This window comes from Lissotriton helveticus, chromosome 1_1 (genome assembly GCF_964261635.1).
Source record: "Lissotriton helveticus chromosome 1_1, aLisHel1.1, whole genome shotgun sequence".
Taxonomy (NCBI): domain Eukaryota; kingdom Metazoa; phylum Chordata; class Amphibia; order Caudata; family Salamandridae; genus Lissotriton; species Lissotriton helveticus.
This window is the reverse complement of record NC_136057.1, coordinates 1,195,544,681-1,195,688,859: the sequence shown is the minus strand read 5'-3', so window position 1 is coordinate 1,195,688,859 and position 144,179 is coordinate 1,195,544,681.

Below are 144,179 nucleotides of genomic sequence, written 5' to 3'. Positions count from 1 at the left end.
TCACACATGGTCCCTCATTTTATGGGAAAAAATTTGGTCTAAGATTCACAATACATCCAGAGCTGCAAATACTACACAAACCTTATTCTTTATTTATAATCGTACACTATTCACTCCATTAACTCTGTCATCCTTCTCCCCAGACACTCCATCTACTTGTTGGACTTGCCACTCCCCCCTGGCCGATCTGAAACACATGTTATTCGAATGTCCTCATATTTTACGGTTCTGGCATTTAGTTTGGTCTCAATTGCAAAAGATTTTCAACTTTACAGTTTCTTTTTCCATTACACATGTTTTCTTAGGTTCCCTCTCTCCTGTTTTTGCTGAATCCCATCACAAACAAAAATTACTTGATCTCTTTATAGCTATTGCTTTTCACCATATTACATCACACTGGAAACAAGCTAATGATGTCTCTTTTAATGCATGGTGGAACGCAGTTTGCTTTAATCACAGACTTGACACTAATTTTGTTTCTCCCATTTCTTTAGCAATCAAACGTGATCTTTTATGGCTTCCCCTCACTGAATATTTATCCAAAATTGCTAGGCCTCCTCCCTCCTCTCCGATACGTATTGTTGAAGTTTGTAAACCACCATGAATGCATTTTTCTAGTTGACATTATGTTCCCCAATACATCTATTGTTTTAGCATATTATTTATATACTTTTATAATTTAAAATGTTTCCTCATCTCCCTATATTCCTTACATTCATTGCTTATTTTATTTGTTTATGCATAAGTTTACCTTCACTATTTTACACCAAGATGTAAGAATGATTTATGTTTCTTATAACTCTTGATTGTTTCTTCATTTTCTGTCTTTGCTTCTTTCTATTTCAATAAACTTCAAACTTAAAAAAAAAAAAAAAAAAAACAGTCCAAGATAAAATCATTGATTACTTTGCTCAATATACTTTGCACAATGAAACAATCACAATAAAAGAGTCAATGTTTCTACCCTAGTGTTGTTTTATAGGGCTTTCTTCAGGATAAACATGCTGTCTGACATGCCATCTCTAAGCAGCGCATGTGTAATCCCTGCTGGGGTGAAGACAAATGTAGATATATGCATCAATGCTTTATAAAGTGCAAATATTGCACCATCAGAGCGCCACATGGGTCGCCCACTTTACACAATCTCTGATGGCCTGAGCTGAGATTCCACAATTTCGCCCTCACCTACCTTCCAGATATGAAAGCTGAGGGCCTGGGACAAGCCAAACGAATCGAGGAGGGGATTTCGGCCATCGCTCAGTAAAAAACAATGAAGTCCCAGGGCCTGATGGCTTTAGCTCACAATTTTACAAACTTTTCTGTCAGGATTTGGCCCCCCTGCTCACTCGTCTATATAACTCCTTTGCTGATACAGGCCCCTCACTGACTCGATATTAGAGGCCTCTTTTGCGGTAATTCTGACACTTGGCAAAGACCCAGCTCTCTGTGGGTTGTACAAACCTATCTCTCTCTTGAATACAGCCACAAAGTTATTCTTGGCTCATCGCCTTAACCCACTAATGCCAGGCGGTAAACATCACTTACAACGAAACTTTTACAACGCACTACCATTACAATGCGGTCATTACAACGCAAACTATTACAACGCATTGCGCTGGGGGGCGCTCTAGGATAGGGAATAGGTGAATTTACTATCCAATAACCTTCCCTAGTGTCCACGGGGACTGGAGTTGGAATAGTAAATTAAACTATTCAATATCCAACACCCAAAAGCGCTATGCGTTGTAATGGTATGCGATGTAAAAACCGCGTTGTAAAGGCAGGCGTTGTAATAGCCTGCGTTGTAACGTCATACATCCATGCCAGGCCAGACAGGATTCATACCAGCACACAAATGGAGTGATAATACCAAACGCCTTCTGCACCTCTTAGACAAGGCTTACAAATCACAGAAAGAGGCATTGCTTCTCTCCATTGATGCAGAGAAGGCATTTGATCCTTTCCACTGGCCCAACCTATTTGAAACGCTGAAGAAATTCAGTAAGGGTGAGAAGTTCTACAGATGGGTTTGAAGCATTTACTTCACCCCTCGAGCCTCAGTGAGGATCCATAGTTTATTGTCCACTCCCTTCTTAATACAACGGGGCACACGTCAAGAGTCGCCCTTCCCCCTCTTCTTTTTGCTTTATATATAGAGCTTTGGCAAAACAGCTGAGGGACAGCCTGATATATAGTTGGGATTCCCTTCGGAAGTGACCACCATCTTATCAGCCTTTATGCTGCTAATGTAATCTTATCCATCACAGACCCAATGCCCTCACTTCCTGCATTAGTAACAAAGCTCCAGACTTTTGGGGAGGTCTTAGGATTTAAAGTAAAGATGCAGAAATTGCTGATCTTAAATCTCTCAGTCGCTCCCCCTCATGAAAATATACTATGCTCCCTGTTTCGTTTCAAGAGAGCGACAGATTCAGTACCCAACCTTGGTATTAAGCTGGCCCGGACTCTCTCTAAGACATTGGCTGTCAAATATGTAACCCTTACCTCTCAAATCCATTTAGACCTGTCCGTGTGGAGACGCCTTTGTCTCTCTTGGGTGGGTAGAGCAGCAGCTGTCAAAATGACCAATGCCTCTGACCCCACCGCACAATACCCTCCATTCAGGGTCGGATTGTTAACGCGGGCACTCTGGAAATGGCTAAAGGGCCGGTAGCCGAGTTCTAGCTGTGGGTTGCATTTTTTGGGCTGCCTGGGGGCTGTCCGTGCTGCTAGGATGCCACCAGCGGCCCAGTGGTTGCCTGAGTGGCCTTTCTGGAGGCAGATGGGCGGAGGTATCACTCCCTTTCTCCCGCTGGGCCGGCCCATTAACGTATGCTGAATAAGCGGGGCATGAGCAGAAGTGGTCTCACTTGCATTCATGTGTGACTCTGCAGTGTAAACTAATCTGTGCAATATTTTTTTTATCTAAGTGAAGTTAATAAAACATGCCCCCACCCCCTTTCTTGTCATAAAACTTCACTGACGCAGTGTTTTGCGGAAAGGCAATACGCAAATGTGGGCCACATTTTTTGGTGTGCCCAGGCCGATTTTTTATCCCAATCCAATCCTGCCACCATTGGAAATCAACAAATTCCTGTGGTCCTGTAAAAAAACACCTTCAGAAACATTTACTTTATTGCTTGAAGTGAGAAGGGGGTATGGCAGTACCTATGCTATTCTGCTACTATAAAGCTACTCAACTTATGTTTTTGCAGGAAAGGAACCGACCGCTATTTGGAAAGCATTGGTCCTATATGGATCAAGCAATTGCTGGCTCCAACAAGTTGAGTTAAGTCGGACTTCCTCGTAAGCATAGAGCCTGGGGCCTCTACTCTTCATCATTCCCCCATGACCCTGATTCTAGGTAACCTAGACTTCAGGGATGTAAGCAAATTTGTCCTGGCAGTGGCAGGAAGGGGGATGAAAAAGAGTGTGTTCTCCCTTTGACGCCTGGGGGATCATCCCCTTTGACCAGCTAAAAGCTGATTATGCCTTAGCAGACTCAGATCACATACAATACTTGCAATTGCGACACTGGGTGACACAACCGGAGAATAGGCAAGAGGGCATGACGGCCTATGACTCTCTTTGAGAAAAGGGTACTCCTTAAACCTGATGATAAACACCTCATTACTGAACACAATGCCTTGATGGGCAAGGAGTTTTCCCCAACTAAATCTAAAGGGCAGTTGAGATAGGAGAGAGAGCTGGGTAGAACTCTTTCTGCCAAAGAGTGGGAGGATATCTTCTACAAAGTGCACCACACCGCACATAACACATCAAGTGCCCAGAACTGCACATAAAATTATCTATTATCTCTTAAGCAGCCGCGGCCGGTAGTGGGAGTACTGGCCGGGCGGTGACGTGGGGAGGAGGAGGGGCAGGGTGGGGGGTAGTAATTAATGGATTACGGACCTTAACAGGTAAGTAAACATATAAATAAATAAAACGAATTTCGTTGCGTGCACTGCATCACATTTGGTGATGCAGTGCGCGCAACAAAATTCGTTTTATTTATTTATATGTTTACTTACCTGTTAAGGTCCGTATTCATACATTACTACCCCCCACCCTGACCCTCCCCCTCCCCACGTCACCGCCCGGCCGCTACTCCCACTACCGGCCGCGGCTGCTCTTAAGTGTATCTGACCCCAGCAAGACATCAAAAAGGGAATTCAGGACGCTCAAAAGAATGCTGTTGGGGATGTGTGGACACCAGGACACAACTCCACCTCCTGTGGCAATGTCCGAAATTCACCCGTTACTGGGACCAAATTGAATGTTAATTACCATGCTGTTAACACTTCAATCCTGAGGTTCTGAGCCTATACTATCCTTGGACTTCTGAATCCTTTGACTTACCCACAACGCTCTAACCGAGAGAGGCAAATGGCCATAGCCCTGGGGGCCAGGCGTGCAACACCCATTGAACTCACCGGGCTTCAGCCCCCCCCCGTCGTGTGTGGCAGCCCGGGATGAGACAGATCCCGGGCACACACAGAGCCGCACCCGAACGTTTCACAGGTCTTTAAAAGACTATTTGAATGTTAATTAGGCCTTGCAGTTGTTTCACCCGTTCTAAGAGCCCCTGCAGCTCCACTCTGCCTACTGATTAAAGGTTCAGCCCCCCCGAAATTTTTTCTTAGCCCCCCCCCGAAATTTGACTCTAGTGCGCCTCTGCTAGGGGCAGCTCATCAATTGATACTATCACTCAGGGGCACTGACAGGACTCCCAACCACAACTCCTGGCTGCACAACCTGTACTTTATCCTGGGGGTGTAGAAACTATCCTTGTCGGTAAACTCGGGCCGCACCTCCTATCCTGACACGTGGGCACCTTTCTTTCAAATTCTTTCTGCTGAATTCCAACTGACATGCCCGGCCTATCTGCGGCTGCTCCGCTTAATCCCTGACACGGCCCCTACAGACGGCTAGGTGAGATTTGAGGTCCTAACATCTTACACTATCCACATAACTTCATTTTATGATGCCAATAATTCGGACCATATAGCTACTATACAGAAGGAGTATTGGGAGTGGGGGATTGTTTGAATAGTTATTTCTGGTTTTATACCTAAAACTGCCTAAACTACACTGCCGGCCCCAGGGTTGCAGGTGAAAAGTTGTGTTGAGTAAGATATACATTTTACTGAACGCAGCCGGCCCTCTGTGCTGTAGGGGGCTAGCTGTGTATATTATTGATTTAGCTTTAAAAAACAGAATTGTTGCATAATATATTTTTCTAGGTAAACAAAAATGTATGTATGTAGTATTTCTATAACTTGAACCTAGCCAAAAGAGCATGCACAGGGTCAAAAATGCATAGACTCAATGAGTAGAATCTTCAACTCTTTCCTAAAGTGGAGCAGCATTGGAGTCGTCGCAATGGATATGAGGATGTTGTTCAAGATCATGGGTTAACAGATGGAAAAAGCATGCTGTCTTGCATTTTAGTTTTTGCACTTATTATAGCTTGATTTAGAGTTTATGGTGAGGGTGCTCTGGTGCAAACGTGATGGAGTACCCTGCCCACCAAACCTCAGGTCTGCCTGCCTCATTTAGAGATGAGTAGACCTTGCGTATTCCGTGGTCAACATAGCCACTGCTGGCTCATCTCTAAAATTAATTGGCAGATAGAATATCGTCAGTATGACAGAGGTAATGCCTGTGCTATCCCAATAGACACTACTTGGTCCATCCAACCCTGAATCAGGCCTTTAGACTCCAGTCAGATGGTGTCCTGGTGGCAGGTGTGTTAACAGTCACCAGAGATGGTGAGCTTATTTGCTAGCGCTAAATGTTAAAACTAGTTTTGAAGATTGTATAGGCAAGCAAGAGGAGCCAATAGTTTCATCTGGATGGGGTTATGTATTCATATTTATTCAGAACTTTTCAGATTTTACTCTTCAGTTCACGTTTACTGACAAAATGGACACTCCAAGAACTGTGGCCCTGAGTCGAGGTCCGTAAGCACAATGAATTACCCCTTTCCTTCCCGGTGAAATAAAAAATATTTAAGTGCCAATCTTGTGCAGAGGTTGCCTATAAGAAAGATCTCTTTTCTAGTCAATGCTGTCAATAGGTGATCTCTTTTCTCACCTTTATTATGAACAATTCTTATTGCTATTCAACTAACCCACTGCATGAATTCCACAAGGGATGAAGAATTTCAATCAACCAAATTCATTGGTAATACAATATTTACTGCCCAGTTCACTGTGAGCCCTTTTTTCTGACCATGTGTGTATGCAGCCATTGGCCAGATAGAAAATGAGTTGATCACTCAGAAATGTACACCCAGGCCGCCTGAGTTCCACCACACTGACATGCTGTGGCTACCCTTGATCATGCCCGTGGACATACAATTGGTAACTTACTGCAATCTCAAATGGGTTTTGATAGAAATGTCCGTGAAAACTGATACCAGATCATTAGACATATTTTCGGCTGGTTACATTGCAGTGGTAATGGTAGTATTAATATTTGCAAATCGTTTGTTCACCTGGTCCATCAGACCCACATTTATCTAGTCTTCCTCTGTAGAAAGACCACTATTTTCACTTGCGCGCCAACTCTTGCTAGGAGTCAACACGCACACACATGCACACATACACACACACATTCTCTCTCTCATGCATGATCAGTGACAGGGCATTTGAAACCACAAAGACTCAATCGTTGCTTTTGACCTGCTAATCACATCACTCCCAACTCTCAGCTCTGAGAGACATGGTAGGGGGGAGCTGGGCACTCTCTTTGCCCTGCTCTCTCCTCTGTAGGGTTGAGGGGTCAGAGCGCGCAATGCCAAGCTCTAAGCTTCCTGTGGGGGAGCTGACAGGAAATAATTATTGCATAGGCCGGCACTAATAATACAGGGTGCAGTCTCAGTCAATGTATGTCATTATAGGTCTGCACAATACTGACGACGCCGCTGAAGCAACATACAGTTTATATTATGAGGGTGGCTCTGAATGTGGAACAGCATGTTTACACCTATTTCATTCGTGATGTGTAATTCATTAGCCAAGGTGCGTTCAGGTGCATTAAAGCATAGGTGGAGCTGCAGTTTGTGAAATCTGGCCCCAGGCCCGCTCACACACATGGGCAGGCTGTGTTGCAAGGAAGCGAGGTTACATAAGTATTGACTTTGTAGTTGTTCCAGTTGATCTGGAAAGCTTACCATTTCATTTGTGGCTCAGTGATGAGTATTGCAACTGGACAAAGAACCCTAGAGCAGTCCTGGAAAGAGAAAAGACCAACAGCAAATGTCTCCTTCCCCGCAGCACGATCAGTGCGTTAAACGACCTTTGCCACTTTTTCCCACTGCAAGGAAAAAGGTGGGAAGAAAGTGAAGGGAGTAGGGAAGTAACACAAAGCAGACAATGGGGTATATAGAGTAGCAGGATGAAGGCAGCATGAAAATGTCACTTTCCTTCAAGGTAAGATTCTGATTTGTGCTATTTGATGTCAAATGTGTTGCTCATGATGCACTCACCGTTAATTTAATGACCACTGGGCATGCTCCACAAGAGGAGACATGGAAGGCAAATCCCAGGATCACAGTGAAAGGGCTCAGGGCTCCACAGTGGATTGCCTGTGAGAGGTACAGAGCGAAAATACATAAGAGTCTGAAAGTGAACAAGGAACAGACTGGGAGAGACATTCCATGAAGAGTTGACTGTGCTCCAACACCGTTGGTCCCTCTAAAGGTCCAGAAAAAGATCATCCCAGAAATCATCCTCTGTCACATTCGTAGAATTACCTGCAGCACTTGGAGATAACAAAATGTTTAGTCAAGAAAAAAAAGCTTTCCTCTTCTAACATACCTCCTAAGGAATTCCATTTTCCCAAGATCAGCTCTCAAATTTCTTTCACTTTTTAATGTTATTGTTTTGTGATTTGTGCTGGGGTCAGAGGCCTAAAAAAGGCTTTAAAAAACTTCAGTGACTGCCTACTCCCTCTGAAACTAGCAATCCTATTTCAGAAGGGGGAAGAGGTCCAAAGAAGACCACTTCCATTTTGTGAATGAGTTTAGACCCCATCTTGGGAGTGGGTAATTTATCAATGAATTGCCAATGGATTTATAGCTGCAAACCATTATTACATATGGAACAGAGGGGAGGGACACCCAACCACCTCTCCCAAATACCGAATTGTTATCCATTTCAACACCAATTTTAGGAGCCAGTAAAACTTTAGTGACCAATGTATCCAAGGAGCGAGAAAGCGCCTTGCAAGAACAGTGCCCCCTATCTTGGGTGCGTATGACAGTATTTAAGGTGGCTCTCTTGTCAAAAATACTGTAATGGTGCAGACCCAGACTCTTTTCTTACAATCACCCCATGGTATGTTACCAATCCTACAGAAACTGATAGAGGGCTCTAGGGGGGAAAGAAAGCTTGGATATCTAGGCAAAACCAATATGCCACACTATGAAAGGGAGAACTGGGGATCCTCTGGCTAAAGCACTACAATACAGCTACCCAACTAAGATATATAGTAGAATGGCATTGCACGGCCTCCGAGAAACACTGCTATCATAGCCGGCATGCATGTGTTGAAGTCTCATGGCTACCTAAGTAACACAGACCATGGGGAATATACAGTTCCCTGGTCATCTGATTCACTACGACACCCTGGGGCAGCATCGCACTTCCCCTGAACCTCACCTCTATGCCTTCCCCAAGACCCAGATCATAGGCAATCCCAAATTCTCACCAGCAAGGCATACCACAGACTTCCAGGTGTGGCAGCTAGCAAACTGTAAACAAGTTGGGGATTTTATTTTACCATGAAGGGCTGCAGTCCCGGGAGCAGCTCTGGGATGGTTATTCCCTACCAGAGATAAAACGACTGCGCTATTTACAGATTCGTCACTGGGTGACCCATTCTACCATTCAGAAACTCACGATCAGTCCATTGACTCCCTTTGTAAAATAGATTGTTACCAAAACTGATGATGCACACCTGGTTTCTGATCTCTACAATCTCCTTCAGAGGGCTGTTCGCCTACTGTGCCTGGTGACGCAAAAAAGATGGGAGACCTAATTGGAATGCACGCTCACAGCCGGGGAACGGGGTGAGATATTTCACCGCACATGCATGACAGTATATAGTGCTGTAGGCCGGGCGGCCATGGTTAAGGTTGCTCAATGCTGGTATTACATTCCAGCCCAAGTACACTCTTGGTCCTCAGGTAGATACCCAAACTGTTTGAGGGAGTGTGGTGCACCCCGTCCCCTCATGCACCTACCGTGGCACTGTCCAAAACTGGTTCCACCATCTTTGACACATAATGCGGATGGAAAAGATTTCCAGTACCCTAGAAGTGAGGGAACCATGGTTTGAAAAAACGGGATCCATGCATTACTTTCCTCTTGCAGGAATAGAGAGAACTCACATGTCTCAAATACTTTCGAGTATTACGCCTTACGCCCGGTGCTAACACATCCTAATATTAGATAGCCATCATTCTATTTAAGGCCGCTGCTTTGGGAGACATACGGTGACACTCCCTGGTGGATTATATGGACAAGCGAAATGAAAAACATTGCAGAGAGCCTTGGGAGTGAGTGGGGTGGGGGGGAGTGTTTTTAATGGGAGTGTGGAAGGAACCGATAGCTCTTGTTGGGATGAAGGGGTTTTGTTTGCACTATTTGAGTTTGCATCTTATCTCAGCGGGTCCAGGGGCCTTTGAATGTAGGTGGTACATGGTATAAATCAATAAACTAATCTAAACGTTTTAGTCGTCACAAACCCTCTCATTTAGTGATTCGGGGGGTTGGTATTGATATAACATTATTCACATGTGGTCCAAAGTACACGTGAATGTAGGTTTTTAACATGACACATTGAGAGATTACAAAATAAAATAAAAACAAAATGAACCAGATTTACTAAAATAAATTAGGCTATTATGGGCTTTTAAAACTGATGAATCTAATTTAACGTAGTGATTAAAAGTATTGGTTCCCATAACAGTATAACTAAAGTCAGCTCTGTGCTAATCATTTCAATTAATTTGCTAATATGTCTTTGTCTGCCTAATACGTTTTTATTCCTGTCTGCACATTTTGTCAGTCCAAATTACCAGATATTATATTGTTGAGGATTGAACATGGAATCATTTCTACATTCTCTTTGTGTGCCTTTGGGAAAGTTTAAACCTTAACAAATCTCAAGAAATTACATCAATACTAGACTTAATAAAGTACAGAGAGGGGACTACTGACAAATTAAAAAGAAAATGGAATCGAGTATTTAAAGCTGTAGAGTTGTTTAGCTTTGTTCAATTTGGCCAGAATTTAAGAGAGCTAAACTCACAATTTTCTCTAATTTTATATTGATGATTTCATGGTATTTAAAGCATAATTTTCGAAAGTGCTTTAAAAGGTTATTTTCTCTATAATTAATGGGAGAGTATAATATCTCTACAAATAGGAGCGCATTCGTTTTGGATTTTAGGTGTATTCTGGCGTCAGACTGCCTTTGTAATTATAAAATAACATCACTACTCACTTGCAATGTTTCATTACACGGGAGAAGTGACATCACAGCTTCTTTTATCTGTTGCATGAGTTTACGGACTCCCACTATCCAAATCCATGAATCCACAAGCCGAAGGAAGAAGCAGCAGCAAAGGAATCTCCTGAGTGTGTAGGACCTCAGCCTGCCCGCCCACATGCCCTGCAACTCCTTCTCCATAGTAAATTCACTAACACTTTCCAGCGGTATTCGTCATCTTTTTTAGACGCAAACCAACACAAACTGTTCGTAAATGTGGACCAGGGCAGGGGCAGCTCCTCCGCTATGGAGGAGGAGCATCGCCCCACAGCTTTTGAGCAGTGAAGTAAAGGAAATTACCTAACATTTAGTTATTATCACTTTATATTTACTTTGCAGTGGGCGGGTGCATGGGGCTGTTGTGCTCTCCGAACATGGAAGGAGTGGTTTGCCCACTCCTAACTGCACAATGACTGTTTGGTCAGCCCTCTCGGGCCACCCAAACCAGTCATGCGCACTTACCCCATTCTCCATACAGGCGGCATTACAGCCTGAATGTAGAACAAGCCCAGGCTCCCATTCCCTGGTTGATCATCCAACCAGGACACTCAAAAACCAGTCATAATGCTGCATTGCAGTGTTGTGATTGGTCAGGGGAGCCGGGGTGCTTCCCAATCACAACACTGCATTGCAGCATTGTGATTGGTCAGGGGAGCCTTTGCTGTGCTTCCTGTGTCTCGGACTGGCGAGGAGCACAGGAGCAGAGACATGGGACTGGCATGGCAAGGTAAGTGTTGCTTTTAATCTTAATTTTATTTTTTATCATTTCCACCCCACCCTCCCTCGTACTCCCCTGTGCCGTACCTACACCACCACCCACGACTAATACCGGCGACCACTGGGCCAGGGGCTGGGGACTAAAGAGTCTGAGACATAAGGGGATCAAAGCATAGAGAGGTCAGGGGCGGCTGGTGACTTTTGAAAGTAGTGAGGCGTAAAAGTTGGGGCTGAGTGTTACATCGGAACCAAGCAAAGCAAGCAAGCCCGATCAACAAAAGGGGATTTGGGGGTTGTCCCCTCTGTGAAAATGTTTAAAAAGAGTGCACTTTAATACAAAATTATTTTACATGCAGTTAGACATGGGATCACAAATTAAAAAAAGTTCTAGCAACTGCCTCCTTAAACTGACCGACTTGCGTGCACAACTGTACATTTTATAATGTGTATATGTAATTGTGATTGTGTGTATGTGTAGGTTTCATTGCCGCTTCTTTTACTGAGACAATTCTGTGACCATTCTGTGTGTGTGAACCTTGCACTGCTGTGGTAGTACTGTACATGTAGTGTGTATGAAGCATGAGCTGCTGTACTGTACCTGCTATGTGTGTGTAAAGCTTGTGCTGATGTTGCCTGACTGTACATGTCATATGTAAGTGAGCGAGAGAGCGTGTGAAGCTTGTTCTGATATTGCTGTACTGTACCTGATGTGTGTGTGTGTGTGTCTCTGTATGTTTGTGAAAGCACGTGTATGTGCAGCACTGCTTTTGCCAGAGGGTGCCTGCCAGTCATGTGTGTGTGTGTGTGTGTGTGAAGCTTGTGCTACTGTTGCCTGACCGACTGCTGTTCTGTGTGGGAGAGCAGAATGAAATGGTGAAGCTCCTGCTTGTTAGCGTAATAATCAAATCTCGAGAACAGTGTTTACACTACACAAACACTAAAACTGCTGCTGGCTACGGACACTGCTTGCTGCTTTACTCACCAAAACACGGGGTGGTAATGTGTGCAGCAGCATCTACTAGTGCCTAGAGAACCTGCCCTCCGAGGGGGGACATTGCAAGTCCGCAGTGAACCGGGCAGCTCTTCAAACCTGCTGTTACCTCTTACCTGGCGACGGGCTGCTCTCGTGTATCATGCTCCCTGGGCAGGCTTTTGTTCCTGTCATGCAAACTACCTGGTAATCACTCCCTGCCTCACTTAAAAAAACACGCGCGGGGTGGGTGCCAGGGAATGAAACAATATGAAGTAAAACGTACCTTACAGCCTGACTGGTTCGCGCCATCTCTGCTCCCCTGGCTTGGCGCCTGCACGAACGGCTTGGAGTGGACTGGCAGCCCCTCTCAGCCAATCCTGGCACTGCCAGCAGTGCCAGGATTGGCTTGGGGTACAGGTTTCTCTTCGCCCGCAGCACACCCATGCGCAAACAGGTGAAACACAAGTGCGCATGAGTTGGCACGGTGTGAAAATTCGCCCTCCGTCCCCACTCATGCGCACTTGTGTTGCTGCTTGCTGGCCCTGGTGACAATCATGTCAGTCATCATGATGCCAGACCGCCCACCCCCTTCGGACTCTGAAGGGGGTTGGCGGTCCGACATCATCATGACTGACATGATTGTCAGTTCTCCCTCGGCGTCTTTGAACTTAAGTAAACTGATTCAGTTTACTTAAGTTCAAAGACACCGAGGGAGCTGCCGCGGGAGGGGGGCTATGCCCCCACGCCCCAATGGACGCACGCGCCTGAGAAAGGTGCTATATATAAAACACATAACCGAAGAAAGGAACTCCTGGTGATGAACATAAATGAAGAAAATTATTCAGGTACCATGCAGCATCAGTGCAAAAGTATGTTTTTTTTCATTTTCCTGTGTCCATCTCTCAACAGTCCCTCTATCTGGGGTTTACTGGAGATATCAGGTAAGCTAGCTGGCGCCTAAGAACCCGCAGGAGTCAAGAGGACTTCAACCCCCATCCAAGAACGCTTCAGGGAGTGCGTTTGCAGACTTGTGAGCAAAGGGGGTGTGGCCTGCTATGAGAACTTACCAATGCTGCTGTGTGGGACTTACTGTAGATAATAGGAGGGGTGGATGGCCCTCCTCTTACCTCTAGTAAGTCCCACACAGTGGGATTGCTAAGAGGTCTTCGGATGCCACGCCCCCTTTCTCCACCACGCTGCAAACGCGCATCCTGGTACACTACGTGTTGGGGTATGAAGTCCACTTTACTCCTGAGGGACTTTGGGGGCCAAGAAACCCTCATGGTACCTCCTACGCAGCGGAATTCCTGAGCGCTGGTCGTAGGCCCAGCAGCCTTTCTCCACCACTCTGCAAATGTGACTACTAGTTAAAGAAGCATTATCAATGTAATAGGTTTCACATTCGCGAGAGTGAGCCCTCTTGGCGTTGTAAATGTAAAATTATTTACTAATGTTTCTTGGAGTGGAGTGGGTGTATGTTGTATGTAGTTAAATTAGGTGGTGTGTTGTGCAGTGAAATTATGTGGCTAGAAAGTATGTGGTATTTAGTGTATAGGAATTATGTAGAGTGGGATTATGTGTTATGGAGAGGATGGTAGTCTGTGTTGTGGAGTGGTAACCTCAGGTTTAGTCTTCATCGTTTCTCTAGAAGCTAAACTACAAACTCAATGAGACAAAAAAAGAAGAAACCACTGAGGAGCAATTCTGGACCTAGTCAGAGGTATGAGCAGGGCCACTGGAATTATGAGAGTGTTTGGCTGCACCAACTTTTGCACTATTATACATTTTCCACATTTGCCACATTATCCATCATCTGCTGCATAATTTGCATATTTGAACAAAAAAACATGGTTTCTAGCTCAAACGGCTCAAACTTTACAAAAAATGCAGCGACAAGTGTTTTAGCGTGGTGGAAGGCCCTTTGCAAACCTAGAATGGTTACCTCCTACTTATGCTAAACGTGGATGTTAAATTGGTACTAATGGTGTGCAGAGCACCTTTGCTTGTTTCTGCACCTCTCTTGCTTCTTTCTGCATTTCTCTTGCTTCTTTTTGCACCTTTCTTCCTTTTTATACACTTCTCTTGCCTCTTTTTGCACAACTTTTCCGCTATATGCACCTCCCTTCTTTCTGCACCTCTCTTGCCACTTTCTGTACCTCTGTGGCTAATTCCTGCACTTCTCTTGCCTCTTTCTGCACCCTTCTTGCTTCTTTCTGTACCTCTGTTGCTCCTTTCTGCACTGCTCTTGCTTCTTTCTGCACCTCTTTAGCCTGTTTCTGCTACTCTTTTGCCTCTTTCTGCACTTCTCTTGCTTCCTTCTGCACCTCTGTTGCTACTTTCCGCACTTCTCTTGCCTTTTTATGCACCTTTCTTGCCTACTTCTGCACCCCTGTTCCCTTTTTTGCACCTCTCTTGCCTGTTTCTGCCACTCTCTTGCCTCTTTCTGCAGTTCTCTTGTCTCCTTCTGCACCTCTGTTGCTTCTTTCTGTACCCTTCTTGCCTGTTACTGCACCTCTGTTGGTTTTTTCTGCACTGCTCTTGTTTCTTTATACACCTCTCTTGCAAATTTCTGCATCCCACTTGCCTCTCTTTCTGCACCCCTCTTGCCTCCTTCTACACCCCTCTGGCCTCCTGTTGCACCTCTGTTGGTTCTTTTTGCACTGCTCTTGTGAATTTCTGCACCTCTTTTGCCTATTACTGCAACTCTCTTGCCTCTTTCTACACTCTCTTCTTTCTGTACCTCTCTTGCTTCTTTCTGCTCCTCTCTTGCTTCTTTCCGCTCCTCTCTTGCCTCTTTCTGCTCCTACTTTGCCTCTTTCTGCACCCCTTGCTTCTTTCTGCACGTATTTTGCTTTTTTCAGCACTTTTCTTGCCTCTTTCTGCACCCCTCTTGCCTCTCTGTTGGTTCTTTCCGTACTGCTCTTGCTTCTGTCTGCTACTCTCTTGCATATTTATGCACCCCTCTTGCCTCTTTCTGCACCTCTTTTGGTTTATTCTGCAACCCTCTTCCCTCTTTCTGCACTTATTTTGCCTGTTTCTGCAACTCTCTTGCCTTTTTCTGTACATTTCTAGCCTTTTTCTGCACCTCTGTTGCTTCCTTCAGCACGTTTCTTGCCTCTTTCTGTATCCTTCTTGCATCTTTCTGCACCTCTGTTGCTTCTTTCTGCAGTTCTCTTGCTTCTTTCTATACCTCACTTATTTCGTTCTGCACCCCTCTTGCCTCTTTGTGCACCCTTTTCCTTGTTTGTGCACCCCTCTTGCCTCTTTCTGTACCTCTTGTGCTTCCTTCTGCACCCCTCTTGCCTCTTTCTGCACCTCTTTTGCTTGTTTCTGTACTTCTTTTGCCTCTTTCTGCACCTCTGTTGGTTAATTTCGCACTGCTCCTGCTTCTTTCTGCACCTCTCTTGCACATTTTTGCACCCCTCTTGCCTCTTTCTGTACCCCTCTTGCCTCTTTCTGTACCTCTCTTGCCTCTGTTTGAACCCCTCTTGCCTCTTACTCTACCTCTTTTGCTTCTTTCTGTACATCTCTTGCTTCTTTCTGTACCCCTCTTGCCTTTTTCTGCACATCTGTTGGTTCTTTCTGCACTGCTCTTGCTTTTTTCTCCACCTCTTGTGCAAATTTCTGCAAGCCTATTGCCTATTTCTGTATCCTTCTTCCCTCTTTCTGCATCTCTTTTGCCTGTTTCTGCAACTCTTGCTTCTTTCTGAACTTCTCTTGCCTCTTTCTGTACTCAAATGGGAATTGCAAGCTGTCAAGTTTAAAGGTCTGTGTGCTCGCGTGACTGAGGTATATGTCTAAATGTACATGTATTCTTACATGTAGTATGCATCTGAAGATGGTAGGCTAAAAAGCGGGTACCATCTCCTATAGGTGGTCAAATCATCTCAGTTCTGCTGAGTCATTTGGTTGCACAGGCAGACATGTCTTATGTATATATGTGTTATAGAGCCCCTCAAATATACTATTGAATACCCATGTGCCCAGTAATGTGAACAGAAAGAAATGCATACACCTTTTTGTAAACAGAGTTACAGAGTATGCTGTTTGAAACACAGATATTCAAGTATTTGTATTGGTATCTTCATTTAACATGTCACTAGGTAAAAGCTTAGACATGCATGCATACCTTCACAAACTTGGTCAGACTTACAACCATGATATGCTTAGGATTGCTATTTTATATTCGGTAGGCCTAACATTCTGAGCAGTCGATTAATAGTAAACCTACAAGAGACAGCTTAAGAAAAGGATTAGTGATTGGGCTACTTTGTATGAGTCTATTAGGCTACTTTGTATGAGTCTGTTCTAAGGTACAGTCAAAGTAGGCCACTTTCTGCACCTCTGTTGGTTCTTTCTGCACATCTCTTGCTTCTTTTTGTACCTTTCTTCCTCTTTCTACACCTCTGTTGCGTCTTTCTGCATTGCTCTAGCTTATTTCTGCACCTTTCTTCCTCTTTCTGCACCTCTCTTGCCTCTTTCTGTACTTCTCTTGATTTGTTCTGCGCCTTTCTTCTTCTTTCTGCACATGTCTTACCTATGTAGGCATAGTTGAAAATTAGCATTTTAAAAACCTTAGAAATTCACTGAAAAAACTAGAGGCTTACGGGATGTTATAGTTAGGAATTAGCATTTTAAAAACCTTAGAAGTTCACTGAAAAAAACACAGGTTTCAGGGACCTTATAGTTAGGGATTATCATTTAATAAAACCTTAGAAATTCACTGAAATAAACACAGGTTTCAAGGACGTTATAATATAATAAGGGATCGGTAACTGTTTTTAGATTTGAGCGCATAGCAAGTAAAGGCATGTAACAAAACAATGTTCGATAGTGGTGCTCCAGATGAAGACAAGTCGGTTACCATGACGAGATCAATGTGCTATCAAGATAGCTCCAACAATATGAATATATCATCGAGCACTCAGAGTCCAAAAATATATTTTTTCAAATAAAGTAGTTATTTTTATTTATTTTCCTTGAGATATTTCAATTTCCATCTTCATTGAAACAGTCTTGATAAACAATATTCTGCATACGTGCAGCCAAGGACGTTATAGTTAGGCTGACATTTCACTCATACAAAACCAGAGAAATTTGGCTGTTATAGTTAGCGGAGCTAACTATAACTCGAGCCCCAAAATGCACTGCCGATGACGTTACATATTACCAACGCCTACCTTAAGGATGACTTATTAGTAATTAAAAGGAAGGTTTCAGGCCTGTCAACAGAGTCTATTTTGACATGTGGAATTGGCGGTTTAAAACCTCCTCCGCCAGTGTACAATGGAAGGCCTGTGGTCATGTTTGTCACCTCTTTGGGTGGCACAATGTGTGTTGCAGTTCAATGGTGGCATTTGACCCACAGGCCCTGCACCAAAAACTTGGAGCTTAGAGGTAAGTTAAATGTGCCACTCAGGTGTAGACCAATTTTATCATGCTTAAAGGGACAGTACAAGCACTTTACTGATGGTTAGCACGGGTAAAGTGTACAGAGGTCTGTGGCCAACAAAAATGGTCAAGGCAATAATCTGGGGGAATACCATGGAATAGATGGTCATTTGCAAAACTACATGTTTACTATTTATTTATTGATTGATTGATTGATTTTAAAGGGTCTTTTGTGTATGACCCATGCTCAAAGGATTTCAGAGCACAGTGCAGAGAAAAATGGCATGGTGAGAAACAAGCACAAAAAAGAAAATAATTAGGAAATATACAGAGGGGTGCATTAGGAGGAATATATAGGTAAAAAGTAAGATTTATGGCAATCAGGGTATAAAATGCATTTAGTATTACTATATATATTTCAGATTATTAACATCAGTTATGATAAACTGTTTCGGTCTCCGTATAATGTGAAACATCCTCCCCACATATGATTATTAGTAGATCCTAAACTGTTGACTACATAGAATAAATGTTTCCCTCCTGCAAAATAGGTAGGTCTAATCAAATAATCATAAAGCACAGACAATGTATACAACACTCTGAAGCATAGCTGTGAGAAATTTGGATATTTGTAGAAAGGGGTGGTGTTAGAAATGGGATTTCTGGTTGGCTAGGGCATGCGCCTAAGCCAGGCAGAAACCACCACTTTAAGTTGGCAGGGTATGCCCAGACATGGGTCCCTTTCTCACTTTGCTACTGGATTCAAGCTAGCCTGGCTGATGAGGGGTGTTACCCCGAAACTGGTCCCAGTGTGCGTGTTTTCAGTTTAGGGAAGACCTGGCGTGGCAGTTTGGAAGTTTGGTGTTCCCATGAGGCACAGGGTCAAGACTGATTTGCACATAGCTGAGTCTGAACTGAGGTGGCAAAGTGAGCTAAAGAATGATGATGGATTCAACCCAGATCTGTGACTGGGGGTGAGTGTCTGAAAAGTTTCAGTTCTCCGTCCATCATCTCCTTGTGTTTGCTTTGAGAAACCACCACTCTAGTCAGGGCAAGAGAGTTATGCACCAAAAATAACCCCTGCTCACCCCTTGGTCGCTTGGCAGAGCAGTCAGGCTTAGCCCATAGGCAATGTGTAAAGATTTTGCGTAGGACACTCACACAGCAGCGACACACTAGGCACACCACAAAATAAACTCCACACAAGGTTATGTAAAACTAACCTGTGTATATCCATAAAACACATTAGAACATAATCACATATACACATTGTGCCACCTGGCACTTGGCGAGACTTTACAGGGATTATATACACCAAAGGGCCATTCCGGCCACTGTCACAACATCACAACTCACAGTTAGTAAAGACAACCATTAACTACTCATAACATTGCACTTAGCACATTATTATGCATAAACCTCTACCACGGTGCACCGCAGTAAACACTGGTCATAGTACACATAAGCCAACAGGCAAATCGGGCCACTGTCATAACCGGTACAAAAATTACCATTAGGGAGGACAACTAGTAACTACTGGTAAGAGTGCACTCAGCACAAAGCATGAGGCATGACCATTGTGATAATAATCAGCATAGCACATTACACATATACATCTTCAGCACAATGCACCACAGTAAGCACCTGCCACAGTGCACATACTCTGGAATACATTACTTCAGGCGGATCTGGCAGTGGCCCCCTGTAGAAATCAAATAAGTCTTGTAGACAGCTCTTGTAGTTGGTAGTTTATTCATCAAGTTACATCTTAGTAAGTTCCAATGTAAGCCCCACCAGGAGCAGCCTCCTGGCTGCTCTGCCCATCTTCTCCAACTGCTGTCTCCCCAATACAAACGTTGATCGCATTCTAAATGACACCATATTGTTAGAGCATCAGGCAGAGAACAAGGACAGGGAAGGTGCATTACTTAACAAGCAGATTACTATACCCCCCTGTCCTGTGATGCTGCCTCCGAAATACTGTGGTGGGAGACCGTTTTGGGATTGCCCCCCAATGGACCCTATGCTCCTGAGGGCGGGAAGACCTCACTCGGTCCCCCCATGAAGGCAATTCCCCCAATGGCTTGACTCACCCTCACTCCGGTGAGTCAGGCTCCCAAAGGCTATCTGGAGACCTCCTGATAGCCAAGGCAATGGCACTGCGGCCTCGTGTCCCTTCTTGGCTGGCCTCACCTTCTTCCTTTCTCAGCGGTTGCAGGCTCTCTCTCACTGGATAGGAGGGGCCGCCCGGTATGGCTAGATGGAGCCCACGAGGCTCCGGTCTCTACCATGTGTGCCTGGGCACCTCCCCAACCAGGCTGATGAAACACGGGGCTCTCCTCTTCCGCACGGGCGCCCCATCCAGGATCAAGATTCCTGGATCAGCGATCCGCTCACAACCAGGCAACACGGAGGAATCCCCACGTCAGGATTCCTTCTCGGCAGGATTCCAGGGTAAAACTGTCTGCAGGGCACAGCGCTTTTCAGTGCAGAACAATGTAGCGTCCCAAACATTTCTGGGCAGTGTGAGCCCACACCTGGGGGCTAAGGTCACAAAGGAGGGGGGTGCATTGCCCACGCGGCAGGGCCAAAAAGCGCTCCTCCCCAAATCAGTCCTGTGCAAGCCCACTCCTCTTAAAAAGCGCTCACCTGCGATATGGTCAATCCAGCGCATTGGGGCAGAGAACGGGCCACAGGCAGGCCAGCACCCAGGGCCCTTTGGCAGAGGGCAGTCCCTTCAACCCTCCAGCAGGCAGGGGTTGAGTCCCACGGCGGTTCCTCTGGCAGAGTGTTCCACCATGTTGAAGTCAGTTTCAGTTCAGCAGACATGGGGTCACAGCCCCAATATTTATACCACCAAGTGTCTTTGTTCTTCCCCCTGGCAGAGGGCTCTGCGCCCAGTCCAAACCAGTTCTGGGGGACACTTACACACATCTTCTCAAGTGCATAACAACCTCCATTGTCAGTGTAGGACCTGGCCCCAGAAACACCACAGGGGGCGGAGCCATCATTGTGAAAGGCAAGCACAGCCCTATTCAGGTTCAGGTGCTGCTCCTTCCACTACTCCAAATGCTGATCAGGCCTATTCAGCCTACCGCTGACTCACCCAGACTCTCTGGAGCCACTGCACCTCCCAACCCCTGTCACTCCAAGACCAGACAGTCAATACACAACAGGTAGGCACAAAGACACATGGCTCACTGAAATGCCCACTTCTAAAAGTGGCATTTCTAAAATAGTTATAATAAATCTGCGAACACCACAATGCAGCTTTCATCACCACAATTCTAAACATACCAAACTTGATCACACTACCCCTCTCAGATCAGGTATTACCACTGAAGCACATTTCAGGGAATTCCCAATGCATTCCTATGAGAGGGCAGCCTCACAGCAGTGAGAAACCAAATAGGCTGTTTGTCACTATCAGGGCATACCACAAAGTTCAGGAGCATGCCTTACCTTTTACCTACATCACACCCTGTCCATAGGGCTTGCTTGGGCCTACCTTAGGGGTGACTGATATGAATTAAAAGGGGAGTCACAGACATGGCACCCACTTTATGTGCCACGTCACAGTGGCAGTAAACTGCGTGCGCAGGCCCTGCAATGGCAGAGGCAGTTTGAAAGGCTACTTTGGTGGGGGGCGCATGCAGCGCTGTAAGCTCACCAGTAGCATTTAATGTACTGGACCTGGGTATATGAGATACCACTTTACAAGGGACTGATAGGTAAATTAAATACGGCAAAAAGGTGTAGACCAATCTTACCAAGTTTACCTCAGAGAGCACATGCACTTTAACACTGAACAGCAGTGATAAAGTGCCCAGAGTCCTCAAACCACCAACAACAGGTCAGGAAAAATACCGGAGGAAGGTAACAGATTCTAAGATGACCCTGCAAAAAGGGTCAAGTCTAACAGATGGGCACCCCACTCATATAATAAACACAACCCTTGTCAGGGTGAACCATAAAGCCACTAACTAACCTTTGCTTAACACTCTGGAGCCTGGCGCAAAAGCAGTTAGATTTAACATAGAGGCAATGTGTAAAGTATTTTCGCAGTACTCAAACAGTAATAAATTGAAAGCATAGCACAAGGAAAATTCCAAAACAATTAAAGAAAATAACGTAAACTGTAATAAACAAATTTACACCAAAATGGTGAAATTCCAATCTTTAGAACCGGAGTAATTACTGTTTTAAAGTTTTAAAGTGAAAAAGCTTCTCAACATACAAAGTGCCACTCTCGATTATTTGGTTGCGCTGGACCAGGGTAAAGTCACAAGTACAGGCTAACCGTGATTGAGCACAGGTCAGACACAGGGACCAGGTTCACCTTTCTAAAGAGGTACCTTCTCAAGTATGTCATGAGGAGCTGCCATTCACCATGGCAGGCCCGTGAGGAGGTCATTGACTGCGCGAGGAGCAGGTCAGGTGTTGTGGGCAGTCACTCTTTTGGGTCAAAGAGTCAGTCTTTGCTGGAGCTTTGTGTTGGCAGTCGCTGCAGGCTGCTGCTGTGGCACGAAATGAAGGCCTCATTGGAACATAGTGTTAGCAGTCATTGCAGGCAGTCATTTCTAGGCATGTGACGAGTACACAACTTCTGTATATTCACCTGGAGTTCAGGAGGAGTACACTCTGATGGCAGCCAATAGTCTAGGACCTGGTGGGCACCTTCTGGGGATTAGGACTTGTGGTAGCAGAGTCCAGCAGCAAAGCTCAGGCAAGTCCAGGTGATCCTGAACAGTTAAGGGAGGCATCTGGAAGCTTGCACAGCTCACAAAGGAGGTCAGCTGACTGTTCCACGGAATAACTTCTGCAGAGCCTGAGTTAGAGGCATGCAGGTCCAATTTTCCTTCTTTAGACAGCAGAGCAGTCCTTCTTCTGAATCTTCTATAGGTCAAGGTGTGTTCTGATTAGAAGTGGGCGGTAATCTCCACTCAGCCGGCAGAATTTCCAGAGTTTTGCCAGTCCGCGCTCTAAACGAACCATGAAGTTCAGCAAAACAACTCTGTCAACCAAAATGGAGTTTACCGGCATGCTCAGGACCGTTTACCCCTACCTTGTAAAAGGGTATAAATTGCACCCCAGATTGTTCCAACAGTGACTTGTTGGTTCAAATAAAATGCTGCTTTGCCTACCTAGTGCCTCACCTACATCTGTCTCGGTGACCTTTCCCCGCTCTCTGTAGATATCACAAAAACCCTCCTAATTTAAGAATTCCTTCATTATCTACAGAGCCATGCTTCTTCTCCACCCATTTTGCACGTGACACTGAGTCATGCTCACAGACTCCCTCCTCTCAAGGGTGGGTGGTTAAACCGGATATGGCGTTGTGCTTCCTATTACGGAGGCCGGCCGGCCAGGACTGCTGGTCATGGCGCCTCCTGTCCCTTGGAGCCTTTGGTTGTGTATGTCCTGGCACTGCAGTTGTCAGCACGGCATGGCATCCTCCACACTGACCAGCTCATCATCCGTTATCGCCACTGCTCTGCTCTCACAATGACCGCTGGGTGTCTGCCACTGCTTCTTTCCCTGTTATAAAGGACCCGGCCAGCAGGAGAGAGCTGCTTCTTCAGGTGTCAAATTGCTAGTTGCCTGAAAGTCAGGTAGGTTTTAGTTCTCAAACGTGGGCCCGGGAAAAGTTATGCATCATTGTGGGAAGCTCCCATAAACATTACAGATTCACGCCTCGAGGTGTGTCCTCATGACTGTCAGTTTCACTGCTCTGGCAGACCCGTTGGATTTCTGGTGCAGAGGCCCTTCGCACACGACCCCTGACCAGCTATCTGTCATAGCGGAATGGTGCTTGGTGCAGGGTGTTAGACGTTAGGGACTACTAAAAGTGGGTGAACAATACTCTGCTCACACGTGGAACACTGCAGAATTCGCCTGAGTTTGTGGGCAACTCCATGGAATTCCGTGAAGTGAAATTCTGCAAGCTCCGCCCAGGCCTAGTTCTTATGAGAGGTTTTGACAATGCCAATTTTATACCAGCCTTTGTGTGAGAGAATTACCTGGCCTACCCTCAAAACTGATTCTGGTCAGTTCTTTCCCTTCCCATGGTCCTGGCTCCAAAGTGGCTAGAGTGACAAAGGCAAGGGCAGGTCTGATGTCAGGTTTCTTTATTTGTGCTGCGAGCAGGGCCCTTTGAAGTGCAATCAGTGCAGGAAATCAGAGCATAATCCTGTAAGGAAGATTGAATTCCCTCATACCTAGGCCTCTTTATCTTCATTTCTGGAGAGAATGCACTACCCATAATAGGATATTAATGCACAGTCATATGACCCTGGACACTGGTAGAAAGACACTTTTGATTTAGGCAGAAAACTGCCAGTTTTCTAAAAGTAGTATTTTCAAAATAGTAACTTAAAATCTGACTCTAGCAATAAAGACAATTAATCTACATGGTTCCAAGCAGAAGTTATCACTTAAGTGTAATAAGGTAAACCAGTGTTAGCTTATGGGAGAACTAGCCTCACCACAGTGAAACATGACTTTAGAAGTGGATCATTCTGAGGACATTTAACTTGAAAACACACATGCTTTACCTTTAAGGTGATAGGCTCTACCTTATAAGTATTAAAAAGGCAGGTTTAGGCCTGGCAAAAAGTTTATTTTTCCAGGATGAACTGGCAATTTAAAGCCGCACTACAGGCTGCAGTGGTAGGCCTGAGACATGTTTTACAATGCTACTTTTCTGGGTTGCACAATGGGTGCTACAGCTAACCAGAAGTATTTAATTTACAAGCCTTGGATACATGTATATCATATACTTGGAATCTATATGTAAATTAAATCTCTCAATCTCGTGTAGGCAAACATTACAATTTTTTAAGGGTGAGAACAAGCACTTTACTTCTGGTTAGCAGTAGTAAAGTTCTCAGAGTCCTAAAAGACAACACAAATGGGAACAGCAAAAGAAGGCAAGGGAAGGCAAATATCTGGGGTGACCTTGCAGGGAGGGTCAGGTTCATCATAACCCCCCTTCAGCAAGAAGCTAGGGTAGACTAATCAATACCTCTAAGGGCTTCCCTGCTCAGACAATAGACTGTGGACAGCTGGCCTCTTCTGCAGTGGCACCTGTCAATTCAATGCCATTCTGAACCAAGTTGGATCTCTGTCACCATCCTTCTGAGTAGCTGCACTGAGCTTACTTTAACTTTTTGATATTCTGTAACATACATGATATTGCATGTTGCTCCACTGTCAAGAATAAATGGTACGTTTTGTTGCCCTACCATAATATCAATGGATGCTGTTTTCTTCACACGGTCTCTTTTTACTAAGTATATTTGTCCAATATGTTCATCCGATTGTGTTTCTCGTTTTGTATACAAATGTTCTGAAGTTTAAAAATTCTGTGAAGAATGTTCTTGTTCTATACTTTTCACTTGTTTAATATGACTGGTGTTTCCTTTTACTGATTACTTCTAAGGCTTGTTTCTATTTCTTTTTCAATTTCAGATTTTAATTTAAACACATTACCGTATAATTTAACTTTTCACATTATTTACATTGCTGACCCTTTGCAGGGCAAGTACTTGTACGTGAAAAAGTTTTCCTACATCTATAATTTGTTCTTTTCTCCTTTTGTAAAATTTCGATTTTCTTCTCCTTTTTTCTTGTTCACACATTGCTCCATTCTTTTTATTCTTCCTTGTTCCATGTTTGTAGAGTGTAATTTTGCTTTAGATTTGGTTCTAGCCAATTGTAAGGTTGTTTGTAAGTCATAAGTCTTTTCTAATAACTTCTTCCTAAATTGTAATGAGTTGTACCCTTGCGTAATTCGTAGTCTTATCACTTCTTCATTATTAAATTTTTTAAGCTCACAAAACATGACTAAGACATATGTATCAACAAACTCTTTTGCGAATCCTAAATAGCGATTTTTAACGAATCGCTATTTAGGAATCGCAAAATGGTATGTATGAAGAAAATTGCTATTTTTTTAGCGATTCCTTAATCTTCCTTATTTGCGAATTCGCATTTTGCGAATTCGCAATTAAGGAATAATTTCCAATGCATTCCTATTGGCCAGGAGGCCCATAGGAATGATTGCGAAATAATTCTCAAATTGCGAATTCGCAATTTGCTAATCGCAGTTTGAGAATTATTTCAAGGGTGCAGGGGTCTCTCAAAGACACCCTGCTGCACCCCTGAAATGTACATGTGTGTGCATATGGCGCACATACATGCCCTATGGGCATGTGTGTGCATCACATGCCACTTTCAAAAATGCCAAATTGTGCATTTTTTGAAGAATTCGCAAGTTACCATCAACTATAAGTTGGTGGTAATTTGCTAATTATTAACCAAAATTCGCTAGCCAAAAATGATACATACATAGCATTTAAGGAATCGCAAAATTGCGATTCCCTAAATGCTATGGCAAAATAAGGAATCGCACAACTTTGCAATTCCTTATTTTGGGAATATTTCATACATCCCAAAACATGCAAAAAGGCCGTTTGCGATTCGCAAAGGCTGAAATTCTGCGAATTTTGGCCTTTGCGATTCGTAAAAGGCTTGATACATATGGCCCAATCTTCCTTAAGTTGTAACATACTCTTCTATTGTCACATCTTCCTCTTAACCAGCGATATTACATTTTGAATCTTTGAAAATTCTTATTTTTGTGGATCAAATGTTTCATTTACATACTTTATCAATCCTTTATACGTTGCGCTATCTCATTCTGTAAATGTGATTTTCCAAAATGTTCAAAACGCCTTTGCCATATCCCCCATCTTTGAACAATATTTTGTTGGTCAGTTATATCAAATGGTAGACGTCTGCGAAAAATTGTGCACTCCCTTTTTCTTGGTTGTTATGTCACTTCTACTTCCATTTTTAAAATCTGACATTTTGTTTTACCTATGCTATTTTATGCTATTTTCAATGCAATTTGTTAGTGGCTTAATCTTAAAATGGTCTTTCTATTGATTCCTATGAAGAACGCCTGACTTCAAATTTGCTGCTGAGTGTGTGCATGTCTCACATGATTCAAATTGCACTCTATTGACTGACTTTAAGATGGCTGCTAAGAGCTTGTAGGTCTTGCATTATTTGACGCGATTGACCATGACTACATCTGTTTTAAATATTTGAGCATCCAGATTCTCTCTGAGAGATAGTACACATTTTCCACACACTGCTACCGTAATATCTTATCTAAAGGCACGGTTTTGTATTAGCACAGTCAATGCCCGTTATGCGTTTGGATGCACCTCTTTGTACTAGTGCAGTCACATTCACACAGAGCATGCGGTCAGCCAATGAAATTGCTCAAAATCGCTCTGCTCTCTCACCTTTCATGACGCAACAGCTTTTGTTTGTGCTCTGATGAAGAGGGATGAGGATTCTTTCCCAGTGTGCAGGTTGTGGAAATCAATCATTAAGGCAACTGCATCTTCATTAAGGTAGTAGCATCTTCAAATCTTCTCTGATCTGTGTTATCTTAGATCATCGCTAAAATGTAATACCGTTTTAGACACTTAAATAGTTAAAATACCTATTTTATTCTTATTTATTTATTTATTTATTTATGTGTTTTATAGAGCACAAACTTCACCCATCAGAGCGCTTTACAGGAAAACATAGTTATGTACAGAGTAGGCATAGCATCATCCAGTTACGGATCGAATGAAGGAGGGTAGGGTGCAGGGTGCATGAGGGAGATAGGGCACGTATTTACAGATTAAATATTCAAATACTCAAGATGAGTTAACATATTTACAGATTACGTTAACCAATGTTCGCGACAAGACCCCAGGTTTTTGATGGGGTGAGGTAGATAATCTGAAGGGAGGCAATAGATGGCTATAGATCAGGGCCGTGGTGGTGGCAGAGGCAAAGTTTAAACAAGAAATTTACCCATGAGGAATGTGTTGGCATCCTTTTTGAAGCGAGTCAGAGAGGGTATTCTTCTGAGGTCAGGTGGGAGAGAGTTCCATATTCTTGGAGGAGCCCCCGAGAAAGCCCGGTTGTAGGTTTTTTTTCCCGAAAGCGTGCAGGTTGAAGCAGGAGGTCTCTGGCAGATCGGGAGTTTCTGATTCCTCCAGAAATCACAAGTTTCTGCCTCAGATATGCAGGGGAGTTAGAATATAAGGCCTTGTGTGTGATGCATGCTACTTTGAGCTGTATTCTTGCCTCCAGGGGAAGCCAGTTGAGAGCTTTCAAGTGCGGGGAAATATGGTTGTATTTCCTCGTGCTGGTGAGAAGTCTGGCGGCCGCATTGAGGCAGGCTTTTAGAGGTGCCAGGGAGATCTTGGGTAGACCCCTTGAGGGTAGAACAGCCATATTCCAGGCCAGAGATGACAAGTGCTTGGACTGCCATTTTTAGGTCGGGAACATCGAGGAAGGGTTTCAGTTTCCTAAAAGAGCTCAGGTGGAATCTGGCTGATTTGGCCATTGAATTGTTGTGGTCCCGCATGTTCAGATTGCTGTCGAGGGTGATTCCCAGGGATTTGGCCGAATCCACGATGGTTGGTGGGCAATTCAAGGCTGTGATAGCCTTAATCCATAATTTAATCTCAGTGTTGGTGTTAGGCGGGGGATCAGGAGAATTTCCGTTTTCTTTGCGTTGAGTTTGAGTTGATTGGATGCAAGCCATTGGACAGTGAGTTTCAAGGCTTCGTTCAGGGAGAGGATCTCTTTGTGAGATGAGGTTTTGATGTAGATCTGAGCGTCATCAGCGTACATATGATAGTAAGCGGTTCCAGGTAAAGATTGAAGAGGGTGGGGGAGAGTGTTGATCCTTGAGGGACTCCAACAGTGATCTGGGATGGTGCCGATAGGTTGCCGTTGACAAGGAATCTAGGGGGACGGTTTTGGAGGAAGGACCTGAACCACTCTAGAACAGTGCCATCCAAACCCATCCTGAATTTGAGGCCTTCGAGTAGTTTTTCATGGTTGACCGTGTCGAAGGCCAAGGATAGGTCCAGGAGGATTAGGAGACAGGTTTTGCCTTGGTCAAGGGCTTGGAGAGCATCAACAACGATGTGGAGCATAGTGGTTTTGGTGGTGTGCCCTGGTCTAGATCCAGATTGGAAGTCATCAAGCAGGTGGAAGTTGTTGATGTGTTGACTTAGCTGCTGCTGCACACATTTCTCCATCACTTTGGCTAAGAGGGGGATGTTGGAGATGGGTCTGAAGTTGTCAGGGGAGGCTGGATCCAGTGACGGCTTTTTCAGAATGGGGAGGACTTGGCCAGCATTTAGAGAGTCGGGCATTGTTCCTTGCCTGAGAGAGGCGTTAATTATTGTAGTCCAGCTAGGAATAATGGATTGGGCGACGGCAGCTAGGCAGTTGGAAGGAAGTGGGTCATTAAAATGGTTATTAGGGTTTAGGGATGATCGGATTTTAGACACTGAGTCGTCGTCATAGAGTTTGAAGTCAGTCCGATGAGCGTGGTTTTTGGGTGAAGTCTGTGGGGCGACGTGGCTGGAGGAGGCGGGTAGAGAGGTGTTTTGGCCAATTTGTTGGATTGGTGTTTGACCAGTTCGAAGAGCTTGTGGGGTCTGTCCTTGGCCTTCTCTAGTGCGGTTCTGAAGAAGTCTTTTTTGGACTTGAGTATATTCCTGTTGTGGGCATTTCTGGCCTGACCAGAGGAGTTTTAGATGAGCGGCGGCAGTGGGGTGCTGCCTCCAGGATCTTTCAGCTTGTCAGAGGACTCTCCTCTCGTTGTTAAGGGATCACGTGAACCAGGGGTTTCCGTCTTTGATTTGGGTTCTTTTCAACTTTAGTGGGGCTAGATCATCCAGGATGTTAGAGATAGACGCAGAATAGTGATCATTGAGGCCGCTGACTGTTGTGATATGCGGGGGGAGGATGGATTTGCAGCGAGCCTTGAGTTCTCTGCGGTCCAGGTTCTTTGTGTCTCTGATCCAGTGTTTAGGAATCACCAGCTGCGATGCCCTTGTCTTGTGGGTGCCAGGTAGGAGAAAGGTGATGGTGTGGTGGTCAGACCAGTCGCATGGGTCTATAGAGATGAGCTTGACTGTTGATTCTTTGGAGATAATCCAGTCAAGGGTGGCCCCTTTTGAATGAGTTAGTAGTGAGCAAACTTGGGTCAGGGCTTGAGCGGCCACGAGGTCCTTTATGGCGTTGACAAGTGAATCCTTTGGATCGTTCCAGTGCAAGTTAAAGTCACCAAGGAAAATATCATTGGCAATATTGGGACTCTTAGCTGTGATGATTTCCATGAGGTGGTCGGTGAAGGAGTCATTCATGCCTGGGGGGTGGTAAAAGATGTGCAGGTTGCACAGTAGGGTGGAGTTGCTCTGAATAGCGAGGTTAAGGTATTTACAGGATTCAGTAGTGTCCGCCAGAAGTTCCGTGACGAGAAGGTTAGAGCGGTAGATGCAGGCAATGCCTCCTCCTTTCTTGTCAGATTGTCTGTCTAGCCTTGCGATGTTGTAGTTAGAAGGGACTAGGAGGTCCAGGTATGGAGATGAGGATTTGTTGAGCCATGATTCAGTAAGGATCGCTAAGTCGAGATTTTTGAAGAGGATGAGATCAGCAATATCCGCGGCGTGCTTAGCTGCTGACCGGCAATTAATTAAAAGACCAGATAGAAAGGAGTTGGAAGGAGGTTCGGGAGTCTGGGCAGACAGGTGAACAGGCGCTAGATTACTCTTGATCACAATTCTGTTGCGGAGGGCAGCAGGTCTGTTGGGGTTGATAGTGACCGTACAGTTGGCGTGTTCGGCACTTGCGTCTAAAGGATGAGGGATAGCTGGGGTAGAGTTGTAATCTCGGAGGGTGGCAAGGATTTCCATTTCAGTGAGATCTAGTTGACTTGGAGTGGCAAAGGTGGAGTTGTAGGATAGGACAAGAGTACGGGTTTCTTCCTCTGATAGGTGGCATGGGGTGCTTGCGGGGGCGTAGATGTCTTAAGGATAGTGGAAGAGGTTGTTGAGTGAGCTCTGTTAAGTGTGGGGAGGTGGCGTTTGGCAGGGCCATGAGGTTGGGGAGGGAGAGTTCAGCGAAGTGGGGGAGGTTCATTAGCTCCAGGATGGAAATATGAATGCTCTGGGTAAGTTTGGTAGCTCCGGCGTGCAGAGAATCGATGTCCCTATAAGAAGGAGGTGCTGGAGGGCATGGGGGCAATGGTTCGGGAGCAGTTCTGACAGAGTGAATAGGTGAAAGGGGGGAAGGACTAGTATGGCCTGTATTGTAAGCCATAGGATCTATGTTGGAGCCCCTTTGCGGGTTGGATTGAGGGCAGGAATGGCAAGCAGAACTTGTATCTTAAGTCTTAGGGGGCGTAACGGTGACATAGTCTACTTGGGGAGCTAGTAGAGAGGGTACCAAAGGTCATGGGGTGATTCTGTTGGCGAGGCCGGGAGATGTGCTGGATTGTTTCGGTTGGTCAATGAAGGGAGACCTAAGGGGATTTAGTCGGTGGCTGGCCATGTTGGAAGGGCTGGGGAGGACTCAACAGTGTGGGAGAGGTAAGTGTGATGTGTATCGTAGTTCAAGGAGGGTGTACCGGTGACAGGGTCTACTTGGGGAGCTAGTAGGGAGAGGACCAAAGGTCTAGAAGTGATTCTGTTGACAAGACCGGGAGACTTGCTAGAGAGGTTAGGGTGATCAGTGTTGGAAGATCTTAGAGAGGTTTGTGGGTGATTAGCATCGCTGGGTGGGCTGGACAAGGGCTCATCAGGGCGGGAGTTAATTACCCTGCCAGTATTGAGCACGTGGTTTCTGAGGAGGGTAAAACTGTCTGCAAATTTATTCAGGTTTTTGGGAGAGGCTTGGATCAAAACGATGCCGTTTATATAGAGCGTGATGGTGAGGTCAGCTCGCAGCATTGGGGAGGGTGCTATAGTTAGATTAGCGCTGCACGAAATGTTCTTAGTAGCACGTACATTGAAGTGGTGAGCAAAGGTTTTGCGCCAGGCAGATGTTCTTCTAGAATAGAAGATGAGGGCATTCATGACTGTGCTGGTATCTGCGCTGTAACGCAGGTCAGGGATCAGTGTCTCAGGGTGTCTTTTCAGGGTGGAGTGCTTGAAGGATTTTGTAGCGGTTTTGGAGAGGTTTGGGGGGGTACACTAGAGTGTAAGAATTTTCCCCCATAGCGGACAGGCCAGGCCTTGCCATGTTGGCTCAGGTGGACTGCTCAAGCACCAATAGGGATAGTTATGCAGCGAGGTTGGCTGCCCACTGTGGCGGAGCCAGAATTATACTGTGATAGTGCCACAGGGGAACGCACTATTAGTATAGGAGCCTGGTTGGCAGCTCTAGAGAGAATAGCTGGCGAGGGTGCGGATAGGTGGTTGGCCGCTCTTGAGAGATAGCTGGTGAGGGTGAGGATAATCATGTTGTATTAGGAGCTCAGTCATTTCATGGTCAGGCAATGTAGGGGGATTGGATTGTCTTCATACTATTGGCATTTTTTCGGATCAGGCAAAATGCATTCTGCTGCTGAAATGGTTACTGTGTAGATAACTACAGAAAATCACAGCTCAGAAGGTTTATGAGCACTCTGATTACGAAGCGCTACCTTCATAGCTCATGTGATGTACCCCTGACTCAACAAGAGAGAGTAATGTCCCCGAGTTTACGGGGGGCGCCATTTTAGGATCAGGCAGCCATCTGTCCCTGCACTTATTCCTATTTAAAAGTACGCGCGGCTCATAGCCTGGCTCCTTCTTGTTTATGAAGTTCAAAGGTAGGGCTCAATTAAATAGTGTAGCGCGGATTTTCGGGACCGTATGGCGCCATGGAGAGCACAACAGAGGCCATCCTCCGGTCCCGTGAGCACACGCACAACAAGGGCTGATCTCCGGTCATGGGAACAGCGCGGGACCCAGGCAGCTCCCGGGATATGGGGCGATGGCACCAGGGCAGCCTCCGGGTTGGCTGGTCCACGAGACAACGACCACCAGGACACCAGACGATCCGATGGCAATGACGATACTTAGCCCTCCGCGGCAGAAGGTGTGCTCACGGCGCCCAAGCGCGCAGTGGGAGCCAGCCACAGCCCCGGTGCAGATCGTGAGGCCAAGGCAGCTCCCTAGATGAGGAAAAGTAGCAGGCACGGCAGCAGGGATCCCACTACCGAGCTCCCCAGGCTCGCAAGAGGGCTCCCACCGCTGGCTCTGCTCCACCGGGCAAGACCCCCCACGCCAGGGGTTGCAGACTCACCAGGGGAGGTAGGGGTGTCCGGGAGCCGACACCGCTGGTCAGGGGCTCACCAACATGGTATCCATCCTCATGGGGCCACCGGTCAGAGCAGCAACAGGTCAATGCGCCGAACCAGCCTGGGAGCTTGGCACCAGCAGAGCAGCGCCGGGGTCCGTGCAGTGATGGCCCCGACCAGAGCTGTGGAGGACGAAAATCCAGGTAATTTGACTGCCAAACTCCGTTGTTGTGGGAAGGTTCGGCGGTGTCCAGAGCCCAGTCCAGGGGGCAGGTGAGTTTAGGGCTGGTGAGGTGGTTTATCCGGGGATATTTGCCAAATTCTCCCAAACCGGGAGCACATAGGGAGGCTCCCACTCAGACGGCAACATGCAACAGCATACATGTAAATGTTTCTTCATCATGCTCCTTAACTGAACTAACTGAGCTTAACTATTTTATTTGCTTACATTCATTTTCTGCATTCTGCATTATATGCAATGATGCCATAGTTTACAACCCTGTAGGCAGACAGTGCCACCATGGCCAATGGACAACAAGTTGAGCTTGCCCATCCCACCCCTTGGTTCAGACTTCTCTCCCCAGCCCAAGGAAAACTCCAGCCATAAGTACAATAACCAACAGAGGCCACTGCCAGCTGTCAGTGCCAATAGGTATGCCCTGAGCGACCCACTGACAGGTGGAAACTCCAAGCGGGGTCCCTGGGCAGGCCTCACATACAGCCTTGGGGCTGGCAAAGAATTCCCTAAGGTCTCCTAAGGGTTCTCTGAGGTTTCTTAGAGTGGGGGGAAACAGCCCCAGGATTTAGGCACTTGACTTCCACTTCCTCACCTGGCTTCTCAGCCCAGGGTCTGTACCCTGAGGCTAAACAGGTGCCTGGCAAGCGAGGACATCCATTGGGAAATCCACCACCTCTTCAAGTGTGATATACTCTGTATGTGTTATGCAATGGTCTGCCTGGTGCAGGTCTCCTTTCCTCTGTCTCTGCAACAGCACATGCAGCATCTTCAGGTCAGAAGTGGCCTCACCAGGGTCAGTCTTTGGGTGCTCCTCTGTCGGAGCTATCAACCTCCGATCTACTGATCTTTCCACTGTGGATTGTCCCCTTGTTCTCTGTCTAGGCCTCTGAACTCTCCAAATAGGAGTAGTAATCCCCAGACACCAGAGCTTAGAGACTGCCCCATCAAGCTCCTCTATCACGTGTGGTAGCTCAATTCCCTGGATGAAGTCAATGGACATCTGGGACCTGACTATGACCCACCTATGGGCCACTTCCCCATACTATTCCAGGGATACCAGAGCCATAGGTTGGAGAAAGTCCGGTCCCTTGACCGGGGTTACTCTACAGGTACTGATCTGAGGAAACCAGCCTTTCCACCATCATGGTATGGGTGGAACTAGTATCTTTCCGAGCAAAGACAAGTATCCCATTCACTGTGATCCAGTAGAAGTGGTGACTTCAACCCTAAGGGATCACAAGCTTACTCGCTAAGTCTATCTCACAACTAAGGTACGCTAATGCATTTTCTACCCTAGGCTTCTGGTGACTATTCCCCTTAAGGCTATTTTGGTCGGTCAACCCTGTGAGAAGATGGCCTGGTATATGCCGTCCGCTAATTAAAGTGGGCACCTTGCACCAGTCCAAACAACCCTTACGGTGATTTAAGAGGTCAAAGATAACCTTAGAAAGCAATCCAAGTGGTAGCAGTGGAGAGCTGACTTCAGGCTTAGTCTTGAAGTAATGATAAGCAGCTTGTTTTACCAGAATGCAACCTTATAGTATTTGTTAAATGAAAGGAGAACAACACAGTAGTTATAAAAATATGTATTTATTAATATAACACACTCTAGGTATGACACAGTATCTTCTACACAAAGATACTCACAAAGCACACAATACTGTAACACAGAAACAATAGTAAATAGCACTAATACACAGTGGGCTCCAGGGAGAGACCAAAGCATATACTAAAATAGTGGTATAAGTACTACGACTCAAGTCAAGACAGTGTCTAGAGGATGTAGAATCGCTGGGTCCCCATGGAACCACCCAAGGTGAGTAAGTAGGGACCCCAGGGAGGACAGGTGCAGTGTGGGAACACAACCGCGTGCGCCGTAAAATTCTATGGGAGAGTCGTAGTTGCAGTTTTAAACTTTAAGAACCCTTCTAAGTGGACTTTGAAGAAACCCCATGGAACTTAGGAGGTTGGAGAGCCACCCCACCCTTGGATAATGTGATACCAGAGTTACCTATCCCAGGGAAGCTGGGTGCATAGGTCTGAAGTGGCGTCGGAAACTGCAGTCGATCTCTATGGAGGACTTCGAAGAAGATCCCCTGCTGGGAAAAAGAGAAGTGTCAGTTGGAATCCAAAGATGAATTCTTGATGAAGAGTACTTGAAAGTAGAGGGGACAGAGTCTGGGCTACTCAGAAGGGACCAGGGGGTTGGTAGACGAATGGCCACCGAGGTTGGGTGCTTCAGGTGCGTTGAGGAGGTTCTTGATACTGCAGCCACAGGGACCAGGAGACGTCAACGATGACCAGGATGCAAGCTGTCTCACGAAGGCTGTCGAGTGTTGAGGGGTCGGGAGCATCAACAAGCCTTGGCAGCGGCAGCCCACGCAGAAGGTCAAGAAAGGTTACTGTTCAGACCAGCAAGGTCCAGGAGACTCGGCAAACACAGGGGAGTCAGGGCAAGCCTGGAACAACCAGGGGATCAGAAAAAAGCAGTGCTGACCATCAAGGGGACCCACAGGCCAGAGGCACTGGAGTCACGAGGGGACCTCGAGCAGTTTCACAAAGCAGCAGCCCATGGGGCACTCAGTTACGAGAAGGCCGGAGTTCTTTGGAGGAAATGGTGCCAGAGGCTAGGGCTACTCAGAGCCCAGTGCACTTGTTTGGGAAACGTCAACAAGCATGTGCACTTGCAAAAGTATGCGGTGCACTTTTGTAAGGGTATTGCAGACTCCACGAGGGATTCTGACCTCAAACTTGGTAATTTTGGGCAGCTTGCACCTCGAGGGACTTGGAAACCTAGCTCCTGTGTTGCTGGAAACTTTGGAGTCCATAGGAGCTCAGGAACAGCAGACGGGTCTGTTGAGATGTGGTGCCTGCGGTTGCAGGGGAGTAACTCCTTCACTCCAAGGGATATATCTTCAGTTGTCCTTGATGCTCCACAGGTCCTGCACTGAGCTTCTTTGGTGCACAGGCACAGCCAATACTTTGGACGGTGAGGGTGACGAAGTTGGGCCCAAGCAAAGTCCAGTGAAGTCCAGAGTGTCCAGGCGATTGAAGGTCAGTGGTTTCTTGATCAGAATCTTGTCCATGTCGGATCTAGGTTCCTACAGCCAGGTAAACCCTTTTGTACCCACGCGAGAGGGTTGGACGGATTAAGGGGACCCTCCCAGGGGAGGGTCTGTAGAGTGGGGAGGTTACTCACATGTCCTTTGTTCAGTTTGGCACCAGAGCAGGAGCCAACGGCTCCCATGACCAGTTTGAACTGGACTATGCACAGGGACACCAAATGTGCCCCTCGTGCAGACATTTGGTCGCTGGCAAGCACACCCGCCCAGGCCTAATACATTAAATCCTGTCTGGGAGGTGGCCACACCTCCCTGTGACAGGAAGCCTATTGTTCTGCCTTCCCCTGCTCGAGCTTGGCTCAGCAGCAAGAGGGCAGAAATGTGTCTCTGGAGCAGCAACCATTTTGGTCTGCTCGGGACTAGAAGGTTGGTACCGGGAACACCAGGGACCTCACAAAGCTTGTTTTTGAGCGGTGGAATCATGCCTCCCACACCGGTTACCAGTGGTGGGGGTATGATTCCACAATGTTTGACACCAAACATGATAGGGTTACTTTCAGCCGTTTTAGAGATGTCATCATGCGGTCGCATAATGCCACTCTATATGTCATAAATGGCTGCAGAACTAACAACCCGGGAGATTGGACTCTGTAGGCTGCAGGGGTGTCCTCGCATTTAGAACCAAGCACCCTGCCTCAGGATTGTCAAGGCCTGGTGTAGGGGTGACTTATAGGTTTTAAGTGTAGTGACTCTTAGATATAGTAAACCTATATCTAAAGTACTTTTAATCAGGAACAGGGGTGTGAGCACATCGCTTGCCCCATATCTAAAGTAAGTGGTGCATGCACCATCTTACACGTGCTGCAATGGCAGACTTGAAGTTCCATTTTACATTACCTCCCACGGGTGGTATGATACATGCTTCAGCCAATGGGAGGCCTCTGGGGTACCTATGCCGTGGGTACATTGGTACCATAAAATAGGGACTAACAAGGGTACACCAGTATACAATCTGGAGTGCACCTAAGTACATAACATAACAGGCTACTGGAGAAGCAGATATACTGGGGTCCTGATTAGCAGGAGCCCAGTCAGATTAGTCAAAAACAATATAACATGAAACAAAAAGTGGGGGTGAACCAGAAGAAGTAGATCCTACTTTCCTACAACCCCTGTTAAATTTACACCAGTGGATGGTTTCTTAGTGCAGACAGGGTCCCCCTGCACGTGCCTTAACCTGGAATAGTCATTACACCTGGGTTGGAAATGTGGTGTCACCGCCCACAAGAAACTCCACTTTTAGTCTCAGAGAAGGTATCGGAACTCTTATCCCCTACTTTATTTTGGAGAAGCCTGTGTCACCTCAGACCTCCCCCTCACTCTGTTGGGTGGACTTGAATCCTCTTTCTTGGAGTCACTCTCAGGTGTCTTCTTTTGGACCCTGGTACTGAACCAGCGTCCACCTCCCTCACCAGCTTCTGAGGTTCAGTGAGCTGGGAATCTGTCAGGTGTTGACATAGTGCTGGTAAACAATTACTGAACATATGCTCTCTTGCAACAAGATTGTAAGCTCATTGTTATTACTCATCTTACCATTTGCACTGCACTCAGTGAGCTTCTTTACTTTACATTCCAGTTCCCTCTGACTCACTTCATGAGCCAGCAACACGTTCTTCTCCTCCAAGGCCCTGTCAGCTGCTATCCTTTCAGCTTCCAAATTCAGCTTCTTTTCTGCCAAGGCTCTCTCTGCCTCAGGCTTCTTCTTCTCTGCATCCAGTTTTAGCTCGGCCAGCTGCACTTGAGACTCCCTTACAGCTCTTCTGTCCTCCAGCACCTCAGGGCAGAGGTTGTGAGAGGACACATTGCTCCCTGCTCTGGCAGGGGGGCCTCACTCCTGTGGGCAAGTGGGTCTCCTCCCCGTGTTGTAGCTTTGGGCCTGTGATAATGCTAAAGCCTTCCTCATCCTCATCCTCCAAATCCACCTTCTCATGCTCTTCTGTTGCACACTGAATCCTGTGGACTGCCTCATAGGCTCAGAGAGCTATTTGAAAGTCCACTTGTGTGGCCCTCTTTCCCAAGGTTAGCTCTCTCTCTTTGCAGAGCTTCCTCAACTCTGCCACCTTGAGGTAATCAGTGCTGCAGTGCTTCAACTCTATTTTTTAAGCAAGTGTCACATGTGCACAAATGTGAGGCATGAATTAAATTTGGAAAAAGGAATAAAACATAGCCAATCAAAGAGAATTCCAAAAGAAATTGATTCTGATGTCAGATTGTTATTAAGGATTTATGGTTTTACACATACGACTTAGTGGCCCTGCACAAACACAAGTATTGGATCCCACCACTGAACACTAAGGTAGGAAATTGGATGATTCGTTCAGAGTGGTGGACGCCCACACAAGCCCCACTCAAATAATAAACACAATTTTTGTCAGGGTGAAACACAGCCACTAACTAAAACTGTGCTTAACCCTTTGGGAGCTTGGCACATCATCATTTAGGCTTAGCTTAGAAGCAATGTGTATAATGTGTATGTTGCACTCAAACACTAATAACATGAAAACATAACAAAAAAAATCCCAATCTAATTTAGAAAAATAGAATAAAATGACACAAACACAACAAATAGACAATCAGTAGAACCCGGAGTAATGATTTTAAAATGTTGTTAGGTCAAAATAGCTCCCAAAAGCACAAAGCGCCACTTATGGTGATCTGGTTGCACTAGACTAGGGTAAATCTAAAAGTTCAGCCTGACCACGATGGCTTGCTGGTCGGATACAGGGAGCGAGTTTCTGCCGAAGAGTTACCGTCTCCAGCCCACGCTGGGTGCATCTCCTCCCCAGCCATCCTGTCAGAAAGACCCGCTCTACTCACACCAAAGCCTCTTTTATTCCCATATCTGGAAAGAATACATAACCCACAACATGACAGCCATGCACAGTCATATGACCCTGGACAGTGTTAGAAAGGCACATTTGGTTTAAGCAGAAAAATGTCAACTTCCTAAAAGCTTCAAATGAGAAGGGGCTACATAGCCCCCAAAGCCAATCGCACAGCATTATGCCGCTTTTAGCGTGCATATTTTCTCGAAACATTTATCCATTTTTTCAGTATTCCAATTTTTCACCAAACTTTTAACTCATTCTTAAAACAATTGCTCTCTCAATTTAATCCAAAGTTCACAACCGGGATATGGTGCCAATTTTCAATTTTCTTGTATTCAAACTGTGCCGATCCAGGCCTCTTGAAAGAATACGAATAGTGCAAAAGACCATCACAAACAGTCTTTATTACGTGTAAAAACCCAATGCATTTCGGGCCACTTCGTGCCCTTCTTTGGGGGTCACTACAATTAATAACAACATAATTAATTATTAGCACTTCTCATCATAAATAAATGCATTTGCAACATGATTTTATTACTTTTATACTTCGTCATTTAAAACATAATTTCATGGTACGTTGCATCATCATATCTCCTACTGCTAATTGTAGTGACCCCCGAAGAAGGGCACGATGTTAGGGTCAAATAAATGGACACCTTTCTTTTGAGGAACAATTCCTATTCTGAATTTAGCACCATATAAATTTAGTAATGTATGAATCTATGTAATTTGGTCTACTGCCAAAATGTATTAAGTAGACTTACACATATTGTCAGAGAAATCATGCAAATAATGAAAAAGAAAAAGCTGAGAGGGTGTATATAAGAAAAAAATCTTATCCATTCAACAAATTCCAGCCACTGAAACTGGATCAACATCACTGACAATGGCTGGAAAACTTCGCTCAACACCCACCGAACACAGCAACAGCCTCTCCATAGCCATCAAGAATTTCAACAACTGGATCCCTTCCTGCGCCGACCTCCTTGGCCCTTCATACACAGCAATACAACAAGATCTAGACCCCAGGCATGTGTCTGTGTTGGGCTGTGAAACCCTTTTGGATTGTAGACCCTTTCCTGCATGGTGTGAGTCTTATCAAGTCCTAGCTGGGGAATATCATTTCTACCTGTTCCTCATTTGTTTTCCTGCCTTGCAAACATCCTACCGGTTGTGTGAGAGACTATTCATGCTTGGCTTGCTGGTGAGGATTGAGGATTCTTAAGTAAGGCAAGTGTGCACTTTCAAGGAGAGAGTGGCCTCTTCACTATATATTTATTATTTTATTTATTTATTTTATTTTTGACATTTATAGAGCGCAACGAATACCCGCAGGCGTCTCGGCGCTAGCAATTCGCATACTTGAAGTCAGTGTGAAAACTAGTGAGAGAATAGATAAGTCTTATTGGTCAAACAGCCATGTCTTTAAAAGTTTGCGGAACTGAAAAAGTGAAGGGCTCATCCTGATGTTTTGAGGGAGAGTATTCCATAGTTTGGGTGCTGCCACTAAAAAGCGGCGATCACCCCAAGACACTGTTTTGGATCGTGGGATCACTAGTTGGTTTGAGGTAGAGGAACGAAGCTGTCTACAGGGTGTGTAGGGTTTCAGTTGATCCTTGAGAAAGTGAGGTCCTTGATTGTTGAGTGCCTTGTAGACTATACATAAGGATTTGAACTTTATTCCATTTCGAATCATCAGCCAATGGTATTCCTTTATGATTTTGGATATGGCCTCAAATTTGAGCGTACCAGAGAGCAGACGTGCTGCAGTGTTCTGTATTGACTGTAACTTCCTTGTGACCCTGACCTGGGCATTTAGGAACAGACCGTTACAGTAATCGAGGGACGACAAAACTAGGGAGCTGACCAGTGTTTTTGTCGCTGCCTCCGGAAGAAAGGGGCGAATTTTTCTAATCATTCTAAGTTTGTAATGGGCCGTGGTTGCTACTTTATTTGCATGGTCCATGAAGTTAAGTCCTTCGTCAAAAATAACTCCCAGGTTCCTGACTTTGGCTGTGGGACTGGGAGGTATACCGAAGGCTGCTGGCCACCAGCATGATGGCCAAGCTGGTAGAAGAGGTCCAAAAATAACTACCTCAGTTTTTTCTGAGTTAAGCTTGAGGCAGTTTGTAGCCATCCATTCTCCTATTTCAAGCAATACATTTTTAAAATTTTGTGCCACTTGTCCTCCATCACCTTTGATGGCCAATACCAACTGCGTGTCGTCCGCATAGGAGGTTAGGCTCATCCCATGTGCTTTGATGACATTAGCAAGGTCCGACACGTAGATGTTAAATAATGTCGGACTGAGGGATGAGCCTTGAGGAACCCCGCATGGCAACGAGAGTTGAGCAGATTGGAAAGGTCCTAGAGTGACCGCTTGTGTTCTATTAGCCAAAAAAGATGCAACCAGGTCTCTGGCAGAGTGACAGATGCCCAGCTTTCCGACACGGTCGACCAGGATGGTATGGTCGACCGTGTCGAAAGCTGCCGATAGATCCAGCAATACTAGAATTGCTGTCCCACCTTGGTCCCGAATTGCCCTGACATCGTCTGCGGCTTTAATCAGAGCCGTTTCGGTCCCGTGATACTTTCGGAAGCCGAATTGTGTGTCATCCAACAATCGGTATTTCTCAATGTATTCCGATAGTTGAGAATTCATGGCCTTTTCAACCACTTTAGCTAAAAAAGGGAGACTAGCAATAGGCTGGTAGTTTTTCAATTCGTTTTTGTCAAGAAATGTTTTTTTTAATAAGGGTTTCAATAAGGTGTTTTTTAACGAGTTAGGGTAAATCCCTGATAACAGTATAGAATTACAGACTTGTGTAATTACTGGGATGATGGACTCCATAACTGGTGGAAGGACTGAGAAGGGACAGGGATCAAGAGCGGATCCTGTTTTAATTGTAGAGACAATGGTCCTTATGTGGTCACATGTGAGTGCTTGAAAGCTGGTAAAAGCATTTACCGAAGGTAAGCTGGGGGAAGCAGCATTCACCGTTGGTGGTTTAAAGGTGAAGGCTTTGTATATATCATCCACTTTAGTGAAGAAGAATTTGGCCAAGGCATCACATAGTACTTGTGACGGAGGAGGAATAAGGTCGGGGGCATTGCCTGACCGTGTTTTGGTGATCTCGTATAATTGCTTGCTTGAATTTTTGGCTTTGTGGATTTGATCTGAATAAAATGATTTTTTCGCTTTTACGATCATAGCTTTGTAAAGCGCCAATGATTCTTTATAGCATGTCTTACTTGCCGTATCATAAGTTTTCCTCCAGAGCCTTTCCTTATTCCTGTTACTTTGTTTTTGTAATCTTAAATCATCAGTGTACCAAGGAGCAGTCGGTTTGGATCTGTTCCTGGATAGGGATTTGATGGGAACTGAGAGATTGGTAGCCTGGCCAAGCCAGGTCTGGAATTGTTGTGTTGCCACGTTAGGGTCAGTAGACACCATTGGACAGGTACGGTCCAGCTGTGTTTTCAGATCTGACTGGTTTATGTTCTTCCAATCTTTAAAAGAGCTTTGGGTGGTTAAGGTAAGTTTCTTATTTGAATGAGTATTAATTGTGATTTTACTAAGTATAGCATGATGATCAGTCCAGGGCATCGGTAAGATGTCCGTTATTTGTAGACCGTCGACGTTAGAAAATATGGCATCTAGGGTATGGCCCGCCGCATGAGTGGCAGAGGCGACTAGTTGTCTTAGGCCCAGTGTTTCCATATCAGAGATGAGGGTGGACGTGTCGATTTGATTGACTTGTTCTAAATGAAAATTCAAGTCACCTAGGACCGTGAATGATTTTTCTGTGGCTAAAGATTCCATTATAGTGCTAATATTAGTGAGGAAACCAGTCTTTGTTCCTGGGGGACGGTATAGCAGTATCCCCTTGAAGTTAAAAAGGGCGGAGAGCTTAATTCCAAACTGCATTGCTTCACAAGAGGTGGATGGGATAGAGGCGGTTCTAACTGTGAACCGTTCTCTGGCTATAATGGCCAGGCCACCTCCGCTTTTCCGTACTCTGTCCTGACGGTAGGCTTGGTAACTGTTAGGTACTGCGATTACTAGGTCTGGCTCCGAAGAGTCGTCGGTCCACGTTTCGGTGACAAAAAAAATGTCTAAATTATAGTCAGTAATGAAATCCGCTTCTTTTGGGGGCTTTGTTACTCTGGAGAGTCTATACCTTGGATTCCAGTTTGACTTATTTCAAGCCAGTTTAACTTCCTCACTCGCTTCCCAACTAATTACGGATCACATCACCGGGGTACAGCTTGTAAGTGGGGGGTGGGAGGTTGGTACTGCTTCACTGGCTCTACTTGGGCAAATCTGATAGTTTGATGGGTGTAACTGCTGTCCTTTCTTACATGTGCAGGGTATCTCCAGTGACTGTGAGATTCTCCAAGTAACAAGGTTCACTGCTCTACAGATAAGGATCGAAAAGGCTCTTTAAGTAGCGGACCGCTACCATTTGTTCTTTTATCCTTATTTCTCCTTTCCCTTGCATGCTGCCCTGCAGAGGAAGAGCATTACCAACTTCCTGGGGTGGTACAAGGGGAATTGGGAACTACACATAGCCCCTGCTGGATTTGTTCCTGAAGGTTAGTGGCTATGTGCTGGGAACCAATCTGAGATCTGGCAAGCTTGCACCGTACAACTCAGACAAGCTCCTCTGTGGAGTTTTGCTAAGATCCTCCCTGAGACCAACCCTCTACAATGCATACATTATCCCTCTAGCCAACATCATCACGCTCTCAAAATCAACATCCTCTCTAAGTCAACGACATGCAACTCATTCGCTCCTCACTGACAACACACCCAGTACTCGGATCAAGTTAAATGCCTGCATGAATAAATCGCCCATTGGATGAAGCGGAACACCGACAAAGCAATACAAAAGGGGATGATGGACCGAGCGTTTGAGCCAATCAAACACTCACCCCCAGTCAACTGATCTGGGTTTAATCCATCACCATTATTTAGCCCACTCAGCCACCCCATTTCAGACATGGCTATATGCAAATCAGTCTGACGCTGTGCCTCATGGGAACAGTCCAGCCCGAACTGCCAAGCCATGTCTTCCATGGACCGGAAACAAGCATCCTGGGACCGGTTTCGGATTCATAATCCTCATCAGCCAGGCTATTTTGAATCCAGTGGCCAAATGAGCAAGGGACTCACGTCTGAGCATACCCTGCCACACTTAGGGCGAACAAAGCAATACAAAAGGGGATGATGGACGGAGCGTTTGAGCCAATCAAACACTCACCCCCAGTCAACTGTTCTGGGTTTAATCCATCACCATTCTTTAGCCCACTCAGCCACCCCATTTCAGACATGGCAATATGCAAATCAGTCTGACCCTGTGCCTCATGGGAACAGTCCAGCCCGAACTGCCAAGCCATGTCTTCCATGGACCGGAAACAAGCATCCTGGGACCGGTTTCGGATTCATAATCCTCATCAGCCAGGCTATTTTGAATCCAGTGGCCAAATGAGCAAGGGACTCACGTCTGAGCACACCCTGCCACACTTAGGGCGAACAAAGCAATACAAAAGGGGATGATGGACGGAGCGTTTGAGCTTTGTTCGCCCTAAGTGTGGCAGGGTATGCTCAGACGTGAGTCCCTTCCTCACTTGGCCACTGGATTCAAGATAGCCTGGCTGATGAGGATTATGAATCCGAAACCGGTCCCCTGCACTTAAAGTATAAGAATTGTTTTATCATCTTTATTCCGATTAGTCTTTTTACAGAAATGTCAATAAAAATCTTTATTAGTGACAGCAGAAATCAATACAGAGTGTTCCAAGAAGTAAATTGTCACTAAACTATCTAACCTAAATAGAACTAATGAAGAGTTATTTTCAGAAAAGAGCAAGATTTAGAATATGAGAAGAAGAGTTGTTCTGGAAACTTAGCTGAGTTTGTTAAAGCTGCAGTACAACCGCTTTAATAGGATGATCTTTGCAGTAGCATTGATCAAGAAGGGGTCTCTGAATAAAGGAAGAATTGTCACCTTTTAGCAGTAGCTGTTGATAACAGAAATAAAGGAGCCACTCCCCAGTAGAAGAGTCGCAAAGGCACAGTTTCTACCCATCCAATTCTGCAATTCTCTTTCTTCTCTACTCCAACTAGCTGGGAAGACTCATTAGATTGTATGACATAATATCGACCACAAAAATATCGAGGTACAAAAATATCACAACAAAAATATCGGGGACAATAATATCGGGATCCTATCTCTAAAAAGGTAAGTACAAAAATATCGAAAATAATATATCGATGTCAAAAATATAGTTTTTTAGAAAATATCGTTATTTTAAAATGTAAATAAAAAGTAATATTAACAAAATAATACTTATAAATATAATAAACATAGTTAAAATATATTATAATATTTAAAAGTAATAAATGATGTAATAAAAACTAATAATAATAAAAATATAATACATAGTATATACTTAATTAATTTTAAATCTAAAATATTTATTTTAATAACTTATAAATAAATTAAAATATAAATTACAAATACATTTATATACATAAATTAATAATATACATAACAATTATTAATAATGTAAAACTAAACTCCAGTAAGTGCAACAGTAGGGAAAGTGTTGGATAGCGTAGGGGTAAAAATTACTATTCCCACTCCAGTGAGTGCAATAGTAGGGAAAGCGTTGGATAGCGTAGGGGTAAAAATTACTATTCCCACTCCAAAGAGTGCAACAGTAGGGAAAGTGTTGGATAGCGTAGGGGTAAAAATTACTATTCCAACTCCAAAGAGCGCAACAGTAGGGAAAGTGTTGGATAGCGTAGTTGTAAAAATTACTATTCCCACTCCAGAGAGTGCAACAGTAGGGAAAGTGTTGGATAGCGTAGGGGTTAAAATTACTATTCCCACTCCTGAGAGTGCTACAGTAGGGAAAGTGTTGGATAGCGTAGGGGTAAAAATTACTATTCCCACTCCTGAGAGTGCTACAGTAGGGAAAGAGTTAGATAGCATAGGGGTAACAATTACTATTCCCACTCCAGAGAGTGCAACAGTAGGGAAAGAGTTGGATAGCGTAGGGGTAACAATTACTATTCCAACTCCAGAGAGCGCAACAGTAGGGAAAGTGTTGGATAGCGTAGGGGTTAAAATTACTATTCCCACTCCAGAGAGTGCAACATTAGGGAAATTGTTGGATAGCGTAGGGGTAAAAATAACATACTTATTAATAAATGTTTTATTTTAAATACTAAAAATATTAACTATTAAATAAATATAAACCATTTACAAATACCAATACATAATTATTAAAAACATGTGACCAAAATATATGTAATTAAAAAAATTATTAAAAATACCATTTCATAATATTTAATTAACAATTAATAATTAATTAACAATTAGATAATTAACCAAACTATTAATTAAAGAACATTATTACTTAATTACATTTAAATTACTTCCCACCCTATTCCCCTATAAACCCACAACCCGCTACAGAACATATTTATCAATTAATCAATGAATTAAAATTAATTACCAATTAATTAAAAATAATTACCAATTAATAAATATTAATTTATAATTCCTACTAATTAATAATTAATGTAACATAATTAAATTACTTCCCACCCTATTCCCCTATAAACCCACAACCCGCTACAGAACATATTTATCAATTAATTAAAATTAATTACCAATTAAATAAAAATAATTACCAATTAATAAATATTAATTTATAATTCCTACTAATTAATAATTAATTTAACATAATTAAATTACTTCCCACCCTATTCCCCTATAAACCCACAACCCGCTACAGTACTAAAATACAAAATGTAATTAAATTACATAAAAATAAATGAAATACATAATAAATACATAATAATATACACAAAAATAATTTAAAAATCGATATTAGTAACATCGAAATTATTGACATCAATATTACTGACATCGATATTTAATACTTCGATATTACTAATATCGATATTAAATTTATCGAAATTACATACCTTCTATATTTTGTCCCATCGATATTTAAACTTCGATATAATTGTATATCGATATTTAAATATCGATATTTTGTCTGCACACCGACTCATTAATATAAACTACACAATGATGTATCGATAATTGTTCGGCGTTAACTCCTCTCTTACAATGGAAAACGCTCATCCCATTGTGTCAACTTCCGGTGCTTTTTTTGAGAATTTTGTTACATGAAGGAAAGATCTCAGGAGAACCTTCTTCACTAAGCTAAAAGATGCGCTCTATGTCCAATGTGAATACAAAGAAAGCCGTATGTGATTTGACAAACTGGCAATAATATTCTGTAAAGCATTCATAAAATATATCGAAATCATTATTTATTCAAGTAGTTACAGCAGCTCACTTTATTAGGAAAGGGACCTAACATAGTGTGAGGAAGCTAAAGAAACTTGTATTTAAAGTTAACACATTCTTAAGCAAGTTGCTGGTGATAGGCAAATGTTCTAAATAAACCTCTATTAAGCTATGAGCAAGAGTGGAAAGAAAAGGCTTTTTGGCCTAACTAAAAAGGAAGAATTAAGAAGGATAGCCTAGTACAAAAAAAGCTTTTATAGTATTTTGTATATGTTTAAGTACTGCACATTTTCCATACATATGATTAATCTAAGATGAATTTACTAAATTAAAAATACATTTTATTATGATTCTTTCACGTTATAACACAGGCACATTTCTCTGGGTGTTAATTTTCTGTGTAAATATTTCTACAGCAGTTTAAACACATTCTAAAGTGCAATTCTCACATGGTCTGAGAGTTAAATTTTCATTTTAAAGTCATTTTCCACAGTATCTCTCGAGCAGAAGAACATGGGGGCATATTATCAATAAACGGCGTTAAAATTATCGCCGCTTTAGCGGCAGGAAACTGCCGCTAAAGCGGCGATAATGGGCTTGATAATATGCCCTTGTGAATTCCCGTAGAAGCCCATGTTCTGGTGTGAACATGGGCTTCTATTGGAATTCTCGACGGCATATTATCAAGCCCATTATCGCCACTTAAGATGCAGTTTCCTGCCGCTAAAGCGGCGATAATCTTAACTCCGTTCTTGATAATATGCCCCTTAGTGAATGCATTTCCGCATTATGTTTAAAGCATAATACTTACTACATTTAAATTTTGACTCCACTGATTGTCTGTTTTTTAACATAATGCACTAATGAATCTATAGAGCTGTGGTGACTTGTTTATTGGTTGTGTTGCGGTAAGACAACTATATTTGTCTCATGTTGCAATCACAATCCTTAAACATTTTGGGCATGAAGAAGCCATTAAGATGTCACAGTTGCTCAGTGGATTAAAACACCTGTTGCCAGCAAGCATCTGTCTGACACGCGAGGTCAAAGGTTACAGCCCTGCAGGCTTAGCACGGGGTTTCATCCCTCTTACATGAATTAATCAATAAGTAGGGGGCTTGTGAAATAACTGCTGCCACGGCTCAGTGAAGCCCGGGGATATTTACTACAACAGACACAAACATGTCATTCCGAGCAGTGCTACCTACGACCCTTGTTTAGCTGTGTGAGCATTCAGCATGCTTGTTCTATTATTGCAGCAGCCGATGGGAGCTCTTAGAAGGTAAATCGTTTTCAACTACACCGCCACCCTCTCCCCTTCACGCGTTCCCTGCAATTTTATCTTTTTTTATAGTTGATTTACTTAGGTTTGGCGTCTAAATTACACTGAAAGCTGTATGCAAAGCATCCGATTGATCAAAGAAAAGACACTCTAAGCTACCGACATGTTTGAGTTCAATAGTCACATGACAACCCGTGGTTGGAATTCCTCATTTGAGCGCCAAGGCAGCATCCTCTCTTGAGGGCAAGTTACAACTCCGCTTTAGTGTGTGAGGCTACATTGTTTGAGGCTGGCGCCCTTTGTAGCGCGCGCGCTTTGTTTTGAGAAGTTTCTCCGCCTCTCCTTGTCCTGATGCTGGTAATCCCTCGTAGAATGCCGCCCCACCCTGCTACATCCGATGCATCCCCGGCCATCTGTAATTACCCGGTGTGTAACCCCGGGGTCGCATGCACTCCTTTAGCCTTGTCTTTGTCACTGTTTGCGGAACAGAGTAGGGAACAAGGGCGGGTTTTTGTCTGTTTCTGATATGAGAGAAACAGCACGTGAACAGGGCCGTACTTTAAATTAGCACGTTAATTACAGATTGCATGCATGCAAGGTAATAAAAGTCCCCATGTTAGTAAAAGACCAGCGACTTTAATTACAAGCACGCCCAGAAACCGCGCTTTGTAACTGCCACTGCATCCAGGCGCAGGTTGTAGCCAACTTCTGATGTACAATTTAAAATGGCTGCAAGAGCTGCAAAGGGAAACTAAAGTAACAAGACCAGGGGTGTCTGAGATCCAAACCCAAGCACCAGGGCTTTAAGTAGGATGTACAAAATGGCGTGGGCTATGCCTTTAAGAGCATGATTTAAACAACTAAATTACAGTTCTATGATTTTATAGAGTGGCACCTGACCTGTTGGTGACTCTCTGAGCTTTTTGTTATTGCATCCAGATATATAGCACAGCAATTGACTAACACCAGCTAAAACGATTGGCTTCGTCAATGGATGTTAGCTGTTTGAGATAAATCAGTAATAACAATGATTCTGTTTCAAATGATACTGAACATTTTTCATTTCTGAAATCACGAGGCTGTGAATTCGACATTAATGAGGCCTGTGGAAGGGTTAGTGGTTTTAGAGTGTCTTTTGGGTGAGCTGCAGCAGGGATGAGGTACCGGCAACCAGGCGCGCAACGGCCATTGGACTCAACGGGCTTCAGTACCCCGTCGTGTGTGTCAGCCCGGGATGAGACAGCTTCCCGGGCGCACACACAGCCGCACCCGAGTACTTCACAGGTCTTTTAACCCCTGGGGCGCGGCTGCGATTCTGCGCCTGTGCGGCACATTCCGATCGCGGGTGCGGTAATGACGGCCGGGAGCCGTCATCAGCACACGAGCACTGTGTGCCATGACGGCTCCCGGCCGTCATCAGCATGGAAGGGGTTAAAGACGTTTGGCTTGTTAATGAGGCTTTGATGGGTTTCACCCCTTTTTAGGGCCCCTGCAGCTCCACTCTGCCTTTTTCTTGAAGAATCAGCCCCCCCCCCGAAATTTTTTCTTAGCCCCCCCCGAAATTTGACTCCAGGTGCGCCTCTGTCGACAACTCATCTGCACCCATTGTGCTCCAATGTCCCGGGGCGAGAGACAGCCGTGATAGATTTGCAATGGGGTAAACTCCCGGCATCTCCCAATGTCAGCCACCTGGGCTCCTACCTCCAAGATCAGTTGCTACCGCCAAGATCGGTCACTGTGGATAGCTGATCTACTATGGGCCAAAATCTGTTCCAGAATAGTACCAAAGTGACGCAGCCCAGCTGAGAAGTATTCCAAGGTTATGTGACAGGGAGGAATGTGGTGTGTGCTTGTGAGAGTCCTTCCTTGATGAATCTTCAGCAGGCACTCTGTTGTGGGCGACTTACACCTCCACCACAAACTATGCTCCAGTAGGGATGCAAGCTACCTTAAATGCAGGCACATAGACATTACGGGGCTTATTTATGAGCCCTTGCTTCACTTTTAAGTCACCGGTGTGTCCCTTTTTGTGACGCACCAGCGGCGTAAAAAATGTGCCTTGTTGCACCATATTTACAAAGTGACGCATCTAGGTAGATGCGTCACTTTCCAGTGAACTCAGTGTTTTGGTCACTAATGGTTTGGTCCTATATAGTTTGGCAATACTATGTGCTAACAATGATTTGTGCGGCTATCGATGCATGTTCTCACTAGCTGCCAAAATGTTCGCAATGGGATCATCTCAGAGGGTAGTGTCCATACATTTATCTAGTCGAGATTCTCTTAACCCGGGGTTATCATCCAGAATTGTGGGCCATCGGAAGTAAGCCGCTATCACGTCTTTGTCTTCGGAGGTCCCTACTCTGCAGGACAGGTATTAGTGCAAAGGTAGTTTGATTTCCCACAACCCAGCAAAACTGGAGTGCAATACTTCTCATGTCTTACGCAAATGTTACTGCAGCCTTGTGGGGTACCAGGGGCACCGCCGAAACTTGGGGTTGCACTCAGCAAAACCGGAGCCCAGCGCTTCTCATGGACTTACACAAATATCATTGCAGCCCTGAGGGGTACCCGGTCTAGCTCAATCTGGAGTTAATTGAACTATACAGGGCAGCCCATCAGGGGTTCAGAAAGGTGGGGTAGATGTATCCAGCTATTCGTATATTTTACCAGTACTGATCAAATTGTCCAGTCGATTATTCAGGTCAGATATGGGGCGGAAGGTTAGAGCCATCAGGCTAGGGCTCAAACTCTTAATTTAGGGTGCCATGGAGGCTGCAATGATGGCCCGCTGGGCCAGAGGACCAAAGGCCTGGATTGCGTGGAATCTGACAACGACAGATAATATGTGTCCTTAATCCCGCTGTTAGGTTTGCCTCTAACTCCTTTCTCTCTTTTGTATCCTCCGGTCAGCGCAAGTGTAAAGCAGAAGAATTGGAGACACCAACTGGGTACCTCGTTGTCTTTTGTGAACGCGAAAGCGGTTTCCAATGGGTTCTGGGTGAGGACCACTCACACATCAGGCATTGCCAAGGTGTAAGATGTAAGGAGTTGTTTGTGAATACCAGTAGGATCTCTCTTGTTGCCACTCTCGGTGAACGCAGACGGGGTTACAGAGGCCCGTCCATGCGTATTGGGTGCAAGCTAAGCACAGGGAGGGAGGAAGATGGGTGTATGGGGGTGCCCGAGGGAGGTATCCTAGCGGCAGACAGGCCCCCTACACAAGCACTCCCGGTATGGTTGGTGTGCGGGGTCCTCACGAAAGGAGGAGCCCGCCCATGTCCAAGAGGTACTGGACTGGGGGTTTCTGAGAGGGAAAGTCCCAAATTAGTCATATTCTCATTCTGGAATTCTTAGCAATGGATCCAAAGGAACAATGGAAGGGTGCGGGGGAGGGAAGTTCCGCTTCCATTAGGCATCTTTGGGCCAACACCTCACAAATGCAGTGGCGCAAGAAACTTGGCATGATAGCATTATTCCTGGGAGATAATATTTAGGGCGCAGGGGGGGCTGAGGGAGATAACCTTTGGGCGAACTGGGCCCTCTGTGCAAGTCACTCCGGTAGGAAGGTGGGCCCACAGCATCCCATGATTGTAGTGGCAGAGGATATTTTGGTCTGGGCCTTGAACACTTCTGTTAGAAACCAAATAAGAAGATGGAAAATTTGGTTAGGTCCCCATAATTCCATGCTTTGCATGGATTCCTTCGGGAGGGAAAGTTTTCTCACAAAGAATGGCCTATTGATAGTTGGACATTTCGGCAGGGGCACAACAGCCAGCAATTCATCACCACACAGCGCACGTTACGGACTGGGTTCACGCTTGGGAACTCGCAGAAGAGGATGTGTGGATAATAGGTCACTCATACGTGAGGACATTGGAAAAAACTATTTTTAACAGGTACCTACGAGGCTAGGGCACGGCAGGCAGGTGCTAAAATCTCTTTCTACGGCAGGGTGGTCTGCATTTTTGCCAGTTCAGGGATCTGGTGACACGCACGCTGGGCAAAAGTCAGGTACCTCCTGAAGTTTGTATCTTGAATTTAAGGGGTAACGACTTGGTCCGCCTGGAGTGGAGGAGTGTAATAGAGACCCTGCTTACTGAAGTGGGGTGGTCGGCAAAGAGATGCCCCGAAGCATTGATAGTGTGGTGACACATGATTCCTAGCTTCAAGTGGAAAGGGGTGAGTCTGTGTGGGCCTGGAATTATTCGGTTAAGAGGATTAGCAACAAGATGGAGAAGTTGTTCAGGACCCCGAAGCTTAGATGAATAGAACCCGGGTGCATCAGAGGGGAGCAGTTTTTCTGCAGGATGGTGTGCACCTCTCAAGTCGAGGTAATCAGGTATTCATCGAGAATATACTGGCATAGTTAGAAGGGGCAAGGCGCAGGGCATGATCTTCTGGTAGGTGGAGGGGGAGGACAGATAGTCGGGCAACTATACTGACCTGTGGCGGTAAGTTCATGATTGGTGAGCATAGTCTTCTTAACGGGCATCACCATTGTCAAATGGGGATGCCCGAGGGGGACACAGAGGGTCTCTCATGGATCTCCAGGGGCAGTTACAGCCGGTAGGCTGGAAGGGTGTGGGGGAAGAGAAGTCTCGCTTCCAGTAGGCTTTTTGGCCAATCCCCCCACGCACATGCGCTCAAGGGTGCAAAGATGCATAATTTGCAGCGGCCCCTTTGCACAGTTAATGTTGAGGGAGTAGGGGGGCCCAGGGGAGGTATCCATCTGGTAAGCTGGCCCCCCTACACACGTCACTCTGGTAGGAGTTTTTGGGACTTAGCTTGATCTGGGGCCGCCAGTCATTGACCTTGCCGTAGGCTCTAACAGGGATACGCAGAAATAAATTATCTTCATTGCATAGCTTACGATAGGAATGGCCATGTATTAGAAAAATGTTAAGGTTAGCCAATTGACATCTTGTACCTATGAATGTATTGGACTTTCTGCGTATGGTACATAATGTAAATGTTTGATTATTTTATGTAATAAAAAACGGCTGGGGTTAACAAACCCTAATCCAAACAGTTGTGGTGTTTGAATTGTTTGCCTTGGGGGAAAAGGGTGGCGGTGAGCCCCACGGGAGCCGGGAGGGTCCCACCCCAAGGGTCTTTGGTTAATGAGAGGAGGGGGATTAGGCGGTACCAGCCCATCAGGAAATTCCTGCAACTTGCTCAATTATCAGTGAGAAGAAGAATAGTGATAAATTGGCTTTCCACACAAACCCTCCCCCTCAAGAAGAGGAAGATAGGATTATATAAACCCAAGAATAACGACCAGAAGAAGAAATAAAGAGGAAACTGACTAGAACAGATGACAAACTACTAGAACGTTTGCCAATTTGGAAAATACTTTCAAAGGCTGAAAGTAATAAAAATGCAACAAAACTTAGAAACAAGCATCAGTATACTGGGTATAGTAAAATATCTGTGTTGCATTCAGTGTACTGGGTATAGTAAAATATCTGTGTAGCATTAAATATGCCTGTGCCATGCGAATAATTTAATGGTACACTCTGCACTACCAATGATGTATCGATTGGCGCTATTTTTCTATATTTGTTTTGTATTTCTCTGAGTCAAAATGAAAGGAAATACATATTTTTGAAAATGTTCTCTCCACAGCACAGGAACTAACTTGGAGTGTTAACCTGCGTAGCAAAAGAATACAGCAGTAAAAATAAAAGTTTCAAACCGCCACTATGTATTTCACGTGGTAAAGGAGTCTACTTTATTAGCGTGTGCATTGTCCCTCCCTGCTATGAGGTTGGAGGGGGGGCACATTTAATCAATATGCCGCCAGTTTCTAGTTGGTATGCAGTTCATCCTCGCGCTCTCCACTGTAACTCATACATGATACAAGGGTAAACGCTGCAAATCTTGTGCAAGTTGTTTGTCACACAAGTTCATTAAAAAACGCAACGGTCAGACTTGCATTTGATAGATAAAAAGACAACAAGAGTGTAGCAACAGAAGAGCCCTAAATACGGAGTTCATACTGGCATCCAGGTTTACACCTTTTATAAAACCAGATTTCTGTGGTGAATGAATGAATATTTTATTTCTAAAGCTCAACTTTAGCTCAGGGAAGTCAAGGCGCTACAGGAGGGACTGTCATACAGAATTAAGATAACATGCTCAAATTGATGTCTCTGTAAAGAGTCAGGTCTTCAAAGCCTTGCGGAAGAGGGAGTGTGACACTTGTCCAGAGAGATCGCCAGGGAAGGATTTCCATAGCCTAGCAGCGGCAATGGAAAAAGCCCGGCATCCCCATCTAGCTATCTTAAACCTCAGAACTGTCATTAGATTTTTACTAACCGATCTAAGCTGCTTAGTAGGAACATAGCGCTGGAACAGCCTTCAATAGAAGCAGGGCCTAGGCCATTGAAAGCATTATGGGCCAGGAATAGGGCCTTAAACAGCATTCTTCGATGAAGAGGAAGCCAATGCAGCTTGATGAGAGAAGCTGAGACTGAGTGGTATTTCGGAAGATCCATCACCAGCCTGGCTGCTGCATTCTGCACCAGCTGCAAATAGTGAACCAGGCCCTTGTTAATGCCCAAATAGAGGGCGTTACAATAATCCAATCTGGACATCACTAAGGCAATAACTGCCTGCTATCATGAGGCAAACGAAAGGAACTGGTAAATTTCCTGAGAATCCTAATGATCCCAAAACAGGTGGACACTGTTCTGCTGATCTGCAGGCTCAGAGAAAGAGAGTTGTCCACTATAATCCCTACATTTTTAACATGGGGTACAGGGCAAGGACAGCAACCAAGCGTGTCTGGCCACCAGTTGTTGGACCAGATGTTCTGTAGGTTTCCAAAGATCAGGACCTCTGTTTTTAAACTGTTAAGTTTGAGATAGTTCTCAACCATCCAAGAGGAGACTGCCTGCATACAGTTTTTGAAATTCGTTGCAGATTCCCTAATACTCTGGGTAATAGACACAATAATTTGTGTGTCCTCAGCATAGGACAACACCTCCAATGCAAAAGCTCTTACAACCTTAACCAGCGAGGCAACATAAATATTAAAAAGGGTCGGGCTCAAAGAGGAGCCTTGCGGAACTCCACATAACTGTTGATTAGGAGCCGAGTGGAATTGACCCATTTTCACTATCTGTGCCCGATCACTGAGGAAGGAGGTATGTAGCTTGAGGACTGTGCCCCTGATCCCAATCTCCTTGAGCCATTCCACCAGTCTCAAAGGAGACAAGGTATCAAAGGCTGCGGTAAGGTCAAGAAGAACCAAAACCGTTGTGTGCCCTGCATCAACCTGAGCACGGATGTTATTGAGTACCGTGGTTAGCGCTATCTCCGTGCTGTGGTAACTTCTAAAACCATGCTGCCAGCCATCAAGCGATTCAAAAAGGGGGGTGGTGATGGACAGAGTATATGAATTAAGCAGAACACTCCTACCCAGTCAATAGATCAGGGCTTGATCCATCACCGTTTTTTAGCTCACTGCACCATCCCAGTTCAGAATTTGGCTACATGCAAATTAGTCTGACCCTGGCCCAGTGCATCATGGGAACAGGGCAGACCAAACTACCAAGCCAATTCTTTACTGGAAAGGAAACAAGCTTCCGGGGACCGGTTTCTGGCATTACAGCCGTCTTCGGCCCGGCTTGCTTGAATCCTGATGGTGCAGTGAGCAAGGGACTCATATCTGAGCATACCCTTCCACACTTGTGGTGGCCAAAACGATTCAAAAAGGGGGGTGGTGATGGACAGAGTATCTGAATTAAGCAGAACACTCCTACCCAGTCAAAAGATCAGGGCTTGATCCATCACCGTTTTTTAGCTCACTGCACCATCCCAGTTCAGAACCTGGCTACATGCAAATTAGTCTGACCCTGGCCCAGTGCATCATGGGAACAGGGCAGACCAAACTACCAAGCCAATTCTTTACTGGAAAGGAAACAAGCTTCCGGTGACCGGTTTCTGGCATTACAGCCGTCTTCGGCCCGGCTTGCTTGAATCCTGATGGTGCAGTGAGCAAGGGACTCACATCTGAGCATACCCTTCCACACTTGTGGTGCCCAAAACGATTCAAAAAGGGGGATGGTGATGGACAGAGCATCTGAATTAAGCAGAACACTCCTACCCAGTCAAAAGATCAGGGCTTGATCCATCACCGTTTTTTAGCTCACTGCACCATCCCAGTTCAGAACCTGGCTACATGCAAATTAGTCTGTCCCTGGCCCAGTGCATCATGGGAACAGGGCAGACCAAACTACCAAGCCAATTCTTTACTGGAAAGGAAACAAGCTTCAGGGGACCGGTTTCTGGCATTACAGCCGTCTTCGGCCCGGCTTGCTTGAATCCTGATGGTGCAGTGAGCAAGGGACTCACATCCGAGCATACCCTTCCACACTTGTGGTGGCCAAAACGATTCAAAAAGGGGGGTGGTGATGGACAGAGTATCTGAATTAAGCAGAACACTCCTACCCAGTCAAAAGATCGGGGCTTGATCCATCACTGTTTTTTAGCTCACTGAACCATCCCAGTTCAGAACCTGGCTACATGCAAATTAGTCTGACCCTGGCCCAGTGCATCATGGGAACAGGGCAGACCAAACTACCAAGCCAATTCTTTACTGGAAAGGAAACAAGCTTCCGGGGACCGGTTTCTGGCATTACAGCCGTCTTCGGCCCGGCTTGCTTGAATCCTGATGGTGCAGTGAGCAAGGGACTCACATCTGAGCATACCCTTCCACACTTGTGTTGGCCAAAACGATTCAAAAAGGGGGGTGGTAATGGACAGAGTATCTGAATTAAGCCGAACACTCCTACCCAGTCAAAAGATCAGGGCTTGATCCATCACCGTTTTTTAGCTCACTGCACCATCCCGGTTCAGAACCTGGCTACATGCAAATTAGTCTGACCCTGGCCCAGTGCATCATGGGAACAGGGCAGACAATACTACCAAGCCAATTCTTTACTGGAAAGGAAACACCATCAGGATACAAGCAAGCCGGGCCGAAGACGGCTGCAATGCCAGAAACCGGTTCCCGGAAGCTTGTTTCCTTTCCAGTAAAGAATAAGGGTGGGCGTAGTTCGCGAAGTAGCGCTACGCGAAGCTACGCGAAGTGCACTTCGCACTACGCGAACTTCACATAGCACTACGCGAGCTGCGTAGTAGCATGTTCGCACTGTGCAAGATGCGTTTTCAATGATTGCACAGTGCGGACAAGCATCCGGCACTGTGTAAGCATTGAAAATGGCATCTTGCACAGTGCGAGCTGTAGTTTTCTGCTGCTCGAGTAGATTATTACTCGAGCGGCAGCTTTCTCAACGCGAACAGGTAGTTTCTCATTGAGAGAGGTCGTGAGCATGCGCAACCACTCACAATGAGAAACCTGACCTCCTCGCGTTGAGAATCTCGCCGGGATGTCATTTTGCTTGCTCGCGGTCGCGAACATGACGTTCAGGACTGCGAACAAGCAAAAAATGACCGCTGCACTACGCTACGCTGCACTACGCATGTTCGCACTGTGCTAAGTGCAGCTCGCGTAGTGCGAAGTTGTGAAAACTTCGCAAACTCCGCGAGCGTAGCGTAGTACTTCGCACAGGGTTAGTAAAGAATTGGCTTGGTAGTTTGGTCTGCCCTGTTCCCATGATGCACTGGGCCAGGGACAGACTAATTTGCATGTAGCCAGGTTCTGAACTGGGATGGTGCAGTGAGCTAAAAACGGTGACGGATCAAGCCCTGATCTTTTGACTGGGTAGGAGTGTTCTGCTTAATTCAGATGCTCTGTCCATCACCACCCCCTTTTACGAATCGTTTTGGCCACTACAAGTGTGGAAGGGTATGCTCAGACATGAGTCCCTTGCTCACTGCACCATCAGGATTCAAGCAAGCCGGGCCGAAGACGGCTGCAATGACAGAAACCGGTCCCCAGAAGCTTGTTTCCTTTCCAGTAAAGAATTGGCTTGGTAGTTTGGTCTGCCCTGTTCCCATGATGCACTGGGCCAGGGACAGACTAATTTGCATGTAGCCAGGTTCTGAACTGGGATGGTGCAGTGAGCTAAAAATTGGTGATGGATCAAGCCCTGATCTTTTGACTGGGTAGGAGTGTTCTGCTTAATTCAGATGCTCTGTCCATCACCACCACCTTTTATGAATCGTTTTGGCCACTACAAGTGTGGAAGGGTATGCTCAGACATGAGTCCCTTGCTCACTGCACCATCAGGATTCAAGCAAGCCGGGCCGAAGACGGCTGCAATGCCAGAAACCGGTCCCCGGAAGCTTGTTTCCTTTCCAGTAAAGAATTGGCTTGGTAGTTTGGTCTGCCCTGTTCCCATGATGCACTGGGCCAGGGACAGACTAATTTGCATGTCGCCAGGTTCTGAACTGGGATGGTGCAGTGAGCTAAAACACGGTGATGGATCAAGCCCTGATCTTTTGACTGGGTAGGAGTGTTCTGCTTAATTCAGATGCTCTGTCCATCACCACCCCCTTTTATGAATCGTTTTGGCCACTACAAGTGTGGAAGGGTATGCTCAGACAGGAGTCCCTTGCTCACTGCACCATCAGGATTCAAGCAAGCCGGGCCGAAGACGGCTGCAATGCCAGAAACCGGTCCCCGGAAGCTTGTTTCCTTTCCAGTAAAGAATTGGCTTGGTAGTTTGGTCTGCCCTGTTCCCATGATGCACTGGGCCAGGGACAGACTAATTTGCATGTAGCCAGGTTCTGAACTGGGATGGTGCAGTGAGCTAAAAAACGGTGATGGATCAAGCCCTGATCTTTTGACTGGTAGGAGTGTTCTGCTTAATTCAGATGCTCTGTCCATCACCACCCCCTTTTATGAATCGTTTTGGCCACTACAAGTGTGGAAGGGTATGCTCAGACATGAGTCCCTTGCTCACTGCACCATCAGGATTCAAGCAAGCCGGGCCGAAGACGGCTGCAATGCCAGAAACCGGTCCCCGGAAGCTTGTTTCCTTTCCAGTAAAGAATTGGCTTGGTAGTTTGGTCTGCCCTGTTCCCATGATGCACTGGGCCAGGGACAGACTAATTTGCATGTAGCCAGGTTCTGAACTGGGATGGTGCAGTGAGCTAAAAAACGGTGATGGATCAAGCCCTGATCTTTTGACTGGGTAGGAGTGTTCTGCTTAATTCAGATGCTCTGTCCATCACCACCCCCTTTTATGAATCGTTTTAGACACTACAAGTGTGGAAGGGTATGCTCAGACATGAGTCCCTTGCTCACTGCACCATCAGGATTCAAGCAAGCCGGGCCGAAGACGGCTGCAATGCCAGAAACCGGTCCCCGGAAGCTTGTTTCCTTTCCAGTAAAGAATTGGCTTGGTAGTTTGGTCTGCCCTGTTCCCATGATGCACTGGGCCAGGGACAGACTAATTTGCATGTAGCCAGGTTCTGAACTGGGATGGTGCAGTGAGCTAAAAAACGGTGATGGATCAAGCCCTGATCTTTTGACTGGGTAGGAGTGTTCTGCTTAATTCAGATGCTCTGTCCATCACCACCCCCTTTTATGAATCGTTTTAGACACTACAAGTGTGGAAGGGTATGCTCAGACATGAGTCCCTTGCTCACTGCACCATCAGGATTCAAGGAAGCCGGGCCGAAGACGGCTGCAATGCCAGAAACCGGTCCCCAGAAGCTTGTTTCCTTTCCAGTAAAGAATTGGCTTGGTAGTTTGGTCTGCCCTGTTCCCATGATGCACTGGGCCAGGGACAGACTAATTTGCATGTAGCAAGGTTCTGAACTGGGATGGTGCAGTGAGCTAAAAAACGGTGATGGATCAAGCCCTGATCTTTTGACTGGGTAGGAGTGTTCTGCTTAATTCAGATGCTCTGCCCATCACCACCCCCTTTTATGAATCGTTTTGGCCACTACAAGTGTGGAAGGGTATGCTCAGACATGAGTCCCTTGCTCACTGCACCATCAGGATTCAAGCAAGCCGGGCCGAAGACGGCTGCAATGCCAGAAACCGGTCCCCGGAAGCTTGTTTCCTTTCCAGTAAAGAATTGGCTTGGTAGTTTGGTCTGCCCTGTTCCCATGATGCACTGGGCCAGGGACAGACTAACTTGCATGTAGCCAGGTTCTGAACTGGGATGGTGCAGTGAGCTAAAAAACGGTGATGGATCAAGCCCTGGTCTTTTGACTGGGTAGGAGTGTTCTGCTTAATTCAGATGCTCTGTCCATCACCACCCCCTTTTATGAATCGGTTTGGCCACTACAAGTGTGGAAGGGTATGCTCAGACATGAGTCCCTTGCTCACTGCACCATCAGGATTCAAGCAAGCCGGGCCGAAGACGGCTGCAATGCCAGAAACCGGTCCCCGGAAGCTTGTTTCCTTTCTAGTAAAGAATTGGCTTGGTAGTTTGGTCTGCCCTGTTCCCATGATGCACTGGGCCAGGGACAGACTAATTTGCATGTAGCCAAGTTCTGAACTGGGATGGTGCAGTGAGCTAAAAAACGGTGATGGATCAAGCCCTGATCTTTTGACTGGGTAGGAGTGTTCTGCTTAATTCAGATGCTCTGTCCATCACCACCCCCTTTTATGAATCGTTTTGGCCACTACAAGTGTGGAAGGGTATGCTCAGACATGAGTCCCTTGCTCACTGCACCATCAGGATTCAAGCAAGCCGGGCCGAAGACGGCTGCAATGCCAGAAACCGGTGCCCGGAAGCTTGTTTCCTTTCCAGTAAAGAATTGGTTTGGTAGTTTGGTCTGCCCTGTTCCCATGATGCACTGGGCCAGGGACAGACTAATTTGCATGTAGCCAGGTTCTGAACTGGGATGGTGCAGTGAGCTAAAAAACGGTGATGGATCAAGCCCTGATCTTTTGACTGGGTAGGAGTGTTCTGCTTAATTCAGATGCTCTGCCCATCACCACCCCCTTTTATGAATCGTTTTGGCCACTACAAGTGTGGAAGGGTATGCTCAGACATGAGTCCCTTGCTCACTGCACCATCAGGATTCAAGCAAGCCGGGCCGAAGACGGCTGCAATGCCAGAAACCGGTCCCCGGAAGCTTGTTTCCTTTCCTGTAAAGAATTGGCTTGGTAGTTTGGTCTGCCCTGTTCCCATGATGCACTGGGCCAGGGACAGACTAATTTGCATGTAGCCAGGTTCTGAACTGGGATGGTGCAGTGAGCTAAAAAACGGTGATGGATCAAGCCCTGGTCTTTTGACTGGGTAGGAGTGTTCTGCCTAATTCAGATGCTCTGTCCATCACCTCCCCCTTTTATGAATCGGTTTGGCCACTACAAGTGTGGAAGGGTATGCTCAGACATGAGTCCCTTGCTCACTGCACCATCAGGATTCAAGCAAGCCGGGCCGAAGACGGCTGCAATGCCAGAAACCGGTCCCCGGAAGCTTGTTTCCTTTCCAGTAAAGAATTGGCTTGGTAGTTTGGTCTGCCCTGTTCCCATGATGCACTGGGCCAGGGACAGACTAATTTGCATGTAGCCAGGTTCTGAACTGGGATGGTGCAGTGAGCTAAAAAACGGTGATGGATCAAGCCCTGATCTTTTGACTGGGTAGGAGTGTTCTGCTTAATTCAGATGCTCTGTCCATCACCACCCCCTTTTATGAATCGTTTTGGCCACTACAAGTGTGGAAGGGTATGCTCAGACATGAGTCCCTTGCTCACTGCACCATCAGGATTCAAGCAAGCCGGGCCGAAGACGGCTGCAATGCCAGAAACCGGTCCCCGGAAGCTTGTTTCCTTTCCAGTAAAGAATTGGCTTGGTAGTTTGGTCTGCCCTGTTCCCATGATGCACTGGGCCAGGGACAGACTAATTTGCATGTAGCCAGGTTCTGAACTGGGATGGTGCAGTGAGCTAAAAAACGGTGATGGATCAAGCCCTGATCTTTTGACTGGGTAGGAGTGTTCTGCTTAATTCAGATGCTCTGTCCATCACCACCCCCTTTTATGAATCGTTTTAGACACTACAAGTGTGGAAGGGTATGCTCAGACATGAGTCCCTTGCTCACTGTACCATCAGGATTCAAGCAAGCCGGGCCGAAGACGGCTGCAATGCCAGAAACCGGTCCCCAGAAGCTTGTTTCCTTTCCAGTAAAGAATTGGCTTGGTAGTTTGGTCTGCCCTGTTCCCATGATGCACTGGGCCAGGGACAGACTAATTTGCATGTAGCAAGGTTCTGAACTGGGATGGTGCAGTGAGCTAAAAAACGGTGATGGATCAAGCCCTGATCTTTTGACTGGGTAGGAGTGTTCTGCTTAATTCAGATGCTCTGTCCATCACCACCCCCTTTTATGAATCGTTTTGGCCACTACAAGTGTGGAAGGGTATGCTCAGACATGAGTCCCTTGCTCACTGCACCATCAGGATTCAAGCAAGATGGGCCGAAGACGGCTGCAATGCCAGAAACCGGTGCCCGGAAGCTTGTTTCCTTTCCAGTAAAGAATTGGTTTGGTAGTTTGGTCTGCCCTGTTCCCATGATGCACTGGGCCAGGGACAGACTAATTTGCATGTAGCCAGGTTCTGAACTGGGATGGTGCAGTGAGCTAAAAAACGGTGATGGATCAAGCCCTGATCTTTTGACTGGGTAGGAGTGTTCTGCTTAATTCAGATGCTCTGCCCATCACCACCCCCTTTTATGAATCGTTTTGGCCACTACAAGTGTGGAAGGGTATGCTCAGACATGAGTCCCTTGCTCACTGCACCATCAGGATTCAAGCAAGCCGGGCCGAAGACGGCTGCAATGCCAGAAACCGGTCCCCGGAAGCTTGTTTCCTTTCCAGTAAAGAATTGGCTTGGTAGTTTGGTCTGCCCTGTTCCCATGATGCACTGGGCCAGGGACAGACTAATTTGCATGTAGCCAGGTTCTGAACTGGGATGGTGCAGTGAGCTAAAAAACGGTGATGGATCAAGCCCTGATCTTTTGACTGGGTAGGAGTGTTCTGCTTAATTCAGATGCTCTGCCCATCACCACCCCCTTTTATGAATCGTTTTGGCCACTACAAGTGTGGAAGGGTATGCTCAGACATGAGTCCCTTGCTCACTGCACCATCAGGATTCAAGCAAGCCGGGCCGAAGACGGCTGCAATGCCAGAAACCGGTCCCCGGAAGCTTGTTTCCTTTCCTGTAAAGAATTGGCTTGGTAGTTTGGTCTGCCCTGTTCCCATGATGCACTGGGCCAGGGACAGACTAATTTGCATGTAGTCAGGTTCTGAACTGGGATGGTGCAGTGAGCTAAAAAACGGTGATGGATCAAGCCCTGGTCTTTTGACTGGGTAGGAGTGTTCTGCCTAATTCAGATGCTCTGTCCATCACCTCCCCCTTTTATGAATCGGTTTGGCCACTACAAGTGTGGAAGGGTATGCTCAGACATGAGTCCCTTGCTCACTGCACCATCAGGATTCAAGCAAGCCGGGCCGAAGACGGCTGCAATGCCAGAAACCGGTCCCCGGAAGCTTGTTTCCTTTCCAGTAAAGAATTGGCTTGGTAGTTTGGTCTGCCCTGTTCCCATGATGCACTGGGCCAGGGACAGACTAATTTGCATGTAGCCAGGTTCTGAACTGGGATGGTGCAGTGAGCTAAAAAACGGTGATGGATCAAGCCCTGATCTTTTGACTGGGTAGGAGTGTTCTGCTTAATTCAGATGCTCTGTCCATCACCACCCCCTTTTATGAATCGTTTTGGCCACTACAAGTGTGGAAGGGTATGCTCAGACATGAGTCCCTTGCTCACTGCACCATCAGGATTCAAGCAAGCCGGGCCGAAGACGGCTGCAATGCCAGAAACCGGTCCCCGGAAGCTTGTTTCCTTTCCAGTAAAGAATTGGCTTGGTAGTTTGGTCTGCCCTGTTCCCATGATGCACTGGGCCAGGGACAGACTAATTTGCATGTAGCCAGGTTCTGAACTGGGATGGTGCAGTGAGCTAAAAAACGGTGATGGATCAAGCCCTGATCTTTTGACTGGGTAGGAGTGTTCTGCTTAATTCAGATGCTCTGTCCATCACCACCCCCTTTTATGAATCGTTTTAGACACTACAAGTGTGGAAGGGTATGCTCAGACATGAGTCCCTTGCTCACTGCACCATCAGGATTCAAGCAAGCCGGGCCGAAGACGGCTGCAATGCCAGAAACCGGTCCCCAGAAGCTTGTTTCCTTTCCAGTAAAGAATTGGCTTGGTAGTTTGGTCTGCCCTGTTCCCATGATGCACTGGGCCAGGGACAGACTAATTTGCATGTAGCAAGGTTCTGAACTGGGATGGTGCAGTGAGCTAAAAAACGGTGATGGATCAAGCCCTGATCTTTTGACTGGGTAGGAGTGTTCTGCTTAATTCAGATGCTCTGTCCATCACCACCCCCTTTTATGAATCGTTTTGGCCACTACAAGTGTGGAAGGGTATGCTCAGACATGAGTCCCTTGCTCACTGCACCATCAGGATTCAAGCAAGATGGGCCGAAGACGGCTGCAATGCCAGAAACCGGTGCCCGGAAGCTTGTTTCCTTTCCAGTAAAGAATTGGTTTGGTAGTTTGGTCTGCCCTGTTCCCATGATGCACTGGGCCAGGGACAGACTAATTTGCATGTAGCCAGGTTCTGAACTGGGATGGTGCAGTGAGCTAAAAAACGGTGATGGATCAAGCCCTGATCTTTTGACTGGGTAGGAGTGTTCTGCTTAATTCAGATGCTCTGCCCATCACCACCCCCTTTTATGAATCGTTTTGGCCACTACAAGTGTGGAAGGGTATGCTCAGACATGAGTCCCTTGCTCACTGCACCATCAGGATTCAAGCAAGCCGGGCCGAAGACGGCTGCAATGCCAGAAACCGGTCCCCGGAAGCTTGTTTCCTTTCCAGTAAAGAATTGGCTTGGTAGTTTGGTCTGCCCTGTTCCCATGATGCACTGGGCCAGGGACAGACTAATTTGCATGTAGCCAGGTTCTGAACTGGGATGGTGCAGTGAGCTAAAAAACGGTGATGGATCAAGCCCTGGTCTTTTGACTGGGTAGGAGTGTTCTGCTTAATTCAGATGCTCTGTCCATCACCACCCCCTTTTATGAATCGGTTTGGCCACTACAAGTGTGGAAGGGTATGCTCAGACATGAGTCCCTTGCTCACTGCACCATCAGGATTCAAGCAAGCCGGGCCGAAGACGGCTGCAATGCCAGAAACCGGTCCCCGGAAGCTTGTTTCCTTTCTAGTAAAGAATTGGCTTGGTAGTTTGGTCTGCCCTGTTCCCATGATGCACTGGGCCAGGGACAGACTAATTTGCATGTAGCCAAGTTCTGAACTGGGATGGTGCAGTGAGCTAAAAAACGGTGATGGATCAAGCCCTGATCTTTTGACTGGGTAGGAGTGTTCTGCTTAATTCAGATGCTCTGTCCATCACCACCCCCTTTTATGAATCGTTTTGGCCACTACAAGTGTGGAAGGGTATGCTCAGACATGAGTCCCTTGCTCACTGCACCATCAGGATTCAAGCAAGCCGGGCCGAAGACGGCTGCAATGCCAGAAACCGGTGCCCGGAAGCTTGTTTCCTTTCCAGTAAAGAATTGGTTTGGTAGTTTGGTCTGCCCTGTTCCCATGATGCACTGGGCCAGGGACAGACTAATTTGCATGTAGCCAGGTTCTGAACTGGGATGGTGCAGTGAGCTAAAAAACGGTGATGGATCAAGCCCTGATCTTTTGACTGGGTAGGAGTGTTCTGCTTAATTCAGATGCTCTGCCCATCACCACCCCCTTTTATGAATCGTTTTGGCCACTACAAGTGTGGAAGGGTATGCTCAGACATGAGTCCCTTGCTCACTGCACCATCAGGATTCAAGCAAGATGGGCCGAAGACGGCTGCAATGCCAGAAACCGGTGCCCGGAAGCTTGTTTCCTTTCCAGTAAAGAATTGGTTTGGTAGTTTGGTCTGCCCTGTTCCCATGATGCACTGGGCCAGGGACAGACTAATTTGCATGTAGCCAGGTTCTGAACTGGGATGGTGCAGTGAGCTAAAAAACGGTGATGGATCAAGCCCTGGTCTTTTGACTGGGTAGGAGTGTTCTGCTTAATTCAGATGCTCTGTCCATCACCACCCCCTTTTATGAATCGGTTTGGCCACTACAAGTGTGGAAGGGTATGCTCAGACATGAGTCCCTTGCTCACTGCACCATCAGGATTCAAGCAAGCCGGGCCGAAGACGGCTGCAATGCCAGAAACCGGTCCCCGGAAGCTTGTTTCCTTTCTAGTAAAGAATTGGCTTGGTAGTTTGGTCTGCCCTGTTCCCATGATGCACTGGGCCAGGGACAGACTAATTTGCATGTAGCCAAGTTCTGAACTGGGATGGTGCAGTGAGCTAAAAAACGGTGATGGATCAAGCCCTGATCTTTTGACTGGGTAGGAGTGTTCTGCTTAATTCAGATGCTCTGTCCATCACCACCCCCTTTTATGAATCGTTTTGGCCACTACAAGTGTGGAAGGGTATGCTCAGACATGAGTCCCTTGCTCACTGCACCATCAGGATTCAAGCAAGCCGGGCCGAAGACGGCTGCAATGCCAGAAACCGGTGCCCGGAAGCTTGTTTCCTTTCCAGTAAAGAATTGGTTTGGTAGTTTGGTCTGCCCTGTTCCCATGATGCACTGGGCCAGGGACAGACTAATTTGCATGTAGCCAGGTTCTGAACTGGGATGGTGCAGTGAGCTAAAAAACGGTGATGGATCAAGCCCTGATCTTTTGACTGGGTAGGAGTGTTCTGCTTAATTCAGATGCTCTGCCCATCACCACCCCCTTTTATGAATCGTTTTGGCCACTACAAGTGTGGAAGGGTATGCTCAGACATGAGTCCCTTGCTCACTGCACCATCAGGATTCAAGCAAGCCGGGCCGAAGACGGCTGCAATGCCAGAAACCGGTCCCCGGAAGCTTGTTTCCTTTCCTGTAAAGAATTGGCTTGGTAGTTTGGTCTGCCCTGTTCCCATGATGCACTGGGCCAGGGACAGACTAATTTGCATGTAGCCAGGTTCTGAACTGGGATGGTGCAGTGAGCTAAAAAACGGTGATGGATCAAGCCCTGGTCTTTTGACTGGGTAGGAGTGTTCTGCCTAATTCAGATGCTCTGTCCATCACCACCCCCTTTTATGAATCGGTTTGGCCACTACAAGTGTGTAAGGGTATGCTCAGACATGAGTCCCTTGCTCACTGCACCATCAGGATTCAAGCAAGCCGGGCCGAAGACGGCTGCAATGCCAGAAACCTGTCCCCGGAAGCTTGTTTCCTTTCCAGTAAAGAATTGGCTTGGTAGTTTGGTCTGCCCTGTTCCCATGATGCACTGGGCCAGGGACAGACTAATTTGCATGTAGCCAAGTTCTGAACTGGGATGGTGCAGTGAGCTAAAAAACGGTGATGGATCAAGCCCTGATCTTTTGACTGGGTAGGAGTGTTCTGCTTAATTCAGATGCTCTGTCCATCACCACCCCCTTTTATGAATCGTTTTGGCCACTACAAGTGTGGAAGGGTATGCTCAGACATGAGTCCCTTGCTCACTGCACCATCAGGATTCAAGCAAGCCGGGCTGAAGACGGCTGCAATGCCAGAAACCGGTCCCCGGAAGCTTGTTTCCTTTCCAGTAAAGAATTGGCTTGGTAGTTTGGTCTGCCCTGTTCCCATGATGCACTGGGCCAGGGACAGACTAATTTGCATGTAGCCAGGTTCTGAACTGGGATGGTGCAGTGAGCTAAAAAACGGTGATGGATCAAGCCCTGATCTTTTGACTGGGTAGGAGTGTTCTGCTTAATTCAGATGCTCTGTCCATCACCACCCCCTTTTATGAATCGTTTTGGCCACTACAAGTGTGGAAGGGTATGCTCAGACATGAGTCCCTTGCTCACTGCACCATCAGGATTCAAGCAAGCCGGGCCGAAGACGGCTGCAATGCCAGAAACCGATCCCCGGAAGCTTGTTTCCTTTCCAGTAAAGAATTGGCTTGGTAGTTTGGTCTGCCCTGTTCCCATGATGCACTGGGCCAGGGACAGACTAATTTGCATGTAGCCAGGTTCTGAACTGGGATGGTGCAGTGAGCTAAAAAACGGTGATGGATCAAGCCCTGATCTTTTGACTGGGTAGGAGTGTTCTGCTTAATTCAGATGCTCTGTCCATCACCACCCCCTTTTATGAATCCAGCCATCAAGCAGCTGGTAATCCTTTAGATAGCAGCTGAGATGAGTGTTTAAATAGTTCTCCAGAATTTTGACTGGTACTGAAAGCAGGGAGATTGGGCGATAGTTCTTTAATTCCGCTGGGTCCAGAGCAGGCTTTTTTAAAAGAGGTTTGACCACCGCAGTCTACCAAGGGATAGGGTACTGCCCCACAGAGATAGCTACATTAAGTACTGATGTAAGGTGGGGAACAATAACTTCCCTTCCTATTTATAACACCTTCAAAGGGTACGAGTCCAGCGGGGACCCATATGTAATTACCCTTAGCAGGTGGTCCGTAAGTTCTGGAGACATGAGAGGGAAGGTAAGTAGCCTAGGTACCTCCTCCGTGGTTACAGAATCATTAGAATAGAGGTAGTACAGATTAGGGGAGACAGATAGGGCAATCTCAGCATTGGAAGATTCCAGCGAGGATTATATATCTGCAATATTAGTGTGGGAAAAGTCAGCCATTCTGTTACAGAGCTTTTGAGAAGTGTTCATCAAGTCAGAGACATGGTGGGAAATAAGCGAGTTAATAACATTAAAAAGCTGTCTAGGAGTTTTGATGGATTCAGTAACCTTTGAATAATATAATACTTTTTCCTCAATAATGGCCATTTTATATTCCCTCAGGCGCTGCTTGTGTAGCTCTCTACCAGCCGGCGTGAGGTCTAGGCGCCCTATCCTTTCCTGCTTGCAACAGGATTGCCTCAGCTCTCTGAGTCAACAGAGAACCAGGGGCGGAGGGCTTTTTCCTCACTGTGTAGTGCTCCTTAACGGGTGCTAAGGTGTCCATGGCTACTAAAAGCCACTTAGAAAATTCAGCTGCCGCTAAGTTAGCATCAAAGTGCAGAGGGACCTGATAGTTTTTGAAGAAGTTAGAAAGAGCCTCCTTGCTGATAAGGTTAAGATTTCTCTTTTTCTCCATTATCCTTTTATTAGCTAGGACAATTCCTGGTACAGAGGTCTGAAAATTAAAAGGAATGGCATAATGATCTGACCAGAAGAGAGGTATGGGTTCTCCCACCTTGATCCGTAAGTCGTTTGAAAATATGCCATCTAATATATGTCCCGCCACATGGGTTGGGCTCATGACCAGCTGTGGGAGGCCACAGCAGCTCAGGGTTTACAGGAGAGTTTGAATATCTTTATATAAGACTTTATCCAGATGGAAATTAAAGTCTCCCAGCAGGGTACGGTTAGGTCTTTCCAGGTACGGTTCAAAAAGGTTGCTAAAGTCTTGGCTGAAGGATGATCTGGGTGCGCGTTGCCGGTAGGTTACAACCCCAGACAAAATTTTCAGTGGGAGGAATTTTTATTGAAAAATATAGCGCCTGGTACAGGTCAGGATATGTGGTGAGTCACTCGGTGCAACAAGTATAGATATCCTTATAAAAAATGCCCAGACCACCTCCCATTCAACCTACCCTATCAAATCTAGCTAGGTCATATCTGGAAGGGATTGCTTCCACGAGATCAGGACCAGAACAATCCCTTGCCCATGTCTCAGTGACAAACATCCAATCTGGCTTGGGAAGCGAGACAAAGTCCCTAAAAGCAATCTTGTTCTTAATCACGGATCTAGCATTAATGAGGTAACCCAAAAGTGTGTGCTCATGGGGAGGAGAGGTGGGTGCGCTATTTTCTATGGGGGTACTACCCTCACCTACCTGAGTCAAGCAGAATCTGCAAAAGGGACAAGCATAAGACTGTTTCTCTACTAGGACCTCTGGGTCTGCAGGGTAGCAGCGAGGAGCTCCCAGCTGCTGTAAATTTAAAAGTTCCTCCCTAGTATAAATAGAGGTTCCAGACTGTTTTAACGGAAATGAGGCAGAATCCGTGGCGCAAGGCGCGATCTTGGCGCAAAGGGGCGAGCCCGCTGGGCGGTTCTGCTGTGCACGGCCGCTGTGCGTCAGACCCAGCCTGGCCTGAAATAGGCTGTGTTGAAAACAACTAGAATGCAGCCTGGCCCCGTAACCGGAAGCGGGTATTGGTAAAGTAAAAAGAATCCTCACTTTCCTCTGCTACAAACGGCAACGCTGCGACAGACCGAGGAAGTGAGGAAAACCCCATGAAGAGATAGAAATAAAATGCAACAATGGAGGGGAGGTAAGAACAACCCAAATATTAAAAGGTTCGAATTTAAAAGCAAAGAAAAGATTACATTCGGAGTTAAAAGGAATGCCAGGTTACTCAATACATGAGTATTCCTAAAGCCTCAATGTAGAGCATAAGGTGCCCAGTGCTCACAGCGGCAATCACACAGAAAAAATACTTGCAAGGTGATATCTGTCGAAGACATTCCACTCACCGCTGTGGGTCAGACCCAGCCTGGCCTGAAATAGGCTGTGTTGAAAATAACTAGAGCGCAGGCTGGCCTCCCGCAACCGGAAGGGGTATTGGGAAAGTAAAAAGAATCCTCACTTCCCTCCGCTACAAACGGCAATGCCGTTGCGGACTGAGAAAGTGAGGCAAACCCCAGACAGAGATAGAAATAAAATGTAACAATGGAAGGGAGGTAAGAACAACCCAAATATTAAAAGGTTCAAAGTTATAAGCACAGAAAAGATTAAATTCAGAGTTTAAAGAAATGCCGGTTATTCAATACATGAGTATTCCTAAAGCCTCAATGTGGAGCATAAGATGCCCAGTGCTCACAGCCAGTGGCGGCTCCTCGAGGGAGTGCTGCGGGGCAGTGGGGTGGGGCGGGGGAAGACCAGGGTTGTGGGGTTGTAAACTCCGGCATACTGCAGAACTGAGTTAAGTACATAAATAAATAAATAAAATGAATTACATTGTGGGCGCTGCAACCCAATCGGAGCTGCAGTGCACGCAATGTAATTAGTTTTATTTATTTGTTTATGTACTTAACTCATATGCCGGAGGTTACTAAACCCCACACTACCCCTCCCCCACCCCGCCCCGCCTCACCGCCCCGCAGTACTCCCTCGAGGAGCCGCCACTGCTCACAGCGGCAATCACACAGACAAAATACACCCAAGGTGATATCTGACATTGTAGCGCCTTTAAAAAATTAACAAATTATCGCCAGGTCTGTACCATCAAGCTAGTCCTGTTTTTTAGCTAATGACTCTTTAGCTATTGGGTGTTTTGAGTAGCACTTTAATGCAGTGGCGGCTCGCATAGGTAATGCTGTGGGGCGGTGAGTCAGCCGGGGGGTCTGGGTGAGGGGGTAGTGGAGTCAGACATACAATGGGAAAGGTTAATGTAAATAAATAAATAAATATCTGATGTCATATGTCGAACTCCACTACCCCCACCCAGGCCCGTCCCCACCCTGCCTCACCACCCCTCAGCCTTACCTCTGCGAGCCGCCACTGCTTTAATGTTAACATGTTAAGCCTAAGTCATAATGTAATATGTTGATGACTAAAAACGAGGAACCTGCAGGAAGTGTAATAGATAGCATTGGGATAAAACAACTACGGTATTATCAATGGTATATGGTGCGACTTGCATAAGTAAAGCAAAGAGAAATCTGCTCCCACTAGAAATGGTGTAAAGGGAATCTCTGCAAGTTTCTATATGACATTTTTCATTTTTGATTTCAGCCTTGCTCTGACCTACAATTACATGGTAGAAATCCCATTTGAGCAGTTTCAACGGTATACAACCTTTACAACGCAACTTTTACCACGACCTACCATTACCACGCATTTTTTACAACGCAGGATCCATTACAACGCATACCATTACCACGCATGTATTTACAACGCAGGTACTTTTACAACGCATACCATTACAATGTAAGTATTGGTAAGTATATTATTTTATTAAAAATATTATTTGGGTTTTTTGGTAAAGGGGTATTTTTAGGGTTCAGGGTCAGTTTTGGGTTTTTGGGTAAAGGGGTATTTTTAGGGTTCAGGGTCAGTTTTGGGTTTTTGGGTAAAGGGGTATTTTTAGGGTTCAGGGTCATTTTTGGGTTTTTGGGTAAAGGGGTATTTTTAGGGTTCAGGGTCAGTTTTCAGTTTTTGGGTAAAGGGGTATTTTTAGGGTTCAGGGTCAGTTTTCAGTTTTTGGGTAAAGGGGTATTTTTAGGGTTCAGGGTCAGTTTTCAGTTTTTGGGTAAAGGGGTATTTTTAGGGTTCATGGTCAGTTTTGGGTTTTTGGGTAAAGGGGTATTTTTAGGGTTCAGGGTCAGTTTTGGGTTTTTGGGTAAAAGGGGTATTTTTTGGGTTCAGGGTCAGTTTTGGGTTTTTGGGTAAAAGGGTACAGGGTAAAAATTAAATATAATTAAATTTAAATTACATTAAAATAAATTGATTAAATTAAATTAAATTAATTAAATTAAATTAAATTAAATTAAATTAATTAAATTAAATTAAATTACATTATATTAATTTTAATTAAAATAAATATTTAAAAATATTATATACTTACCAATACTTACGTTGTAATTGTATGCGTTGTAAAGGTATATGCGTTGTAAATACATGCGTGGTAATGGTATGCGTTGTAATGGATCCTGCGTTGTAAAAAATGCGTGGTAATGGTAGGCGTGGTAAAAGTATGCGTTGTAACGTCATACATCCAGTTTCAACTGGTTCCTCCACTGGTTTGTATTGCGGCATATGAGTATATGGCCCTTAGACAAAAAAAAACACATTCCAAAGGCTTAATAAAATAACTGATGCTCAAAACAATAACTGCTGTCAAGACACTAATACATCCTACGTGTCCTATCCAACAGCTATACAGGAAGCCCTGCATTGAAGAATTTCAGGCTATCCCTCAAAAGGTATGTTTACATAATGCATCTCAGGGTTATTAACATAGACCACATAGGGCTAGATGTAGGTAAACGTGAAATACAGATTCCTTAAAACCGAATTTTACCGATTCGGTATTAAGGAATCGGTATCTCCGAAGTACGTAAAGATTCGTTAAAAATTACCGAATCGGTATAATTCGGTAAAAAATAGCGATTCGGAAGGTTTCGGTAAAAAAAAAAATACCGAAACTCCAATACCAATTCGTAAATACCGAATCCAATACCGAATCGGTAAATACCAATTCTGTAATTTAAAAATTCGTAATTTGTTGAATCAGCCAATCCTGTGCATCCCAATTACCTCCCAAACAGGAAGTGGCCACACCCAGGCAGCTGCACTGAACCTGGAGCTGACTGTGAGGCAGGTAGCTGAGCAGAGGAGCCAGGGGCAACACAGCCTCTCTTTGTAAAAAAAGAAAAACTTGCAAAATGGCAAACCAGGAGAGAGAGAAGGATGGAGGTGAAAGAAAACAAAAACAGAAGTTTAGTGAAAAGGAGCTGGAGGTCCTCATTGAAGAAGTCACCAAGGACCATGAGAAGCTGTTTGAGAAGCAGTCCCTCCATGTCCCAGAATCGCAGAAGAGACAGATCTGGCTTGCTATTCAGAGCAAGATTAATGCCATTGGGGTCACCCAGCACTCAATTGAGGACATAAAGAAAAGGTGGTATGACCTGAGGAAGACTGCGAAGGCGAGGATTTGCGAGAGGCAGAGGCAGGCTAGCAAAACTGGTGGAGGGAGGAGCAGAGCACCTGCACCAACAGCCCTGGAGCTCATGGTTGAGACCACCCTAAAGCCGGAGAGTGTGAGTGGGATCGGTGACGCAGACAGCTCTGCCAGAGCTGCCAGCAAACAAGGTAAGCTTCATGCACAACATGCTGTGCACCCCCCTCCCCAACCCCAATCCCCAGAGAGGCATAGGGACTCCCACTGCAGTCCATGTTTCACTCATAACCTGCAACGCATTATGGGAGATGTAGTCATAAGTAACACATGCTCAGAACAGTCAGTCTAGCAAACCCAAAGGCATGTGACAGCAATTAGCAAGCAGAGGACAGTCAGTGTGATTGGCAGGCATAATGTGTAATGCAATGCAAATGCTGCCAGATAAGTGAGTATATCTACATTCTGTCTTTACAGGCAAGACATCGTGTAGTGCAGCAGAGGGGAGCAGAGGGAAGGCACCCAGGCCAGAGGGAAGACACCAGGAGGAGGAGCAGTAACCTGCAGGGCACACAACCCCACCACCACCAACAACGTCTCCATCCCCACCATCACCACAGCTCCAGACAACGCCGCCATCACCAACAACACCCTCACCACTGCCACAATCAACACCACCACCACAGTCAGGCAGGAGGCATGCTGTGGCCACCCTCCAGCAGATGAAGGTGTCAGAGGAGGAGAGCACAGGTGGCCAACAGTCAACAGTGGCTGAGGACGGCAACAGGGAAAGATCAGAGTCCCCATTAGAGCGCGCCCACATATGCTCCAGACGCCGCAGGGCAAAGGCAGCCAGTCCTCCAATCCCAGGCCAAGGTGACAGTGTGTTCGCTTGGCTGGAAGACAACATGCTGAAGGTCCAGCGCCTGCAATGGACAGCGATGCGGTCAGTGCAGCAGGAGATGTCACACATGAATGCGCACATGCATCGCATCGAAAAGGGCATCAGTGCAATTAACAACACCATGTCTGAGGGTATAATTGACGTGGCGTCGGCTGTGAGGCAGCTCTGCAGCAAGTTTGAGGAGGACCGCCTGTCTAGGTGCAATAAGAGACAGAGACTGGATGCATACACCAAGGCGGTGAACCGCCTGTCCACTGCTACCTCCCTCATGTGCAGATGCTCTATTGCCATGCAGGAGGAGATGGCACACTGTACTCTGAATGTGGCTAGAGGGATGGTCACAATGACCTCAGCACTTGAACTGCTGCAAACTGAAAAGGTGGCCACTACAGCAGAGGGGGGGACAGTGAGGAGGTTACTAGCCATAGTAGCATTACGCCCTCTCCCACCGATATCAGGATTCGCAGCGAACACCACAGCGCTGCCCAGGAACATACTGGCAGTGCAGAAAGTGGGGCCAAGGAACATGGCAGTGCAGCGCGTGGGCGCAAAAAATAGAGCCAGCCATGGTTGTAAATTTATGGGTGATGTAACCCATGGGTGTATGGAGACTGTTTCATATCTTGGTGGTGTGCACTGGTCATTAAACACCATCATTCAAATACAGTAACTAACTATGTCTCCTTACTCACTCAGAAATAGTTGCGTGTTATCTCAGCCCGTCTGTGTCTCCCACCCGGTGCTGCTGCCACACCAGCTGCGCAGGGCTCTGGCAATAGATTGTCCTCACCCTCGTCCTCAGAGTTAGTTAGTTCCACTGCTGTTCCTTTCTTTGTGGCAAGGTTATGCAGCATTGCACATGTTGTTATTATTTTGCAGCAGATGAAGGGCGGTACTGACGTGCACCTCCACTTTTGTGGAGGCAACAGAACCTGCTTTTTAGCAGTCCAAAGGTGCGCTCCACAACGTTGCGTGTGCTTTTATGTGCCACATTGTATCTCCTCTCCCTTGGGGTGTATGGGTTAAGGTATGGAGTTAGTATGAATGACCGGAGGGCATATGCGCTGTCACCTAAATGGGAAAGAAAGTGCCATTAATTTGGGTCACCAATACGTTAATCCAAGGTATACATCAGGGTGTGTCACATTGATTTACCTAGTAGGTATCCTTCTCCGAATTCACCAGCAGCCAGAGGTGTATAGATCCCACTGTTTTTTGAATATGTAGGAGTCGTGTGTACTCCCTGGGAATTTGGCCACAATGTCAGTAATGATGAAATATCACCTGCACGTTGATGGAGTGAGTGGATTTGCGGTTGCGGTATATGTATTCTGTAGCTGCAGGTGAGCAGATTGGTATGTGAGTCCCATCGATGCAGCCTATCACATGTGGGAAGTGTGCCTTTTGGTAGAAATCCAGTTTGGTCTGCTGCAGTTCCGCCTGTGTGCTGGGGAAGTGTATGTAGTGATGCATTCTCTGCATCATGGCATCCAGAAAGGAGTTGAAGAAACGGGACAGGCAGCTCTGTGACACACCACCTGCTGCGGCTATCACACTCTGGTAACTTACTGATGCCAGAAGGTGCAAGCAACAGAGTACCTGTACATGGGTGGGTATTGCGTGCACCCTTGGTGTCTGATGCTCCAGGTATGGTTGCAGGTCCCGTATCAGGTCAAGGATGGTGTATGGGTGTAGCCTGTACCTGTCATGGATTTCTGGCTCAGTCATTTGGAACAGAGTGACACACAGTCTGTACACACGCTCTTCCCGTCTCCAAACCCACATTCCTGCTGCTCGCAAACGTAGCCGACTTGCTATGACGTAGAGGGCCGCCATTGTGTTCACACTGTTGTATTTTGGGGCTGTTTTTATGCACTGCACCTGATTACCACCTGCTCTGGGTCAGTGGTAAATACCGATTCTTTAATACCGAATTTGGACAAATTCGGTATTACCGAATTTTGCTACATCGTATTACCGAATTTTTACCGATTCGTTATTTACCGATTCGGTATTTTGAGGTTTCGGTGTTGACCGATCAGTTAATAAGGAATCGGTAACTGTTTCCCTTTCATTTACCGATTCGTTATTACCCATGGCATTCGGTAATACCTACATCGCACAGGGCTAAATACAGGTCGGTAACGCTGAAATTTACTGAATTTCGGCTTCACCGACAGGTATTTAGCCACCTACATCTAGCCCAAAGTGTCATCAGGATCCAACCCCCCGAACCAAGTTGAACACCACTGTTTTTTGTTTTATCCATCATCTTGTATCTTTTTTGTTCAGATATTTTTTATTTGATACAAAAAGAAGTAATATAAATGGTAAGAAAACAATACAAAGATAAGCAGTACACTCCAGTTGTCAGAGGAAAGAGAGAGACAATGACATCAAATGTGTCATATAGTTGGAGATAGAATGCACTTAGTCAAAGGCATGTCACACCATAATGAGTGGTTGCGAATCATCTCTTATTACAGAACAGACATGGTAGTAGTTATGTCCAGCGATTGACAGCTTTAGTTAATACAAATTCACACATTAAAGAAGGTTTCCACACCTTAGGTAGAGATAGTCTCTGGAGTAGTCCAGAGTTAGCCTGCAGTGCAATTTCGCGGAAACAACTGGTTAGTAGTTAAAGGGAGCGTAAACTCGCCCAACTGTATGAAAATCCAGCCATTGGTTCCCTCACAGCTAAATTCTTGAACATACCTATAATTTGGAGCCATGCCTAGACGATATAAAACCAGCCATCGCTAGGAAGCTTTATGTTCAGTTTAGGCACGGTTCTCTCCCCCTGCGTGCATTCTCTAACAAATGGTCCAGCAGCTCAGCTTTGGGGTGTCCTGCATGCAGTACGGAAGAGGAGACTGATCTCCATCTATTCTTCCTTTGCCAAGGATACAAAAAAATTAGACAAAAATGGCTGGTTCAACTGTGTAGGAACCTGGCCACAAGGCACTGTGAAGAAACCTTTAAACTCCTGAAGTACAATACTAATTTACCAATTGTGTACGCTGTTTCTCGTTTTTTATCCTATATGTTGTGGGCGCCTAAGGTTTTTTAGAAATCAATAATGGACCAAACGCTGATTGACTCTTTTTAACCGCCCTTGTATCAATTTTATCATGATTTTAACACTTTTTAACCTGCTTTTTTAACACTTTTTAACCTGCTTTTTTACTTTGTATATTTCTGTAATGTTCTTTTATGGTCCTTGACCGGAATAAAGAAATTTTGGAATACAAATTCTGTTTTCCCTATCGGAGAGTACATCAGAGAGAGTCCACTGGCTCATAAGAGGAGAGGAGGGGGAGAAAGAGAGGTGGAGGGAAGCAGTAGAGATGGAGGCAGGGAGGGGATGGCTACACTGGGCGGTGGCAATCTGGCTGTAAGATAAATTGTGAGCAGTATCCCGAACTGGAGAAGAACGAAAAGAGAGCTTTATGGTGATTTGTTCTCCTGTAAGTATTTATTGAATTCATACTAAAGCCATGGGGGGCCCAAGAGCCATGAACCTTAGAGTGTAAAGTGTTTTCAGTGCTTCTAACTGAGCATATTAAGTTCCACCTTTTGTCAAAGGCGCTGGGTGATGTGGATTTCCAGTCTGAGAGAATTGTTTTGGTGCCTAAGGAGAGGAGAAGGTCAACTAGTGAGGAGGTGTGAGTGCCAAATTCTTTTGTGGGGGAGTTCGCATGTAGTCCTAGGACAGTTGATAAGAAGTCTAACCAATTGAAACTTCTGTGATGTGATGTAGCAGTTCTTGGACCTTTATCCAAAGTGCGAGTGTCATCTTGCTTTTAAAAAACATATGTTGGAGGTCCACTGGACCCTCCCCACACCGCCAGCATGGGATTGAGTACCTCAGCCCCAATTTGTGTAGTCCAGCTGGGGCCCAGTACATATTATGGATGGACCAGAATGTAGATTGTGCAAGAGTGAGGGTGAATATTGCATTGTAGTGGGATTTCCAAATCTTTTGCCATGTTGTGTTGCTAATGTGTGGAGTGTTTGTCAATCGTGCATGGGCTTGCCAATTTCTGTTAAATGCTGTCAGAGCCTGTCCATTGTGCGTGTCAAGAAGTTTATACAGGTGAGAGGTGGTATGCCCTCTTCTCTTAAGGGTGCCTTCATCTTGTATTTACTAAGTCTTGTATACATCTTGTATTTACTAAGCTTTTGCAAAATTTACTTGCACCAGCATAACGTTGAGTAACATTGTGAATCTGACATTATTCTTGTTATGCGAAATACCGTCTTTACACCACAAGGCAAAATTCTAACGAAGAAGTACATGAGCATCGTGAAGCACTCGTGTTTTTTACGCTTTTTATTAGCACTAAATGCCTGTTTCGCATTAACATAACCTTTTCAAAATTGTGCATAATTAAAAGCAAAAGCAAGTATCCCAATTTCTGTGAATACCACACACAACTCTAATATTTTACACTCCTGTACCACTGAACCATCAATTGAAATAATAATGAAAACTGACTAAAATGACTTCCAATGAACTTTGCAGCAAATAAAATCGCCCTAGAGCCACGGAAAGACATTTTTTTTACTACACTGTCAAATATTATCCACGTTTAATCCCCACCCACACATAGATCTTTTGAAATATTTTATATATTTGAACATGCTCGGTTTACGTGACCCGGCCTTTTCAGAGTGCTCTACCCCACCTAGCTAATGAATGGAGCAAGGCAGGGTTACTCACTGTTTGAACAACAAAACAAATTGTATGCACAGATAGGGATATGTCTCTGAGAGTGAGCCCCGGCTCCACCCGAACATCTGACTCATGTGAGAACATACCTGCGTCCTCCAAACTTCTGTTATCATAATTGGGTGAAAGGTAACCCTTATGTTGCTGGTGAAAATCGGCATTGGCTGACATTCCACTGGCTATACCGTATAGCACAGGTCGTGGGTGAGCTAGTCCAGTGAGTGAAGTCCTCGACGCTGTAGTCTGCTGGTTTGAAATCCAAAAGGGTGGGTTCAGTCTAGGGTAGGAACAATTCTTATTGGGAGATTATGGTGTATACAAACCTCCCCTAATGACTAAATCCAAGTATTTTTTAAATTTCTTTTCTCATGAAAAAGCACAGCGGATGTAGGCAAGAAAACAGGTGTTAGACAGAAGTAAAACACATAAAGTGTGCAAAGTTCACAATATTAGTTAGCAAGTATTGAAGTTTCAAAATTTCAAAACGATTAAAAAATGTTCCCGCAGGTAAAGATTACCACATAATGCATTTTGCAGAGGAATGCTCAGTTAAAACATTTTGTAGGACAATTCTTATTCCGGAAGCTTTTACAGAGCTTTTCTCCAGCAAAAGAAAAATATTTTTGTTAATTTGTTCAAAAGCTTCAAAAACACTGCACTTTGTGTGGTTTATGTAATTTGCAAAACTGTTAAAACAAATACTCATAAAGTTTATGTAGCATCAAAAATTGTATGCAAGGATCAGTATATTTCACTCCTTATTTCCTTATGAAACATAAATGGGTGCATTTCTCTTAATAGGGAGCAGGCACCAAACTTGCCGCGACTACCTAATGTACCTTTTCTCTTGTAGTTCAAAGTGTCCCCTTTCACTTTAGAGCAGTCCAGCAAAGGAATCCTAAAACAAACTCTCTCTTTCCAAAATGCCCTCTATTTGTGCAAGATGGCTCTCAGAATAAATCACTCGCTGCTGGCAGCATCTGTGGCCTCCGGGTCATGAGGTTGAATCACCAACTCAGCCTTTAATCTTTCCAAGTTCGAGCACAGAAATGTCATAAGAGTGTGTGAAAATCCATATGAAACAAGTTTCTAATAAATCTTTGCACTGCTTACCCTTTGCTAGTCACTTCTACTCCCAGCACTGTTATGTAACCATGTATCCCAAAATCATATGTCACTTTAAACTGTGGACAGCACGCAGGCTAGTGAGAGCCCATCAAATGGCTTTGTCGAGGCAGATCAAAGTAGGTTTCTCAAAAAAAATGCAAGAGAATGTCACGTTTAGTCCTTATTCAGAGTGACAAAAATAACACTGCATTTCACACACACAGTTCTGCTATTTACTGCATTGTGGTAGATGTTAAGTGCTGGGCAAATACGAAGGCACTCACGCGGCTTCCGCATGGAAGCATACTGCCTCCTCAGACACCTCATGGGCACCTCGTGAAACTCTGGTGTGCCAGTGATGGGCCAGCATGGGAACTGCAACCTTGTAGTTGCCTATTTCATTACGAATGTTAGTACTTATCACATTTAAGACTATTTGAACTGGTTTATAGCCCCTCTCTCAGATAAGCACTTACAGGAAAAGAAAATAGTACATCGCAGAGGAGGCCATTCCCGCAAGTAATAAAATCCTGCACAGCCGGACTTTGGATGCCTACATGGCTGGTTGCAGAACCGCCTGTTTTAGCTTGAGGTGAGCCAGCCATACATTAAAGGATGGAGCTTAGAGCGAGCTGGCGCTGGCTGGTTGTATTGCACTTTGAGCAACAAAGACACACCCAGGAAGCAAATGAAAGGAAAGTCCATACATGGACTGGGACGCCTCTTCTCCCATTAAATGACAACTGAGGACAGCATTCTGTACGTAGTTCCTTTGTCGATTAAGGCCCAAAGGGAAGGCTACAGCACCATTGCTGTCACTGTACCAGTTTGGTTCTAAATTGTCAAATACATTGACATAAATGTTCAGCTGCAAGTTCTCTCTTAGGGTCACACAACGTCAACCTGGCAAGGAGCTTATGGCTGCGCAGCCGGCTAATAACTAAGCCTGGGCAAAGTGCTACGCTCACGTAGTTTGCGAAGTTTGCGCTACTTCGCACTATGCGAATTGCACGTAGCACAGTGCAAACACGCATAGCGTAGCGTAGTGTGACGGCCATTTTTTGCTTGCTTGTGGTCCTCAGCGTCAAGTTGGTGACCGCAAGCAAAATGACAGCCCAGCGAGACTTTTTTCTCATTCCCGATCAGCAACATCAAGTTGCCGATCGCGAGCGTGGAAAATAAACCTCCCGGCCAGCTTCTCAACGCAGGGAGGTCAGGTTTCTCATTGCGAGTGGTCGCGTATGCTCGCAACCGCTCGCGATAAGAAACTACCAGTCCGCATTGAGAAAGCTGCCGCTCGAGTAGAAATCTACTTGAGCGGCAGAAAACGACCGCTTGCACTGTGCAAGATGCAGTTTGCACTGATTGCACAGTGCGGACAATCATCCGGCACTGTCAATCAGTGCAAACAGCATTTTGCACAGTGCACTACGCAGTTTGCGTAGCTCCGCGTAGCGCTACTTCGCAAACTATGCCCAGGGTTACAGTAATAACACTAATTATTGACTTTCACCTAACTTATATACCCAAGGTGCGTACAAGCAAGAGACAATCACTAGCATTATTTTCTGGCTCTAAAATAAGTAATGCTCTTAGCAGCTTTGTGGTTACCCTCATTTCCTCCTTTCCTTTTAAAGGGTTTGTTTTTTGTTTTAAGAGTTAGTCAGGGCCAGCACAGGTAGTTATGGACAACACTGTGAGTAGTCCTATTGGCTGCCTATCAGCATACCAGTAAATGTGCTAATAACATGTATTTCACGAATTGACCTCTGATTTCCCTTTTTAGGTCTGGCTTGGCAGTGGAGTTATCTCAATTAATTATTGTTAATAATTCCTTAAAATATAGATAGAGAAGGCTTTGGCTTCGACCAAAGAATTATATCTCTGTCACCTCATGCTATTGGGTGTTTGTTGTATCTATCCACCTCCTAAAGAGTGCTTGAATCGCAGTGCATAAGAGACTACTTTACACCTCTAAACCACTCTGAATCACGCCTTAAATTCATTATCCATATAAGCATTGTATACAGAAAGTAATTGTTTTTTGTATTGGTTTTTCACTGCAAGATACTTTTTTTTAAATGTTTTAGGAATGACTCAAAATACAGCCAGGCCTACTGACTTTGACAAAGTTCTTTATCATGTTGTTGTTCCAGGGTACAGAGACAAAGTCACTTCTATCACAGTAAAGCAGCTAGAAAACTGGCTCCCGACCTCCTTTCGTTTAGCAACGCTCATGAGATCAAATTCCCAAAAATTCAAAAAATTAACATTAATGCTACCATTGTTAAACCATGAAGAGGACACAGTATAAAAGAGATCAGATGATCAATGGTAAACCTACCTGTAAATAATTCCACTACTTTCTTCCACATTTGTAGTATGCAGATTCACAAGGATGCTAGTGTGACATCATACAGAGCACCTGCATCTAAGCACAACAGAAAAATAGCTGAATTCTAAAGGCCTGATTACGAGCCTGGCAGTCTAAGGACCACCAAACTCATGGTGGCACAGCGGTGGCGTTCCAGCTACCACTGCACCAGCGGTCCGACCATCCCATTATGATTTAGGCAGTCAGACCGTCGTGGTATCGCCGACGCTGTCAGGGAACCGCCATTCCCTGGAGGTGGCATGCCATTCAGGAGGCCGCAATATGTTTGGGGGGACCGCTGCGGTCCCGCCAAGCATATTACGAGTTTCCTCCAGCGTTTACATGGAAACCTTGGAGGAGAGAAAACTAAAGGGGCCCTACATGGCCTCCTCCGCTTGTGCATGCACACATGTGCCCCCCTGTGTCCATGCACAATGGTTCCTGCACGGCATGGACTGTTGAGTCCATATCGTGCAGGAACCTAGTTAGGCGTTTCCATTGCACGGCCCTGGGAATGCAACCCCGCTCTCCCCCAGACTACAAATAACTTGTAATCTGGTGGGTGGCGGCGAGTCTCAACAGTGTGGGGGTGCAGCAGTGGAGTACCGCCAGCCCCACACCGCTGAAACTCAGAATCAGGCCCTAAGTATCTGGTTGAGAATGTTTACAAGACAATCTTATGAGTTGTGGAAAGCAGGCGCTTATAACCTGTGTTTCTCTCAATTTAGCAAAACCTATCTATCGAGGATACAATCAAATGACCCATTTATTGTCATTCCTAGCCAATCATCCAGTGTAATTTTGGTTACAAAGCGCCAAAGCTCACACAGTTTGAACACAGATCCTGAACATTTGACAATGTACAACAATATCTTGCTGTCTTCATTGACAGTTTATTGAGCCTTTCTGGACACATGCCTTTTCACATGCCTTGAGATGACTCCTGGCATCATAGCCGCTTAACACTATACGTTGGTGCGTTTATGGCCTGGCAATCTCCCAAAGTTTAATTTAGTGCAATGTTGCAAGATTATAAGTGCAAAGTGCAGAAACCAGTTCGCTTTCTATAAGCAACATCGATTCTTGAATCCTTAAGTGATTTGCACTAACCACAGGCAAATTCGTTTGACCTTTACGTATCCTAAACAGGAAATCTCTTAATTAACTTTATTTAAATTGTACAGTCAAATGGCAGATAATGTTGGGTGGAATGTTTTTGTGAACATCCGGAGTACAACTTGGGACACAGGTATGGCAATGATGTCTGAAATATGAGGGTAAAGTGTAATTGTGTGGTGATGATGTCTTCTGGATTCCTGTGACAATGTTTTTGATCTTTGGTAAATTATCAATAAAAATATTTTTTTTAACTCTATTCAAACTGTAAATGAAACGACCTTTTGAAAAAATGCATTGAAATATACATATTTATTTTGTCTTGTGGAAAATTCTGACTTTTCTCCCTTACACAATGCTTTTTCAAGATAAAAATGACAGGACCGGGGAATTTATGATGAGAACAGGACTTTGTATTAGACACAACTGTGGAGGGGAGTGGTCTCTATTGTATGCCCAACCTCACAACAGTTGACTGCTAATTTAACAAGAATAGGCTCTGAAATATCTCAAAGAGGAGGAATGGCAGATGAGATCACACTTGTTTCATGCACATAGTATCTCCTCAGCGTCCTCAAAGTGAGGGATGGGTGCATACATAATTGCCCCCAACTGTGAAGCAGTTCAATTTGGCTGGGCCTGGTGGTGGACCCCGCACTGGATGTTGGGTTGTTAGCTTCACTTCAGGCTCCCAACAACCAGAAAAGTAACTGTACCAGGCCATGGGGTGAGGGTTGGAGGGATTTTCTTAAATCCACTTTCTGAGGGTCAGGCAGGAAAGGTGCAGGATTTAAGCCTCTTTACCTGGAGCCAGTCTTAATATTTTGTTCCCCCTCTTTTCTGCCCCCAGAGTCTTACATAGGGGTGTGTGCAACTTACCAACATGTTGGAAAAATTATGTACACGAAGGCAAAATGCAAATCTGTAATTAAGCACAATATTTTGGCAGGAAATGTGTTCTTGCAGGTATTTTTAAATGCAAAAATGTATTTTACGCTAACAAATAGTGCAAAAAATCGCAAAAGCACTGTAAAAACACTCCTGTTCTGGTGTTCCTGTGCATTTGACAGTAACGACTTGCACAGGTAAGAGTGGTGGGGCACTGGGGTGGGTCAGGGTAGGGGGTGGTGAAAGTCGACAGAGGACGCTATAAGTAATATTAAATAAATAAATAGAACCACTTACCTTGTGCTTGCCGCCTCGCCTGACCAGACTGACTAGAGTAATAAGGAGTGTTGGTGTCCCATTGAGTAGATTCTCTTAACCAGTGTTTCTCACAGCCCCAATTCCACTGTATTCCCTATTTCTGTGTGTTTGTTTATGAGCACAACTGTTTGTGTGTGTGTGTGTGTGTGGGGGTGTGACAATGTGTGTATCTGTTTTGATAATTCTCAAATGTTCATATCTCCTATCAAAGTGTAAATGTACCACGGTGTACATAGCTTCCATCATTCCGTGGAAGTAACTTTTATGTCCAGATTTGACTTTATTGTTTCAGTGTTTACTTATCTGCTCCAGAGTGTGTGCCATTTTACCGCACTGTTAATGTTTACCACAGTTTATTTCTTTTTTAGGTGTCAACTCAGAGCCACAGCAAACTGTCAGACTGCAAAAAACCTACTGGATGTCTTACCAAGAACCAACAGTACGTCTAGAGCCCACCCATTGTTTACCTTTGGTTTATTGTATCTTTAATTTGGTTTTATTTCCTTGTCACATCTTATCCATTTTGTGCTTGTTCTTCATAAAGATGTAGCTTCTTTAACATCCTTTTGGTTGCCTGACTTGTATTATTCCACTGCTTACTTTTAGGAAGCTTCTTTTTGGTTAAGCACTCCATGAGATAGCATGCAAGTTCCAGCTCTTTACCTCGTGTGCTTCTCACCCCCTCCCCCACCAAATCACTGCCCCAGAGCATCAATTTGGTATCTCCCCTGTGTGCTGCTCGCTCTTTCTCTTGAGTACATCTCCCCCACCCCCTGTGTTGCAGTCTCGCTCGTGGACTGCTCTTCCCTTCCTCCACCTGCCCAAACTTTGCGTGTATTTTTTACTCCTCTATCCATTTGCACCTGTTTCCTTCCGATCCCTGACCCTGCTCACTCCTCCATACTTCTGATGGTCTTTTTTCTGATTTTTTTAATTATAGAAAATTAAATATGGCACATTTTCCCTTATTTGTTGGCATGCTTGAGTGCACACATATATAATTGGGTATGCACGTGCCTATAATTGAAACAGTGACTGTTACCTGCCACACTATCACACCTTTTATTCTTTTAGCCGATGCTGCACATCATTGGCTAAAAAATGCTTTTTTCTAATGCCGTCCAGCAACACCAAAAGTCAATAGGCTAAGAAGGACAGAACTACTTGATTTGCCAATGCCTATTTCAAGCTTGCATCTCCATCCTAAAGTGATGTGTGTATTTTTTCTGTGCATTCTAGTGTTAGATTCAATACAAGTGTTTGTACGGGTACCAATGTGGCTGCTAGGTGATCTACCCAATTTAATGTGTGGTATTTGCAGCTGACATCATGAGCACTGTTGGAAAAGTAACCATACAAGCAGGCCCTACCTGCTGGACAGAAGCTCCCTGGATCACTCCATCCTGAACAACAATTCCTTTTGACTATGCCTTTTTTATAATGCACAGCTGTGTGGTGACAAGGTATTTTCCATTAATGTTACTTTGCAATATGCACATTCTCTCCCTCTCAACTTAGGCTGTTGGCTATCACTAAGTCAGTTCATCAAGTAGAGCCTGAGGCAGAAGGACTATAATGCTATTAGAACATAGCGGTGCCATGTTCACCTTTCAATCAAATGTGAAGGCCACAACAATAGGAGGAATGAAAATAATGTCAACACATCTTTTTACAAGCTTAATTTGGATGCAGCCTTACTGGATTTGGATCCAGTAAGGGTGGAATGTTCTAAATTAAAAATGGAGTAACTGAAAGACAAGCATTGAAACTTTGGAGCAGAAGGCCCATACCAGCCATAATTGTTCTTGAGTCGTTCTACTGTCTTCAATTGATCTCTCAACATTCCAATGTTCTAATATGACTCAATGTGCATTACAGGCTTCTGTCCTCTCCACTTAAGCCAGCTCACTATGAGTGGGTGAATTGTGCCCAGCCCTTTTGGCTCCTGTGGTGACCCTGGATGAATCCCCAAGTGTATACATGTTGTCTAATGCTAGCTCATCTGCTGCTACTGCTAGGCTTGTTAGGCATGTAATATAGCTGGTAATGCTTTGATTACATAAGGTAATCCCCATTACTCTTAGTCCTACTCGTCCTCGACCCAGTCATCACTCATGAGGTATTCCACACGACAGGAAACAAAACAGGAAACGCTTTTAGACTCCACCCACCCTCCTGTCAGGTGCTATAACACACCTCACCACCAGAAGCAAATCCTGATGTACCGAGCACCAAAGGCCTGGAAAGGGAGGGCGGGCGGGTCGTATGACTGGGTCGAGGACGAGTAGGACTAAGAGTAATGGGGATTACCTTATGTAATCAAAGCATTACCTCTACGTCCCTCGTCCTCGACCCAGTCATCACTCATGAGGCATACCAAAGCAACCCCACAAAGGCCTTTGGCACACCACAAACAGAAACAGAACAGATACCAAGGAGTGCAGCAAGACACAGTTTATTAACAAACAGAAATAAACAGATTCAAACAGATGGTGGGATCCCCACAGCTTGCAACACACCAGAACCAAAATTAGGGCGGCTAGACAGAGCACAATTCAAACGATAATGACGCACAAAGGTGGACTCGGACGCCCAGGTCCCCGCCCTACAGATCTCCTCAAGGGGAACCCCATGGAAAGCAGCCCAGGAAGCAGACATACCCCTGGTAGATCTCGCCTGAACCCCTGACGGACAAGGCAAACCAGAGCCCTGGTACGCCAACAAGATCACAGCCTTAATCCAGCGACCCAAAGTAAGACGAGAGGCAGCCTTACCCCTACCAGCCAAACCAAAGGTCACGAAGAGGGAGTCACAAGACCGAAACCCAGCAGAACGATCAACATAAACAGACAATGCTCTCCTCACATCCAAAGAATGGAGCAAGACATCAGAAGGAGAGGAAGGAGAAGGACAGAGAGAAGGAAGAACCAACTCCTGGGAGGAATGTAAACGTGAACGTATCTTAGGCATAAAACCGGGGTCCAAGGAAAGGACCACCGCGTCGTCCAGAAACCTCAAAAAGGGGGGAGAACAACGCAAAGCCGTAAGCTCACCCAACCTCCGAGCAGACGTAACAGCCACCAAGAAAGCAACTTTGAAAGACAGAAATTTCAAATCCACGGAATCCAAAGGCTCAAAGGGAGGGGACTGCAAGGCACCCAGAACCAAAGAGAGATCCCAAGGAGGAACCGGAGAGCGGACAGAAGGAGCAGAAAGAGAGAAACTCCGAAACAGACGGGAAACCAACAACCCGTCCAAAGGAAGAAGAGAAGCCGGATCACGAAAGGCCCGAATAGCAGCCCACTGACCCTTCAAAGTGGACAAAGCATAGTGTTTTTGAAAGCCATCCAGAAAAAACTGCAGAATAGAAGAAACATCACAAGAGGAAGGGGACAGCTCCAGGGCAACACACCAAGAAGAAAAAGAAGCCCAGTGTTTAGAATAGGAGGACAGAGTGGACTTCCGACGAGAAGCCTGCATCACAGTGATGAGGTGGTTGGGCAGACCCCGGACTCCAAGAGACAACCGTTCAACCTCCAGACCGCCAAGGTGAGAGGAACCAACAGGGAGGGAGACGGGGAACACAGAGGAGAGGGGTAGCGGGGCAGGATCCACGGAGGGCCCACCGCCAGACCCAGCAGCAGAGGAAACCAGGAGCGGCGAGGCCAATAAGGGAGAACAGCCACCACCTGAGCCCCCACCCGCCGAACCTTCAGTAAGAAAGCAGGGATCAGAGGAAAGGGGGGAAACGCATAGAGGAACCAAGGAGGCCAAAGGACAGACAAGGCATCCACCCCCCAAGCCCCCGACTCCGGGGTCCTGGAACAGAACAGGGGAAGCAAGGCATCGGACCGGGAGGCAAACAGGTCCAGCACCGGAGTCCCGAATCTCCGGCAGAGCAACCGGAAAATCCGAGGGGCCAGACACAGGGAGAGAGAGGACGGGAACTTCCGACTCAAGGAATCGGCAACCACGTTGTCCACACCCCGAATGTGCACAGCAGATAGAGCCACCAGATGACACTCGGCCCAACTCGCAATCGCACACGCCACCAAGTTCAGGGAGAGGCAGCGGGTACTGCCCTGGTGGTTGATGTAGGCCACGGTCACAGTGTTGTCCGACCTCACCAACACGTTGCACCCCATAAGATGATCCTTGAGAAGGCGAAGAGCCCTCTCCACCGCAGACAGTTCCCTCCAATTGGAAGAGTGGTGCGACTCAGAAGGAAGCCAACGTGCCTGCACCGACCAACGGCCCAGAGTCGCACCCCAACCGAAAGCGCTGGCATCCGTCGTCAACACCAAGGGTGTCGGAGGATGGAACCACATGCCCCGCGACAGATTCGAAGAATCCAGCCACCACTGGAGAGCAGACACCAACTCCGGAGACACAGGCACAGGAATCGAGAAGTCCCGGACAGGAAAGGAGACCCAATTCTGAACATGCCACAACAGAGGCCGAAGATGAGCCCTGGCCCAGGGCACCGTGAACACAGTGGCAGACATGTGGCCCTGAACCACCAGCCACTGCAGCAGAGGAGCCGAATGTCGTGAAAGCAACCTCCTCAGCAACAACTGAAGACGCAGAATCCTGGACTCCGGGAGAAAAACCATGCCCAGAACTGAGTCGAACACAGCCCCAATGAAAGTCCTCCGAGTTGCAGGCTCCAGGTGACTCTTTGGCAGTTTGACCAGGAACCCATGATCCTCTAGCGTACGCATGGTCAAGGAAAGGTGGTGAGACATGACCTCCGGAGACGGAGCCTGCAGCAGCCAGTCGTCCAAGTAAGGAAAAACGGACACCCCCAGGAGATGGAGATGAGCCACCAAGGGAGCCGCCACCTTGGTGAACACCCTGGGGGCGGACCGGAGACCAAAGGGGAGGACGCAGAACTGCCAGTGACGACCCCCCAGGCAGAAGCGCAGGAACTGCTGATCCCCCAACGCCATCGGAACATGGAGGTACGCATCTTGGAGATCCAGAGAGGTGAACACCCAGCCCTCCTGGATCAATGGGATCACCTTCTGCAAAGTAACCATCTTGAAAGTGATTTTCCGCACAAACAAGTACAGGGCCCGAAGATTGATGACAACACGGAAACCCCCCATGATCTTCGGGACCACAAAGACAACGGAATAAGTCCCCAGCCCACGTTCCAGGGGGGGAACCGGGACAATCGCCAGTTTGTCGAACAGAACCTGAACACCTTCCAACAACGCGAGATGACGAGACGGGTCCGAAGGCAAGGGGGTCACCACAACACCCGAGGGAGGCGGGGGAGACAGGAACTCCAACCGGTAACCCTTGGACACAACATCCAGCACCCACTGGTCGGAGGTCGTCAGCAGCCAAGCAGGGAGGAACAACCTCAGCCTCCCACCAACCGCGGGCCGACCACCAGCGAGATCGGGCACCGGAACGGCGTAGTCAGGAACGAGGAGCGCCCGAACCACCATCCGGCTGGGACTTCTTCTGGAACCGCCGAGAAAAGGACCCTCGTGCACCACGCTGGCCTCTAAATGACGACTGCTGGAACCTGGAAGGCTGGCGAAAAGACCTGGCATTCGAGAAGGAAGACCCCCTAAGAGCAGGAGTATGACGGAAAGACAACGAATGCTTCCTCTCCTTGAAGACCTTATGGAGCTTGACCTCCAGGGCGTCCCCAAAAAGATGAGTACCAGAAAACGGCAACCGCAAGGCCATAGAACGCTGCGCAGCATCCGTCTTCCAACCCTTCAGCAGCAAGTTCCGACGGGCAGCAACAGAGGAACCACAAGAAAGAGCCGAAGCCCTAACGGAGTCAAACGCAATGTCCGAAAGGAACTCCGCTTGACGTTCCATAGACTCCAGTAAATCAGGACAAGAGCCCCCCTCCTGCATAGTAGAAAATAGAGTCTTGAAGTCTGCCAACAAGGACTGCGCAACATACGCACCATATACCCCAGACCTCAGAGACAGGTGAGAGCCAGCATAAGACTTCTTCAGAGCAGAGTCAATCTTTTTATCAACGCCATCCTTCAGGATATTATCATCCGCCATGGAAGGTCTACCAACCAGAGAAGCAACCACAGAATCCACCTGCACCGAATCAGGCAGGGCAACCTCCGCATCCTGCAAGGGATACAGTTTAGACATGAACCTGGGCATAGTAATATGGTCCGGGTCCTTCCACTCCTTAAGGAGGACGTCCATGACAAAGGGGTGGATGGGCATGGAAGAAGACACAGGCTTCCGGAACTGCGGCAGAACAGTGTCCTGAGAGGTACTGGGCACAGAATCCACAAGGAAACCCATATTCTCCCGAACATGGCACAGGAGATCAGGCATCAGGTCATTTGAAACGTACTTGCCCTGCAGATCCACCGCACCCAAGGTGGACTCATCAGAGGAAGCAGAGGAAGAAATATCCAAATACAGGGGAGCAGCAGAACCAGAGCGACCCCCAGCAACTTTCCGGGAAGTCTGGAGATCGGACAGCGTCTCCAAAATCAGGCGCTTCAGCCGCTTGGAGCCACCCAGACCAGCACCCCGAACAGCAGGCGCAGAATCACCACTGTCGGAAGAGGAGGAGGACGACCTAACAGGAGAGACATGCTTTCTCTTCCTGTGGTTCTTCCCCATGGCCAACAGCTCCACGAGACACAGCAAACTCCAGCAAACACACAGAACGTCCAGCAACTCCAACAGAACGCCACAGGAACCGAAACAACAGCGGATTCCCGCCATAAATAGGAGGAAAACACTCACCCCACAGCTGCAGCAGCACCGAAAACGAGGAGGAAGAAGGAGGGGCGGAAGACGAGCCTCCCAGGAGCAGCCGGCGAAGGAAAACATCCAAAGTCACCCAGGCCGAAAGAAGAGGATGACGTCATCACCCCGGGCCGTCCAGCCAATCGGAAGCGGAAGCAGGGAACCCGGAGCCCACCCGGGCGCCCGCACAGGAAAAATGAGGAGGCGAAGCCGGGACCGGCAATCAGCCGACGTCCCATATCCCAGCCCCCAGGAAACGAAGAAACGGCCCCACGCCATCCAGGGGCAACCCTCAATCGAAGGGAGGACGTGCCAGGAGCCACGAAGGAGAGCGCGCCCTGCCAATCATAACCGGCAAGAGCAGGATGCGAGGAGAAGCCGCGAGCGTCCAACAGCAGCCAGCCCTCCCTAGCAACCGCCAACCAGGGACAAAAAGCCCCGGGGCGCCTCACCAACGTGCAAAGAAGAACCAGGAGCCAAGAGCACAAAGAAATCCACGGGGGCCCGAGAAGCCCCGCAACCCAGGGCCCCGCCATGAGGAAAGCACAGGAAGCCCAGCAGCCCGGCTTACAAGGTCCCACGGAGGTCCATGAGCACCCCCAAGGCCCAGCAGAGGAGGACACCACAGGACAGTCGAAGCAGGTAAGTGCCCGGCACTCACCCAAGCGTCACCCATCAGATCCCAACCGACAGGAAACAAAACAGGATTTGCTTCTGGTGGTGAGGTGTGTTATAGCACCTGACAGGAGGGTGGGTGGAGTCTAAAAGCGTTTCCTGTTTTGTTTCCTGTCGTGTGGAATACCTCATGAGTGATGACTGGGTCGAGGACGAGGGACGTAGAGGTAATGTAATGGTTTCTTCTCTGCCACTTCTGGGTGTACTCTTCAAAGAATATACCAAGGACAATTTCTGAAGTGCCCATTCATATGGCAGATCCCTACAGCTCCAATTGAAATGCAGTAAAGTAACCAGATGAATTCTAACCCTGGGGGTAGGCACTTGTCACTGGGTGAGAAGACCACGTATTGTTTGGGCAATATCTTCTATTCAGACATCATATATCCTGTTTTAATGGGATTTACTTTAGAATGGTGTAACTAAATCATGTCTCATTGTACATATGCATGACTGTCTACAGACTCCATTTTAGATGGGTTTGGTGGTTCAGTCACCAAATGCTTCCAGACCAGGGATCTGTAATTGGACGGCTTGATCACAGGTTCTAATCCTGCTGTATCTACTCACTCTATCATTTTTTGGAATTTAATAATGTGAGTACCTTTGATCACTCGCTCTAACACAAGCAGCTTTGGCTGGCTTGGAAACAACAGCCATTATTGGGGTGCATTAGTCAACTCACACCCTTGGGCAACAGGAACACTGCTTAACTAATGATAGTTACAGACCTCCATATTTGTATTTCAAACAACATATGACTCCTTTCATAACGCACTTAGTAAGGGGAGCGCCTAGTTAAATCTTTCACTCTTCCTGAATTCGCCAAAGGTTCTAGCATTAGGGAGTTAATTCCAAGTGATTCAGTTATTTAAAAATATATATACTTTGTCATTGTTAAAGTAGGTAAGGCAAGAAACACGTCACCAACAACATAGAGCTTATCATAGGTAGGGATGTGCGAAATGTGTGCAATTTCCTTTTTTGTAATTACACATAGAATGCGTACTCTCGTCATTTTTTGACACAAGGACGCATTACAGTTAAATTACACAACACGGCAAAATGATATAATTTGGCAACTTCATGCAAAAACTGTAACACAAAATTCCCCAAATTAAGCTAGCATAAGTTATATTTTAATATCAAAAGATGGGGGAGATAGACGTTTTTATTGATAAAACCACTCAACGTCCAGTAATAGATTGATACATAAGAATCAGAGGGAAGTGGAAACCCAACAAATCCTTACTTAATCCTCTTAGTGATACTGATGTCGAAAGTCTTTATCACCCATTAGTACATCCCCTCCTGTTTTTAACCTTACATGGATTCATAGAAACAATAATTAAATTCTCATTGAGGTATACGAGGTGATTTTAATAAACAATTAACAGGTCCCATCAAAATTTACTTTAGAAGTGCTTCCTCCTTCAGGAGGTTAAGCTCACTTGGTCGCTTTTAGGAGGCTGAGTGACGACCTGATGATGAAGCATGCCACCGGATAACTACTGTGGGTGAAGGTCTCTTAAAATTCCAAAGTGCACAAATGCTACTACAGACACAGCATTAACTGAGAGGCGATGCCGGTGCCATGTTCACCTTTCAATCAAATGTGAAGGTCACAACAAAAAGAGGAATGAACATAATGTCAACACATCTTTTTACAAGCTTAATTTGGATGCAGATGTCATTAAAGCCTGTTAAAGTCATGCACTGTTGTGCTAATCTCACTGCCAATAGCCACTGTGATCTTGCACATAAGCAGGGCTTTAAGTGGGATGAATAAACTGGGGGTTCTCTCAAAAGGGGCGTGGCCAATGTAATTAAGGGCGTGGCTAAAAAACATGTAAACTAAAAATTTGTGCTTAGCATAGTGTGCTGCCCAACTTTTATTTTACTGTTTATGTCACTGCATCTACATATACGATACAACAAGTAACATCATACCAACAACAGGTCAGGGCTATTGACTTTGTCAGTGGTTGATAGTTGCATAAGATAAATAAGCTGCAACTATGGCTTGTTATATAAAATTGAAATAAGCTTCCACTCAAAGCCCTGGTGACACTACAACTATGTTGCTGCTCTTGAGTTTTAAAAAGAGAAGGTAAAACCAGAGAGAAACTGACTCTTTTAAAGGATTTCCCTTCTCCTACAACGCTTACCTGGCATGAGGTCATGCCGTAACTTGTCCACCACTGAGAAGTGAGCAGTGTGAGCAGCGCACATCGATGTTCCTGCTGTCACTGCAGTCGGGGAAAAAACAGACCGCATGTGCCAGGGCACAAAACAGAGCCTGATAGAGACCCGTTTTGAGGCCTCCTTTAAAAAACTGCAGGTGATCAGACCCAGTGAGACCCTGCCACTTAAAGCTCTGCACATAAGACAATCTGAGTAAAACAGGTGTGTGATATGTTCTCCTTTAGCGTCATCTACAGATCTGTCGTCCTATAATCGGCCTGTGTTTAGCATATTTTGCACATCGCTTTATAATCCATGTTGAAAAAAAAGTGGTCACTTGCATCATCCTTAAAAATATGGATCAGCTGAATCTTTCCTGCTTGCTTTCCATAGATCCATAGTCTCACAGCAGGTCTGCGTGTTTTGCACATCGTTATATTGGTCAGGTGTTTATTGGTTAGTTCTAAACACGCACTCTGGATTGTACTAGGTCAGTTTCTGAGTAAGACAAGTTTGTGACATGTTTCTGTTAAGTACCGTTATAGATCTGTTGTTTCACAACTAGCATGTGTTTTGCGTACTTTGCACAGTGTTTAAAATCCATTTCTAAAAAATGTGATCTGTTACCTGCATTATCCCTTAAATTATGGCTCAGTTTAGCTGACTCTTTCTCTCCTGTATTCTGTAGATCTATCATTTTACAACAGGTTTGTGTTCTGAGTATTTTTCTCATCGTTCAATTTTTATGTGCAAAAGCTTCCACTGTCATGTGCCACGACTGCTTCCTAACCTGCTTTTTAAATGGTTCAGCAAATTCTTTCTGCCTGTATTCAGTAATGCTTGCTTTTATTATATGGTTTTCTTATCGCACGCTGTATATTTCTATCTTTTTAACTTAACAGATTTGTTATGTTATGTTATGTTATGTTATGTTATGTAACATTTTTAATGCGCACAGATGCTCCAGCAAAGGAGCGTCCTGGCGCAAGGGAAAGGCAGACACAACACAACACTAAAACCAGCACCAAAAACAGAGCACTTAAAACAGGGGGAGTTTAAAACAGAAAAGTTTTCAAGGCCCTACGGAAAGATATTAGATCATCCAGAAGACGGATTTCCAGGGGGAGCGCATTCCAGAGAACTGCAGCTTTCACTCGGAAGGAGCGTCCTCCCATCCGGCTGAGTCTGAACCGAGGCACAACCACCAAGGATTGTCCAAGGGAGCGAAGTGAGCGAGTTGGCACATAAGGAGAAATCAAATTATTAAGTAGCAAAGGTGCCGACTCACGAAGAATTTTAAAAACCATGCTGAGGGCTTTAAATTGGATTCGCTTATTCATCGGGAGCCAATGTAGGGACCGCAGAGTGTTGGTGGTAGGGCAAGCCCGAGGCAAGCCGACCACCGCCCTAGCCGCAGCATTCTGGACTCGCTGTAAACGGAGAATCTCAGCTTGGTTCACTCCTAAAAGGAGTGAACTAGCATAGTCCAGGCGAGAAATAATCATCGCTTGAATGACCAGCTGTCTTGTAGGAGCATCGAAGAATTTGAGCAGGGGTCTTAGCCCGCGTAATACTCCAAAACAGCAGGCCGCCACTCTCTTCGTGTGAGTCACAAAGCTTAACGTATGGTCAAGCCATACTCCCAAATTCCTGAGTTCCAGGACAGGGGCTGGCGCTGTTCCCAGCTCAGAAGGCCACCATCCATCTCCCCAGAGGTCCGCATCCCTTCCAACGATCATCACCTCCGTTTTTGATGCGTTCAGCTGGAGACAGTTGTTATTCATCCAGCTGGCCACCTCTCTCAGTCCACTGCGGAACCTGAGGGCATCCTTCTTGGCATCCCCGCTGATCGTAACCGCCAGCTGAGTATCGTCGGCATAGGAGACCATGGTTAGGCCCCATTGCCTGGCGACTTCAGCCAGCGGCTGCACGTACAGATTAAAAAGCGTGGGACTCAGCGAGGAGCCTTGAGGCACCCCCAGGTCCAACGGATGGAATTTGGACTGAAAGGGAGGGGTGGCAACGCAGAAGGAGCGATCACTAAGGAAGGAGCGGAACCACTGCAGAGCTGAACCACCAAGGCCAATGTCCTGCAAGCGGTGTAGAAGGATGCGATGGGAAACAGTGTCAAAGGCAGCGCTCAGGTCTAATAAAATAAGCGCTGCCGTTTGACCTGCATCCAATACAATCCGCAAGTGCTCAACCATTGCCAGAAGGGCCGTCTCGGTGCTGTGACCAGCACGGAACCCATTCTGCACGGGATCCAGGACATTAACCTGGGTCATATGCTCTGTGAGGGCCAGATTTACATGGGCCTCCATGACCTTGGCCGGCCAAGGGAGCAAAGATATCGGGCGGTAGTTTTCAGGTTTCGACGGATCCAAAGATGGTTTTTTCAGGATCGGGGAAACTACCGCTTGCTTCCACTTGGCAGGAACAAGGCCAGAAGTCAGGGAGAGGTTGATCAGAGAACACACTATTGTGCGTCCCTGGAAGGCAGCATCCCTGAAAAGGGCCGACCTTACCGGATCTGCAGGCGAGCCAGATTTGACTCGCAAGGCCCATTTCGCAAACTCCTCGTTAGAAAGAGTTGGAAGGGAATGCAGCGATGGACAATTGCTAGAGCCACTCCAAGGAATCACAGGTGGTAGTGGACTCGGAAACGCCTGGTAGATTTTTTTAACTTTGTCCAGAAAAAAAGTGGCTAATGCTTCACAGTGGGAGGTAGAGCTGTCCAACTGCGGAGGAACCCTCTTTGCCATCAGATCTTTTATGGTTTTAAAGATGGTTTTTGTGGGGTTGAGGCTGTTACAAAATTCTGCTGCGTAAAACGCCGCCCGGGCCCTACATATGGCTCGATGGTAGAGCTTAACTAGGGCCTGGTAGGCGGATTTCCTATCGGCGTCATACGTCCTGCGCCACTCCCTTTCTGCCCGTCTACAAGAGGACTTCATGGCACGCAACGCACTGTCATACCAGGGGCTGGCCTGCCGAGGTCTGGACTTACTGGAGATGATAGGTACCAGGGCATCAAGCGCCCTGGTAATCCAGTTACAGAATCGATCATAGCCCGAGGTGACGTTCAGCAATGGACCCAGAGGCTCAGCACCCATGATGCAGTGAAGATCCTCCAGCCTAAGTTTATTCCAGTGGCGCCGAGGTATCCGCAGAGGAGGTGGAATAATAGGGTTGGCAGGAAGAGGAAGCCAAGCAGACACCAAGTAGTGGTCAGACCAAACCACAGGATCAACCGCCACGATCTGGACATCCAAGAGGGTCGTAAAAAACGGGTCGAGGATGTGACCAGCCACGTGTGTAGGCTGGGTGACAAGCTGGATCAGCTGCAGAGCCTCTAAGTCGGCCAAAAAACCACTGATGGCCAGAGACTCCAACCTATCGAAGTGGAGGTTGAGGTCGCCTAAGATCGAAAAATTGGCGCAGCCACTAGCCAATAGGCTCACGGCCTCCGGAAAGGCACCTCTAAAAGCTACATCGCTGCCTGGGGGGCGATAGACAACCATTCCCGACAGCGAGAACTGGGGGCTGATGGTAACTTTGAACAGCGCACTCTCGCAACCAGCAATCTGCAAGACCGTCCAGGTGCAAGTATAATCAGATTTAATGAATAAGGCAATACCTCCACCTCTCGAATGGCGATTAGATCTAAAACATAGGTAACCCAGGGGACAAGCAAGGTTGACTATGGCGTCATCAGTGTCTTGAAGCCAGGTTTCAGTTAAAGCCAGCAAATCTGGTTTCTCATCCAGGATAAGGTCCGCCACAGATAGATGGTGCTTTACTAGAGATCTGGTATTAAGATTTAAAAATCGTAGACCAGATCCCAGGCGACCAGATGCAGGAGAGACACCGGGACGAACTCGTTTTAATTAACCAAACAATAAAATTGCATTGAGAGTCTCTAGACAATCTGCTGCTGTGACTTAATGTACATCAAGATAAAATGTATCACAAGCCATCATAAGTGAACATATCACTTTCAAAGCCTCGGCAGAGATAGTAGGAACTATAAAAATGCAACACTTATTAGATAGTCATTGAATACGCACTAATACGCTGCAAATGACATACTGTTGTAACCTATGCACCATAGATAGCTAAGAAGTATTGACTTCTGTGCTCACTATGATTTCCAAGCTGCCCTGTAGGTGCTTTTATCCCTAGGTAATCAATGGAATGCCGCTGGGGCCGGGGTTCAGTGGGTGTGGGCGCTCATTTTCTTGTTTACATTGTGTGCTAACCTTTGCCATAGATTTTTAAACGAATGCATTACGGCGGCACTAAAACCAGGGTAAAGTCTTTAGCGGACTCTCTGGAATGTCCTAATCTCTTACCATCTACTCTGTATTCCTAATACAATTGTGAATGACCCAGGAAACAGCTTTCAACATTTTTAAAAACACACACTCCATAAATCAGTTCAAGTTTCGAAAAATTACAACACTAACCGTTGTTTCGATGATTTATTTTGCGGCATGACTAATTTCGCCTGTCACAGAGGCTGACTGACGTGCTAGCTTTCACCTCAGGTTATGTGCTTTACTTGTACCGACCTAACATAATTTTGCGCAACAAATTTGCACGCTTCCATCAGCAATTGATTATTGTTTACCAGCCACAGGTTGACTCCATTGCATTTTGTTTTTGTTTTTCACTGTATTTGCCGCCGGCTTGGTGAATTAAGCACTCGGTGCTGACGTGTGCATGTTTGCGTGCCCTTAGGTGAGACAAGTGGATCGCAAGGTTGAGCCCCGACAGAGCCAGGCCAGCGTCCCATCCTTCCGAGGTCAACAAACTGAGCACTGCAACACCTCTTATTTACAACGCTTACAAATGATCAACGTGTATCAAGAGCTTCCACAAAATACGTTATAGATGATCTTGGGTTCTGACAAACATGTCGACCGTAGGAAGCCATGTTATAGATCAGAGATAAAACAGAAGCGGACTCCTAAAATAAAACTCAGAACCTCATTCAATACGTATTTTATAAACACAATTTTTTTGTTTGCTGCACTTCGTTAAAATAATGGTGGGAAACCTTTTGTCTGATCTTTATGGTAGTGAACGCTGTGTGCAACGCAAAAACGTCCAATATGAGACAAATATACACTAATAGCATTGACAACCTCCTTTGTAGCACCACATGTGTCTGTAGTGTTGCTGCCAGTGGGGCGTACCACTGCAGCACACGCCCCCTCCCACCGATTCCTGTGTGTTCCCCCCCTGGGACGTGCAGGGTCTTGGTTTCCCCCTTACGTGAGCGCGGTAGCGTGCCTGTGTTGAATAAATAGCCCAGAGCCCTGGGCGTGGTCAGTGCGTAACTAACCACCACCTTGAATACGTGTGTCCCTGTGCCTCTGTCCAGCAGGCCCACTCTGGGACACTACATTGGCGACGAGGGGGTCTGTCCCCGAACCATCGCGTGCCCGGCTGCTCTGTGACCCTGCCGGTCACCCTTGCCCGCCCGCAGCCTCAGCGACGCCTCCATCCCTCGCCCTGCCCGCCCATTCCTCGGCGGAGGAGGATTCAGCGCTCCCGTCGCCTTCCCTGGCGACATCCTACCTGCCGGCGCTGCCTTCCGGTGCCTCCACGTGGCCATCTCTTCACCTTCGAGGTACGGGCTGCTGCTTGCCGCTCCACACGGCTGCCCCCACGCCCTGCCTCAGTCTCACTCCCTCTGCCTGGGGCCCGCGCTCCGCTCCGTGCACGCCGCCGGACCTGCACGTCGGCCCAGCAGTCCCGCGCATGCGCGGTTCACACGGGAGCAATACCTCACGCATCTAGCGTGTCTTCGGGACTTCGAGGCTGCAATTCCTCACGCATCTAGCGGAAAGAGGCCTGCCTGTGCCCCAGGGGTGCCTGCTCCTGCCTGCTGTGCCTGGGTGGCCCGAGAAGACCTGCATCTGCCCGCCAGTGCTGTGGGTATCCCCCGCCTAGTTTTCCTACTGCCAACATGGCTAATGTGCCCCCCCTGGAGCCATTTTCCGTCACCGGCACGCCACCCTCCCAAGCGTCTCGGTGGAAAAAGTGGGTAGAACGTTTGGAGACCTACTTTATTGCAGCGGACATCGCAGTGGGAAGACGCCGAGCAATGCTCCTGCACCTAGGAGGAGAGGCTATCCACGACATCTCTAAAGACATCACGGAAGGCGACCCGCCACACACGTACGCCACCCTGCGTGATGCCATCACCAGGTATTTCGAATCTTTCACCAGCGCAGACTACGAACGCTTCCTGCTCCGACAAGCGCGCCAACTCCCGGAGGAGTCTGTCGATGTGTTCTACGCGCGTCTGAAGAAATTGGCGAGCACGTGTACACTCCCGGACGCGGAAGACGAAATTCGCGCCCAGTTCATTCAAGGGTGCGCATCTCTGAAACTGAGAGAGAGAGTCCTCGAAACAGATGCCATGCCCATGCGCGACATCCTCACTCTAGGACGGTCCAAGGAGCTCTCCAAAGCCCGAGCAGCCCACATGGAGCCAGGTCCTGCTGTCAAGATCAAATCAGAACCCGTGTGCGCACTCAAGACACAACGACAAGATAGCAGGCCGAGGCCTCAGAAGCCCGCTCAGTCCCATCAATCACAGTCCACCCGGGATGGACCCTGCATGTGGTGTGGTGGCGCCACTCCGCACAAAGGAGCCTGCCCTGCTCAAGGTAAAATCTGCAGTGCGTGCGGCAAAGCCAACCACTTTGCGAGTGTTTGTATGTCGTCTCAACGGAAGAAGCCCAGCGGCCCACCCAGGAGGGCGCGACAGGTGGCGCCGCTCCCAGACACGTCACCCAGCAGCGACATGGATGACGACGAAGAAGATGCCGCGTCTGTCCACGTGGTGCGCATGCTCAACACCCTGACTGCCGCATCATCATCCGAGCCGATGTGCACTGTCCAAGTCCACGACCAAGCAATCAGAGCCCTCATCGACACCGGTGCGACGATAAACCTCATGGCGGCCAGCGTGTACCGGGACCTAGTGGACGCTCCCGCCCTTCACCCCACCAGAGTGCAGGTGTTTGCCTACGGGACTCGGCGGCCCCTACGCCTGTGCGGGGTATTCAGAACAACCATCTCCCACGACGCCAGGCAACTACAGACGAAAGTCTATGTGTCCCAAGGCCGGGTCCAAGTGGTTCTCCAAAATGGACCTGAGATCAGGATACCACCAGATCCCGCTTCACCCAGACTCGCGCCCAATCACAACGTTCTCCACACATGCTGGCCTGTGGAGGTACACGAGGCTCAATTTCGGCATCTCAAGCGCCGCCGAAGTGTTTCAGAATATTATCCACAATGTCCTTCAAGGCCTCGACGGGGTGCTAAACGTGAGCGACGACATCCTGGTGCATGCCCCAACTGTAGAAGAGCCCAGCATCATTCCGCACATCGGATGCCCAAGCCGTCCTGAAGGCCCTGTACCAAGTTCGGCACGAACTGTCCGTATCCACAGAAGGGTGCCTCCTGCGAGGCCCTCGCCTAGTGCTGCCCAGCAGTTTGACCCAACAAGCCGCGGTCCTAGCACACGGATCGCACCAAGGCATCGTCAAGTCCAAGAACAGGCTCCTAAGCAAAGTGTGGTTTCCGGGGCTAGACAAAGCGGTGGAAGAAGTGATCCACAGGTGTCCAGTGTGTCTAGCGACGAGCCTCCCAAACCCTCCGGCGCCAATAGTGACCGAGGATGGCCCCACGTCCCCGTGGGTGCGAGTGAGTGCGGACTTCGGTAGCCTCCCTGGGGGCAAGTACATGCTCGTAGTGGTGGATGACTTCTCCCGATACCCGGAAGTAGAGATTGTGTCGTCAACCGCAACGTGGGAAGTGATACCAAAATTCGAAAAGGTACTGGCCACCCATGGGCTCGTGAAAGAAATCCGCACCGATAATGGACCACCCTTTAACGGCAGCGAGTTCACGGAATACCTCCAAGGCCAAGGCATCAAGCACAGACGGATCACGCCCAGGTGGCCTCAGGCTAATGGAGAGGTCGAACGCCTAATGAGGACTTTGAACAAGACTATACAAATTGCGGTCGCAGACGGCCAATGTCTGGAGCTAGCAATCTACCAGTTCCTCAGAGAGTACCGTTTGACCCCACATTGCACTACAGGAGTCTCTCCAAGCCGACTCTCTTTCAATAGAGTCGTAGTAGACACCATCCCGCACCACCCTGCATGGGAACGTGCCCCGCACCCAAAGAACCGGTCCATGGAACAGCGCACCAAAACCAATCAAGAAGCGTCCCGACGAAGGCGAGCAACGGACAGTCCAATTCAAGTCGGAGATAGGGTCCTGGTGAAAGACCGTCACCCCGGAGGGAAATTCCGCATGCCTTTTGAACTAGACCCATGGACAGTGACGGAAGTAAATGGAACTATGATCACAGCTACCAGGAACGGCGAGTCTGTCACCAGAAATGTCTCGTTTTTCAAGCAAGTGCCTGAGGAGAACATAGACTATGACCAGGATGAGTGGTACCCGACCACTCCTCAGCGGCCCTCAAGTTCCGAGGATATCAGCACTACAGCAAGCCAAGTAGAGGACAATGCCCCGGGCATCCAGGTCACGCAGAGACCCGTGGAGGACTCCACTGCTCAGGAAACCAGAGACTCGGAAGGATCACCTGCAGCCTCCGGGGAGAGTCGAAGCCAGACAAGATACAGCCTACGTCCGTGCCCAAAGCCTTCCCAGAGGTATCGCGACTTCGTGGCACAGTGCTGGCGCTGAGGTGATCGAGATGGCTGACCCCGCCGAGATCTGAAGTAAGACTGTTCTGTTTTTGTAGTTAAAGTGTTATATCATGTTGCCTGTTGATCAGAGACTGAACCAGAGACAGTTGGTGAACTATCACATGGATGTCATCACCCCCATGCCTCAACACGGTCGCTGACCGGATAGACTTTGGAGAGATAGATTTTGAGCATCTGAATGTTTTGCATATTCCTGTTTTTCATCCCTAGGTAAAGGAGGAATGTAGTGTTGCTGCCAGTGGGGCGTACCACTGCAGCACACGCCCCCTCCCACCGATTCCTGTGTGTTCCCCCCCTGGGACGTGCAGGGTCTTGGTTTCCCCCTTACGTGAGCGCGGTAGCGCGCCTGTGTTGAATAAATAGCCCAGAGCCCTGGGCGTGGTCAGTGCGTAACTAACCACCACCTTGAATACGTGTGTCCCTGTGCCTCTGTCCAGCAGGCCCACTCTGGGACACTACAGTGTCCTAATATATAGGTGCACCTATACATCTTTCAATTGGCAGGGAGGCAGCACTGGAGGGCCCAGTGAGGACTCGCAATCACATGGACGTCACACTAAACAGCGACTACTAGACACATTCCAGAACAGGATATGAGCCCTTCTCTGGTCAGTCAAGCTTGACACTGAAACACATCCCACAAAGACCACTTGCAGATGCGTCTATTCAACCAATCACTGCTGGCCCATGGTTTAGAGCGCGACCCTTCTAATAAGTGCTACAGCGACTTTCACGGGTTATGAAGGCTAAACAAATACAATTTCAGATTTTTGGCAACAACCAGCGATGGGACTTTTTTAAATTTCATTCCTCGGCAAAATGTTGCTGGTGCACTTCTGCCTGCCACAGAGTAACAACAACAAGGTGGAGGCAGCCTGGAATGGTAATTTGAACAGTGGGTTGTGGGGTTCGTGTCTTCTCAGTGGACCACGTTGTGACGTCGAGATGCATATAAAGCATAAGACGCACCTGAAACATCAATTTCGTTGCTTAACTCGTACAGAGGATTATTAAAGTGTTTTTAAAAAAAAAAAATGTAATTTCTCTAGTTTTGCAATTTGGTAATTTTTTCCACATACATTGTTGAAATACGGGGATAATGCTCTTTAGCATTTTCTGAAAATTATCTGCCTATTACTGGAGCCTATAAGGTTACAATGTCACAGATCCAGACTTGCTTGCGTGTGTCGTTTTTTTGAGAAAGACTGTCTGCAACCGGGTCCTGGGCTGGTGGTAGGACCGGACCATGTTACACCAGACTAACCAGTCCACCCATTTTGGTAGATTCCAGCTCTTTCTTTGCCAGGTCTAACTCTTGGACCTTGCTCGAGGCAAGGCAAGGTGTGGTGGTCTCCAGAGCCTTCAATGGACCATGCTGCATGGGCCTGTTATTGGCATGCTTATACTGATTCATAAGTGCTCCCCCATTTTGTGTAAATTTGGTCACTCCACTCTGACAACGTAGGAGCAGGTATGGGAGGAGGCCCAGCCTACTAAATTATACAAAAAATAGTAGTAATTCTAAATTATAGAGAAAAAACTACAATTAGATAACGATCATTAAGAAATCCTTTAATATAGAAGACGTGTTCTTTTTTTAAGAAAAAACGCTGCTATGCACACCCATGTTCCTCCACACTCTCGCATACTCAATAGATATGTATTTGCCATAACATATTTAGTTATCACATACAACATTAAAGGCTGAACATGCACCTCATGAAGCTGGGGACATAAAGGGGTCACAGGACTCAATGCAAAAAAGATATAAATGACTCCCTTGGTTTGATAGTAAAAGACAGGCAAAACTGGGTCTAGTGAGCTCCTCACTTACCATGTTGCATTATTGATAGCTGCACGCCTGTGCAGAAATAAATTGTAAATATAGCCCATCGAACAAATAAATAAGGGCATGATGGAATGAATATGAGACAAAAGAGACGAGAACAGTCGCTTGCTCTAAAGCAATCCTCCCTAACGGAGAAAGGAGCCTCATAAGATATTATCAATAAGTTAAATAAAGTGTCAACGTATAACATAATATCCAGGTCACGAACTGTAAAAAACAAGTCCACTAAAAAATAATTCTTAAAAAAAGCTGTATATATTAACTGTGTAGCAGGGGCGTAACACAGGCCCCCGCAGCCCCTGCGGTGAGGAGGGGCGGCCCTAAGCTCCAGGGTGCCCCATCAGCACAGCACTTTGGCCGGAGAGCTCCAGATTGAGTCCGGAGGGGGAAGCTCCACGTACGCTGCAAGGGGGTGGGGGGGCTCAAGTTTTGTTACGCCACTGCTGTGTAGACAAAGTGCCACAAGGTCAACAGTAGAAATAAACGCTCGAAAATCGTCACATAACTTAACAAATTGTATTTTATTATATTTTTATTAGTATTCATATACCACTTTCCATACCCCATGTGAGGCCTAACGTGCTTTTCTACAGTCTTAATATAGGGAGTCATACTCTGGACATTGTCATGAAGGGTTCCGATTAGCAGCCAGTTCCTCCACCGTGCATGGTTGAAAGGGTGTTGCGAGTTGACATACAAGGCGTGCTTTTTGAGAGGTGTGAGGTTTGAGGGCTGTCTCTGTCATTGCACATAAGTAAGGCTGTTGAGGAGAGTGTGAGAATAGACACAGCTGCCCATGCATCTCTTGTGTGAGTAGAATTGTATGGGTCTTTAAAGCACATTACTGGTGTCCTCAGTGGAGTGAAACTATTAGAAGCCCTTTGAAACAACCAAAGGCTATTGTATGGAGAGTACACAGGATTGAAACAAGCCTCAACCCGTTGCAGGCACTCTCCCATAGCATAAGTATTTGTAAAACACATGTTCACCCAAGGGTATCTCGGCACTGAACAACAGATGTTTATAATTACCCAATTCATTGGCACAAGTTTTATTGACCTCAGAAGGATGACAGCCTGAGTGGGCTCATCGGGATTTGAACCTGCGATCATGAAGTGAAACACAGGACCCTACAACGGACCCATAGTCCACTAAGCCATTGGACCCAGCTTAAACCATCAAGGTGTATCATATGTAGTTCACCCAGGAGACACAGAGGATCAACACATTGAAGGAACTAATAGGCTTGCAGGGAATTTAAATGTAGAGTGTCCAGGAGCAATACTACATAACATGTTATTGTTATGTACCATGTATATATCACACTACTGCCATTAATGTGATCCATAGTGGTCTATCAGCGTGTTTGTTACAAGTTTGGGCTTTCATTAATGCTAGATACGGTGCTTGGATGTGGTGTGCCCTAAAGAGACGAGTTGCTGAGGTGTGTGAGATTTGTGGTAAATATTTTAGTAATTTACCTTGATCTGAATTTCTAGACAATATCAATAAGTTCAAAGTATGAGGAGCAGAGTCCGTGGTGGTTCGAATTCAGGGTCTTTATTCAGTAACTCGAGTTAAGGGAGAGCTCCGTCACCTGAGGAGGATCGGAAGAATCTCTAACTTTATTATCTGAACACACAGTATTTATAGCAGAAAAAGAGGAAGGAGCTTCCCTTCAATGCATGCCCGGATCATACGTTAACATAAAACAGAAGTCATGTAGGCCCGGATCATATGTTGCAATAGAACAGAAGTCATGACCATAAAAGGAGGCAGCGTCATGAAAGAGTGAAGACATGGTAGAGGAGATAAGGCTGCGTCATGATTTAGAATGAGGAAGCACAAGAGAGGCGAAGGTGTGGAGAAATAACACTAGGCTGGTTCCTTAGATAAGGGAGAGGGGGTCGTGACAGGATGTCTGTTTGTCGTGTTTCAGCATTCGGGGGCTCTTCTTCTCGGAATTGGTTGTCGTGGTTTAACAGAATGGGGCCCATTTCTAGGAATTGGCCTGATTATAGGGAAATGGTTACAGATGGGGGGGGGTCTTGTTCTCGGCATCGGCTTAACCACAGTAATGCACGGTTTGAGTGAGGCAGTTGGTTCTCGGAATCGCTTTGACCATAAGGATAAGCGTTTGACTTTTTGGGGAAGGAGAGCGCGTGTGTGACTACATGAGGCGCATGATCAGCGCTTGGTCGGTTCCTGCTCGTGTTCTCGTGTGGTCGTGTTTTCGTGTGCTCGTGTTTTGGCATGATGGGCTCGGGGACGTGACGGTAGAGGGTGTATGATGGGACATAACTGTACGATAAATAATCATTTTCCTCATTCCCTCCTTGTCCCATAATATACCCTTCTAAAATTCTTTGCTTTTTCTAGTCCACCTCTATACTCATTAGGTCGTTTACTTGTTCCTGTAACATGATTCTTTCTCTTTCTTTCTTTCTGGTCTGGGTTTTGGGAATGCAGGTAGTGATACAGAGACTACAGAGTGCTGGACCGCAATGAATACAGAGGCAGCAAGTGAAGAGAATAGCTAGAGCAAGACTTAGGACTGTAAGCACCTTCCATCCCCATGAGGACAGGAGGCTCCAGAGCCAACCCGTCAGGGACCAGGCACCAGTGTCTGCATCTAGTTTTCTGGAAAGTATATGAAGGCGGGAAATAGCGGCATACACCGAGGGTGCATTATCTGGGATAAATATACAGCAGCTGGACCCGATCAGTTCACATACACCACCACGGTCAGCCAATATGATGTCTAGGACCATACGGTTTTGTAACGTCATGAGTCTGTCGGCAGCCATCTCAGAGGTGATGTTACTTAATGCACCGGCTGTTTTGTTTATGGCTCCCTGGACTACACGAGTCAGTTGTCTTATGTGGCGGCTGTTGATCATAGGCCCCCAGAATGGGATGACTCCTTTAAAGAAATCACCAGCCTCTTGGCCCGCTGTATCTTCAGCATCTATGGCCCCCCTTCGCGGTCTATTAATTACGGTCGGGGGGTCACTGAGATGATAATCTGCTGGGGCGGTGTAGGTAGGGGGGAGGAGAAATGCAATGTAGCATTTTCCAGACCAGCCTTGAGGTAACCAAGTGCGCGCGTGAGGTCCACAGATAAAGTAGGTGTTGGGGGCAGTGGCCATCGTTGGGAAATTTGGATCAGGTAGGTTGTAGGTCTTGTTACATTCACTATCTCCCATTTTCTGACCCTTGCCCTTTCCTCTAACGCAGAATAGGCCCTGGTGGGGCACGGCCCATCCTCCCTGGTCTGTCTGTCTTTTCTGGACTGAAAATGTCTCCCTAAAGGAGGTGGTGTCATTAAAGAGGGAGTAACTGGTGTTTTCACTAATGTCTGCTCGTCCCCATGTTGCTGTGAAAGTTACCATCCTTGCAACAGCTCTTACTGTTTTTGCTTTTATCTCATTCCAGGTACGAGCGTTTTTGATCGGGGTCTCAGGAATGTTCCTAACAGAGGAGGAAAATATCATAGAGAGTGCATAGGTAGATCCAGCATAGCCAAAAGGGAGAGGAATAAAAGGCATTCCTCCGTGCACAGAATGTGGCATTAAACCACAGACCCAACAATTTGTTTTGTTAATCACCAATTGATGTTGGTGGAGTGTGGAGATGAATGTGTTATTGAAGAACTCTTTTCTTCTGTTCATGAGATGTGGAGGAAGATCTACGTGTGAATGCATAGCAGTATTGTTCAAGGGCGCGGGGGAAGACGGTGGGAAAGCTAGATGAAGGAACCAACCTAGACAAGCCATGATGCAGAAAATAAGAATCATGATAGAAAGGAAAAGGGGAACTTTGTCATGTAACAGTTTTGCACAATGAGTCTTTATCTTCATAATCTCGGCTGCTTAATCTTTGAGAGAAAAAAATGCACCAGTAACCGGACTCTTCCCAGCAACCGCTTCACCAAGCGTCCGTCTTGGGCTTAAATAGCCACTGGCAGGCCGGATTCAGATGCAAATGTCTCAAGTCTGTTTGGGGTAGGATCGCAGCCGCGATTTGTACTCTTCTTGGGGAAAAAGTTCTGGGAGGGGTGAAATAAAGTCTGTCGTTTCAGTGTCTTTAAAGTCTGTTTTTTCAGTGTCTCTGGTCTCAGGATCAGCAACAGTGTCCGGAGTTGGTCCGTAGAAGGGTTTGCAGTGCGACACGTGCAACCACCCTTTCCGTCCCTCGACCTTGATGGCGGTCCTCGTCGTCAGCAGCACCAGCTTGGGGAACGTCCACCTTTTCTCCAGAGGGCTGGTTCGATCAAAATTTCTGACGAGCACCCATTGACCAGGCTGAAGGGGGTGCTCATCGGGCGCGGTCTTGTCTGGGAAGGCTGCAGCCACCTGTGAACGGCAAGAGTGTAGGGCAGACATCAAAGAAGCCAAGTAATCTGTCAGTACATTTGCATCAATGTCAATTAGCTTTTTAGGAGATGGGACACCCCAGATATTCGGAGGCCTCCCAAATGTAATTTCATAGGGGGACAGACCCGTCCGGGAATGTGCCACCATTCTCATATAGAAGAGGGCAACTGGAAGAGCTGTAACCCAATCTATTTGTTTGTCAGCGCATGTTTTTGCTAATTTTGTTTTTAATGTCTGGTTATGTCGTTCGACTAGGCCTGCTGCTTGGGGATGCCTAACACAGTGAAACTTCCAGGTGTATCCTAGCAGTAAGGAGACAGCTTCCATCAATTTAGAGGAGAATGGTTGTCCGTTGTCAGAGTAAATTACTCTTGGCAACCCGTAGCGAGGGAAGAATCCCCTCACCAATTGCTTGGCAGTCATCTGGGCACCATAGTCTGGGACGGGGTATGCTTCAGTCCATCGAGTTAAGGTACAGACTACTACGAGGACATACTTATATCCCCGACATCTCTCCATCTGTATGTAGTCCATTTGTAGGACTTCGAAGGGGTGATCTGGAGGATGGAACCCTCCTTGTTCAACGGATACACTTTTCCCTGGATTGAACTGACAGCAAATCATACAGGTTCGTACTTTTTGTTTGGCTGCTGCACGCAGAAGCTTGTTGTGCCATATCAGATTCAGACAGTCTAACATCCCTTTCTCTCCTAGATGTGCGGGACCATGAGCAGTTTCTATCATTATGGGAACCATTAGGTCAGGGAGAAACCATTTGGACTTGTCCTGTGTTACCCAACCTTGATCTGTGTGTGAACCTCCCTCCTCTTTCCATTTTCTCTTTTCGGTTTCTGTGGCTTGATTTTGGATGTCTACTACATCCTTGGTCGGATCGATAACTGGACAGATAGTACTAATGGTGGTTTCGGTGTTTAGTGTTTCTGTCTGAGCAGCATGTTTAGCTGTGGCGTCAGCCAGAGCATTACCTCTGGTGATAGAGTCTACAACTTTGGTGTGTGCTTTACATTTTAGTATGGCTATTTCTGTGGGTTTGTGTATTGACTCTAGTAGCTGGAGGACAAGGTCTCCATGTTGGATCTTGGTTCCATGAGAGGTCAGGAAACCTCTCTCTTTCCAAAGGATGCCGAAATTATGAACTACCCCGAATGCATATTGTGAGTCGGTGTAGATGTTGACTCGCTTTCCTTTGGACCATTCACATGCTTGGGTGAGAGCTATTAGTTCTGCTGCTTGTGCAGAATGTACGGGTATTCTGGCTGCTAGAAGGACGGTGTTTTCTGTAGTGACAGCATAGGCTGCTGAGAGTTCGCCTGATTGGAGACGCATACAGGAACCGTCTACAAACAGCGTGTGTTCTGGCGTACTTAGAGGGACATCTGTAAGATCAGACCGGGGTTTTGTGACTAGTTCGACCACCTCCAAGCAGTCATGAACCTGGTTGTCAACTGGAACAGTAGGCAGTAGCGTAGCTGGGTTGAGGATATTGCACCTTTTGATGATAATATGGGGTTGGAACAGAGTGACTTCGTAACCTGTGAGGCGAGCTATGGTTAGGTGTTGTGTCTGTGTCCTATTCAAAAGCAATTCTACTGCATGTGGAACTTGTACTTCAAGGGAGTGTCCTAGTACTATGGAATCACTTTGTCGTATTGCTAGAGCTGTAGCTGCAACAGATTTCAGGCAGGCCGGCAAACCTTGTGCAACAGGGTCAAGAGTGCTAGAAAAATAAGCACAGGGACGGTGTTTGTTAGCTTGTGTTTGTGTGAGTACTGACAAGGCTGTACCTTCCCGTTCTGTGACAAAGAGGACAAAAGGTTTGGCATAATCAGGTGTAGCTAGGACAGGTGCAGAGCATAATGCCTGTTTGAGGGTGTCAAAAGCAAAAGTGTGCTCAGGTGTCCATGGCAATGGGGAAGAGGTTGTGCTTGTTAGCTGTATCAGGGGTTTGGCCAAGTATGCAAACTGGTGAATCCACTGTCTACAGTAAGACGTGAGACCAATAAAAGCACGGACTTCTTTCTGTGTCTTGGGGACAGGAATGTTAAAAATGAGTTGAATTCTTTCAGGTGTGAGTGCCCTACCCTCCTTTGACAGCAGGTGTCCTAGGTAGGCCACCTGCTGTAAACATAATTGTAATTTCGAGGGTGACACCTTGTGGCCATGTTGTGCAAGGAACATTAGGACAATTCGTGAAGCTTGTTCACATTCTGGTTCGGAGCGTGCGGTGACCAGTAAGTCATCAACATATTGTAACAATGTCGTGTTGGCGGGCAGAACAATGTCATCTAGCTGTCTTTTAAGTGCCTGACTGTAGATACTGGGACTTTCTGTATATCCTTGGGGAGCTCTTGTGAAACAGAGGCTACGACCTCGTAGGGAAAATCCGAATAGGTACTGACTGTCTTGGTGGATGGGTACACTGAAGAAAGCATTCTTCAGGTCTATTACAGTGAAATGTGTAGCCTCAGGATCTATGGCTGTTAACAGAGTACTGATATCCGAGACCACAGGGTATTGTGGTACTACACATTTATTGAGTTCACGTAAGTCAACCACGAGTCTGTAGACTGGCGGCGCACCATCATCAGTTTTCTTTCTGACTGGCAGGACTGGTGAGTTATGTAATAAATGAATGATGTCAAGTCCACTTAGTAGTTAAGATCCTTTATTGCAGGTTCCTTCCAGGTTAGACAGACAGGTTAAGATTGTAAGTAAATAGATAGAAAACCCCACCAGGAGCTCGCTGTTGGTAGCTCAGCCTCAGGTGACCAACTGCCACAACAGGTAATAGAAAGGTACAGTGAGATAGAGTGACAGCCTGGCATTCTATGATGTCATAGATATAGTTGTACTGTCTAGCCAGAGAGGAACAGTGAAGATAGTATTTACTACAGATCCTCTCTCTTTATGGAGTAATAGCAGAACAAAGGAATAATCAGCAACAATACCTCATATGCCTCAAACAGTAAGGAAGTACACATTTTAGAATAATCAAAAGTAGTAGTGTACAACAACAGATGACTTTAACATGAGGTACTATTATTTGAGAAAAGAACAAAGATTCAGCATTATGACATCAGCATTATGACATAATATGCCACATCCCCTCTCCTTAACAAAAGAGTGAGGTTTTGAAACAAAACTGAGACTACCCTTTAACACCACTCTTGATGAAGATATGTCGACACTTAATGTATGACAAAAATACAACTCGAAATCTCACCTAAATGAAGCCCTGGCCAGTAGCCACAAGAAGGTAGACTTAGATACAACACAGTGCACACACAATATCTATCAATAACAGGAGACGGTGAACCTCTCCTGAAAAGAGTACGCTGCAGGACAGCATGGGCGTTGACTACCCAAAAAAACAAAGTTTCCCCTGAAAAGGGTACACCGCAGAGCAGACTAAATATCTCTGGGAACAAAGGCATGGAGTAGCCATTAAAACTTAAAAACATACTATGGGCGTTGACTACCCAAAGAGAACACATAACCTCCCCTGAAAAAGGGTACACCGCAGAGCAGACTAAATATCTCTGGGAACATAGGCATGGAGTAGCCATTAATACTTATAAAATATATTATGGGCGTTGACTACCCAGAAAGAACACATAACCTCCCCTGAAAAAAGGGTACACCGCAGAGTAAACAAAATATCTCTGGGAAAAGGGGCATGGACTAGCCATAAATACTTATGGAACATACTATGGGTGTTGACTACCCATCAACATCCCCTAACAACCAACCATGGCATAGACTACCATAGACACCAACGTCCCTATGAGAGGGTACAGCATAGAGTAAAGACTATAACCCTGGGACAAGAGGTGGAGTAAGTACTACCCTTAAACACCAAGTACATGGTATGGACTACTCACACCAAAACACCACCCTTATGTAGGGTACAATTCAGGATACCAACCCTGACTTCATGGACGAACATGTATTATAACATGGGCATGGACTACCCACTCAAAAACATTTTCCCTTAGAAAGAGTACATTACAGAAAACTAGCCCTGACAATAGAAGAGCACACTAAAACGTGGGAAATGGACCACCTACACAGACACTTCTACCAGCATTGACCACCACCACATTATACTACGACACTTTGCAAATAAGTACAAGGAATTTACCATGCTAAGAATACACCCCTAAACAAAACAAAACTGTGTTATACAATACACATTTAAATGTAAAAAGAAACACATTAGGCGTTAAGAACTGCTACATGAATACATTAATAACATAAGCTCCGGTGAGCGACTTCTCACCCGGGTTCTGTGTATACTGCTCTCTGCAGACGCCGCTGAGTTCCTTGCAGTCACCTTGGACTTCCATCAGACAAGAATAATGTAATCATGACCCTAAAGAAAAGTCTCTTCCACTCGGTTGCTCTAGTTCCGCAATTGACGCTGAAACAAAATTGTTCCTGGTGCTGATTAAAGAATGAGAATGTTCATGTCTCATCGATGGTCGACTCGAAGCATAATGAAATCGTCATTAACAACGTATGCGGCATACTGTCGACACTAATCATGACCTTGACACCGGGATATTGTAGACTACAGTGTGCGTGTTAAGTTGAGAATATCACAAAGAAACTTCAAGCTTCAACTTCAATACGCTGATCTTGAAGAAGATGGCGGCACGCAGTTACGTGACCGCCGGATGGTTCAGGGCCAAGACGTGCTGAACATAGACCACAGGAAACTGCAGCATGAGAGAAGGCGTGACGTGACAGAAGAGCTTCGCTAACTCCTCGAAGCATTCTACCCACGTCATCAGAAGGACGGCAGACGGGAAGGAGGGAAGATCGCTGCTGGTCAACCGTCGACCAACGGACAACAGCATCTAAGACGGTGAGTAGACGAGCTTGGAATGGGACAGAAAGCTGAGGTCATTCAGTCTTTATATACTGTTCCAACAGTGTAGCGTCCCATTGAATCCGCTTGACAAGAACAGCGCTGGTCCCTGAATGTGCCGACACATACATGCACTGGAAATAAATATAGGTCAATATCGCTGATGCTTTCTTCCAAAGTGCAATGACTGTGCCTGTCCCTGAATGCGCTCACCTGATTTAGCGCTGCGAAGCCAGTGAAGTGTATGTGACGTATCACACTAGACGAATGTCTTTCTTCACATTGTAGGACAGCAGAGATGAGCACGTCCAGTATGTAATAAGTACACTAAACGCATTGGTGCACAAGACTTCCTGGTGCACAGGACTTCTTCAGACGCAGACTAATAGCAGACATGAAGGTGAAACACACACCCTGGGTGCAGGCTGTCTAGGTGGAATAGGACACTGGTGGGGTCAGCAGGGCGTTACCTTCTTTATCTTTGAAAACAGAGTCTCTTGTTTATTCTTGATTCTTTGAGTTCCTTCCTTTTACTTGAACAGTCCTTTAAGTAGTCTTTGCCACGCGTAGGTTCCTTTTAAAAATCGTCGCCAAGTTGTAATAAATGAATGATGTCAAGTCCACTTAGTAGTTAAGATCCTTTATTGCAGGTTCCTTCCAGGTTAGACAGACAGGTTAAGATTGTAAGTAAATAGATAGAAAACCCCACCAGGAGCTCGCTGTTGGTAGCTCAGCCTCAGGTGACCAACTGCCACAACAGGTAATAGAAAGGTACAGTGAGATAGAGTGACAGCCTGGCATTCTATGATGTCATAGATATAGTTGTACTGTCTAGCCAGAGAGGAACAGTGAAGATAGTATTTACTACAAGTTACATGTGTTGGAAGGTACTTCTCTGACTACTCCTCTTGTTATCAAATCATCGATAATATGAATAAGGGCTTGTTCTGCATCTGGAGGTAATTTGTATTGACGGATACGAGGTAGGACAACGCCTTCTTTCAGTGTCACTAAGTGTGGTGTAATATCCATGAATCCTACATCTGTTGGATCAGTAGCCCATAGTGTAACAGGAATGTCTCTTAGTCTGACATCTAGTTCTCGTGTGGTGAAATGACCTTTAAAATCTCGGAGGAATAGTCAGACTCCTTCTGGGGAACAACATATTATAGCACCTAGTTCTTTTAGTGTCTGGATGCCAAGGAGATTTTCGGGACAGGACTTTGTAAGCACTAAATCGGTGGAAGTTGTAAGAGGGACAACTTTAAGTGAAATTGGTTCAGAAACTTTGTTGATGACAGGTGTACCAGAAAAACCCAAGGAAATACTATTTGAGCCAGAGAGGGGTACCTTGGGAACTTCGTTGTGCTGCACTGTCGTCCTACTAGCCCCGGTGTCGATCAGAAATTTTGCTTCCTTACCTAGGAGTTTAGCATGTACATAGGGACCCTCTTGGTCAACCGGGACCGGTATTAGTGGACGATTATCGTGTTCCTCCCAGCTGTTTCATGAGATCGTGGGGAATTCAGGATAGGATGACACTGGGTACTGATAGAGTTGGGTGGTAAGTTTAGCATCAGTTGGAGGAGCAGAAGGACGAGGGGGATAGTTACGAGGTTGTGTCTTCCCAGTGGCAATATTATGTTGTAATACTGGACAGTCACGCACGAAATGTCCTGGCTTTTTACAGTAATTACAAGTAACTTTTTCTTGTGATACTTGGGGTTGTTTAGGGGTCTGTTGGATCGTATTAGTTTGTGCTACTAATACCTTCATTTTAGTATCTTTTGTTCTCTTCTTTTCTTGTTCTTGTTCGTCCCTAATTCTATTTTGGTGATATTGGAGCATCTGAAGTGCTTGTGAGGGGGAGCTTGCTTGCCAAGTACTTTCTACCTTCAGTACTCTATTTTTGATCGTGGGCAAGGCATTTTCTACAAGTTTGGAAACAAATAATCGACTATAGGCATCTCCACCGGAGGAGAGGCCGCTGTTGATGAGGAAGCATTTCTCTAACCTGGAATAATAGTCCCCTACATCCTCATCTGGTTTCTGTTTACATGCAGAGATAGCATCCCAATCTTCTTTCTTAGTGGTCAGCAACTGGGACAGTATTTTAGGGAGACAGCGAGGGAGTTCCTGAACTAGAGGTCCCAAACCTTGTCCGGGATTACGAGTGGCATCTTCTTTCTCTAAGTCTGCCCATGTTACCTTTTTCCCTTCAATCTCCCAATCTTTTCCCTTTAGCTTGTCGTACGTTCCTTGAGGTAACAGGACTTTAAGGAGAATATTAAGGTCTTTATAAGTAAAGGAACCCATTTGAAGAATGTCCTTGAGTTCCCTATGGAAACCCGAAGGGTCTTTTTCGTGGGAAGGGACCATTTTCTTCATCTCGAGTATTTCTAGTTTTGTCAAAGGAGTGTACACAAATGTTTGTTGCAACTTTCCATCGGAATCTGTAATGGGGTGTACTTCTCGGAGGGGCAACTGTCCTTGGTCATAGGGATGGGGATTTGTATCATAACTGTCTGTAAAACATTGGATATATCGCTGTCGTAGTTCAAGAAAGATATTAAGGAATTCTTGTCCCCTAGCCACCCACCTCCCTTCTAAACAGTCTCGTAAGAGAGGATGTAATCTTTTTGGTGGGCAACCAGTATCTTCGTACATTGTAATGAGGTGTTGAACCATATAGATGCTAGCTAGCCTTTGAGAGGCTAGAGGGATAGATAAAAACATTTGAGCAACTATATCAGAGCCATATATGGAGTATTGAGATACCCAATGGGTGCTTGATCTAGCGAGTTCTTTTTCTTGTGTGGTGAGTGGAGGCTCGTCGTCCATCCAATCATCTAGAGCTTGTTGTGTTCGTTGGAACAACCTATCTGTGGGGGCTGACAATTTCTTAGTTCTAAGTTTGAATTGTCCGTTATTCTGAGAACGAGGGATACGGGAACGTACTGCACCCTGAAAAACAGTTCCTTTGTCTCTATCCTCGCTCGTACTCTCATTCTCAGTTCCCTGGGTAGGGGCATCTTTTCGATGGGAATCGGAAACCTTGCTTATGAAGAGTGGAATAAAAAGATCTATTTCCTTTATTTTATTGTAATTTCCTGCGACTACTGCTTGGTCTAGTTGTAGTAAATCATCAGGAACTCTTTTTCCTGCACTAGCTATCATTCTAATAAAACAAGTGATCATGAATCGTGAGAGGCATTTTCTATGTGCTATGGGTCTATTTTTTATAGCCTCCTGTAGTGTTTCTAAATTTTCTCCTGTTCGAAGCGCTTCATAAATTTTGTTTAGGCAATTTGTGATATTCGGTACCTCTCGTATACCTTCTAGAGCTTCTCGTAAGCGAAGGGAAATATCTGCTTGTGAACCTTCCCCTGGGGTCGGATCGTAACCACATTCTAACAGAGGTAGAACACCACCCGAAGTGTCAGGGATGGGTTCCGTCTGAGTAACTACTCGTCTGGCTGTTACCTGATTCGTATAAGCAGGAGGAGGCTCCATCAAGTAAGTAGTAATAAAATTGTCGGGTACAGAAGGAACCTTAGGGCGTGGAGGTGCCGTAGGGGTACTAGAATCTGAATTAATCTCGGACCCTGTTTTTGGTGAGAGGACAGGATATATACCCGTTACTGAGGCTGATACCTCCCTTTTCTTTTGTTCAGAACAAATATCATCATCCTGATCCTGTAACTTTTTCATCTTACTTTCTTCCGACATTCTTTTTGCTTTCTCAACTTTCCCTTGCTCTTTCTGTTCCCTTCGATGTGCTTCTTTTCACCATATATCAACACTCTCTAACATTGAAGGTCTCGCTTTCTTTTCCCAACATCTTTTCTCAACCGCCATGATACAATTCAAATCCCATGTACCACTCTTTGGCCATCTGATCGCGATGTCTAAATCTTTAGTATAGCTTTCCCAAAGATCCAAATACAAGATGGCACCAATCCCATACTTTGTGTACATAAAATAACCAGGAGTATTCTTCGGGGGGACTGGTACAGACTGTTCCAGTAACCCCTTCCGGGTACCCAGTTTACACAGCTTAGAGAACAAAGGCATTGTATCAGATACAGATAAAACTTTACACTTGAAAAACTCGATATATTCTGAGTATCAGAATACAAACATACCGTTTTCTAGAAACCTAGAACCCGTCTTTACCGTGCTCTGAATAACTCAGAACCCGTCTTTACCGTGCTCTGAATAACTCAGAACCCGTCTTTACCGTGCTCTGAATAACTCAGAACCCGTCTTTACCGTGCTCTGAAAATTCAGAACCCGTCTTTATACACTCCCAGCAGTACTCAATGAGGTGCAGAGAACTTGAAGACCTTGAAGATCTGGACACTTGATTACGCAGCGCTCGTGGACAGGGACTGGTCGGGTTTCAGACGACCTCGGACTCGGCAATCTTCACAGGTTTCGGGCTCTGGGTCGGAACTTCTGCTGTCGTCCTCACCGCCTCGTATGGATGGCTAGGCCGTGGCTCGGCCCCTCTTCGACACAAAGGAGTTCATGCAGGAACACCCTGCAGCGTGCACGTAGAGAAGTCCGTCGATGTCTTGAAGAGACCGGTCTAGGTCCGCATCACCGGCGTGTGGGGAGAAAGGGAAGTCCCTGATCGGGCGCCAATTTGCTGTGGTAAATATTTTGGTAATTTACCTTGATCTGAATTTCTAGACAATATCAATAAGTTCAAAGTATGAAGAGCAGAGTCCGTGGTGGTTCGAATTCAGGGTCTTTATTCAGTAACTCGAGTTAAGGGAGAGCTCCGTCACCTGAGGAGGGGCAACTGTCCTTGGTCATAGGGATGGGGATTTGTATCATAACTGTCTGTAAAACATTGGATATATCGCTGTCGTAGTTCAAGAAAGATATTAAGGAATTCTTGTCCCCTAGCCACCCACCTCCCTTCTAAACAGTCTCGTAAGAGAGGATGTAATCTTTTTGGTGGGCAACCAGTATCTTCGTACATTGTAATGAGGTGTTGAACCATATAGATGCTAGCTAGCCTTTGAGAGGCTAGAGGGATAGATAAAAACATTTGAGCAACTATATCAGAGCCATATATGGAGTATTGAGATACCCAATGGGTGCTTGATCTAGCGAGTTCTTTTTCTTGTGTGGTGAGTGGAGGCTCGTCGTCCATCCAATCATCTAGAGCTTGTTGTGTTCGTTGGAACAACCTATCTGTGGGGGCTGACAATTTCTTAGTTCTAAGTTTGAATTGTCCGTTATTCTGAGAACGAGGGATACGGGAACGTACTGCACCCTGAAAAACAGTTCCTTTGTCTCTATCCTCGCTCGTACTCTCATTCTCAGTTCCCTGGGTAGGGGCATCTTTTCGATGGGAATCGGAAACCTTGCTTATGAAGAGTGGAATAAAAAGATCTATTTCCTTTATTTTATTGTAATTTCCTGCGACTACTGCTTGGTCTAGTTGTAGTAAATCATCAGGAACTCTTTTTCCTGCACTAGCTATCATTCTAATAAAACAAGTGATCATGAATCGTGAGAGGCATTTTCTATGTGCTATGGGTCTATTTTTTATAGCCTCCTGTAGTGTTTCTAAATTTTCTCCTGTTCGAAGCGCTTCATAAATTTTGTTTAGGCAATTTGTGATATTCGGTACCTCTCGTATACCTTCTAGAGCTTCTCGTAAGCGAAGGGAAATATCTGCTTGTGAACCTTCCCCTGGGGTCGGATCGTAACCACATTCTAACAGAGGTAGAACACCACCCGAAGTGTCAGGGATGGGTTCCGTCTGAGTAACTACTCGTCTGGCTGTTACCTGATTCGTATAAGCAGGAGGAGGCTCCACCAAGTAAGTAGTAATAAAATTGTCGGGTACAGAAGGAACCTTAGGGCGTGGAGGTGCCGTAGGGGTACTAGAATCTGAATTAATCTCGGACCCTGTTTTTGGTGAGAGGACAGGATATATACCCGTTACTGAGGCTGATACCTCCCTTTTCTTTTGTTCAGAACAAATATCATCATCCTGATCCTGTAACTTTTTCATCTTACTTTCTTCCGACATTCTTTTTGCTTTCTCAACTTTCCCTTGCTCTTTCTGTTCCCTTCGATGTGCTTCTTTTCACCATATATCAACACTCTCTAACATTGAAGGTCTCGCTTTCTTTTCCCAACATCTTTTCTCAACCGCCATGATACAATTCAAATCCCATGTACCACTCTTTGGCCATCTGATCGCGATGTCTAAATCTTTAGTATAGCTTTCCCAAAGATCCAAATACAAGATGGCACCAATCCCATACTTTGTGTACATAAAATAACCAGGAGTATTCTTCGGGGGGACTGGTACAGACTGTTCCAGTAACCCCTTCCGGGTACCCAGTTTACACAGCTTAGAGAACAAAGGCATTGTATCAGATACAGATAAAACTTTACACTTGAAAAACTCGATATATTCTGAGTATCAGAATACAAACATACCGTTTTCTAGAAACCTAGAACCCGTCTTTACCGTGCTCTGAATAACTCAGAACCCGTCTTTACCGTGCTCTGAATAACTCAGAACCCGTCTTTACCGTGCTCTGAATAACTCAGAACCCGTCTTTACCGTGCTCTGAAAATTCAGAACCCGTCTTTATACACTCCCAGCAGTACTCACCGAGGTGCAGAGAACTTGAAGACCTTGAAGATCTGGACACTTGATTATGCAGCGCTCGTGGACAGGGACTGGTCGGGTTTCATACGACCTCGGACTCGGCAATCTTCACAGGTTTCGGGCTCTGGGTCGGAACTTCCGCTGTCGTCCTCACCGCCTCGTATGGATGGCTAGGCCGTGGCTCGGCCCCTCTTCGACACAAATGAGTTCATGCAGGAACACCCTGCAGCGTGCACGTAGAGAAGTCCGTCGATGTCTTGAAGAGACCGGTCTAGGTCCTCATCACCGGCGTGTGGGGAGAAAGGGAAGTCCCTGATCGGGCGCCAATTTGCTGTGGTAAATATTTTAGTAATTTACCTTGATCTGAATTTCTAGACAATATCAATAAGTTCAAAGTATGAAGAGCAGAGTCCGTGGTGGTTCGAATTCAGGGTCTTTATTCAGTAACTCGAGTTAAGGGAGAGCTCCGTCACCTGAGGAGGATCGGAAGAATCTCTAACTTTATTATCTGAACACACAGTATTTATAGCAGAAAAATAGGAAGGAGCTTCCCTTCAATGCATGCCCGGATCATACGTTAACATAAAACAGAAGTCATGTAGGCCCGGATCATATGTTGCAATAGAACAGAAGTCATGACCATAAAAGGAGGCAGCGTCATGAAAGAGTGAAGACATGGTAGAGGAGATAAGGCTGCGTCATGATTTAGAATGAGGAAGCACAAGAGAGGCGAAGGTGTGGAGAAATAACACTAGGCTGGTTCCTTAGATAAGGGAGAGGTGGTCGTGACAGGATGTCTGTTTGTCGTGTTTCAGCATTCGGGGGCTCTTCTTCTCGGAATTGGTTGTCGTGGTTTAACAGAATGGGGCCCATTTCTAGGAATTGGCCTGATTATAGGGAAATGGTTACAGATGGGGGGGGGGGTCTTGTTCTCGGCATCGGCTTAACCACAGTAATGCACGGTTTGAGTGAGGCAGTTGGTTCTCGGAATCGCTTTGACCATAAGGATAAGGGTTTGACTTTTTGGGGAAGGAGAGCGCGTGTGTGACTACATGAGGCGCATGATCAGCGCTTGGTCGGTTCCTGCTCGTGTTCTCGTGTGCTCGTGTTTTCGTGTGCTCGTGTTTTGGCATGATGGGCTCGGGGACGTGACGGAAGAGGGTGTATGATGGGACATAACTGTACGATAAATAATAATTTTCCTCAGATTGTCAATTCAATTCAATTCAATTCAATATCTTTATTTGGTCTCATTAGAAGAAGACAATAAAAGTACATAAAAATATTACACATAACAACGATATCACAAACAGTATAAAAATATTCTAGCATTAAGTTAGGATCAGTTAAAAAAGATATATACACAAGAACAGCTTTAAAATTCCACAGTACATAAAAAAACCATGCTTAGAAAGAGCAAAAGTGCAAGTCGTGAGCACATTATAAAGCACCATTACACTTGTGTAGGGTTTGACCGAGGTTTAAAAAGAATAAGGGGAAAGGAGAGAGAACAAAAACCTATGATACGGTCCGCTTTGTGCTCCTACTATCCCCCAAAGTTAGACCAAAACCTCTCAATCAAACTCCATATACTAACCCACATTACACATATAATTTAAGCGAATTAGCCTATCATAGATTAAGAAGCCCAAATGGCTGCTTTCAAGAAAGCGCAGGCACAATAAGCAGTTTCAGGTGAGCTTAAGAATTGTAAGTGGAGAAGTGCTGCTCTAAAGCTTCAGAATCCTAGCTTCCAAAACAAAGTTGTCAGGAAGTGTTTTTGTGCTAAGCTGTGCAGTTTACAGAAGAACAATAAGTGCAAAAGTGAATGTGCAGACTGATTGTCACAAGTACAGGTGGAAACTATATTTCCCTCTAAATCTACATAAAAAAATAAGGACCAATGAATTGACCCTGCTCTGAAGCGAAAAAGAAGTGACTGCACACATCTTGACAAATCCAGAGATAAATACATGGGAGGTTCACCTGTGAATAAAAGGCTACAATAATTCAAAACCGAGGGTTTCAATACCTAATGTTTAGGCCGAGCCTAGCGCAGCGCGCATGCGCTGCTCTAGGAGAAGGCCTCTTGGAATCACTTCAGACTTCCAAGAGACTTATCCGTGTGTGTCTGCCTCCTACCACACATCCCATTGGCCTTTGTGTATGGCTTTCAATAATGAAAGCACGCAAATGGCCAAAGACGGGTGCATGTCCCGCCTTTCCTCAAAACTTTCACACCCATGGCCTAGGGGTCTCGGAAGCAAGCAGTGGCGCGCAGGGTGCCATCTGTTCTGGATCATGTTCCGGCGGGCACAATGGCAGCTGCGTTCCTTACACCGCGCGCCCACTACTTGTGGGCTTGTTTGCGGCTCATGTCCCTACAACGCCCATGGTCCACACCATAATGTCCTTTTCTCCCCATCTCCCTAAAGTGGGGGGGTTGCTTAGATAATCATTTCCTCCAGTTACTTCTTAACCATATACACACATGTACGGCATCACAGCTACCTCTAAGTAGACAAGGTTCCCTACAGAATTGCCCTCATGTACACGTGGATGCACTTCAGTGTTCCGGGGCTGTATTGAAAATATAATTCCAAGCCTACAAGTCCGCTGGTTCCAGCGAGTGTCCAAGTGTTTCTTATTTGCACCAACTAGCCTCTTTACCCAAACGTCATCTTCTGAGCTCTGAATGCTCGGCATTTATGTAGCTTTCTAACACCAACTTGGTATATGTTGGGTCACTTCTTCAACCATAATGTAAAAGGGCTTCTTGGCGCTGTACATGCCAGGCTCGAGGTTCTGTGTCTGGTATGGGGCACGACAACTCCTGGGTGCTCTGAACGTCGGTCACTGCCCTTCTGCTTATTGTGCTCTGTTGTCACTAATGCAGGGCTCACCTGACATGGGGAGGCTTGTATGGTTTGGTGCAATCCAGAGACTGTTGGGTTATTTATAGTGCTGTGCACGTCAGTCACTTGGGGCGAGAGATGGTTTGTCTGTGGTACGACGAGGCGCTGTTTCTGGTGCTGTGCACGACAACCACTGGGGGCGGCAGGGTGGATTATCTCTGATACAGTGCTTGACTGTCGATGATAATCTTTTATTGTGCAGAGCATGCCCGTACTCGAGGCTTGCCTCTGGTGCAGATCACAACTGTCACCGGGGGAGGGTGTTATTTCTAGTGCAGGGCCCTGTGCATGCCTGTAAGTTGGGTGCTTCTTATATTGCAGTGGTCTCCTGTCACTGATGTGCTGCCACTGGTGCTGTGAACAAGTAACGGAGGTCGTTTCTTATGCAGTGCACTCCTGTCACTAGGGTTTTCCTTCTGCTTCTGGTGCTCTGCACACCTATCACTGGCATGCTGCTTCTTGTAAAACCAAAGGGGAAGATGGACAAAGTGTTGAACATTGCAAGCACTAACCCGCAGTCAACTGATCTGGGTTTAATCCATCATCATTCTTTAGCTCACTCGCCACCCCAGTTCAGACATGGCTATATGCAAATCAGTCTGACCCTGTGCCTCATGGGAACAGTCCAGACTGAACTGCCAAATCATGTCTTCCCTGGACCGGAAACAAGCATTCTGGGACCGGTTTCGGGCTCACAGCCCTCATCAGCCAGGCTATCTTTAACACAGTGGCAAAGTGAGCAAGTGACCCAGGTCTGGGCATACCCTGCCAACTTAGGGCAAACTAAGCAAAACCAAAGGGGATGATGGACAGAGTGTTGAACATTGCAAGCAGATCAACTGATCTGGGTTTAATCCATCATCATTCTTTAGCTAACTCTGCCACCCCAGTTTAGACATAGCTATATGCAAATTAGTCTGACCCTGTGCCTCATGGGAACAGTCCAGACCGAACTGCCAAGCAATGTCTTCCCTGGACCGGAAACAAGATTCCTGTGACCGGTTTCGGGCTCAAAGCCCTCATCAGCCAGGCTATCTTGAATCCAGTGGCAAAGTGAGCAAGGGACCCACGTCTGGGCATACCCTGCCAACTTAAGGCAAACAAAGCAAAACCAAAGGGGAAGATGGACAAAGTGTTGAACATTGCAAGCACTAACCCGCAGTCAACTGATCTGGGTTTAATCCATCATCATTCTTTAGCTCACTCGCCACCCCAGTTCAGACATGGCTATATGCAAATCAGTCTGACCCTGTGCCTCATGGGAACAGTCCAGCCTGAACTGCCAAATCATGTCTTCCCTGGACCGGAAACAAGCATTCTGGGACCGGTTTCGGGCTCACAGCCCTCATCAGCCAGGCTATCTTTAACACAGTGGCAAAGTGAGCAAGTGACCCAGGTCTGGGCATACCCTGCCAACTTAGGGCAAACTAAGCAAAACCAAAGGGGATGATGGACAGAGTGTTGAACATTGCAAGCAGATCAACTGATCTGGGTTTAATCCATCATCATTCTTTAGCTAACTCTGCCACCCCAGTTTAGACATAGCTATATGCAAATTAGTCTGACCCTGTGCCTCATGGGAACAGTCCAGACCGAACTGCCAAGCAATGTCTTCCCTGGACCGGAAACAAGATTCCTGTGACCGGTTTCGGGCTCAAAGCCCTCATCAGCCAGGCTATCTTGAATCCAGTGGCAAAGTGAGCAAGGGACCCACGTCTGGGCATACCCTGCCAACTTAAGGCAAACAAAGCAAAACCAAAGGGGAAGATGGACAAAGTGTTGAACATTGCAAGCACTAACCCGCAGTCAACTGATCTGGGTTTAATACATCATCATTCTTTAGCTTATTCCGCCACCCCAGTTCAGACATGGCTATATTCAAATCAGTCCGACTCCTCCCTCAAGGTCTCCACTCACGCAGACAACATCCTCAGCACTGCCGAGCACCTGCACTTCCGGATCCAGACCGACCCCAACACCACCCTCAGAGGAACCCTTGTCTACAGACCCCCCGGACCCCGGCCACAGTTCAGCGACTCCATTGCAGACTTCGCCAGCACCCACGCACTTGCACCACGGACTACATCCTCCTCTGGGACCTCAACTTCCACCTCGAGAACAACAACAACACCAACGCCGCCACCCTGACCGAAAACCTCGCCAACCTCGGCCTCAGACAACTGGTCACCGCATCCACCCACACCGCCGGCCACACGCTTGACCCCATCTTCACCACGAGCACCCGCGTTTACTTCGACCACACCACTGAACTCCACTGGACGGATCATCGCTGCATCCACTTCACCTACAAGAAACCCACCATGCACCATCACACCCAACAGCTTCCCCGCCGCTGCTGGAACAAGGTCACCGAGGACAATCTTGCTTACACCCTCGCCAAGAACCCACCCACCGACCCCACCGACCCAGACACCACTGCCCGGAACTTCAGGCACTGGATCAACGACTGTGCCAACACCTCGCCCCACTCAAGAAACAGTCGCACCAGCAAGAAAGCCGCCTAGTTCACCGAAGACCTCCAGACGTCCAAACGTACCTGCCGGAAAATGAAAAAGAAATGGATCCACGAACAAACATCAGACAGCTACGCAGCCCACAAGGACGCCACCCGCATACATCACCACCTCATCAGATCAGCCAAGAGATCTTCCTTTAAAGCCCGCCTGGACAACAAGGCACACGATAGCAAAGAACTCTTCAGCATCGTCAAGGAACCCTCCAACCCCAGCACCATAACCAACGACATCCCGCCCTCACAAGAACTATGCGACTCTCTGGCTACCTTCTTCCACCGCAAGATTGCTGACATCCATGACAGCTTTAACACCACGACCACCCCGACTACGCCTTACACCACCCATCCGGCGATCACCAACCGCACCAACCACCTGACTGCCTGGACCAACGTAAGCGATGACGAAACACGCAAGACCATGAACGCCGTCCACTCAGGATCCCCATCAGACCCCTGCCCACACCACATATTCAACAAAGCAGATGCAATCATCGCACCCCAACTCCGGAAAGTAATCAACTGTTCCTTCGCGACAGCCACTTACCCGGAAGGCTGGAATCACGCCAAGATCAACGCCCTCCTCAAGAAGCCCAAGGCGGACCCCAATGACCTCAAGAACTTCCGGCCCATCTCCCTAATCCCGTTCCCGGCGAAGGTCATCGAGAAAGTCATCAACACACAACTGACCCAACACCTCGAAGACAACAAAATCCTGGACCCCTCCCAGTCCGGTTTCCGAAGTAACCATAGCACCGAGACAGCCCTCATCGCCATTATAGACGACATCAGGATGCATCTAGACAACGGTGAGACAACTGCCCTCATCCTCCTGGACCTGCCAGCCGCCTTCGACGTGGTCTGCCACCGCACACTAAAGACACGTCTCCAAGAGGCCGGAATAAGAGAGAAAGCTCTCAACTGGACCACATTCTTCCTCTCCAGGAGGACACAGAGTGTCCGCCTCCCCCTTCCGTGCCGAAGCCACCAATATCATCTGTGGCGTACCCCAAGACTCAGCCCGACGCTGTTCAACATCTACATGGTCCCCCTCACCCACGTCGCCCGCCAGCACCACCTCAACATCATCTCCTACGCCGACGACACCCAGCTGATCGTCTCCCTCACCAAGGACCCGCACACTGCCAAGACCAACCTCCACGAAGGAATGAAGGCCGTTGCAGAATGGATGAGGAACAGCCGACTGAAGCTGAACTCGGACAAAACGGAGGTCCTCATCCTCGGCTCCACCCCTGCAGCCTGGGATGACTCCTGGTGGCCGACCACGCTGGGGACAGCACCGACACCCACCGACCACGTACGCAACCTGGGTATCATCTCGACTCCTCCCTCTCCATGTCTAAACAGGTCAAAGCCGTCTCCTCCTCCTGCTCCGCAGGATCTACAAGTTGATCCCGACTGAAACAAGAAGAACGGTCACCCAGGCCCTCGTCAGCAGCAGACTGGACTACGGCAACGCACTCTACGCAGGGATCCCGGCCAAACACCTGCGACGTCTCCAACGCATTCAAAACGCCTCCGCCCGACTGATCCCCAACATTCCACACCGCAGCCACATCACCCCCCACCTGAGAGACCTCCACTGGCTTCCCGTCGAGAAGAGAGTCACCTTCAAGCTGCTCACCCACGCACACAAAGCCCTCCACAACACTGGACCAGCATACCTCAACGACCGACTCAGCTTCTACACCCCCACCCGCCAGCTCCGCTCCACTAGCCTCGCCCTCACCACGGTACCCCGCATTATATGAACGGCCGCTGGTGGAAGATCCTTCTCCTTCCTCGCCGTCAAGACCTGGAACACCTTCCCGTCCCACCTGCGGCAGACCCAAGACCTGCACACGTTCAGAAGACTCCTCAAGACCTGGCTCTTTGAACAGTAGCGGCACCACCCCCTCAGCGCCTTGAGACCCTCGCGGGTAAGTAGTGCGCTTTACAAATTGACTTACTGACTGACTGACTCCGTGCCTCATGGGAACAGTCCAGCCCGTCAGGCTAGCTTGAATCCAATGGCAAAGTGATCAAGGGACCCACGGTTGGGCATACCCTGCCAACTTAGGGCAAACAAAGCAAAGCCAAAGGGGATGATTTAGGCCCAGATCTCTGTACTGGGGTAAATGTATGACATTGTTCTGCATTCTGTCCATCAACTGTTGTTTATGCTGCTTCTTGTGCCTGCACAATGGGGAGGGGGTGTTGTCTCTGATGCAGGGCTCACCTGACGCGAGGAGGCTTTTGTGGAATACTGCACACTTGTGAATATGGGGTCGTCTCTAGTGCACTGCACGTTATTCATTGGTGACAGAGGTGTTGTCTGTGGTGCATTGCACGCCCGGCACTGTGGTGTTGCCTTTGGTGCGGTGCACGACAGTTACGGGAAATAGCTTATGGTCCAGTGCATGCCTATTACTGGGGTACTGTAGGGTGGAGGGACCCCTGATTCAGTGCACACCAATCACAGAGAAGCCATGTGTGATCTGGCGTGTGTGTGTCAGTGGGGAGCCCCTAGGGCGGCTCACGTCTGTCACTGAGGATGTGCCTCCGGTGCACTGTACGCCTGTCATGTCACTTCTCTTGCAAATATGTTATCGGAATGGCGAATATAAACTGCATTAGCCCTGTTGTAAAGGGTTGGGACTACACATTGCATCCTGGCAGCACTGTTGCGAAGAGCGCAACCTAATACATTTCTTCTAAACAAAACAAAAAAAGTAAATTTCAAAGGCAAACGTGAGTGAAAGCAGACTTGTTAGTATGAATTGTGGTGCAACTTCTAATACTGGGAGTTCACTACATCAATTTAGTACAGTTACACCGAATGTGCTGCTTGGCTAAACACTCACAAAGTCCCAAAGGCGAGACCTATTGGCTATGTCAATGCTTGTTCAGTCTTGTGTCTGCACAGTGCTCCTTGAATAATGTGTTCACTTCCTCCTTAGCGTTTTTGGCAATACAACTAGGGTCAGTGAACCAAGAAGATAAATCCAGGGATCCTAAGGTGTCTCGTATATAGCTTAACCATGGTATAAAATAGGCCTTGTTCATCGTTAGACAATCTAGTATGATATCCCTACAGAGCTTGACTGCTGGATTCGCCCAAATTCTAACTAAAGTAAAAGTGGTGCCAGCTGTACCTTATCCGCTATAAATCCCTGGTTTAACTCAAAATAAGTAATAAGGCTAGAGGTGCACGGTGGTAAGCTCAGCAACAGTCACAAAAACGGTTGTCCTCTGCCTGTAAGGAACAACATTTATTAAAACCCCAACTCCTGCACCATAAATAGCTGCACTAATACCCTGCAACTTATAAACCTTCAATGGTGGTAAGACAGTCCCCCTTATATCTGGTCTAATAAGGTTACAGACTGAACTGACAGTCTATGAGCTAAAGCTTAACCCTAGATAACAAAAGTTATCAACACTCGTCAATTCTTGCTCGTTAATACTAATTTTGTTAAACCTTAATTTACCCAGGCCACAAGACATAATGTTTGACTTGGTATAGTTGGTTTTAAAATTCAAGTTTTGTATAATGAAGCAAAACAGTCCATCTGGTGTCTCAATGCATTTGGAGTGAGGGCTAGCAATACAGCGTCATTGGCATACAGTAGCATGGGAATTGGAGAGCCTGCGATTCTAGGTGTATCTAGATGTGAAAAAGATAAGTGGGCGAAAGATTATTATTATATAAAATAAATAATAATGGAGCCAATATACACCTCTGCCTCACTTCACTCTTCAGGGGAAAATCAGAAGTGAGCTCACCATAACGATTTAAACAAACTCTAGCTGTGAGATCTGCAAATGAGTGCAGAAAATTTGCCAAAGGACGATCCACTACTTGATCCAGCAAAATTCGCCAAAGTTTGGTTCTGTATACCGAATCAAAGGTGATGGACAAATCCATAAAAGCTAAGCAAATAGGGGAACGCCTGGCCTTGGTGTATTTGGAAATTGTCAGAGCCATGTTCAGACACTGTTCATTAGTACCTATTATCGGCTGAAACCCAAATTGAAAAGGGGAGAGTATGTCCTTGTCCATTTGACCAAACATTCATAAATAACTCTTCCAATGATTTTGATAGTGCTGTCGATAAGCGAAATAGGCCAATAGCACTTAGGCAACATACGATCCTCTTTTTTAAAATGGGAACAATCGAAGCAGTAGTCCAGGAGGGAGGAATATTAACTTATAAGCAGGTATTAAATGTGTTAGTAATAAGGGGGTTTCTGAGTTTACGTTGAACTGTGTTTGTGAACATGCATTGAGAAAAATGAATTGAATCAAAGAAAAGACAGGATGAAAAGTAAAGGAGAACAACGAAAACATGAAAAAATAGTTTAAAATAGATTAATTTAATTCATTGGATTCAGGCAGTGACGTGGCAGTGCATGCTTGGTGGAACCAAAGTTGGTTCCTTCATTGTTGAGTTTAGTAGTAATAAGGGGGCCCATATCTCAGGCATGGAATTTTAGCAGATCCATAGGTACCTAAGCTGGGTCTGGCACTTTCCTACCCTTACTATGATGGTTAGCCAATTCCACTTCCTGCAACGTTAATAGAAGTGGAGGAGAATTCTGCAATCCATTGCACAGCATGGCTGACATAATCGGGAGTCCTCAATGTAATACATAGTAGCGCAATGGGTAATTCAGTCCGTGCCCAACATATTTTTTTGCAGGAGAGGGTTAGGCAGGGAGTTTCTTGTTCTAATTTGTTTTGCTAAGTACCAGAAGGTTTACTGTCTTTTCCCCGTGATCATTGTTCCAACCTCCCCCAGTCATCTTTATATACTTCCCTCTTCCTGTGTGAGATTGTCAGGGGTGATCTGAACTTGTCACTGTGAAGGAGGTGCTGTTGGAGCTGACGGGATGTGTGCGATGAATAGACTTGTGCATCACAGAGGCTTGTTCTGTATTATATTGGGTTGCTGCCCAGGATTGTACCACAAGAAGTGCAGATGTGGTTTTTGTGGCTTATCAGATAGCTAAGCAGTCTGTGAGTTTCCAGACTCAAACCAGGTGGGCTTTGCAGAGCTGTTTGGTCTGCGCCAAGATAGAGGCATTATATCTCAGGACTTGCAAATTTCGATTAGGGGTAATGTAAAGACATCACATCTGGCCTTTGGTTCCCCTTTGGCTTATTGGTTTTCATGATTTTGTCTTTTGGATGAGTTGACCAGTGCATTAATCAGAAAAAAAGGCAACTCCTGGTGCTAAATCTTTACATTTGGGAGTTACAGACAGACAAACACAGTCAAAGGCAACCCCAAATTGATGGATTCTCTCCCATCAATCAAAATGTTCCTGTGCAATTAGAAGAGAGACGCAAAACCTGCCTTAGCGTTGCAAATACAATAAGTACAGCTTGGATAAAACGGGTTAGGCAAGCAGAATGAAAATTAATGAAGAGATCACCTCCTCATAGGGCGAGTAGCAATACTTTGTGGAATCCCTTACTGACCTAGGGACAAACTGAGAAAGAATGCCAATGTGTCCTCTGTTTGCCGTCTGCAGCATAGCAGTGCTCCCTACCACTGTTACTACAAGTAGAGGAAGCATAATGTTTCTCCTCCAGGCCTAGGGCAGTGACACCGAACATATAATAAAATGTAGGTGTGTAGGAAAATATGTAAAGCGGATGATCAATATCTATTCCATGCCCTCATCATAGGGAGTATTCCTCCATCAAAAGGGCTGTCATTGCCTAAACTCTACTGAAGGAACAACCATTTGATAGGAATGCAGAGAAAGGAGTACATCTATGTCGGATCTCTTCCCCTGTACAATAAGCCACTATTCACATGAAGCTCTGAGTGGGGCTAAGTTATCCTAAGTATGTAATGTGCAGGTTAATGTCTTGCATTGATAATCATGCTGATAATCGGAAATCACCACTAGTTGTGAATGCATTATCAAGAGCATTAACGGCATTACTACATGTGCAGGGTGCAGGCAACTTTTTTTTACGCATTTCGACATTTTTATACTTTTATCGCTTATCTATATAAAATCAATAATGTTCCTATGAAACCTTTAGACAGACCACATTTCAAAGTTATTTTAACTCCTGGAGTCGTTAATCGCATTTCTTTGGAGCTGTGTAAATAACAAGGGAAGGAGGAACAGTTGTCAAGGTCACAAGAGTTTGAGAGTGAGATTTCAACTTATTAACCGAACTCGTGACACACACAAGGGCTAGAAACTATGACCCGCACTTCCTACTCAAGAGGGTTGAACTGCAAACGATAACGGACATAGATGTCTTTTAGTTCAGTGAGTCATTGGTGCCAAGTGACTCCAAGTCACATGTAACTGTCAGACAGACCTAGCTTTGCAGCCAATAGTAATGTGCATTTTTTGTCTTGTAGTATTTTTACCATTATAACTACTGCTAAAATATCACAGAATCCACACAGAGTTACATTGCTAAAAATCCGGTGCCAAATGAAGGTATCACGCACCGCATAGGACCACTTGGCATCTAAACTGCACTGCAGAGCTCCGGGTTTGTGGGCCTAATTTGTGTTTGCAACTTTTGGGCACTGTTATACAGTTTTGCTGACCTGAACATCTTTTTCTTCGTCAGACTTGGACCCAGAGTAGGAGGGAGACAGAAAATGAAGAAAGAAGGTAGGGGGGAAAGATAGGAGCACAGTCAAAAGGGAGAAATCAGGGATCTTAAGAAAGCTGCAAGGGTGAGATAAAGGAACAGGATGTGGAGAGTTGTATAAGAAAAAGCCATGAGGTGGAATAAAAAAATACTGCCTTGGTATTGTGTAACTCGAGCATTCAGAAGAATCAGATGTGGGTCCTAAGAACATTGGGGGGCCCATGCACGTTTTTTTTTTAATACAAAATAGTCCTTTATTGGTATATTTGTAAATGATTGCCTATATGGCCCTATATGTCAGTGCTTGTAACACATGTAGCTCAAATTTCAGTTTCATCTCCTATTGGCTATGCTGTTTCCACGCGAGGCCCACTGTCAGGATGCGCTGTTGGTCGATAAGTTTGCATCACTACTGCTGTTTCACAAGAGCGGGCAGCGACCTTAATCCTGCCTACCTAACCCGACACTTCTATTCTCTTTTCACCTATTTTTAAGCAAGCATTGAGTATCACTTGCTTGAAAGCGATTAATGATGCACTTTACATACAGCCAGCTACATTCTAACTAAATCCTTCTCAGCAGTGTTTTCACATATCATTATTTAGACTTTAGTGGGCATGAGTCTTGGCCACATTTTGCACAGTACTGCCAGCTTCATGTAGCAAGCACTAACTCAAAAAGTACGTAGATGCATTGGGCAGGCGGCTGCATCTTAAAGTGGAGACAATGGCAATGGATTAAGGTGCTGTCACTGTGAGTGAACAAGACACATGCCCGATTAATGTTGTTCTTGGTGACAATTTGAGGTAGCCATAATTTGCGAGGGAATTTACACTTGCTCAAACCTTAATTGCATTCATATGAAGTAAATTGCAGAGGGTATACTCAGAAAGGAGGAAAGTCACTTTTTAACACCAGACGTGAAATGGCAGAGTTGCCGCCTTCCGTATTGGAAAGGGGGGACCGCTCGCCCCCCCGCACGTATGGCGGGGCACCAGCCCCCTCACCCCCCCACACCCTCGGTGGTGGGGCATGCCCCTCCGCTGCGTTGTGATGACGCGGCGGGTGCGCCCCACCACCGATTGGTGCTTGCTCCCGCTTTGACCCGGAGGCATACCTTATTGCTTCCGGGTCAAGGGGGGGAGCCAGAGGGGTTAAAAGGCTGGGGGAGCGTGGGAGGCACCCTCTTGTTCCCGCACTCCCACCAGGATTGCCCCTTCGCCCATCGGGGCTCAAGAGAAATTTATCTCTTTGTTTATATTTTCACAGGACTCATTTGGCATCGTGGCAGCGCGTTGGGGCGCGGAAGAATTTCTTCAGTGGCAGGACATCGTCGGAGCACTCCCTCGAGCACGCAGGAGGACTGGCTGAGGTGGGAGAGTTTGCCTCCGATTTTGTTGCGGGCGCGCTGAGGAGGTCGTTTAGCTGATGCTGGGCTCATAGTTATTTTTAAAAGTAAGGCGGCGTGAGCACGACTTGCAGGGGGGGGTGGACCGAGTACACAGGGGTTGTTTTGGTTGTCTAGCGAGGGTCGCATTTGGCAAGTCGCTCCACGGGACCTGTTGCAGGAGGCTGCCTGAAGCTTCACATTTGGTGGGCAGGTTGTGTTAGCGAAGCAGGGTCGAGCCTGGTTAGTAGTTTGGATGGGAGACTGTATTTGGAGTGATTAAGCACACAGTTGCACAGGCGAAGGGGGGGGCATGATTTTTAAAATATCAGTTCCTTCACATTTTTGTAGGCAGGTTGTGGAAGCAAAGCAGGGTCGAGCCTGGTTTGTAGTTGGATGGGAGACTGCATTTGGAGTGAATAAGCACACAGTTGCACAGGCGAGGGGTGGGGGCCTGATTTTTAAAATACCGGTTTCATTGTATATGTTTATGGGTGCATCCTGGCGGAATAGCTGTGGGTTAACACTGTGATAGTAGTACTGTTAATGAGCACAATTTGGTTAAATTGACATTGAGGGTGCAGAACAGTACTGTCAGGCAGGGGTTGTTTGACGGGCTTAGTGAACTACTACCATCACTGTAGGGTCCTGTGTCCATCCTCATGGTTATAGGTTCAAAACACGGTGGGTCCATTTACGGTTGAAAGGGAGCAGCTAACAGGAACAGGGTTTCTTGTTGTATGGTCATTTATGCGGGCGTTGTTGCACTGCTGCCCAGGAAAGAGGTGCGGGGGCTCAGCTGCAAAGGAAGCAATTTCTTTTAAGTGTGACAACACTGACAGTACTGTATGCTAACTTTCTTCTCATCGTAGGCCATCACTGAGGCGCACTGAGGGCTGAACCAACAGAGAGTGGCGCGGTGGACACAAGCTGTGAGAGGACACAGGCAGGCCTGCATTTCACTGCTTCTGTCGGGCCGCCGGGCTAGAGTGAGTTAGAGTGCACTCCCCCAACACCCAGGCTAGCTGGTGTGTCGCAGTCACAGTTGCGTGGTGCTGACGGCCAGTCTGTGTACCTCCAACTAAGTAAAGGTAACATCCATGCAGGCCCTGGTGGCAACGGGAACACATCGTGCCAATAGGTTGGGCATAAGTGTAGGTGGATTACCTGTTGCAAGGCAGAAGGAGCATGGCCAGTGGGCGAGGAGCATATGCTGCAGGGCATGATGCGCAAGATGACTGCAATGGACAGGAGATGGGGGAAAGTAGACCAGATAGGTAGGAGCATGGCTGAGCTCAGAAAAAGGCTTGATGAACAGGCTGGTCCAGCTGGGAGACCCAAACGGGTAATAGTGCCCCCGCAGCCCAGGGGGGATTTGGATGTGTGGCCCAAGCGGGTTAGAGTCAAGAGGGGTAGCGGTCGGGTACCCAAGTCACAGGGGGAGGGGGGCTTCCGGGGGTGATCCCTGAGGGAGGGCTTACGCCACCGGTGGCTTCCATGCCTACTCCCATAATCCTGACAGGGGTGCAAGTAACACTGGCACCGGCCTTGCCGGCATCAGCACCAGGCATAGTGCCCCAGGTAGTTCCAGCGGTAGTCCTGATGGTACCCGTGTTTACCTCGGCACCTGGCACGGTATCCCCCATACCAGTTTCAGCACCTTCAGTGGTGGGTCAGGTACCTCCGGAGCTGGCAGCGCAGATAGCGACGGTGCTCCCTTGGCTAGGGTTAGGTGGGATGTTACCTCCTTCAGTGGGCGCCAAGGAGGTAGGAGAGGACCCTGCTGCAGAGGCCCAAAGAAAGGTAGCAAGAATCATGAGTGCTCAGGGTGGCGGGGGGCCCAAGCATGCCTGTTACTCCAAGGGAGCATGTCCGGCAAGCGACTCTGCGAAAGACAAGACTGCTGTATCAACACCAGTCGCAGAAAGTGGTAAGGAGGTGGCATTACCAGTACAGGGGGAAGGCACAATACCCTCCAGGAGGGAAAATCTTGCCCAACACGTGGCACAAGAAGTGAAGGAGCTGATCTGGGCGGGAAAATATGTCAATATGTTTTCACTGTTAGCGGATAACAGGGAAATGGAGTATGCTAGGAAGCAGAAGGACTGGATGTTGCCAAGCGAATGGCGGGGACAATTGGCAAGGTTCAGGGTCGAGGAGACATTGATCAACTGGATTAGAGCATTCTCGGTGTTTATGGCGGTTACAGCCGAGCGTTTCCCAAATTTGCAGGCAGAAATGGCATGTTACCAGAGTAGGATTACTACTTTCAGTGAGAAATATGGAGGGGAGGGGTGGAAGGAGTACAACATCACCTTCAGGAAGGCAAAAGAGTTTGACCAAGCGCTATCCTGGGATAGGGTGGATTCTATTTCATGGTATGGCCAGTTCACGGCCCGTCAGCCAGGGAGTGCGGGCCCAGGTTGGTACAAAAACTACCCCTCCAAACCGGATATACCGGGACTCCAGAATGTAGGAATCAACTCTCAGTTAGGCACAACCCAGAGGTAGTGGCAACAAAAATTGCTAAAGAGCTGCACTTGGGTAGGATAGCCGGTCCTTTCAATGACATCCTAGTACCTAATTTTGTGTGCTCGCCCCTCGGCGTGGTCCCAACGAAGGAGGAGGGCGAGTACAGGCTCATTCATAACCTATCAGCACCTAGGGGCACCTCTTTAAATGACGCTATAAATGAAGACATTTGTAGTGTTAAGTATGCATCTTTTGACCAGGCAGTGGAAATGTTGAGCACTCTCGGACCTGCGGCCTTGCTGGCCAAGTCAGACATTGAATCTGCTTTTCGGCTACTGCCGGTCCATCCCCTAGACCAGCACCTGCTAGGTTTTGCTTTTCAAGGAAAATTCTATATGGACATGTGTATGTCCATGGGTTTGCTCTGTTTCATGCGCCTACTTTGAGAAATGTAGTTCCTTTCTGGAATGGGCTTTCATGCAAACAACAGGACACCACCATCTCATGCATTACCTGGATGACTTTCTCTTACTGGGCTCGGCGGGCTCACAGGAGTGTGCGTGGGCATTGCAGGAATTTTGCGTGCTCATGCAGGCTTTTGGGGTCCCGCTGGCACCTGGAAAAACGGTGGGTCCGGCTACCAACTTGGAATTTTTAGGCATAGAAGTGGACTCAGTGGAGGGTTGTTTCAGGTTACCCAAAGACAAAATCAGCAAATTTAGAGAAGATCTCCAGCAATGTTTGGTTAAAGAAAAGGTGACCCTCCAGCAATTACAGCAGACTGTGGGCCAGCTGAATTTTGCGCTAAGAGTAATACCTATGGCACGCCCCTTCTCACGCTCAATCTCGCAGGTCATGACGGGCCTGTGGGAGAAACACCATCGCACTAGATTGTCGGCCGAGGTTCGCCAGGGCATGCGTATATGGATTGCATTTCTGGAGGATTTCAACGGCAGAGTAGTGTGGTGCGGTCCCCCCACTACGTCTGCTGAGTTAGGCCTATGGACTGACACTGCGGGCAGTGTGGGGTTTGGGGCCATCCTTGGAAACATGTGGGTGGCTCAACGGTGGCCGGTTTGGTGGGAGGAGAGCGGCTTGACAGCTAACATCGGCTTCTTTGAGCTATTTACAATCTGGGTTGCATTAACAGTTTGGCCTGAGCAGTTGTGTAATCATTCTGTGATCTTCTGGACAGATAACATGACTGTAGTTGAATGTATCAACCAGCAGGCGGCGCGGTGTAAGTTTATACTCCGCCTACTGAAAGAGATTGTGCTGGTTTGCATGAAACTGAATGTACAGTTTAGGGACAAACATGTCCCAGGGGTTTTGAATAACGCAGCTGACACACTTTCTCGCTTTAAGATGCAGGTTTTCAGGGAACATCTACCATCCGCAGAGGCGACTCCCGCACATTTCTAAACAACACTCTGGCAGATTGGTGCCCCCAGCTACAGAACCTCGTGGCACTCTCCCAGCACCCAGGACCAGAACAGCTTACGAAGGGGCGTTTTTGTCTTATTGCTCCTTTTTGGGATGGGACTGGGCAGAGAAATGGGATCAGGAGGGGAATTTCACTCAGTACATAGCTGCATTGCATAAACAGGGGCGCTCAGCAGCGACAGCTAGCAGACACAGGGCGGCCGTATCTTTCTTTGCGCAGCTTAAGGGGGCCAAAGATCCCACGAATAGTTTCCTCGTGCGGAAGGCACTGAGGGGGTGGTGGCGCCTGCAAGCAACTGCCACAGATTCTAGACAACCAATAGGTTTAGAACAGCTGCGATCATTATTGAAGGCCTTGTCAGACACCTGTAGTTCACCAGGGGAGGTACTCTTATTCAGAGCCGCCTTTACATTAGCTTTTTATGAATTTATGCATTACAGGTCAGTGAGCTGGTGGCTAGCAGCAAGCAGGACATGCTAGGGGGTCTACGGCTGGAACACACAAAGATACTGGGTGAAACGCTGTTGGTTACCATACGTAAATACAAAACTGATCAGGAGGCCCGGGGGGATAGTATGGTACTACATTGTGCACGGACTAATCCCTGCTGCCCAGTCCTCCATGTAGAGGCCTTTATTAAACAACGTACTGGGGCAGCGGAGGGGGCATTTTTAATGCATGCAGACGGTACCCCATTGACCAGGTTTCAGTTCCAAAGAGTGCTGGCAATGACTATTGGCAAGGCTGGCCTAAATGCAAAAGATTTTGGGACACATTCATTCCGGAAAGGGGCAGCCACTGAAGCGACGGCTAGAGGATTGCATTTGAACAGTGTAAAAAGGCTTGGGAGATGGTCTTCCAATTGTTACAAGCGTTATGTCAGGCTGCACATGTTGTGAGGTACCAAGTAAGTTACGCTGACGCCTGTCTTGTTGTTTGCTTGTATTTCAGTTTCTCGAGCCTGTTACGCAGGGCGGAAACTATTACCGGATCACCGACACCAAGTATCTTCATCACGGCGGACACAGGAACATAGGAAGGAGACACAAGTGGTATGGGTGGTTGGACACTCATATGTGAAACGCATTAAATCTGTTTTCTTTTCAGGCAATTATAGACAGAGGGCGGAACAGGGAGGTTTCAAGGTTTTCTTTCATGGGAGGGGTGGTCTTTCCCTCAGTCAGTTTAGGGGGTTCTTTACAGAATTGCTCGAGAAACACACCCCACCGCCCTCAGTGGTTATTTTACATCTGGGGGGCAAGGATTTGGTAAGTCTGGGCAGGAGGATCCTGATGGAAGAGATAATCTCAGTAGTGAACTGGTTAGCCAAGATGCGCCGGAGCTGCACCATAGTGTGGTCTCAGATTATCCCTAGGTTGAGTTGGAGGGGGGGATTCTGGCAGGGTGCTGAATCACTCGGTAAAGAGGACCAACAACAAGATAGAGAAATTATTCCGGTCACCTCAACTGCAAAATATACCACATGGATGTATCCGGGGATCATCTCTTCTTACAAGACGGGGTCCACCTGACTAGGGCAGGCAACGAGCTGTTTATGGAGAATATTTTGGCATGGCTGGGAGGTTTCTAAGTAGGCATGCCCTTTCAGGAGAGGAGGATTGGGGGGCCAGATAGTCGGTCAACTATTGCTGGCCTGTCGGGGTAAGGTCATGATCGGTGAGCAGTATATTTAAGGTCCTTAGGGGGCGTCACCATTCTTGAATGGGGTCCCCCAGGGGGAGGGGCAAGTGGTCTCTCCCAGAACTCCAGGGGCAGTACATCCGCTTGGCTGGATGGGTGCGGGGGAGGGGGGAGTCACGCTTTCTTTGGGCTGGTTAGCCACCCCCGCACATGCACTAAGACGTCATTAAATGGCGCAGAGTGCAAGGGCCCTCCCTTTTGGGTAATGGAGTTCACGGAGCGTACGGGGTAACCGGGAGGAGGGGAAGTACTCTCTAGGTAAACAGGCCCTCTGCGCATGCGCACTCAGACGTGAGGCCATAGGTGGTTAATAAGGATCTGACACCGGTTAGCGACCTTGCCGTAGGCCCAAAACTAGGATATGCAGAAAAAGTTATAAGTATGATGTTAGATTCAGTTAGGAACACGCTATATTAGACATTTGTTAAGGTTAGCCCTTTGATACCTGTCTACATTGATTGTAATCTAATGTCAACATTTTTCTGCATAAAAGGTTGTGTGTAAATATTGTTTATTTTAATTTTTAATTTTTTTCATGTTTTAATAAATACGGCCGGGGGGTCACGAGACCCCCCGCCTTCCAAAGAAGCTCCTCTCATGTCCAATTGCTTTAATTGTAATTCAATACGTGTTGGTGCCCGAGTGGGGGATGGTCGGTAGTCCCTGACCATATGGAAAGGGGGGGGGGGGCGCTCGGCCCCCTGCAAGTATGGCGGGGCGCCGGCCTCCTCACCCTCCGACACCCTCAGTGGTGGGGCATGCCCCTCCGCCACGTCCTGATGACCCGGCGGGTGCGCCCCACCACCGATTGGTGCTGGCTCCCGCTTTGACCCGGAGGCAGACCTAATTGCTTCCGGGTCAAGGGGGGGAGCCAGAGGGGTTAAAAGGCCGGTGGAGTGCGGGAGGCACCCTCTTGTTCCCGCGCTCCCACCAGGATTGCCCCTTCGCCCATCGGGGCTCAAGAGGAATTTATCCCCACCCAACAACCTCATAAACAGACTTTTGTGATTGTGTGTTGGATTTGTGGTAACAATTTGTAGGGTTATAATTTTCACAGTAATTGTGTTGAAGTTGTTTTTTCCTTAGGCCTTTTTCCCATTTACAGGCGTTAGTATTGAGTGATCTCGTGGTTGTACAGTAATCATTTTGCGTAAATGCTTTTTTCCTTAGGCCTTTTTTCCCGTTTACAGGAACATAATTGTCGTATTTATTGACATGTCATTGGTCAGGCGGTAAGGTCATGATCGGTGAGCAGTTAATTTAAGGTCCTTAGGGGGCGTCACCATTCTTGAATGGGGTCGCCCAGGGGAAAGGGCAAGTGGTCTCTCCCAGAACTCCAGGGGTGGTACATCCGCTAGGTTGGATTGGTGCGGGAGAGGGGGAGTCACGCTTTCTTTGGGCTGGTTAGCCACCCTGAATGTGCAATATGACGTCATTAAACGGCGCAGAGTGCAAGGGCCCTCCCTTTTGGATAATGGAGTTCACGGAGCGTACAGGGGTAACCGGGAGGGGGGAAGTACCCTCTCGGTAAACGGGCCTTCTGCGCATGCGCACTCAGACGTGAGGGCGTAGCTGGTTAATAAGGATCTGACACTGGTTAGCGACCTTGCCGTAGGCCCAAAACTAGGATATGCAGAAAAAGTTATAAGTATGATATTAGATTCGGTTAGGAACACGCTGTATTAGACATTTGTTAAGGTTAGTCCTTTGATACCTGTCTACATTGATTGTAATCTAATGTCAACATTTTTCTGCATAAAAGGTTGTGTGTAAATATTGTTTATTTTAATTTTTAATTTGTTTTCATGTTTTAATAAATACGGCCGGGTGGTCGCGAGAACCCCCGCCTTCCAAAGAAACTCCTCTCATGTCCAATTGCTTTCATTGTAATTCAATTTGTGTTGGTGCCCGAGTGGGGGATGGTCGGTAGTCCCTGACCATATGGAAAGGGGGGCCGCTCAGCCCCTCGCAAGTATGGCGGGGCGCCGGCCTCCTCACCCCCCCCACACCCTCAGTGGTGGGGCGTGCCCCTCCGCCACGTCGTGATGACGCGGCGGGTGCGCCCCACCACCGATTGGTGCTGGCTCCCGCTTTGACCCGGAGGCAGACGTAATTGCTTCCGGGTCAAGGGGGGGAGCCAGAGGGGTTAAAAGGCCAGGGGAGCGCGGGAGGCACCCTCTTGTTCCCGCGCTCCCACCAGGATTGCCCCCTCGCCCATCGGGGCTCAAGAGGAATTTATCCCCACCCAACAGCCCCATAAGCAGACTTTTGTGATTGTGTGTTGGATTTGTGGTAACAATTTGTAGGGTCATAATTTTCACAGTAATTGTGTTGAAGTTGTTTTTTCCTTAGGCCTTTTTCCCATTTACAGGCGTTAGTATTGAGTGATCTCGTGGTTGTACAGTAATCATTTTGCGTAAATGCTTTTTTCCTTAGGCCTTTTTTCCCGTTTACAGGAACATAATTGTCGTATTTATTGACATGTCATTGGTCAGGCGGAAAGGTCATGATCGGTGAGCAGTTAATTTAAGGTCCTTAGGGGGCGTCACCATTCTTGAATGGGGTCGCCCAGGGGAAAGGGCAAGTGGTCTCTCCCAGAACTCCAGGGGCGGTACATCCGCTTGGTTGGATGGGTGCGGGGGAGGGGGGAGTCACGCTTTCTATGGGCTGGTTAGCCACCCTGCACGTGCAATATGACGTCATTAAACGGCGCAGAGTGCAAGGGCCCTCCCTTTTGGGTAATGGAGTTCACGGAGCGTACAGGGGTAACCGGGAGGGGGGAAGTACCCTCTCGGTAAACGGGCCTTCTGCGCATGCGCACTCAGACGTGAGGGCGTAGCTGGTTAATAAGGATCTGACACCGGTTAGCGACCTTGCCGTAGGCCCAAAACTAGGATATGCAGAAAAAGTTATAAGTATGATATTAGATTAGGTTAGGAACACGCTGTATTAGACATTTGTTAAGGTTAGCCCTTTGATACCTGACTACATTGATTGTAATCTAATGTCAAAAAATTTCTGCATAAATGCTTGTGAGTAAATATTGTTTATTTCAATTTTTAATTTGTTTTAATGTTTTAATAAATACGGCTGGGGGGTCGCGAGACCCCTCGCCTTCCAAAGAAACTCCTCTCATGTCCAATTGCTTTAATTGTAATTCAATTTGTGTTGGTACCCAAGTGGGGGGAGGGGGACGTCGGTAGTCCTTGACCATATGTGCAGGGTATGGTATTACCCTGCCCAACGTGAAATTGAGTTATTTTAGACAAGTCGAGGATACATACTTGGGAAATTAATGGAGGGCGCAAAACTCTATATAAAGTGAATATG